The following is a 144179-nucleotide window of genomic DNA, read 5'->3' as shown; positions in this document are numbered from 1 at the left end:
GCAGTGGCCAGGCCTCACCTGAGCACACTTTGAAAAGGACACACGCATTCATTCAGTCAACCACACCACTGGAGTAGCTACCTGGCCGTCACTATACCAGACACTGAGGACAGAACACTCGAGTCCCTGCTCTCAGAGGCTTAGCTTCTATCCCAGTCAATGCACACAACAACCTTAAGACCATATGGGATATGGAGGGTGGGGGGAGGAGAGTTGATTGCATGGTAGTAGATGAAAAACTATGCCCAAACCAAGTTGTGTGAGGAATGACGACAAGGCTGCCTCCCCCCTCTCTCCCACGCTGGCTCTGAATCTATAGGGAACCCTGATACTTGAGATGGAACAGCTCTGAATATCTTCCTGCACAGACACGCTCAGCATAGACAAGGAGAAACCAGCCTGTGTGCCAGGGGCCTCACCAGAGAATTCCCCAAAGCCCAGCTGTAGAACCACTATGAAAACTTCACCCCCAAGCAGAGTGGAGGGTGAGATCCCTCTGCTCCATCCATCAGCTCCTCAGTGGCCTTTATCCCCTCAAGGCTGAACTACAAAAACAGTTATTTTTGCTGTAATGTCTTTTTATTTCTTTTCAACCTCCTATTTCCTATTCTGTAATTATTGCCAAGAAATGTTCGCAGAAAACATGCTAGATTTCTGACAGTCTGTCATGTGGGAGAGAGATGAGCTCTTCCTGTGTGCTGCCCAAAGACTGAAGTCTGGCTGGGGAAGGTGCAGGGAGAGGGGTTTCCGGCCCCTGTAAGGAAGAACTCTAAGGCTGCTGGATCCAGAGCTCCAGTGGGTGGCCTCCTGTGAAGTTTACCCAGACTCCATAAGAACACGGCTAAGCAAGCGGCTGGTTGGCCTTACAAATTCTATAAAATGTCTTCATTTTTTTTATGATCCCAGAATAATCATTGTAAAACATTTTAAAACTAGAGAAACGTTTAAGAAGACAGTGTAGCCCTGTAATCTCCTCTTCCAGAGAAAACTGCTATTACTTTGCTGTATATCCTTTCAGACATTTTTTGATGGATATACAAAATTTTAGCTATGAAAGGAGCATCATGCTATATGTAGATTGTCTACAATTTGCTTTCCCCTCCCCCATTAGTTTGTATCTTGGAAGACTTTCCCATGTCTGGATGTGTAGGACTAGCTCATTCTCTTTATGGTTGCATTATTCATTCACGAATACATATTGAACACAAACACCCACTTAACGTCAGGCACTGATCTAGGCACTAATGAGCACAACAGTAAACAAACAAGGGTTTATTTACTTACATCCTAGTAGAGAGAAAAAAATATACAAACAAACAAATTATAAAATGTCCGAGAGATACATGCTACAAAGAAAAACAAAGCAGGTTAAGGGAACATTGTGCAACAAAGCACCCTGTTTTAGATCGTGTAGTCATGGAAGACTTTTCCAAGGAGTTCTGTATCAGTTATCTACAGCTATGTAACAAAATATCCCAAAACTTAGTGGTTTAAACAACAATATTTATTAATTCACAGTGTCTATAGGATAGAAATCCAGAAGTGGCTTAGCTGCACCCTCTTCTTCAGGGTCTCTCATAGGCTGTAGTTAGTTGTCAGCCAGGTCTCTGGTCAACTGAACACTCGACTGGGGAACAATTCACCTTCACACTCACATGGTTGTTGGCAAGAATTAGTTTCTCACAGGCTGTTCTCTGAGGGCGTCAGTTTCTCATTGGCTGTTTGCTGGAACCTTCCCTTGGTTCCTTGTCACGTGGGCCTTTCCATAGGGCAGCTCACAACAGTGAGCAAGAGAGAAGAGCTAGAGAGTGCAAGACAGCAAGATGGAAATCACAGTATTTTATAATCTAATCTCAGAGGTGACATCCCCTCATTTTTGTTATGTTCTATTCATTAGTAGCAAGTCTTTAGGTCCAGCCCACACTCAAAGGGAGCGGATCACACAGGGTGTAAATACCAGGTGGAGGGATTATTGGGGGCCACCTTAGAAGCCGCCTACTGCAAGTTGACATTTGAACGGAGGCAAAAATGAAGTGAGGGAGTGAGCCAAGGCAATATCAGGGGGAAGAACCTTCCAAGAAGAAGCACAGTAAGAGCAAAGCCCCCATGGGTGGAACTGCCTTGATCCAAGTGAGGAACAGCCCAGAGCCCCTGCGGCTGGAGCAGGGGAGGGAAAGAGTGGTGGGAAATGAGGTTGAAGAGGGAGGCAGTGGGAAGGTCTTGGGGTTTTGTTTTCAGAGTGATAAGAAGCCACAGTATTCCCCTAGTTTGCATTATCGTAATTTTACTTACTTAACTCTTCAGTGATGAAGATCCTTTCCAATTTTCTGTTTCTCAAAATGCTACACTCTTACTTATGTGTGTGTGTGTGCATATGCATTTATGCTGGTAACTATATAGGATACATACTCCTATGTATACACGTATATATGTGTGTATCCTAAGGGAATTTTTCTAGATCAAAAGGTATGTGCATTAAAAAATGTAGATATACACATACAGCCAAACTGCACTCAAAAAGGCTTTCCCAATTGGCTCTCCCATCAATATTGTGCAAAAGGAGAGCCCTGGTCCACACTAAGTGGTATTAAGCTTTCGAATCTTTGTTAATTTGATATGGAAACAGTGGCATTTCATTGTGATTTGCCTCCGTTTAGAGGATGAGCGATTTTGCATCTACAAGGAGGATAAACCTTTTTGCATCCTTCTGTTTCTTCCTCTGCAGGGCCTGATGAGGTCTAAGGGTCCTCTACTCTGACTGGTTCTGATGGCAGCCAGCCCTGTGGCCCCAGGAGCTGTCCAGCTGTCTGGCAATGCTTCCATTTGTGCCCTGTGGTCCAGGACGAACTCTGGCCTCCCCACTGCTGACCTGTGCTTACTGCCTTTGCCTGAACTCCTTTCCCCATGTGTACCTCTCTCTATTTGAGTCTCAGGCATATCCTCAGCACCCACATCCAGCTGCCTCCGCACACTCTCCACCAGAGCTCAGAGGTGCTCAGAGCCCCTCCATAAGGCACCAGGGGGCTAGTGGAGTAGTGGTTAAGAGGGTGTACACCAGGCTTCTATCCAGCTCCAACTCCTATAACTAACTCTCTGACCTAGAACCAAGCACCAAAACAACCCGTGCCTCCATTTCTTTTCCTAAACTGAGGCCAAAAACAATAGTCACTTCTTTCATAGGCTGGCATGAAGACTAAATAAGATAGTTCAAGAAAAATACTAAGAACAGTACTGGCACATAGTAGGTAGTCAGTAAATATGAACTGTTACCTTCATCCCATCCTGCCATGCTGGCATCTGAGTTCCTGCAAGGCAGTGACAGCATCTTACTCATTTTTCTAGTCCCAGCAGCACCTCATACAGTGGCCTGCACAATACAGCATTCGAAAATTATTTGTATAATTATTTGTGTATGTGTCAAAGAAATTCATATCTGAATGAATGAATGAGTTGCATGTGTAGTCTTAATATGGAGGACTTAACTGCCAACTGTTATCCTGTGTACAACTGGGAATCCTTGAAGGATTTCGTGAAGATTAAATAACATAAAGTAATGTTTTAAGAAGGAATTTAAGGAATAAGTAAATTTGCAAATAAGATTTTTTTAAAATCTGCAGATTTCCCCAGTCCCCACGAAGGCAAGAGGCCAATACACATTTGGAAGCGTGTTTTCAGCTCTCTGCCCTTCAGACCTCTCACGCATAGGCTCCACAGCCCTCCCTCATACCTCCAGCCAACCCTGACCCCTAGGCGGCCATTCCCCGCAGAGCCCCCTCTAGAGATGAACACTGGAACGTGCTCACTTTTTTGTCTCTGGTGCTCCCTCCAGCATGTATGGTGGTTTAAAACAGAGGCAAACAACCACAGCCCACAAGCCACATCCAGCTTGCAGATATATTTTGCTCCACAAACACAGTATTTTCTAAAAATTGAATTAAAACTCAAGAGATTTAAATTTTTAACAATACAGATATCTGGCTTCTCTTGCAAAATCTGAGGTGTGGCCACAGGGACCAGCGCTCCCAAGAGGCAACAGCAGTCTGTCTGGAGCGGTGTGGCAGCCCCCTTTAGACAGATGTGTGCCTGATTTCCAGGTCCCCAAGGTCCTCACCTGCCTGTCTCATTGTTTACATTGAATGGATGCTGATCCACATGAGTTTTCAATCCCTGTTTTAAAACCATACCCCAAGTGGACATTGGCTTTGCCCTTCACTAATGAATATTTCAGCCCCAACCAACCCCTCAAAGGCACAAAGCAACAGTTCCTTTATCCCTGATATGTTTTTTGAGAAGGAGGCCCACGTAACCAAACACATCTGGGCATTGCCTACAATACTAACCTCTGGATACTGAGTACTTGTTTGACTTTTTTTTTTTTTTGTGAGGAGGACCAGCCCTGAGCTAACATCCAATGCCAATCCTCCTCTTTTTTGCTGAGGAAGACTGGCCCTGGGCTAACATCCGTGCCCATCTTCCTCTACTTTATATGGGATGCCGCCACAGCATGGCTTGACAAGCAGTGCGGCGGTGTGTGCCCGGGATCCGAACCGGCGAACCCTGGGCTGCCGCAGTGGAGCGCGTGCACTTAACTGCTTGCGCCACCGGGCCGGCCCCTTGTTTGACTTTTTTGCAAGTACTTTTTGCAAGGAACACCTCCATAAACATCCCATGGAAGACGTTTTGGGGAACGCAGCCTGGGAAGGTTCAGAGACCCTCAGAACCTAGAGAAGACCCTGAACTCTCGGAAGTAATCTCTTAGCAGTGCCACCTCCAGCCCCACACCAAGAGAGACGACACGCGGCTGAAACAAACCACCCGCTGGACAGGTCAACAGCAGATGGAGCTGGGGAAGAGGAGGACCCATTGCCTTCAGTCCAGATCCTGAAACAGACTCTGAGATGGAGATACGTGTGGGGGAGGTTTATCGGGGCTTGCACTGGGGAACACAGAAGCCTCAGATGATCCTGCAGGGGGCTCAGGAGCTGCAAAGTCTTTCAGGGTTGTCCCCCATATTGAAGCGGAGCCGGGTCAGGTCTTTGTACCTCCTGTATCAACCAGTCATTGAAGGAAAGAGAATAACCTTGAGGGAGGCAGCTCTCTCCAGCTGAAGACAATTCCCACAGAGGCATGCAGCTGTGAGCCCTCAGCAGCCAACACTACCTGCATGAGCGTGTGTCAGTCCCAAAAGGGGCCCTGACGGGAACTCACAGACCCACTGCACCCACCTTCCTTCTTCAGGGTTAACTAGAGCCACCTTATTCCCTGCCACTGGCAGCAATGACTGCCATGCGAAAGTCAGAAGGTAGGACTTAGAGGCAAGGCTCCTCCATATTGCTTTCAACTTTTAACACCGATAAAGCGGCTGATCTTTCCGAAGCACAGTTCTTGTTACGTTTACTACAATACTCGAAAATCCTCAATGGCTCCTCCGTTTCTTTCTGAATGTACAGCTTCCTTAGCCCGAAATTCTAGGCTCTCCACCATCTGTCCCAGGCTGCCTTTTCAGTTTATCTCCCATTATTCTCCTGCAAAGCCCAATACTGAACAGTATTCTCCATGCAGTCTCCACAGTTCACCTCCTTCGTGCCTTTGCTATCGGTTATTCCTTCTACCTGGAAAAACCCTGTCTCCCATCTCCATATATCCAAATCTTATCCAACTTTCTTGATTCAGTTCAAATGCTTCCCCAGTTCCATCCAACTGAAAGTAATCTCTCTCCGATCTTGTAATAACATTTTTACCGTGAATTATATACAATTTATCTCATATACTAAGCCATAAACTCCTTGAGGGCAGGATTTAGGTCTCATTCAGTGCCTTATGCATAGTAAATACTTACTGACCATTTATTGGATGGACTGATGGATCCATTGATGGATGGGTGGATGGACAGACAGATGGAAGTATAGATGGAAGAATGATAGATGTCCTGCTATTGAAGTGACGTTAAATCTTGTCTTCACTCTCTTCCTTGGCTCTATGTATCCCATCTAGTTTATGAACAAGAGGTAGGATGGTCTAAAAAGAACTGAATCAATATGTGAAAATTATCTACTGAGTACTGAAGGCAGTGGGGAACCATTGAGCCCCCTTTTCAAGCTTGTTACCACATTTGCTCACAAGAAGGGAATAGCACACTAATCCCATTCGAGTGTACCACAAGACAGCCCCCTAGCCAGCTGTTATATTTCAAGTGGTACCACTCAGAAGACTTCTTGAACCTTAGACAGTTGTTAACAAAACAATATGCTGATCAGTTCCAAGCAACTAAATCAGAGGCAATCAGTTTTGGCAGCTGCTTGGCTCATGAAAGGTGATACCCAATTAGAGAACATGATCAACCCCAAACAGTGTGTGCTTCCAATATCCCACAGTATTTACAGCTGCAATCATGGATCTGACAACCATGGATCCTGCTTGAACACACAAACTCCTTCAGAAGCCATAATAATAACTTCTTACTCTTGTGTGATGCTGCATTTCATCCAAGTTCTCACAACAACTCCAGGAGATAGGGATGGAAAGTATTCCCATCCCCCTTTGAAGCCCAGGCAACAGAGCCTCAGAGAGAAAAGACCATCCCAGAATAACATGTCGATAAAGCTAGTGTGTAGCAGCAGGGCCACAAGTAATACCTAGGCTTTGTCTCCTTCTCAGCAGAAATCCCCTTGCTATTGTGTGATCTCATCCATATCTTTGCCTCTAGGTCTACAAAGGAAAATTTTCAAATATACACGGCCAATTTATTAATAATTTGTGCAAGGGACATCGTAACCATTTTTAGAATTTTAGCACAATGTCTAGTCAGGGAATTATTCTTCATGCCTAATCTACATTATTTCTGCAGTTTAATCTCAGTCTCTTTTGTCCTATTCTTATCTATTTAACATCCTTTGGAAGGAGGGCAAGTCCTGATTTTCGGAGGACTAAGTTGGTCCCTATCAAACCCTTAGCGGATTGTGTAAAAGGGGAATGTGAACTCCCAGAGGGGGAAGCATGCTCGCTCCCTGGGACCAACTTAGACTCTGAGAACAAGCCACATTAGACATTAGGCTTGGTGGTGGGGCGACCACCATAGAGAATTAAAGAGATGCAGTAGATTCAGTGCCTATCGATTTCAGAGATGTGTTTGATGGAGTTTCCTATAATATCGTTGTGAACAAATTACAGACATATAGACCTCATGATAATACCATTCAGTGGATTTATAACTGGTTGAATAAATTCAGAGATGATGATTAATGGGTGATGTGATCCTACAGGATGCCCTGAATGATATAATGAAGAATTTTTACTTCTGCCTTATCCAGTCCAAAATTTTTATCAAGTATTATTAAATTTTTGTCCCCTAGAGCCTGCCTATCCCATCTCGATGGCTTAAGGCTGAGAGGAGAAGGTGAGGAGTGGGATGGCAGAATCCACAAGCCAAAAGCCACCTTGACAGGTGGATATATTGGTTCAAACCTGATAAGATGATATTTCAAGTGATATTTCAAAAAACCTTGGGGCTTTATTCAAAGAATCAAGTGCATAAATAGTGGATGAGGAGACATACCTTGATAGCAACTCGCTAGAAAAAGACCTGGGGATTGAGTTTAGGTACAGGATCAGCAGTGGAGGGCTCTGGCCAAGGAAGCTCATAGGAGCTTAGAGTACAGTTTTTCAGGGGTAACTAGCTCAGGTCTGCTTCTCTCAGTGGTCTGAGATCTGCAGTTAAGAGGACCACTGACCAATTGGAGAACGACCACAGGCTGGTGAAGAAAATGGAAAAGGAGCTGGAAACCATGTTAATTAAATCACAAATGAAGGCACAGGAACTGGTTAGCCTGATGATCGTTGTCTTTAAATATCTGGAGGACTGTCCCTTGAAAGCAAGGATATTCTCGTGTGTGGACCCTATGAGAAGGGCTGGAGCCAGCAAGAAAAAGTGAAAAGGAAGCAAATTTTTGTCCAACTTTAGAAGGAGGAGCCTAAGAATTGCACTTTTCTAGATAAGGTTGTGCGGGAGGAAGAAGCACAGAACCAAGTACGAGACAGGCCCACAATCCAGAGAAGCTGTGATGTGGGTGGGCTCATAGCATATGAGTGCTCTGAGCCAAGACACAACTAGGACACAAGGCAGTTACCCGAGAGTGGGCCATCATAACAGTACCAGTGCGGCTGACCGGCTCTCTGCTGCATCGAGGCCTCTCTTTATGGTTGATCAACTCATTCTTGTTCCTTCGGGCTCCTGACCGGTGCCTGCACTGAAGGCATGGCCCTAGTACGGTCGATAAATCCTTCAAGCCAAGCCTGAAGGTTCAGGCTGAGTGGTTTCAATATCTCTGGATTTTCTCAACAGTCTTCTTAACCAACTTTTTTCTTTTTTTCTTGAGGAAAATTGGCCCTGAGCTGACATGTATTGCCAATGCTCCTCTTTTTTCTTGAGGAAGATTGTCGCTGAGCCAACATCTGTGCCCACCTTCCTCTACTTTGTATATGGGACACTGCCACAGCATGGCTTGATGAGCGGTGTATAGGTCCGTGCCCGGGATCCGAACCTGTGAACCCCAGGCCACCAAAGTGGAGTGTGCGAACTTAACCACTACACCACCAGGCCAGCCCATTAACCAACTTTTTTGGCTTCTCTCTGGCCCTTTTGGGCCCCCTCCCCAGCCCTGTATGTCCATTCAACTGTGAGGCTCCCCACAGAGCACAGTGCTTTATTGAAGGCTAGAAAATTAGGGATTAGCTAATGTCAGTGGGATGGGTGACCAAGAGTGCTCATCAAATCTCCTCTCTGAAGCTGTTTTGAAACAAGGGTCTCCTTTATAAAGATTTATCCAAGAGGAGAAACTAAGGGAACCAGATGGCATCTGAGGGGGAGGGGAAAGGAGTTAGCATAGGTTGAATCCCAAGTCTGTGACTGTCACTGTGTTGGGGCTTTTGACACACATTATCACATGCAATCCTCACAATACTCCCCTAGTTAGGTCTATTAATCTCTTTCAAATGGGAGGAAACTGAGATTCAGAGGGCTAAGTGACCTACTCAAGGTGACATGGCTGGCAAGTTGAAGAGTCAGGAATTGAATTCAGGTCTGCACAACTCTACAGCCTCCTCCATTCCCCTGCAGGTCTTTCCTGATGTGAGAAGTCAGAATCTACCAGGCTCACATCCTACACCCGTTCTTAAATTAGTTGTAGAATTTCATCCTTCCGAGAGGTCTGGTTTGCAGCAACACTCAGAAAAAAATGTCACTCCACAGGGCTTTGATTAGCAATATTAACATGCCTGTAGAAAGACAGATTAGAGCAATATAGGGAACTGGCCCTGATATTCAATTCAGCGTGATAACTCTACAATTACAGAAACAAGAGCTGCAAGGGGATGGAGGTCGGCTGGTTCAGGCTCCTAAGAATCATCCCCACTCTCTCTTTTCCACTTTCTCTCCGCAGCTCCTCCCAAGTGAGGCACTTGTCTCTGCAGTGATACACCAAAGAGTCATTTTCTTCGCTTTTACCCAAATGTAGACGTTTATAGACGAGTCAGAGGTATAACACAATAAGGGTTTTTATTTGGTATTACCAATTTACCCTAAAGAAATCCCACATTAAATTAAAATAGTGAGTACTAGAACAAGATATTGGCTAGGAGTATAGGCTCCAGGGACTGGCTGATCCATCACCCACTGAGCCAGGCTCCATTACTGCTCCCTAACCACTAACTTCCCTGGCCCTCAGCTTCCTTCTTTGGATGTTTTGAGGATTTGATTAGTTAACACATATAATACAGAGTAAGTGACATATTGTGGTTTGCTTTGGTTTTTTAAGGAGAAGGGATAACGCGGTCATCGTGCAGCACACTCCCAACCCAAATGTTGGGAATAGCTGCTAACACTCTCAAAGGATAGCTCTGAGCTCAGACTCTACATCGCCTACATTACTCAGATCATCTCTGCAACTTACCACACCCAACTCACCACAACTACTGAAATTCTCAACCAATCTGAGCTGAGTGCTGGTGATTACACGTGAGAATAAGAACCCAGCAATTCATCTTCCAGACATTCAGTCATTTGTTAATTTGACAAAGTCACTGTTCACATTAGCTTACTGTGTTCGCCTCTGTTTAGCAATCCCATTGTGGGCTCTCCATGATTGGCGTAGCCTGAGAAAGGAACAGAGAACTTTTCCAACATCTTAGAGGTGTCCTATATTCATCCATTAACTGATTCACTCGTTCAGTCTATGAATAATATCTTGAGAAACGACTACATGTCCAGCTCCGAGCTGAGTTCTAGGGATTCAGTGACGAGACCAGAAGACACGCCCCCTGGCTTTACGGTGCCTCTAGCGAGATACATGACAAACGAGTACACGGGAATTAAGCAATTACATCATAAAAAGAGCTGTGAAGGAAACAGGAAGAGACTATGACAGAGAATAATGGGGGGATGGGTGATACTTAGATAAGTGTTCAGAAAAGGCCTCTCTGAGGAGCAAGTGGGTAAGCTCAGGCCTAACAAACTAGAAGCCAGCTGCGACAGGCACCACTAGTGACTTACTTAATACCTCTCCGCTTCTTCCTTATTTTGTTAGGGCCACAATGTACCTAGCTAAAAGTACCCAGCTATAGTTTTGTTTGGGGCCACAGCACAGTGTACCTAGCTAAAATACACTATCCCAGTCTTCTTGGTAGTGAGCGGCAGCCAATGTGACACTGTTCTGGCCAAGATATAAGCTGGGGTTTAGGGGAAAGTGTTTCTCCTCTAATATAAGTACTGCCCTTTCTTGCTTCCCTTCAGCTCCTTCTTCTTGTCTGAAATATGGATAGGATGCCTGGTGTTATGGCAGCCATCTTGCAACCATGAGGAAAAAGCCAAGACAGAGAATCTCAAGGACCTTGTCTCTGATGTATCTGAGTTGATGACCGATGCCACCTTTTCTCAGAATTCTAATTGAATGACAAAAAAAAAAAAAATCTGTATGTACTGAAGTCACAGTCTCAGAATTTTCTGTTATTCATAATAAAATGAAATTCCTCACTGATATACCAGCCAAGCAAAGCACAGAGGGAGGGACAATTCAGGCAGAAGAAATGACATGCCTGAAGACCTTAAGGCAGGAATGAGCTTGTTGTGTTTAGGAAAGAAAGAAGGCCAGTGTGGCTGGTATAGCAGGCATCGAGGAAAGCGAGGCTAGCTCAAGTTGGAGACGTCAGCAAGGAACAGGTCAATTAAAGTCTTATAGGCCCAGGTAAGGAGTTTGAATTTTATTTTAGGGGTGAATGGAAACCATTTGATAGCTGATGTATACTCTGCAGATTATCTGCTGCCATGCTGTAAAGACCTTAGAGGAAGGCAGGAGTAGAGGCGGGGAGAATAGTCAGGGCATTGCAGTTGTCCTGGGCAGAGAAGACGGTGGCTTAGACTGGGGTAAAGTCATTGATGATGCAGAAAATTACACTGAAATGGCAATGTGGCTGTAATTTGAGAATAACTTGGCCAAAAATAAAGTCAATACAATATGTGAAGAATTTAACTATCTCTTGTTAATCAAGAGGATCAAACTACTTACTGCCACAGACCAGGTCAGTGAAATAACAGTAAGTATAATAGCTAACATTTATGTGCCACACACTTTACAGACATTGTCTCATTAATCCTTATTACAACCCTGTGAGGTGAACACTATCATTATCACCATATTATAAATGAGCAAACTGAGTCCTAATAGGATCAAGTAACTTGATCAAGTTAGTAGAGTTGAGTTTCAAATACAAGGCCGTCTGATTCTTTGACTCAGCCATAGGGACTAAGAGACCACGCTGGGAAGGTTTTCTACTCTGTATATATTTAGTCCCCTACATAAAATGCCTCCACACTCCCTATTCATGAACTAGACCCTTATTCTCTGAGGTAATGAAGTGAGGGAAATCTATTTGTTCTGGGCAATAAAACCTGAGCATATTCATTCCATGCCAGGCCTTTCACATTTATTACACCCACCTTGCAGATTGGGAAGCTAAAGTGCAAGGAGGATATGTAACTCACCTAGAGTCACAAACCTAGTAAGAGTTACACCCGGGGTGTCTGACATGTTTAACCACTGCACGTCACTGCCTCCTCCAAGGGAGTTTGTTCCTGGAGACAGGATCTGAGCTTGCACAAAAGGTCACATGAATGGTGTGAGGGTCCCAAGGGCTGCTGCTTCACCGAGCCAAGAACTTCAGGCCAGGCCACACCTTGGGACTCACTGGGGGCAAATACATTGGGATCAGCAGATTATTTCAGCCAAGTACAAAGTCACTAGGCCAAAAGCTCCTCTAGGACCAAGCCAAGCACAGAGATGGCCGTAAGACCCTGAACAAATTCCGCCTCCCTCTAGTTCTCCGTTGTCATAGCTCAAAAGTAACCTCTTTAGAGAGGTTGTCCCTGATGGCCCTAAATAAAAAAGTTCTCCCTCCCTCATGCCGCTTGCTACCCCATCATCCTACTGATCCTCCTTCTTAGCATTTATAACTCTTGGATAGTATCATTTATCATGTATATGTTTACTGCCTGTCTCTTCCCACTAGAGTGTAAGCTCTATATCCTCAATGCCTAGAACATCTGGCACGTAGTAGGCATTGAATAAATATTTGATGAATGAATGATTGAATAAATTAGTTATTTAATTTAATTTTAATTTGCATTGTCACCTGGGAAAAACTCTACAAGCTCTCGGCAAATAGGCTTCTCTTCAGCTTAAGCACCTGGGACGGTAGAAAGAGGGGTTAATAGCCAACTGACAGGATGGCGTTGGGAAACGACAGCAGGATTCGTGCAGGTGGATCAGACCTGACCACTTTTAAAAAGCCCCCTGGTAGGCGTGGTGGCCTCTTCTAGTCCCGTGGAAGGTGGCACCACCCACTACAGAGCAATTAACTAAGCAACCAGAAGCTCGAGCTGGAAGTTCCCACCGAGTTAGAAGCCTACAGGGAAAGGGTCAGTGGTGGGAGGGCTCCCTGGGAGAGGGCAACACGGAGGAGGTACGGTCCGGGGTTGGGCCAGGTGGCCTGGGCAGTAACAGCAGGCATGGCCCCAGGGAGCACAGAGGAGGGGGCCCGTGGTCCTCACCTCCTGGCGCATTATTCTTATCCGCAGTAATGGAGGCTCCCAAAGGGCCGTGCTCTCCTCCGCCTTCCAATGCGGCTGCGGCAGCAGCAGAAAGGTCATGTGTGGCTAGTTCCTTCTGGGCATCTGTGCCCCACTGGAAATCAGTTCTATTTCACTTTGAAATTCCAAAAAAAAAAAAAATTTTAACGAAACAGAGATTCTCTGATGCAAAGAAGAGTCATCCGTTGCTCATTTTTATCTTCCTAGAAAGAACATAAACCAAACATGATCGTTCCCTGTTTTGGGGTACATTTTTGCAGGTTGGCTTTTCTCGCTCTCTTTTGAATACCTCAAGCAGAACACCCCTCGTGTTTTAATGACTTCAAAGATACCGGGTCCACTGTGCGGCAAGTGATAAAAATGTACGCAGCATGTGTTGGATAAATTAATAAACTCTCCAGAGCCTCCGAGTCCTCGGGCCCAGCAGCCCCGTAATGAAATGTTATTCTGAAGTGGAGGAGGTGGGAAGGAGAAGAAGGGGAGCAGTATTTAAAATATGCAAATTAACTAGTATGCAAATCGCCACTAAGTTAAAAATAACTGACTGCAAGAGGAGCCCATTTTTTAAGCAGCTTGTTTATTCATTAGCCTAATTTCCATTATCAATCCCTCTGTTTTCTTCTTTATTAAGTACTCACATTTGGGGAAGTTTGCTTCCTACAAATTGTTTTGCTCCAAAACCGGTAACACTGGTTAGAACAATCACCATACATTAGCTTTTCTCTGTCTCATCCTTGATTTTGCCCCCTAGCTTGAGTTCTCTCTCTCTTTCTTTCCTCCTGTCCCTTTCCTGTTGCCATTTTCTCCTGTCATCTTCACTTGCCTTATTTCTCTGGCCCCTTTTGTTTCTCTGATGAATGCGGCTCCGGGCGGCATGGGGCAGGGGTGAAGGAAGCCTCCTGTCCTGTAAGGTCTTACTCCACGGACCTCTTCTCCCAGCCACTGGCCCCCCCCCCCCCCCCGGGCTGGACTCTCAGATGCAAACAGCACCAGAAATTGGCTCCCCACCACCTCAGGGCGTGGACCACCATCAGCCCCAGTCAGTCCTATCAGAACAATGCACACCCTGATTCAGGTCTGTATATGGCCTCCTCTGCCTCAAGACAGACCTTACACAATGTTAAGACAAACTGGCAGCCAAAATCCTCCTCTTTTGTCTCAAGAAGCATCAACCTTGCTATGTGCAAACTCTGGTGCCCCCCAGAGGCTGAGAACAGTACTGAGCATTGAGATGGTCCTGGGAAGCCAGGGTTGGAGGAAGGCACAGGGAGGGTTCTCCCACACAAAGCCCCTGGCTGCTGAGTGTCTAGAGGGGCTCCCTCTGAAAGAGTGGGCACCCATGAGCAGCTAGGGAGGGAGGTGAGAGGTAGAGGCTTTGCAGAAGCTACACATGGGCTTGGCAGGCTGGTTTTTGTGTTAGCTATTGTCATTTTTCACATGGTTTTTAATCACATAGCTATTACAAAGCATCAAGATCATTTTTTACAAAGTGCTTCTCTGTACAGGGTGCTGGGCTGTGGTTTGTGCACACTCACCCAGTGGAACGTGTAATCTTAGACACAGGAGCGCACACACTGAGGCTCGGTGTCTCCCTATGCCCTGGAGAAGCTGTGGCTGAGGCCCAGGTGCAGAATCTGAAGCCCGGCCCCTCCAGGAGCCCTGCTCCACAGCCAGCCGGGCCGCAAGTCAGATGCAAGCGACTCAACACGAACACATATTCCCAGAGTGAATCACTCCAATTCCCACTCCTTCCTGAGCTCCCCCAGTTGCTATTGCTTATAATTCTCCTGGGAGACCCGCTACGTCAGAGCAGGAACCACATTTTTCAGGTCTCAGCTCAGGGCCAGTGCTTTGTCATTCTCCTGCTAAAGCACCTATTACTCGGGGGCAATGATGTCAAATGTGAAAGGTCGCACCTAGGTGGCTGCTTGGCATCATCCACGGAGGGGAGATGGCTGGGGAATGAATTTGCAATCTCCCATTGCTCTTAGGGCCAAAAATGGTGTCAAAGGGCCAAAGACCTCAAAGAGGCCGGGACGTCAGAAATAGTCACTGACACTAAGCTTGAGATGGAGCCAGAAAGATAAATCATTATCGTTTAAGCCCTGCACGCTTTTATACATACTGTCTTTGCAATATTTCCATAGAATGAGCAAATAAATCACCCTGCTCTTGACATTTTTAATAACTTTAAGAATGTGGTTAGGGTAATACTTAACTTTATTGACATATTGTATGGTTCATCCATCTCATCAAACCTCAATGAAACTTCAATGAATATTAACCGAGGTCCCATAATGTACTAGGCAGTGCCTGGAGAACCCGCCAAGCAGTCCCTGTCCAGCCTGCAGGAGCTCTCACTCACTGACTTGACTTGACTCCTGTCTGGAGAAATCGATGACCCACATGGCAAGACTTGATGGAGTTGGGGGTAGAGCCTGTTCAGATTGTAGCTGGGGAATTTGGTTCAGTGGGTTTGGGAAAAACCTCTTCTTGGACTCTGGCTACTTGAGAGTGTTCTCAGGGTTGGGTGCCTCCCTTGAGCACTAGACAAAGATACGATGGATGGAAAGAAGAGAGGACCCAACACCACTCAGAGGCCATACCTCAAAGACAGCATATGCAGCCGCAGAATGTCACACTGGGATCCAATCCTGCCTGGTCCCTGAGTTCACAGAACAGGAGACAGAGGCCCAGAGTGGGACTTTAAACTCACCAAAGTCACATAGCTGTTTCACAGCAGAGCTAGAAGTAAAAAACCAAGTGTCTTGATTTTCAAGCCAACTCCCTTTTCAGGGGTAAATGATAATGGTGGCATATTTTACAAAGGGCTAGGGAATAAAAAGAAAAGGGTCAAATAATTCAAGGAATAACAATGATAATATTTGACCCATTTCTCAAACACTACCCCTAGGAGACAGTGTCTAGAGGTAGACACTACCTCTACTGTAAAGGTAGACATTTTTAAGCTGTTGTTTTTGCAAAAATACTCTGACCTCCAACCCTCTTCTCTTAGCCATTCTTACTCATTCTCTAGGTCTCAGTTGGGACATCAATGCCTCCAAGAACTGTTCCTCAACCCCTCAAATCTGGGCTAGGTGCCCTGCTATATATTTGCAAGGCCCCCAGCCCCCACCCCGTGTCCTCCATCACAGCTCCTGCTACATTTCATTGTAATTGTCTCTTACTTGTCTGCCTTCTCAAATCTTCTGTGAACCCCTGGAGGGCAGGGACTATATCTGTCTTGTTCACTCAAGAGCGTCTCCACAGACCCTAAAGTTAATAACTCTAAGAATGTGATTAAGGTAATACTCAACTTTATTGATATAGTAGTGTGTGGTTCATCCATCTCATCAAACCTCAGTTAAATCTCAGTGACCATTAAACCAGGGCTCAGAATGTCCCAGGCAGTGGTGTTTGGCATAGAGTAGATGCTCAATAAATATATTAGAATGCATAAATGAAGAGTGGACCGTAGAACCTCATCAGGGAGAAAATGTCATTAGCCATTCCTGTCACAGAGGGATCCAATTTCTCCCTCCTCCTGAATACATCCTTGGCTGCTAATCTAAGCATTCCAGAATGAGACTTAAACTGCCTGAGAAAACACATTATAAGCATGTAAAGATAAGAGAAAGGTACACTCATTTAAACATGGCCCTTCTTATTTATGGATGTAAACTTCACACTCAGAAAATATATCTTCTGTATAGCAAAAGCCAAGGAAACGAACAAATATTGGACAGAGGAAGGATTTTGCAGCAAACATTGCAGAAATGATTTAATACATCTGCTACATAAAGAATTCATATAAATTGATTTTTTTTAAATCAAGACCTCAAAAGATAAGTAGGCAAAGGATATGAACAGAAAGTTTGTATAAGGGGAGCCTTAACTAGTAAACAAAAAATATAGAAAAATATCCAATCTTGCCAATTAAAACAACTGTGAGGTATAGGACCTGAGTCCTGCTGTGAGAAAAGGTCAGGTGGCCCCCTTTCCCAGCCTCACTCACTCACAGCAGGACTTACTGCTGTTGCTGCTGTGTTTCAACGTGCCAGGGGAGGCTTGCATGAGTAAGAGCCTCTGGTCCCTAGTAGGTCAGGAGAGATACAAGGAGCAACACAGTGTCCAGAGCCAGGATATGAACTCTGAGCTGGCAGCCAACGGGGCGGATGGAAGCTGGAAACCAACAAGAAGAGGCGATGGCACAGAGGTGGCTCTGCTGATTACAGTGCAGTGCCCAATGGACTACCACAGTGCCTAGCACATCACAAACACTAGAAAACTTTGAATCTGAAAATACAAGATTGAAAATGCAGAAGAGTTAAAAAGGAAATAAATGAGTGTTTGAAGCAAGGTGATCTATTTAAACAGGACAGAATCCCAGGGGCTTTAGGATTTGCTGTCAACTTCAGTTTTTGGCTTCATCTACAAGCAGCTGCCATGCAGGGTTCCCTCTGCTGCACCCACCAGAAGGAAAATGAGACCCATTAATGCTTCGTGCCAGCACAGCTCACAGGTGCCTGGGAAGTTCAGGAATGTTTCTGGAAAACAAAACAATAACAAAAATATGATCTAGCCTATTAAACTTTCAGAAGTTAAAAACAAAAATAATATTCAGTTTGGAAAGCTTGGTATGGTATAAATGTAAGTACAATATTTTTGGAAAGCTGTCCAGCAATATTTGTCAAGCACCATGTATCAATTAGTTATTGTGCCAATAATGCTGTGTAACAAATGACCTCAAAAATCTCAGAAATAAAGATTCCCAGGGGTCCAAGGTGGAAACTGTATTAAAGCCTGAGGCATGGGAGCCCTGAGTCTCCAAAACAATTCCTCATCTTGTTAATAGTTGAACCCTGCCTGCTTGCAAAAATCGCCCAGTGTCTGAGGCCCAATGATTCACTTCGTGGAGAGTCACATATGAGTCTGTCCATCTGGGCAAAGGAGATAACACAACAGAGTGGGATGTAAAGCCAAAGCAGGAAGGGGAGGCAGTAGGTCAAAAGGCTCCTTTCTCCAGTTCAAAGGGCAACGCGTAGAGTTCAACTGACTCCTCATAATTGCACATTAAAACCTCATTGAAGGGAACTTTATGGGGTGATAGAAATGTTCTATATCTTGAATGGGGTCAAACAGGTATGTACATCTGTCAAAAGTCATTAAAATAGTCACTTAAAATATGTGCATTTTGTTGTATGTAACTTATTCCTCAATAAAGTTGATAAAATAAAACCTGGTTGAGAATCATCTTACCATAATGATTAAATTTATACTCTAGAAAACTGATTTTATCTGAAAACAGGCTGGCAAAATTAAGTTGAATGGAAAATTGTTTATAGTTCTTTCACTTCTGGCCAAGATGGAATAACACGGTCTAAATTCAACATCCTTACTGAAATAAATAAATTTAAAAAAAAGACAAAAAATATTACATGAAAGAACAATTTTCAAGACATCGGATATCAAGACAGTGATCCCTGAGAGACGGGACACAAATGAGGTGAGCTCTACGATTGCCCCAGCTTATTGCTCTGAGAATGTTTCCAGACCATGGGGCAAGAAGGCGGAAACCAGGCAGAGCCCAATGGACTTCCTGAGTTTAGGGGGTACAGCTGGGGGCCTGGGGAGACCACAGCAGCTAGAAGTCACACGACGGAGAGAAGAGTGCTGCATGAAGAGAGAACCCTGGAGATCTACATGGATCCCACTTGAGGATTCAACAGAATACTGGATCAGCACATGCATGTGAGGATACTACCCAAGTCTGGGAAAGCACCAGAAAGGATTAGAGATAACAGTGTCTGGTGTTCACAGAGGGCCAGGAATAGTGCCTGTTCCCACCAGCAAAAGTGGAAAACCTCATGATGCACAGAGCACGAGAGAGAGTACTCACCAACAGCTTGCCTCAGTGGTGCGGATAGTCAGCCCTAGACTACACACAGCATTGGTCTCACTTGGTAAATATGAGAAACAAGAATCTGAAAGATCAAATGTTTCCAAGTCACTTAACTGCATCCCAGAAAAAAGCTCAATAATATTTATAGGAATACAAAAATGTCCAGCACCCAACAAGGGGTAAAGATGTGTATTCCATAGTGATAAAGAGGTCAATTCATCAAGAGGGCATAACAATCCTAAATTTTTATGTTCCAAGCAACAGAACTTCAAAAAACATGAAGCAAAAACTGATAGAACTACACTGAGAAATAGACAAAGTTACAGTTTATTGTTGGATATTTTAATACCCCTCTCTCAATAATCAATAGAATGAGGAGATAGAAAATCAGTAAGGATATACAAAACTTGAACACTATCAACCAATTTGACCTAATTGGCATTTATAGAATACTCCCCATTCAACAACAGCAGAATACACATTCTTTTCAAGTGTACACAAAACACATACATAAAGCAAGTCTCGAATTATGTCCGGGACGTAAAATAAGTCTCAATAAATTTAAAAGAATTGAATTTTCTGGCAAAATGGAATTAAATTATAAATCAATAACAAAGATCTCAGAAAAATTACCAAATCTTTGAAAAATAAGCAACATACTTCCAAATAACCCACTTGTCAAAGAAGAAGTCAAAAATGCAATTAGAAAGTATTTTGAACTGGAGGTAAATGAAAACACAACATATCAAAATTTGCAAGATGCTGCTAAAGTTGTACTTAGGGGGAAATTTATAGCACTAAATGTCTGTATTAGAAAAAAAGAAATGTCTCAACTTACTGACTTCAACTTCCACCCCAAAAAGTGAAAGAAAAGAAAACATATATATATATAAAGAAATAAAACCCAGTATAAGCAGATAAAAGGAAACAATAATGATTAGACTAAATATCAACAAAAAAGAAAACAAACACAACATAGAAAAAATCAGTGAAACTAAAAGCTGATTCTTTAACAAGACCTATACACCTCTAGCCAGATTAATCAATTAAAAAAAAGAGAGAAGACAAATTAGCAATAACAGGAATGAGAGAGGTAAAACTTCCATAAATTCTTAAGCTATTAAAAGGATCTAGGAAATATCATGAACAACCTTATAATAATAAATTTAACAACTTTAATAAAGTACAGAAAATCCCTGAATGATAAAAAACTGCCAATGTTCACTCAGGAAGAAATAATCTGAATAGTCTCATATATATTAAAGAATTTAATTTGTAGTTAAAAGATTTCCCAGAAAGAAACTCCAAAACCAGACGGCTTCACTGCTGAATTCTACCAAACATTTGAGGAAGAAATAATATCAATTCTACAAAAATCCTTGAGGAAACTGAAAAGGAACAATGACTTCCCAACTTACTCCATGAGGCCAACACTACTCTGATACTAACAGCAGACAAATATATTACAAGAAAACTCCAGAATAACAGAGTCATAAATGTAGATACAACATTGTCAACAAATGCTAGCAAATCAAATCCAACAATATACAAGAAGAATAATACACCATTACTAAGTAAAGTCTATCCCAGGAGGGCAAGGCTGGTTTAACATTTTTAAAAATCAACATAATTCACCATATTAACAAACCAAAAAGAAAACCTGTATAATCAATTTCAGTTGATGCATAAAAAGCATTTGACCAAGTCAACACATCTGTTCCTGATAAAAACTCTCAGCAAACTAGGAATAGATAAGAACTTCCTCAATGTGATAAAGGGCAGATATGAAAAATCTACAGCTAATATCATACTTAATTGTGAAAGACAATATCTTTTGCCTAATATTGAGAATAAGAAAGATATTGTCTCACCACTTCTATTTAACATTTTCCTATAGGTTCTAGCCAGTTCAATAAGGCAAGAAGAAATAAATCATCCAAATGGGAAAAGAAGAATTAAAAGTGTATTTATTCACAGATAACATAATCATCTATGTAGAAAATTCAGTAAAATCTACAAAAAAAGCTGTTAAAACTAATGAGTGAGTTTAGAAAGGTTTCAGGATATAAAATCAATATACAAAAATCAATTGTATTTCTATATACTGGCAACAATTGGAAGTTGAAATTTAAAAACCAATGCCATTTAGAATAGAATAAGAAAATTAACTACTAGGGATAAATCTCACAAAAGATGTGAAAGACCCGTACAATTAAAACTAAAACACATTACTGAGAGAAATTAAAGACAACATAAATAAATAGAGTGATTCTGTGTTCATGAATCAGAAGACTCAATATTGTTAAGATGTTAACTCTCTTAAATTGATCTATAGATTCAATGTAATCCCAATCAAATCTCAGCAGCCTCTTTTGTAGGAATTGACAAACATTATAACACTTCATATGGATATTAACCGCTTATCGGATATACGGTTTGCAAATATTTTCTCCCATTCCAGAGATTGCCTTTTCATTTTGTTGATTGTTTCCTTTGATCTACAGAAGCTTTTTAGTTTGATGTAGTCCCACTTGTTTATTTTTGCTTTTATTTCCTGTGCTTTTCTTGTCATATCCAAAAAATCATTGCCAAGACCAGTGTCGAGGAAATTTTCCCTATGTTTTCTTCTAAGAGTTTAACAGTTTCAGGTCTTACATTTAAGTCTTTATTCCATTTCAAGTTAACTTTTGTGTATGGTGTAAGATAAGGGTCCAATTTCATTCTTTTTCACGTGGCTATCCAGTTTTCCCAACACCACTTATTGAAGAGACTATTCTTTTCCCACTGCGTATTCTTGGTGCCCTTGAAAAAGATTAGTTGACCACAGGTTTATTTTTGGGCTTTCTGTTCTGTTCCATTGATCTATGTTTCTGTTGTTAGGTCAGTACCAGTTAGCATAAAATAAAAACTTGTAATCTAAATATAATATAAATAGAATATAAATCTGTGCTTTTCTTATGTGCTTATATTTAGATTACATGTAATCTAAATCTAAATATAAATATAAATACAAAAGCTTTGCAATATAGTTTGAAATCAGGAAGTGTGACACTTCCAGCTTTGTTCTTCTTTCTCAAGATTGCTTTGGCTATTCAGAGTCTTTTGTGGTTCCATATGAATTTTAGAAGTGTTTTTTCTATTTCTGTGAAAAACAGCAAAAAATCAAATAACCTGACTAAAAAATGGGCAAAGGATCTAAATAGACATTTTTCCAAAGAAGATATACAAATAGTCAATGGGTATACGAAAAGATGCTCAACATCACTAATCATCAGGGAAATGCAAATTAAAAGCACAATGAGCTATCACCTCACACCTGTTAGAATGGATATTATCAAAAAGACAAGACATAAGTGTTGGCGAGGGTGTGGAGAAAAGGTAACTCTTGTACACTGTTGGTGAGGGTGTAAATTAGTACATCTATTATGGAAAACAGTATGGTGGTTCCTCAAAAAATTAAAACTAGAACTACCATATGATACAGCAATCCCACTCCTGACTAGATATCCAAAGGAAATGAAATCAATATTTTGAAGAGATATCTGCACTCCCATGTTCATTGCAGCATTATTCACAATAGCCAAGCTATGGAAACATCTTAAATGCCTATCGACAGATGAATGGATAAAGAAAATCTGATACATATATTTATATAATGGAATATGGTTCAGCCAGAAAAAAAGAAGGAAATCCTCCCATTTTCCTTCTTTCTGTGGATGAGCATGGAGGACATTATACTAAGTGAAATAAGCCAGATACAGAAAAACAAATATAGTATGATCTCACTTACATGTGAAATCTAAAAAAGTCAAATTCATAGAACTAGAGAGTAGAACAGTGTTTGCCAGTGGCTGGAGGGTGGGGAAAATAGGGCTATGTCGGTCAAAGGGTACAAACTTCCAGTTATAAGATGAATAAGTTCTGGGAACCTAATGTACACCGTAGTGACTATAGTTAATAATACTGTATTAATACTTGAATTTTCCTGAGAGTAGATCTTAAGTGATCCCACCACCAAAAAAAAAAAAAGTGGTAACTATGTGAGGTGCTGGATGTGGTTAACTAACTTGATTGTGTTAATGATTTCACAGCATATATATATATTAAATCATCACATTGTATATCCTAAATATATGTAACTTTTGTTTGTCAACTATACCTTAATAAAACTGGGGGAAAAAATCATATGGAAATGCAGAGGACCAATAACAGTCAAAATGACTTTGAAAAAGAACAAAGTAGATAATTAAAACTATGTCATTTCAACACTTATTATAAAGCTACAGTAATCAAGACAGGATAGTATTGGCCTCAAGATAGTCAAATATATAACAGAACGCAATAGAGAGTTCAAAAATAGACCCACACATATATGGATAACAGATTTTCAACAAAGGTACAAGAGCAATTCAGTGGAGAGAGAACGGTCTTTCCAAAATGATGCTAGAACAATTGGATAACTATATTAAAAAAGAAAAAAAAAGTCCACCATATAAAAAATTAACTCAAAATGGATGTTTAAATTTAAAACCTAAAACTATAAACTTTCTAGAATAAAACATAGGAAAAAAATCTTTGTGACTTTGGGTTAGTCAATGATTTCTTAAATACGGCACTAAAAGCCCAATCCATAAAAGAAAAAAATGATAGATTTTATTTCATCAAAATTAATACTCTTACTCTTCAAAATACACTATTAAGAGAATCAAAAGACAAGGTAGAGAATGGTAGAAAATCTTTGCAAAGCATATGTCTGATAAAGGACTTATACCCAGAATATTTAAAGAACTCTCAAAACTCAATAATAAGGAAAGAATCCAATTTTTTAAAATGGGCAAAATGTTTGAAAAGACACTTCAACCAAGAAGATATCCAGATGGCAAGTAAGCACCTGAAGAGACGCTCAACATCATTTGTCATTAGAGAAATGTATATCTAAACTACAATAAGATACTTCTACATACCTATTAGATTGGCTGAAATTAGAAACACTAACCATAACAAGTGGTGATGAGGACCTGGAGCAAATGGAACTCTCATACACCACAGGTGGGAATGTAATGTGGTACAACCACTTTGGAAAACCATTTAGGATTTCAAATTTTAAACATATACCACCTATATGATCCAGCAATTCTTCTCCTAGATATTTACCTAAGAGAAATTAAAGTGTATGTCCATACAAAGACTTGTAAACAAATATTTACAGCAATTTTATTTGTAAAAGTCAGAAACTGGAAACAATTCAAATATCCATCAACAGGTAAATGGATAAACAAATTCTGGTACATCCATACAATAATACTTAACAATAAGAAGAAATGAACAATTGATACTCACAACGACATTAATGAGTTTCAAAATAATAAGGTTAAGGAAGACAGTCAAAAAAGAATACATACTGTATGATTCTATTTATACAAATTTTAGAAAATGCAAACTAATCTATAATTGACATAAAGCACACCAGTGGTTGCCTGGGGACAATAGGAGGAGGTGAGGGCAGGTGAAGGGATAGATTACAATCCTTTGAGGAAACTTCTGGAGGTGATGGATATGTTCATTATTTTTATTGTGGTGGTGGTTTCACAGGAGCATCCATATGTCCTACAATATCAAATTGTCATGTTAAAATGTGCAATTTATGGATCATCAATTATACCTCAATAAAGCTGTTAAAAACAAAAATAAAAGTTATAAAAGGGCAAGGGACCAGCAACAGTTTAAAGAAACAGTGTACTTTTGCTTTTAATTGTTTTGTTATGTTGGTGGTGGACAAGACTTTTTTAAAAGATATTATTTAAAAGAGTGAAGGAATTGGGGCCGGCCCGCTGGCGCAAGCAGTTAAGTGCGCGCGCTCCGCTGCGGCGGCCCGGGGTTCGCTGGTTCGGATCCCGGGCGCGCACCGAAGTACTGCTTGGTAAGCCATGCTGTGGCGGCGTCCCATATAAAGTGGAGGAAGATAGGCACCGATGTTAGCCCAGGGCCGTCTTCCTCAGCAAAAAAAAAGAGGAGGATTGGCGGATGTTAGCTCAGGGCTGATCTCCTCACAAAAAAAAAAAAAAAAAGAGTGAAGGAATCATGAAAGAATTTTCTGAGAATAGTATAAAAAACAAGTAAGTGCTTCAAAGCTAGGTGGAAGGGAGCCAGAGATTGGAGGAAACACGCATGAGCCTGGGTGGGCTTCATGCAGTGAAACCTAACTCCTCAGGTTCATCTGGAGGCAAGAGAGGGCACAGGAAGTCAGGAGGAGAGGGCGGTGTCCCATGGCTGTTCAGAGAAAGGGAGGAAGATTAACCAAGGAAACCCTGCCATCCATTCTCACAGCCTAAGAAGAGACCCCATGGTTGACAGTGACGGAGAAAAGCTACTAGGAGCTTAGCAGATCCTGGAAGCCTTCGTAATCCAGCTTGCCCTAAAATCCCAGAGCTTCAAAAAAACTCCAAGAGAAACAAAGCTTTACAAATGTTCTGGATGGTTTAGGTGACTATGGCTAAATGATTTTTATTGCAATCCCCTCTAGGAAAAGAAAAAAAATCTGAGATATGCCTTCTGAAGAAGGCCACTTACAAGTAGATTACACGTATGCACTCCTAGACTGGTATATAATATGGATTTTGAAATATGCATTAATAATTGTAAAAGTGTAAGATAAAAACAAAAATCAGAGTTATAATATTTTATTCCACATTCTGGATCACCTTGCACATGGGTGACCACACTTCACTTTGGAGACCACTGAGTTAGATAAAGCGTTCTAATCATGTCTAGTGGACAGGGGATAATCAGATCTGGTAGATTGTGACAATATTAAGAAAAATAGAAATATTTGTGATAGTAAAACCTTGAAAGCAATTGACCTATCCAAAGGAGAATAACTGGTCAAATTTATATCCATTTGACAGACTATTAAGCAACCATTTAAAATGATGGTTTCAAAGAATATTCTCTGACATATAAAAATGTTCATGATGCGGTATCACATGAGAAAAATCAATGCACAACGCTCAGGAAGATTCCAATTTTGTAGAAAGAAAAATTATACATGTATTTTAGAAAAAGCTGGGAAGAAACATATTGAGGTGTGGTTAAATTGTGGATGATTTCACATTTCTACTTTATCCTTTCGGTATTTTCCAAATGCTCTGCACGAACGTTTTCCACTTTATAATCATAAAAACACGATAATTTTGTAAAGACAGCATTATAAATAAATTTACTACCACCAGCTAGTAAAAAGTAGAGACACCGAGGAACCACCTACAATCCTGGCGAGAGGTTAGGAAGTTTAGAAAAAAATTTGTAAAATAAAAAATCAGAACTCTAAGTGTAAAGTGCTGTGGGTTCTCAGTAATGATGGAAGACAGGGATCTACCAGTACTCAGGATATTCCATCACTCGGTTCCCCCGCAGAACCTGTCCAGCGTGCCCTGATCATGTAACAGGCTCTGGGTGAGGCCCTGGGGTATAAAGACGCTTCAGACACAGGCGGCCCCGCCCCAGATGGTCCTCAGTCAGTTGTCCTGTGCTCCATGTTGTGTTATCAGAAACAGAAAGCAAAAATACTCTTCTTCCTTTGTACACAGCAGGTTTTTTGCTTTCCCATAAAACAGGATGATTGAGGATGTTCTGGCCACCACAACGCAGAAAGGTACAAGTAGGGATTCTGAGAAGGACAAATAACATGGGACTAGCAGACAGGCTGCAAGGTCGGGGTCTTCAGTCTGAAGGCCGAGAGGGGAAGGGATTCGGATCCACAGAACCAAGAATCTTGAGGATCCATGGGGCACAGACTTACCAAATTCCCAAACTCTGTGACTAGGAGAAATCCTGTGAAATGTGATCCAGGTTTAGTTCCAGACATAAAAGGAAGCAATTTCTCTCGCAGTGAGTAATAAACGGATTGGAACTTAGTGGAATTCATCACCCCCAAGAGGTGGTGCTGGCAGGAAATATAAATGCCTTGAAAAAGGTTCGGACAAATTTATGAATGACAGAATTGTAAATGACCTCCCTTGCTCACTTCCTCCTGCTCTTTCTCTCTCAAGTAGACACTGTCCTTGGAGACTGAGGCCGTGTTTGCCCTTAGAGGTTCTGCCCAGATTCCACCTAATGGCCAGGCTAGGTCAGGGGCCCCTCTCTATGCTCCCACACGACCCTGTGTTTAACTGGTCATAGCCTGACCACACTGCATTATAATTCCTTGTTGATGGGCCTGCGGCCTCGCTCGGTTGTGACGTCGACCAGGGCAGTACTGAGTAGGTGCTCAATAAATGTGAGTTGAAAAGAAGAGTGCGTGGACTCTACCTGTCTGTTAGAGGAAGACATGCCAACTGCCACATTTAATTAGGGCCAAATCTTGAGAGATTTTTATACTGGCAGGAGGGTTGATTATTCTCTGGTCCTTACTCTCCACTGCCCCCCATCCCTGCAATCTCGTACTCTCAGAGCAGAAAATCTGGTAGAATGGCAGGAAGGTGGGCTGCTTAGGATACACTCTCAGAGGAACACAGCCAAGAGAAGTCATGCAAGAACATCTCATCTGAGGAAACGGCTCTTGGAAGCTCCCAGACAACTGATGTCTGGAGAACTCTCTCATCCCACCTCTTATCATCCCCCAGACTTGCTCACCAGACAGCTCTGTTGTCCACCACTGTGGGCTTCTGAGCTCTGATTTGCAAGTCAGTTCCCTGGGAATTTCACAATAAAATACATTCAGCTCAGTTATGTCAAGGACACAGTCTCCTGTCTCTCCTCTAAAACCTTGTTTAATAACATTAGTCTTATCTATAAGTGTGCCAAGATTCTTTAGGTTGAGGATGGAGGGATTTTAATTTATTTTTCCATTAATGGTCAGGATCCATGCTAAACCTGTAAACATTGTTTCTATGAAGGCAACGCAATACTAATTTTTAATGCAAATAAATAAATAGAGTGAGTGATTCAGAGACACGGTTTGCCCCAAGGGGGATTTTGCAAATCTCCTGCATTTGGCTGAGGAGAAAAGAGAGGGAAACACTTTATATTCTGGTAAGTTGCAGTAGTCAGCTAGGGTCAGCTAGTGGTCAGTTTCCTCATTTTGGGGATTTCTCAACGATATATTGGAGGGAGGAAAGATAAATCAAAAATAGAGATCATAACACCACACAGTTGTTAAAGTTGGAAAGATCTTAGTGATTTTCTACTAAAACTCTTTTGTTTCACAGGTGGGAAATGTGGTCACGGAAAGAGTAAGGCCAACCTGGGGACATATGGCCCGTGAGTGGCTGTGCAAAGTCCAGAAATGGCAACCTACTTTAGGTTCTCAGAAACATAAAGGAGTGGCCACAATGGCAGAGCACACCACTGCTGAGTTTGTAATTATCACTCAGGTGTTGGTAACCCACCAGGGTCATCATAAGGTCAGTGCTCATTGAAAATATTCTGTTATATAGATCCCATAAGTCTATTTAAACATGTCAGATATTTACTCTGATTTGGGGCTCCCAAAATACAGTCACTAGAATTGCATAAAACCTGTAGAGGTAAAATATTATGTCTGGCTGGAAATCCCAGGAGCCAAGAGCTCAGACTCTGACCAGGACTCAGAGATTCACGGCATGGTGAGCCCAAGCGTGGAAGTGCTTTAGACGGTCGGGTCCTCCAGCAGGAGAAGGAAAAGGCACAGAAAAACTCAAGATGAAGTTGGCGCTCATAATTGTAAGTAGAGGCCGTGGGAACTGATGTTTCCGTGGCCCCTAGCTATTTGGGAAGAGAAACAAGTGTCATAATCACTCTTAGCACAGTCACCAAAAGCAGCATTTCTCAGTAGTTTTCAAGACGATAAGTTATGAAAGCTGTGATGGGGAAAAGCATTATAGAAAGCAGGTGTGAAGTGTGAGATTGGGCCATCACTGGTCAGACTGTGAGGTATCTAAAGAAGATGGACTTCAGGTGATGGCTTTTCCATGCACTCACCCTCCCACCTCCCAACGGTGCCACCTCTGCCCTCTTAGATCTGGGTTATCTTTCCGGAACTGGGTGGCGGGGACAAGAGGAGGGCGCTTAGAGAAAATGTGCCGATATTACGGGGATCTGAATCTCAAAAGAGATTCAAGTGGATCGGGGTACTCCCCCTGCAGTCAGGCCATGATTCCATCAGGGAAAAATCAATGATGCCCTGAGCAGGAACTGTGGCCATGGCGCTTAGTGCCCTGGCACCCCAGAGAGCCCACTGCAAGAAGACATGGGTCACCTAGGGTTCATTGGCCGGCATTTGTGGATCTGTCTTGTGGTCCATCTGTCCCCTGGATGCCAACAAAGCATGGCTGAGTGTGCACTGCCCTGGGATTGCAGGCTGCTGAGGGATGATGGGAGGAGTAGCAAGATTGGTCAACTGCTGGACAGAGCAGGTTCAGGCCAGAGCTCTGCCCAGCCACCATCCTAGACTGAAGTAGGCTTTCCTCCATGGAGCTTAGCCATGTGACACTTAGAGAAACATTAACACTCTTCTTAGGGAAGAACAAATATGATTTTAGTAATTATTTAAAGTACAGTTTATTCAGACTATAATTACACGTTTTTTTCATTGTATTTAATTTTGAAGTGATTTTATTGGTGGGGGTAGTGTCTTTCTGATTACAAACTGAAAGAAAAACTACCAGTCTTTCAAAGGTCTGACTTCTCTTTGTTCTTGCTGGTTTTCAGGAAGCACAAGACCTTGAGAGCAGGAGAAAAGATGACAGCAGAACTGAGACAGCTATTATACAACCCACTATTTCAGGCAGACTCAGAAAGCTCATCTTTTTCAGAAAAGGAGCTGAGAGAGGAAATGAAAGAGGAAAAATTCATTGAATCCAACTTTTGTCACGTGGGATATTGTCACTTCCTGGACTATGCAGCAGTTTCTACTTTTTCTAATGCTTCTATACCTTGAAGAAAAGAAAACAGAGAAAATCCCACAAGCACTGGGGTCTGGCTCTGGAAGAAGGGGCAGGGAGTGACAGACTAGATGGTGGTCAGGTAACCAGGAAATATGTGATTTCTAAGTTCCTGTCTATGTTTTGAACTGTGAAAGTGTAAAGACCCTAAGTAGATGGTCCTGCGCTCATAGGACACTTCAGCGGGTGTTTGGATATAGGAACCTGGGTCAAGAGCTTGGTGTAGGTTGAGAGGGGAGCTGAACTGCTCTGTTTAAGAAAGCGATAGGAAGATAAGGATGAATTGAATCCAGGCACAGACTTAGCAAGGAGGCCAAAGCTCCTTGAGGCACTGAATCCCAGTGCAAGGGAGCTTGAGCCATGCCCTTTGGGGGTCCTCCATATTCCCCAGCTCTGCATTCCCTGAAGGCCACAATTCTATCTACCTTGTCTCCCCCCATACACATACTCCAGGGCCCCCCTTGGAAACCCTGTTTTCCCCTAAGTGTCCACCCTGCTCTGAGCTGCAGCCAGAGTATCCAGGCTACTAATCCCCTTCCCTGGACACCCACCACTCCCTACTCCCCTCCACACCCACCAGCTGCCCTGGGAAGCCTTCTGTGAATTCCTAGGTACCTGGAATGCAGGGCCAGGACTGGAGGAGAAGGTGAAGAAGAAGATGGAGAAAGCTCATGGATGCCCAAGGCACACAAGCCAGCAAACATCCCTCTGCTTTCTGCACCAATTACGAGGCTGTGTTTTCCTGCCCCACAAGTCTCACCAGCCTGGCTCTTCAGCATGCCTTTGATGCTTTATTGTGCTGTTGTGCTGGGGGAGATAACCCTACTCCCCAAACCTCAGATGCTCCCTATTACCTGGCCCTAATTGATGAGGAAAAATGGAAAAAGGCCACTGGGCCAGTAAGATTACCCTCTCACTTCTCATTTGACCTTGTAGCTGCCAGATTCAGAAGAGCAGCAACTTTTGAAAATGGTGGACTCTTGAACTATATGTAGAAGATAAAATTTAAAATAATAAAATGTGATATATCCTTTTATTTGTAATAGTGGTAGTTGAGGTGACAAAGGCATATTAAAAACATTGTTCCACTTTTTTAAATGGCAGCTTAGTAGAGTGTTTTAGGGGTGGGGAAACTATTTCCCAGCAGGCTTGTATGCCTATACTTACTGCAGGGTCTACTAACAATGCTATGTCTTCCTTATCTGCATTCCTTAACCTGTTATGATATATCAGCCACTGCTACTTTCTTTCTCCAGATACTAATCCCAATAAAGCTATTCCTCTGGGGGAAAAAAGATAAGTGAATAACAGGGAGTTTGTGGTTTGAGCCAGAAAATAGGAGAGAGGGCTCAGGAGAAAAAAAGATGGCAGCAGGCCAGGGGCTGTGGGGGATTGTGGCTAATTTTAGAGTATAATGCCTATACTCAATTTTAAGTGATTGCCTATAAGCCCTACCCATTACCCATAGATAATCCTTAATTAAAAGACTCTTGTGCACATTAAGTATGTTAGTGATAATTTGGGGTGGATTTAAGGAACTGGACAGGTCTTCAGCTTGAAGCAAAGATATGTAGAAAATTAATGGTAGTCAAAGGAAGCAAGACAGAGCAGAACTCCAGAAGTCAGGAAAGTAAGATATTAAGTCAAAAGTTAAGTAGAAAAAACACCAGCTTCTAGATAAACTTTACTATAAAGAAGAGATACTGGTATAAACCAAAATTAAACTTTAAAAAAGAATTCTCTAAAATTCTAAGGCAAAATGAAGCAAAGGAACCTAAGTTGGTGATATAACTATACACAGAGGAACTATTCTGTTGGTGATATAACTATACACAGAGGAACTATTCTAATATATTTTAAAACACGTCAGTTGACTTTACATCCTAAGTAGGATAAACCCTAAAGACAAAAGAAATGCAAAAATATCTTAAATTGTGTACCAATTATCATATTGTTGTTTGCATTGTTGGTTTTGTTAGTCTTAATTGTTTTGTGTGAATTGTGGGATAAAATAAATGAATTCTTATGTTGACATTTTTGAAAATTGGGATTTTCAGTATAGGAGAAGGGGTTACATGCATAAGAACAATAAAGTTAAATAAAATCCCCATAATCCTGAATTTGAATTGGAAGTACCAGAACAAAATCATGATGAATTTTATCTTTTGAAACATAAGTATTTCCTGGCTCTATCTGCTGAAAAGTCTAAAAACAGTGACCAACCCAGCAGTGATGAGCACTCCTAGTATCCAGACTATGGTTTCTAAATATTTCCCCCAAAAGAACTCTCCTTGAAGAAATGGCTGATTCCAGTTCTAGGACAGGAAATGAATGAGGGGAGCCTGAAATAGCCTACTATAATAAAAAGCAAAGAGGTAATTAGGGACTGCTAGGGTTTTGTCAAAAGGACTCAGGATCCAAATTGAAAAGTCTCCCACTATCCAAAGTTGAGACAATTTGGCCACTGATAAGGATAAATTTCAACAGCTTGATATCATATCAAGTATGTTTGAATCCATAAGGCCAAATGATGCTCAAAAAAAATAACAGTAGTAAAAAATTCCTATGTAGTAATTAACGGAAAATTAGGAAACCAACTCTTTATTCTGAAAACTGGTAATTACAAGGAAAGCGTCAACCAACTATCTTTCCTTTCATACAAGGAGCTGTACCTCAGAGTATCCAAACTGATGATGAGGGAAAGTTTTTCTTTATGGAAGAATTCCAGATACTAAGTGAAGAAGAAATGATGGAATTAGTAAATCAATATTTGGTAACTATGAATAAATTGATGGATCTAGACAATAATCATCGATGTTGCTAACATCACAGAGACACTTGGACAACATGGATGTCCTGATGAAAGTACAGAACTCCACAAATGAAGTAGTCTTGCCTAAAAAAAGAAAAAAAGGAAAAAAAAAAAAGAAAAAAGTCAAACGTGAATCTAATCAAGCCCCAGATCTAACTGGCAATTTAGAGGAACAGAGGAACTCATTTAATGACACCATGGGATCCAATTAGTAAAATCTAGACAGTGGAAAGCCCTTTAGGACAGACAATTCAGTTTCTTCAACAACTAAATTACAAAGGAAAAGAGAGCAAAAATCTGATGGAAGAGGAACTTTTAGGTTAAAATAGACTTATGATGGATATCAACAGTTGCAATGTGTGGATCTTATCTGTATCTGGATTGAACCAAACTGTACAAAATAAAAAGAATGAAACATGTGAACACTGATTGAATATTTGATGATATTAAGCAATTTTTTTCCCTGTAATAATGAATGGTATTGGGATTATGGTTAGGGATTCTAAAAAAGAATAGTTAACTTTTAGAGATACATATTAAAATATTTGTAGATAAATTGACATGATGACTGGAATTTGCTTCAAAAAGTGGGGGGAGGGAAGCTGGAGAGGGCAAGGTCAGTAAGTGGAAATATAGAAGAAACAAGATTGGCTTTGAGCTTACAATTGTTGAAGCTGGGTGATGGGTACCTAGGAGGTCATTATATTATTCTTTCTCTTTTTGTATGTTTGAAACATTCCCATAAAAAAAATTTTTCGAGGAAACAAAAGAAGATGCTGGTTCCATTTGGCATAAGAGAAATACTTGAATCATTAAAAATGTCATCAATGGAGTCACTCCAAAAAGCTGTAGGACTTAAGCTTTCTAGGCAGCTAAAACAAAGGTCTCTTCATTTTTATCATCATCCTACATGGGTTGTATTGTGACCAGATCTCTTCTCCTTTCCTAAGTACATTTATTTCCTCTTGTAATATGTTTCCATGCAGAGAGCAGTCCTCTCAGCGCTCCAGAGCTGACCAAAGAATCTGAACCATTGCCAACAGGAGGAGTTGAATTTTGTACCTTGTGAAGACTTGGCCACTAAGTAGCAAAAAAAGTGGGTCATTAATGGCCTAAGGGTCATTAATTAGAACCATAGGAACCAACTCTGGCCTGGAGTCTTCTTTGATTGGCCAGTGGAGTGTTCAATTTTTTTCAATGCCTTTGGCCAAAATGTGCACCATGATTCTCTACACACCTATACGCAGCTCTATCACACACTGACATTACCTGCCTGGCCCTGGGAGCCTGGGAACCCCTGATCCATACTCTAAATTCTAAGGGAATTCTGGCTTAAGGATTTAGAGATTTTCCTTATTCTGCAGCATTTGAAAACATCTCCCATCACAAAGCCCTTTGAATGCTGCTAGTTTGAAGTTCGGTCAAATTCAGCACCCACCCTTCCAACCAATCTGCCTCCACCTTTAAATCTTGAATCCAAAAGATTTGTACTAATATGAATTGATTGACAAAAATTCTTTCTTTCGCTGAATAAAATCTTTTGCTTTACTTTCTCCTGTTTTCTAAGCAAAAACACATTTGGATTCTTCAAAACCATTGATTTGATTTGATCTGGTGAGGAAAGTCAAGCCAAAGTAGCCTATCTCATTTAGATAAAGTAATTGCAGTAGGATGAGTAACTATGTGTTAGTTCTCCTTGATTAACTTTACAATAAATCTGGAATTAGATCATGGATATCACCATAGGATCAGTCTGCTGGGGAAACCCTGCCTCTGAGGAGAAAATGATTGACACGCTTTCGAATCGCCTTAGAGGACTACAGTTTGGAATAGTAAAGCAATCTGGGGGTAGCAGAATGAGCTAGACCTGGAATGAGCTTACAAGAGTTTGAAGACTGACTGCCATTTTCTTCCCTTGGGCGAGTCATATTACCTCGCTGAGCCTCAGTTTCTCAGCTTTCTCTAAGTGGGAATAATTTTATCTACTTTATAGGGCTGTTGGAGAATGAAACAAGATCACGAATGTGTGAGAAAGTACCTGGCAAACAGCAGATGTTCAATTATTACATCTTCCTTGTTATTTGAAGCTGAGCTGAGATCATAGCCAAAAAAGGAAACTGGTAGGTGATATATTTTAGAGAAAACTAGGTAGACATTATCTAGAAAGAACCAGCATAGAGAGACAATGACTCTGAAAAGATACTGCCTTGCTGATTCAGAGGAAAGGGCTAGTTGCCATTTAGAAGATGAAGAGACGCTGAATTGGAGAATAGAGACTGAATGTTTGTGGGTGTTTGAGGGTGAAGCCTTCATAATAGGATTAGTGCCCTTATAAAAAGAGACAGGAAAGAGATCATCTCTCTCTCCACCACATGAAGACACAGCAAGAAGGCAGCCATTTGCAAATCAAGAAGAGAGCCCTCACCAGGAACCGAATCAGCTGGCACCTTGATCTTGGACTTCCCAGCCTCCAGAACTGTGAGAAATAAATATCTGTTTTTTGAACTATCCAGTTTATGGTATTTGGTTATAGCAGTACAAGTGGACTAAGACAGAGACGTAACACATTTCTTGCAATTTTCTGGTCTTCTCAATAGTTCTTGCTCCTGAACTGAACAACTTATGGAAAACTACACACTGTGTCCAAAATGTATATACTATACCTGGAAGGTTTGCCCTAACCAATGTATTGAAACTGATAAGATTGTTTCATCCATAGATTTATATGAAGGTCTTTGGCAAATAGCCATATGGGTGGTATATAGACAGGAACATTTATAACACCAATCGTAATGTTGGGTTTTAATGAGTTGAATTTGGGCCAAGGACTATGTTTGTGTCTGTACAAAGGTTGGTCAGTGGCATACACAAAGATCTGAGCATTTTCACCATGGCCTGTGTTCCTAAAATTGCTCTATTCATTGATAGTGTAAAGGCATGCCTGGGTCATCTCAAATTGTAACTCAGAGCAGAATCCAAGTTAATCTTGTGTAAAACTTAGTCAATACCAAGCTGTTTCCAGGACCCAAAAGCGGTAAAAGGATAGGATTAAAGAGTCTTACCTTGCTATTTTCTGTCAACCACACCTGAAATATTGTGTCCAAATTCTGTTTCCCACAATTACAAAGAACTTTAACAAACCACGGCATATTCCAAGGAAAGCAAAATTTCTGGAAACCCATCATGGATGAGGTCTTCTTGAAAGACTGAATGAAAGCAAAGATTTAGAGAGAGGAAAAGCCTGTCCTTACAAGCTCCACAGTTGCCAAAACATTGGGATTATTTTCTGTGGTCCCAGAGGAAAGAGCTAGGATGAATGGGTAGAGGTTACACTTGGGAAAACCTTAAATCACAACACAAAATGTTTGTTAATGCTTAAATATGATCCAAAATATAGTATAGGCTTTCTGGAGAGGTGGTGAGTTCTCTGACACTAAAGGTGTCCAGGCAGCTTCTAGACAACCACTTTTCAGCAGTGCTATAGAGGGGATTTATGTATTGGCTGAAGGGTTGGCTTGAATGACTGCTAAGGTCACTCAGCTCTGACATTCCGTGCTTCCCTGAAAATTGCAGCTCATGAGTGGCAGTGTGGCATAATGGTCAAGAGCGTGGTTTGGGAAAGATGTCCACTTGGGTTCCAATCCTAACTGTGTAAACTTGGCCAAAGTTCCTAACATCTCTAAGGCTCAGTTTCCATTTATGAAACAAGGATCATAACAGTACCTACCTTCTACCGATTTGTAAAAATTCAGTCAAACATCTTGAGCTCAGCATATTAATAACATCCCCCAGGAAGGTAAAACAGGTCTTCCTCACCAGTTTGACCACTCTGGACCTTTTATAGATGCATCCAATGATGGATTAGATGCTATGTCTTGTTTTGTTTTGATTTGTTTTAATAAAAGCATGAGAACTTAAAGCAGGCTGCAAACCCCTTTGGTAGAAAATAATCCCCAGGGGGAAATATTGGCAATTGTTTGGGTGTCAGGAAAAACTTCTCTGCATATTTTGAGTCAGGAGCTTACTCTGTGGACAGATCATTAGTAGAATTTCCAACGCCCTGCCTCCTGGGTGTGTGATGTCAGACTTCCTGCTGGGGACTCAGACTGCTGGGGCCAAAAACAGCTGGCAGAAGGGCTTTCCTGGCTAGAGAAGGGGAATAAACCGGCCAGCAGCAGCTCGCAGACTTAGCCCAGGGAAGAGTGCACCCTGACCTTTGCCTAAGATGACAGAAGAGAGAGGCTGCAGGAGGCATGCAGTGAGGGCTGCATGGATTGTGGAGAGGGTAAAAAAGAATCATTCCACCATTACACAAGGAGAGAGGGGAGAGGTGGATTTCCAGCTACGCTGCCAAGCTGCCTTCAGTCTCACCCAGTCTCAGCTTTCTCCCTTGTCCAAGAATGGAAAACCTAGAGCCTACTCACATCAGATTCTTGCTGGTGAATAAAGCAGCTCACAGCTCCTAATCAGAGGAAGCAGCCCCACAAGGCATGTGAATAAATGAATATGCACTGCAACATACTGATGCATCTCTGAACTTTGATTTCACTTCTCCGGAGCCCAATTTCATTATCACCAAGTGTTCAATTCTGCAGAAAACACCAAGGAGGGAACAATGAAATTATACCCTTTTGTTTGGATTTCGGTGGCATCACAAACCACAGGAACTTTCCATGATATCACATCCCCTTAATGTGAATATTTACTGCTTATGTCCCTTGAGTAATATCTTCTTTCTTTCACACTCTGTTCAATTTCAAGTTTCAATTTCAGTAATTTTATTGACATGACAACGTACACAAATGCTGCTGGAGTTAATCCAGCAATGCTCCATGTCTGGGGCCCGTTTTATATCATCTCTGTCTTTCCTATTATTCTCCATCTCTCATTTGGTGATAGGCTGTCACAGAACAGGGAGGTTATCTGGCTGTCCTTATTTTCCCTGAAAGTTACGGAGAATTTTCCCTTCCATCTCAGAAGGCAGTCTATTGCACTTTCAGACAGTTTGATAAAAAGTGCGTTATCCATTTTCTTCATATTTCACACACAGAAGGCTCCTCTTTCATCTGCCTAACTCCCCTGATTACAAAATCTGTCTTGCATAAGTTTCAAATCATCTCTGGTTGTTTATTTTTTGTTGGTTTGGGTTTTTTGTTGGTTTGGATTCTTTTTCCACATTTTCATTTTTGCATTGGAATCGTGGATCTCAAACCTGCTAAAAGTTTGGAGCATGTATTAGTTTCTGGGGCTGCCGTAATAAATTACCATAAGCTTAGATGTCTTAAAACAACAGAAATTTATTGTCTCCGGTTCTGGAGTCCAGAAGTCTGAAATCAAGGTGTTGGCAAGGCTCTCTCTGAAGCCTCTAATGGAGGATCCTTCCTTGTTTCTGCCTACCTTCTGATATTGTAATTCTTAGAGTTCCTGGGCTTGAAGATGCATCACTCCAATCTTTGCCTCCATAGTCACAGGATGCTCTCCCTGTGTCTGTGTCCATGTCCAAATTTCCCTCAACTTATAAAGACAACAGTCGTTGGATTAGGACCAATCCTAATCGAGTATGACATCATCTTTAACTTGATTACATCTCTCAGGCCCTGTTTCCAAATAAGGTCACATTCACAGATACTGGGGTTAGGATTTGAACATGTCTTTTAGCGGGAGACAATTCAACCCACAATAGGGCATTTGGTGGAAATACAACAATCTGTTAACGTGACTCTTGGGTGCCCGACTTGGGGACAATAAAGCAGCACAATCACACTCTGGTTGATAGCCGGGATTTTGGAATACTCCTGCAACCCCAGGCCAAAAAAAAAATGCTCAGACTTTCCTATGTGTGTTGTTTGCTGGAGTCAAATACACTGAGACAATATCGACATAAATGTAATGAAGTTCTAATGGCTACGTAACTCACCTCATCCCACCTCCTATTGCATACAGATGCAGGCTCTGGGAGATACAAAATAATCAGAAGCCACGAGAAATGTAGCACCATAGCATTCCCTAGAGTTCGTCTGTGTACACACACACACACACACACACACACACACAGGGGCACGTGCACATGCTTTACACATTATTTTCATTAGCAAGAATGAAAAGACTGGTGTTGAGAAGTTTTCTCTTTGTAGAATAATCAGCCATCTTCGTGTCAGTGGTTCTGATGGCTGAGAAAGAGCTCTTGCTTCTTCACCTTGAAGGTCTGGGAAGAAGCAGCTAATAAGCCTCTCTGTGGATGCTGAGGTGTGCTTGAGAATGCCTCCTCCAGTTAGCTGGCATGACCAGACTGGGCCATCCTCATGCAACCTCGGGCCACAGCAGCAATAGTCCCCTGTCCCAGATACACTCCCTCACCACCTATGTCTAGCCAGTCTCCACGTCTACCTTTTTCACCTCTCCCCTCTCTCCTCTTCTCTCCAGTTCCTCCATTTCTGTCCTGCTTAAGCCTTCATCATTTCTCATCTGGACAGTTGGAACAGTCTCCCCGTTGGTGACTGCCACGAGGCTTGTCCTTTCCAATGCTACTTCCACGTTGCTGTAAGAGAGATCTTTTTAAAACCCAAACTTCTCAATGCTCAGAGACCTGGTATGGCCCCTCATCCTCGAAAACAGAGGTTCTGACTTCTGTGTGCATCAGAATCACCTGGAGAGCTTGTTAAAATTAAGATTGCCGGCCACACCACTAGAGATCCTCATCCAGTTGCTGGGGTGGGACTTAAGTGTCTACATTTCTAACCAGTTCTCCAGAGATGCTCATGTGTCTGGTCCAGCGATCATAATTTGACAAGCACTGGCCTAGAGAATAAAGTCTGCACTTCTAGGAATAGAAAACAGTCTGTGGCCCAACCTGCCCGCTTCTCCAGTTCTGTTTCCTTTCACTCTTCCCACTGACATTTTAAACTCCAGCAGAACCATCTACAGTCATGCGCCGCTTGACAACAATTCATTCAACAATGGAGGGCATATACGATGGTGGTCCCATAAGATAAGTACCATATAGCCTAGGTGTGTAGTAGGCTATACCATTTAGGTTTATGTAAGTACACTCTATGTTGTTCACACAGTGAAATCGCCTAACGATACATTTCTCAAAACATATGCTCGTCATTAAGTGACGCATGATTTTACTTGTATTTTCCAGCAGAAATAATGCTGTTTCCTGTGGCTGCCATATCCCATTCTTCTTGCTAGCTATTTGCTTTCCCACTTTATCTGTCTTCAAAGCCTTGCTTCAGCATCACTGCTTCAGTGAGGTCTTCAGCAAGGTCTTCATTTGTCCCCCATCAGGTGCCTTATACACAGTTCTGTTATTTTTCTATTTTTATATATCCCTCAATCTCTCCATAAGGGTGGACTATGGGATTCTTGAGGGCTAGAATCATATCCTTTGCCTTGCTGCCCCAATACCCAAGAGATGCTCAATCAATGCTTATATTTCTTCACTTAATGAGGAGAACTGGTCAAAGAAGTCTGCACAGTCAGTTATCTATGCTGTCCTTTGGTGAGGCCTGCAAATCCTCCACTTCACCTGTATACAGGAGATCTCTGAGAATCCGACTTGTGATCATCCAAACTTGGAAGATGAGGAAATGTACAGGAGGGTCTGTGTACAGGACTTTTCCTTCATAATACTTTTATCGATGGGAAATAAAAGGAAGTATACAAGTATGTGTAAAAGTACTTTAGCTATAAGCAGACATAAAGCAAGAACAACAGGCTTCTGCCACATGATGAAAAGTATGGGGACAGTGAAAGACAACACAGGTTGGGTTAACATCAACCGTGGTGAGGGAGCTGCCACTAGGAGGGACTTTCTAGATCCCAGAAGCCATCATGGTCTGCACACATCTCCAAGAAAGCCAGCCAGGCTTATCATCACAGGAGGAATTTGCAAATAAGGAGGCAGGGCAGCAAGGAACACCCACAGGAAAGCTGAGCAGGGTCAGAGGGAGACCTTGGAAGGGAGGGTTTTGGTATTGCATTGCGTGATTGGGAGCTGCTGGGGTTCTGCAGACCTGCCACTCCACCTGCTGGTCCTGGAGAGCTCAGTGTGGGTGACAGTCTTGGGCATAGCCATACCATTCTGGCTTTCTGCCAACCAGTCCTCACTGCTGCATGTGAGAAGCCATGGCCAGTGAAATGAAGAGTTCCCTCTCCTAATGCCCGGGGCTGTGGGCGTGGGACCAGACGTCCAGGCAGCCTGTCTCTGGGATGGCTCTCCTTACCCTAGCCCCTGCGAGCTGCCCAGAGGGAAAGAACAGAGAATGGGAAGTTGTGATTTCCGACATTTGGGAAAAAGGGACTCTGAGGTCACACAAGTTAAATACTGAGCATGAGATCACTTTGCCCCGATCAGCCCAACCTTGTCAAAGGAAGATGGCGGTTTCTAACATTACTGAACTCTGTCTCCCCAAGTAAGATAGAGCTGGCGACTCAACCATCATTTTAGACCCTCTTCTTGCCTATGTGTAAGGAAGAAACAAGCTAGTCGAAATTGTGCATCTCTTTTTTTGTAACGGTCTTGGGGAGTATGGGCCAGGAAATGGGGAAAGATCTGACTGTAAGGAACTGATTAGGGATGGGGCTGGTGTGGTGAACATTTTCTAGGTTCAAAGACCATGATGGTTCACTGGTTCTCTGGCATCAGTGTCAGCTCAGACCCCGGAGCTGACAGTCTCTCCAAATCTGAGTATTCCTCTTTTCCCAGGACACAGTTAACCTGGCAAATGGCCCAGATCGCTGTGGGGAAGAATCTGTGGCATACTTACCAAATTTTCATGCAATTACACCACAACATATGCTAGCAGGGGCTAGATCCTTCCTGAAGGGATGTGGCCTTCTCTTCAAAGAGTGGACTTGGATACTGAACTGAAACTGGATGAAGGACTATGGTTTTCCATTGTGCAGCCTTTTTTGTTATTTTACAAGCCGAGCAACACTCTGTTCAGTCGTCTATCTATCACCACACTCCTCCCATTGCTATGACCCCAATTGCCACTTCAGCCCCACTGCCTATACAGTAATGACACCACCTTGCCTCTGATCCTAATTGCTGCCACCTAGCCTCTATCATTCTAGAATCCCATCATCCCGTTGATATTAGGGAGCCCAGGTTCATGGCAGCATCTCCCATAGTCAACCTCATCCTCCAGAGGGAGGCCAACTCCAAGTTTCTTAAAGATGCCAGTGTCCCTCTCACCCTGGCTTCCTTACTGAGTTAATGAAGAGGTGCCTTCAGGGCCCTCCGAGGGAACATGCTCAAAGTGGTCCTCACGTCTTACATAATAAATCCATTCTAACATTCTCATCTCCCTGGGCCCCCTGACGCCTTCTTTAAACACTGTGCCAAAGAAATTCTAGCTTTTCCACCTCATTATTGTAGGCCAGTTGTTCTCAAACTTTAGTGAGCATCAGAATCACCTGGCAGACTTATTAAAACACAGATTGCCGGGACCCACCCAGAGTTTCTGATTCAGTAGTGAATTTGCGTTTCCCTCAGTGACGCTGATTCTGTTGTTATGGGGACCACACTTTGAAAAAAATACCGTGAACTGTAATCCATTGTCACGCACAAGCTTCAAATAGTCATCCCAGAAAACCATTAGGACCAACTTCAAGCACAAATGTGCCTGCCAGACTGTTGAATCCGAATTCATGGGCAAGTGCCGCAACAATAAATTCTCTTCTGTCTAGTCTCATACTCCTCTCTGCTTCAACACCCGCAAGATCCACGCACACACGTGTTCTGGTCCCTGCTGGTACATATTAAATAGGTCCTGCAATTCCTTCATACTGTAAGCTATTTTCTCCCATAGCAGGGCTGTACCTCTCTACTCAGGCTGTGTTGAAATCTGGCTTCTGTTATTGCCCTGGATGAATGAGGGGAAGTGAGGGAAAATCTCGTTGAGAACAAGCAGAACCTTATGAGGCATCTGCCTCAGGCGAGGTCATTGTACTCTCCAGGCAAGAGGGGACTGCTCCCCTCTGACAAAGGGGTGGGGATCCTCTGCCATTCTGGAGAGTTCAAAGGAAGCGAGGGAGTCAAGATCCTCTGGCTCATCTACCCAAATTACCCTAGCCCAAGTCTGAGGGTTCCACTCTCCCTGTTCAAGACATGACCGTGACATGGGACACTCGGCCAGGTGTATATTCTGTCTCCTTTGCAGCTCTGACACCCTTTCAATTAGATGCTGGGTCTTATCTTCAGCACAATCTGCCCTGTGGCTGCAGAGATGAGTGTCTCCTTAAAAGCTGCCTTAGAAATTTCTAGTTTTCACAGCATAAAGTTGTCAGTTGGCCATTCTGTTTGTCATTTTTTTGTCGTTTTTTAAGGTTTTAATGAAGTTTTAAAAAGCCAGGCCACTCTACAACCTCTGTAATTACCATTGTCCCCATGCTATTCAAGAGCCACTGTCACCACATATCACAACACTTCACTCTCCACCTGTTTCATCCCAAGGAAACCTAGGTGAAAACTTCAATCATTACAATGCCACTGTCTCCCAGAAGTTATTACCACCCCACTTACCACTGGCACAGAGTTTCTCATTCCCATCCAACTGCTGAATAACACAGCTCCAAAATGCCATCCAGGGGTCTGCTTTCTGGGATCACTGCTGGGACCAACTCTTAAAGCAGAAAACAGAGCCTGAGGCAACGGGCTTATGTGCTTAATTAGAGAATTTGATCCAAGGAAGTAGGAGTGAGTGTCAAAGAAAGTAAAACTGGGAAGGAGGGGCAGGGAATACAGGAGCATGATGCTTGCCAGCACTGAGTGGGTCTGGTTGCTTGGTCCTGCAGCACCATCCCTGAGAAGTAGTGTAAGGACCATCCATCAGTAAGTGAAAGGAGGTAGACTTTCTCCACTGGATACCACCTCCCATTAAGAAAGGTTCATCCCGTGAGGAAAACCTGAACTTCCCAGGAATATACACTACTCGTGTGAGGACTTGCAACAGTAAAACCCTGGGGCATGAGTAAGAGGCGCCAGCTGGAGCACGAGGATGGGCACTGACAGGTTGCGTCTCTGTCAAGTCCAATAGAGTTTGTGCATGTTTGGTTACCAAAGTGACAGCTAGAACAAGAGACGAAGAGGCCCAGAGGTGATATGTAAGAGATAATCAATATAAAATTGTGTTCAAAACAAAATCCCTGCTCTCGAGAGCTCACTTTGTATTGGCACGAAGGGGTGGGGAGACTGACATTTTACAACTAAAGTAATATATTTATAATATGTAAGGTGGTGGTCAGTACTGTATACGTCAGAGATGGTCCACCAATAAATGCTCAGTTTTTATACGGATTTTTATAAATATAATCCTTTCCAAAAGCGTGTTCAAGGAATATCAGCTTTGACGTTGCCATCTGATGCCACTGAAAGGCATACAGCATTAAGAAACCTAGGTCACTCTCTTATGAACTCTTCAGTATTAAGCAAGTCACTTAATATCCCTGGATGTCAACTTTCTCATCTTTAAAATAGGTGTGGTGGGGCTGGCCCGGTGGCGTAGTGGTTAAGTTCGCATGCTCTGCTTCGGTGGCCCTGGGTTCACAGGTTCCGATCCCAGGCACAGACCTATGCACTGCTTATGTTTATATGGCGGCATCCCATATAAAGTGGAGGAAGATGGACATGGATGTTAGCCCAGGGCCAATCTTCCTCAGCAAAAAGAGGAGGATTAGCAACAGATGTTAGCTCAGGGCTAATCTTCCTGACCAAAAAAAAAAAAAAACAGGTGTGGTAATACCTTCTTATCCTTTTTTTAACAATTTTATTGTGATATAATTAACATACAATAAACTTCAAATATTTAAACTGTAAAATTCAATAACTTTTAAAATATATATGTACCCCTGAAGCTATCACTAAAATCAACATAATGAACATGTACATTACTTCCAAAAGTTTCCTTTTCCCCTTTCCCACCCTCCCACCCCCAGGCAACTGCTAATCTGCTTTCTGTTACTATAGATTATTTTGCATTTTTCAGAATTTTACATGAATGGAATCATACACGATGTACTTGTGTGTGTGTGTACTGTCTTTCACTCAGTATAATTATTTTCAGATTCACTATATTGCAGTCTGTATCAATACTGTCATGCTTCAGTAGTCTCCTTGTTTTATTTTAGATCATTTCTAGTCTTCAAGTTCACTGATCTTTTCCTCTGCGATGTCCAATCTGCCCTTAATTCCATCTGTGTATTTTTTATCTCACACGTTATAGTTTTTATCTTTAGCTCAATTTCAATCTTTTCAAGATTTTCTATGTCTCTACTGAACTTTTGTCCTTTGTGTTAGTTCTGAATTTGTTTCACTTGATAAATTTTTCTCCTCGTTATGGTTTGTATTTTCCGGCTTCTTTGTATGTCTTGTAATTTTTTGTTTGATGCCAGATGTCGTGCTTTACCTTGTTGGGTGCTGGATATTTTTGTATTCCTATAAATATTCTTGATATTTGTTTTAGGCTGCAATTAACTTACTTAGAAATTGTTTGATCCTTTCAGGTCTCATTCTAAAGATTTGTTAGGTGGGACCATAGCTGTCTAGAACTAATTATTCTTACTACTAAGGAAAGATCCTTCTGAAATCTCTCCCCAGTGCCCTATGCATCATGAAATTCTCCAGTCTGATTGTTGGGAACAGGTGTATTTCCAGTCCTGTATAAGCACTGGGAACTGTTAACTTTTGGGTGGTTCTTTTCCTGACCTTGGTTATTTTCCTTACACTGATGCACTGATCAGTAGTCAGGAAGGATCCTCTGCAGTTCTCCGGATTTCTTTCTCCAAACAGCTCTTTCCTTTTTTATACTATGTCACGCAAACTAGTTGCCCTCGCCTCTCCAGACTCTCTGCCTCCTTCACTCAGGGAGTCTGTTGGGCTTTGCCTGGGTGCCCCTTCCTGCACCATGGCCTGTAAGCTGGGGCAATCATAGGCGCCCCTTGTTCATTTTTCATCAGGGATCATTGTCCTCTCTTGCCTGATACCCATGTCTTGAAAACTATTGTTTCACATATTTTGTCCATTATTTTTATTATTTCAGAGAGCAGGGTAAATCTGGCCCCTGTTACTCCATCTGGCCTAAAGTGGAAGTCCTTTGTAATCCTTCTAAGAATTAACAGTAATATATTTGAAGCTCAGAGCCCAGTTCCCGACCTCTGGTAAGTATTCAATAATGATAGTAATTATGGTGACAGTGGTGGAGGGTAGTGTTGCTGTTGATGTCCTCATTATGATTATTGTAATTAAGTTTCCCCAAAAATCAACAGTCTGTGAGTGTGTCTGAGGTCATTTGAGCAGCAAAAAACAGATTTCTGTCCTGAAAAATCTCTCCAGTATCTCTGAGTGGCTCCAGGAAATTTCATGAATGTACTCACAAAGAAGTATTCTCCCACTAGTGCTGTTCTTTCTCCACTATTCATCCTAGTTCTTCATCACTACTCCTCAGGGTATCACAGACCCTGCATCTTCCCCATCACTGCTCTGCTGGGCCCATGTTTTCACCTGTATCTGTGCTGAGCATCATGGTCTCTGTCACTGTCAGCAGGCACTATGGTCTCTGTTTCTGTTCTTCTGGGCCCAGAGATTTCTGCTTTGTTGGATAATCTCCCCCTCTTGCCTCTCCAGAAAATACCACCAATACCCCAGAACCCTCATGGTGCCAGAGTGCCATAGTGGTCAGCTCCAAATGATGGGGAGGCCATTTTACATTTGACACCTGGTTATAGAGAAAGTGAACTGCTTATGCTCCAATGTCTGCCAGACTGTTAAGAGCATCACATCTTTCAAAATGTACTCTCAGCCACCCTAATGTCCATAGGATATGAACACTCATTGTCTCTGCCCTGTTCCCTGTTACAATTCTACATATAATGCATTGACTGGTACATATTAATGCCTCAATAAAAGTGTTTTGGATGAATGGATGAGTCCAATGGGAACTGGCTAGGAGAAAATATGACGACTCTCTGCCAACAACTAAGATTTTTGTTCTGGACACATGAACTGTGCCTGGCTCCTTCTCCCATTAGGGTGAGCTCACACAGGAGGCTCGTCAGTCTCCATTACACACAGCTATTTGGCAGAAGAGCCCCTCCAATTTGCCAGTCATGCCAAGGAACTACACCATCAGGCAGTAGGCCAAGAAGTCACTGCTATCCTATTTCTGATCTTAAATAATGCCCAGCTATGTCATCCAACCAAGCTTGCCAGACAGTGTTAAACAATACGCAGCAGATGATAACTACAGAGTCCAAAGAACACAATGTCTGCAAAATAAAATGCCCCAAATTGGCCCATAAAATTTAACATTGTTTTCCTTCTCTTTCTTCCAAGTCCATCCCTTGTTGATGCAGAAAAATCCATATTGTAAAGAAATTAATTTCCTGTCTTTTCTTGTCATAGATAAAATTCCAAAATATATGCAGAGATCTTTTTTCCACCACTTGCTTTCCTTTCAGCTCACCCCAGCCAGAGGGGTCACAGTCAAGATAAACCCATCTCTGGGTTCCTTCTTCAGCAGCTGTGCCTGTTCCACCTTCCCCTGGAAGTGAGGATACTTCCTTCCCCACCTTCCCTTCCAGTCTCTCATGTGTTCCATTTCCTCAAAAGTCCAGGAGATTAACAGGATACGTAAGACTACCACTTTGCCAGTTCCGCCCAACAACATTGTAAAAACACTTGCAAATCCCCATATTAAATGTGGTTACTGCCACAGCTCACAATTTAATTCCCAAAACTCCTATGCAATAGAATTTCCCAAGGAAAAGTGATAATGTCTCCAGAATATAATACATCTGATGCAACCTAGAATTACATTGCCATTACCACACTGCCGGGTTACAGCACAGAACTAACCCTTGGCTCATTATAGTCTTGGAGGTAGCCCATTGACTCTTTGAACAAAGTCAGTGGAAAGTACCCTGGCAGACCATTGCCAGAGTTAACTGTTCCCTGCAGCTCTGGCCATGTTGAGGATGGTGGTGTTTCCAAAGGAATCTTCCCCTGGGCCCTCTGTCTAGAATGCAAGCCCTAGCCATCTTCTGAAGCCTGCTAAGGTACATGGACACAGAAGACCCTGGACACCATTCTCATGGGCTGTGAGTCTTTGGCTCTCTTGATATGTCCCTTCTGCTGCTAAATCTGCTCCCTGCATGCTGCATTGCCAAGCAATGCAAGCTGTGGGGACTCAGCAGCCCAAGCATGGTTGGCATATCTAAATGGCCTGCAGTTTGTGTAGCTAGCAACTCACCTGTTTATCAGAGGCCATTTCTAGTAGCTTTCAACCTGAATGTCATAGACATCATTTGCACTGCAGGCCACACTCTGAGCACCTGAAGCCACAATGAAATGTGCAATTTGATTGAGTTGAGACGCTGCTACAAAACTTTATCACAGGACCCATTAAACTGGTCTGCAGCTGGCAGTAGAGAAAATTGCTGCTCTTTTGCTGAGCTGAGGCAGGAGAGTGCCCTGGTGTCAACTATAGCAATATCCTCAGCAGGCTGGCCTGCCAGTGTGAAATGTAGATTTCTGGCCAATGAGAGATGAGGATAGTAAGTAGGGCCTCTTTGGTCATTCAGTCACTCGGATTAATCCCAGACTTAGAGGAAGTAGGGCAGAGAGAGGCACACTAGGTCATATGCCATGCAGTGAAAACCACTCCGGTCATTACCATGGAAAGTGATACGGGCTAGTGGTTTAACATGTGGACTCTAGAAACCCAAAGACCTTGTTTGAATATCTACACCACATTTCCTGTCAGTGGGATTTTTAAAAACTTCTAGTTAAACCTTCTAAGATTGTTCCATCGTCTTTAAAATTGGGATAATGATAGAACCTATTACTTAAACTGAGAATTTTATGTGATGATGCATTTAAAGTGCTTTTTATGGGGCCTTGGCAAGCACATGACGGTTTGTGTGCTCCGTAAATGGCAGCAGTTAGGTCGTATGAAGAGCATGGGTCTAGTCAGGGCTGGGATCAAACTCCAACCACACTATCTCTGCTGTAGCCACCAAGACACACAGCCTCTCTGAATCTCAATTTCCCCATCTGCACAAAGAAAAGAAGAATTGCTTCACAGAGTTGTTGGAGGATTCAATGAGATGATATTATAAAGTGTCTGGACTAAGGAGACACTCATTGAGTAGAGCATAAAAATCCCACTGAACTCTACCCAGCTGCCTCCCAGGGCTGTGCCTGTGGATTCAGATCCCATTTTAACTGTGATTCCACAGTAATGGCCCATGTCCAACAGCCAGGTCTCTGCCCCTCTTTGGAGTCACTCCCACATCTGTGCTTCAACCTCTGACCAGCCTCTCCTCTAGGACTGAGCACCTTCCCCAAACCTTCACACTTTCTTTGCCCTCCTCACTCCTTTAAAAAAAGTTTCCCTTTTCTATTAAATTTTTATTTTGAAATAGTTTTAAATTTACAGAAAAATTGAACAGATAGTGCAGAGAGTTCCCACATACCACACACTCAGTTTCCATCAACATCTTAAATTAATATAGTACACGTGTCACAACTAATGACCCAATATTGATACATTATTATTAACTCAAGTCCATACTTTATTCAGATTTCTTGAGTTTTTACCTACTGTCATTTTTCTGCTCCAGGACATCATCCAGGCTGCAACATTACATTTAGTCATCATGTCGCCTTAGGCTCTTAGACGGTGGCAGTTTCTCAGACTTTCCTTGTTTTTGATGCTCTTAACATCAACACTCGAAGTATTTTGCAGAATGTCCTTCAATTTAGGTTTGTCTGATACTTTTCTCACTATTAGACTGGAGTTCTGATTTTGGGGGAGGAAGATCTTTATAGACACAAGGTGCCATTCTTGTCCCGTCAGATCAAGAGTACAAGTTTCAACGTGACCCGTCACTGCTGATCCTGCCCTTGACCACCTGGCCGAGGTAGTGTCGCCAGGTTCCTCCACTGTAAAGCGACTCTTTTTCCCCCTTTCCAGCCTGTGCTCTTTGGAAGGAAGTCACTATGCCCAGCCCACACCTAGGGAGTGGGGAGGTATGTTTCACCGCCTTCAGAGTATCCACAGGAATTATTTGGAATTCTTCTGCATAGGAGATTTATCTATTCTCTATCATTTCTTTATTTATTCAGTCATTATTTATATCACTATAGACTCATGGATATTTATTTTATATTTTGGCTTATAATCCAATGTTACTTTATTTATTTTCTTGCTCAATTTCTTCTGCTTTGGTCATCAAGAGTTCTTTCAGCTGGCTCCTGTGTCCCCTTGACATACCCCATCATTGTGTGTTTTTGAGCACTTCCTTACTTTCTGACACAACACGATTCTCCAGGCTCATCCTGTATATTCCCTGCCCCAGCCCTAGAATAAACCATTTTCCAGGAGCCTGGTTCCTTTTATTGGAGAATGGTATTAGAAACCAAGATTGGGCTCAGAGAATGCTAATTTTCTTACAGTATTGTTGTGTCTTGACCCTCTCAGCTGACAGAATGAGAAAATATCTGTGTATCTACTAACCCATTTATATATGTGTGTGTATACATATATAAAATATTCTATATGTATTCATTTATATCTGTATCAAGCTAAACATGAGATCATAGATCAATGTCTCCAACTCTAAGCCAGCACCACATGGATCATTCTAGCCTCCCCATGCTTGTCTATGACCTACTCTATCAGTGAGAAACCTGACACTCACCATCCATTTATTTCATTCTTCAATTCCAGTATACACATATAGTGTTTTCAGGATTGTTAACCTGCACCCTCATGGGAAACAACTTTACCAGCTATAGTACTATGTTTTTGTACAGTCCCTTTTGTCTTTAGTCTTATAGTCTTCATTCATTTTCAAAGTTACTTAGGTCAGCATCTTTTCCTCTGCACCCTATTTCCTTGAGGCTCTGTCCCGTGTTGACTTTGTGACTTTTTTCTCCCTTAGGTGAGATAGGAAGGCTGGAGGGAAATTCCTTCCCTCCCTCCCAACTCATGGCTGGGATAAAGTTTCAGCATTGTGCTCCAGCAAAGACCTTTCTCTCCAGTGGAGGCCTTTGCTGCAGAGAAGGCTCTGGACATGCTTCACAATGTTTATCTTCCTCTCCCCCTGACAGAGCCACAGGCGATCTTTCAAAGATCCTCACTGTGAAAATATGTTGGGATTACTGCAGTGAAAGTCCATAAAAATGTGGAGGACCACCTAAGACTATGGCCATTGGGGGTCTGTCATTGTCAGGCTAGCACACACTCAGCTTCCAGCAATTTGCCCAAATTACCGTTTAAATGTTCTAACTAGTTTATGGCTCCAGTGGCTCCTTCTCTGATAAGCAAATCTTGGTTGCTCTCTCTCTCTTTCTCTGAATGCTCCTCTGTCCAGATTGTGGAGTGGTGGCTTGCCCTGCAACCGCAGTTCTCAGATGAATCCAAGAAAAGTTATCGATTTTCAGCTTGTCTAGCCTTTTCTTGTCCCATAAGGATGGGAGTGATGACTTCCAAGCTCTTTACATGTCAGGGGGAATTTCCCTCTCTTTTCATCAAGATACTGCCTGTCCTCATCCTCTCACCTCCCCAGTCTCCCAACCTGCAAGCCCCACCTCATCCATCCTCTCTGTCAAACCTATCAGGCCAGCCCACAGGTCCTTCTCCCTTCTCTCAACCCTTGTTTTATGATCTACTCATTGGACATTTATTCATGAGCTCGCTTGGACCTCTCTCGTGTCTTAAGCTATTAATTATTATTAAGCTATTATTAAGATACCATTATTTTTCTCACATATTTATGTAACCCGTGTCCCCTAGGCCCAAAACTTGCAGATCCTAGCCAAGGTCACTTAAATACTGTGCTCCATGATCTGCCAAATCAATGATCCCCACTCATCAAACGTTAGGCCTCTTTAGTCATTTCTCTTTCCTACATCTCTTCGGGAGGCCCTGGTGGATGGGGAAGTAGGTGTCTCATGTATAGCTCAGGCTGCTGCCTCCTCCTCTACAGTCCATCCTTCTTAGCCTCCTGATGCTCTGACCAAGTGCACCTGCCACAATGTGCCAACCATCCACTTAGACACCCCTCCTCGATCTCAAACGCATAAGCAGCTCTATCTATGAAACCCATTCATGGCCTCATGATTTCCTGGGCTCACACTTTTTCACGAGAGAAAACTCGTTCTTCTTGAGTCCCAAGCACTAGTTTTGGAGGCAGAGGGTACCATGGAAACGGGTATACCGAGCAGCTTTGGCCCCTGACGCCAGTTTTTCTTTTTTTTTTTTCTCCCTAAAGAGATTTTTTTCTATTAATTTAATATGTTTGCACAACAGACAAGCAGGTAACCTAAAACGTATGCAATATTTGTCCATTTTTAAATATACATATTCCTTCAATAGTTCTGTGCTGATGGACAAATATTTCTTTTTTTCTCTCTCTCTAATGCTGTATAAAAGCTAACTGCAAATTTCTGACGCCAATTTTTTCCCATGAACCCAAGTTGATCAACTGTAGTGCTGGATTTAGAAGATGCAAATATACACATTTCAGTTAAAAGTGTGTGCCAGTCATACCATTTGCTTCTCTGCTGGCCTTTTTCTACATTTGCTTCATATGCAAACTGGAAACGCCCATAGGTTTCTTTGGGAACAATATATACCTGACCCTCATATCAGGCACTGGATCACCTCTTCTCTTCACATTGATCTGTTTCACCTCCTTTGTCTTGCTGAAGTTATTGATCACCAAGCCTGTTATATATATTTGTATGTATGTCTCCATCATTCACATCACTTACAGCGTTATTTAATTCTGTGATGAGAGCACAACAGTTTTCAGTTTTGTGAAAACTGAAAGGGGAGGGGAGGTCCTTCCCTCCTCACCCAGGAGGTGATTTGGGATGGGTTTAAATACATTTGAACCTCACATGTACCTGAACAATTTGCCCCCTGCCACACTCAGGCTCTGCTGCTGGGCCCAACACCTGTGCTGGTCACTCCTCTTGCTAGGGGGCTTGTTCTCCACACCTGGCATCCCCTGGGGCCCAAACAAGCATGTGTGCAGGTGTCTGAACCATAATGTGAACGAGATTCAAGTTCTGTGCTTCTGGGTCACCTGCAAATCAGAGGAGAGGGCTCAATTGTAGACGGCTCCCCTAACCCCAGGGCTGGCACATCTGAGCCTCAGCCTGAGCCTGCTGTCACACTACCAGTTTTGGGGGTTTTATTTTGTTTCGTTTTTCAGTCAGTTCTGAGCTACGTGAACACAGGGACTGGATCTCTTTTCTCTAAGTCCTCGCTATCTAGCACAGGCCTGGCACCCACAAAATGTGTTATTTGAATTGATTTCATCGTATTTACACCAACTTCATTTGATTATATGGCATGATAAAATAAAACTTCATTATGCACTCCACACCCCCAAACAAAACTTTATTATGCACACCCCTATCCAAGAATTAGGGAGAAGCAAATTTGGGCCCTAAGCTGTTTTTTGTCAAGTAAATGCAGAATTCTTTGTGACATAATCCAGACAGGGAAGGGGCAGACACTATTAGCATAATAAGGCCACGGAATTAGTTGTCAAGAAGTAGAACCAAATTTGGGTTAATATGCAGAGTATGAATTTCTTTTATAGACCCAAGAAGGTCAGGGAGAGGTTTCAGAAAGAAATGAATCCTCACACTGGCAGCATCTATTTTTGTCTTAGTTATGGAGTAGAAGGTACGGGAAGGAACTAGTCCCAGCCCAGAGTTCCAGCCTTGTCCCCCGTTTCTCCCCACCAGGGGAACAGCCGCACTAAGACTGAGCCCACTCCACCCCCACTGTGCCATCTCATTTGGGTGACACTGGAAATGATCAGTGAGGAAGGGGAGGGGCTAGAGGAGTGGGGTTGAACCTCAGAAAGTACAGGGAAGAAATGAGATCCCAAAAGAAGAAGAGTAAGAGAAAGAGCAGACGTCAAGGAAGAGAGAGGCAGAGGATGAGGTCACAAAGCCTGTCCCCACACAGGACTCTGATCCCACCACCACCTCCCCAAGAGGCCCAGGTGATGTTGGAGCCAGTCAAGACATCATAGGTACCTGGACTGCCTGGAACTTGCCATTGTGAGTCTCAAAAAATGCTCACTTATAATGATATTAAAGATGTATTTTTCTGCTGAAAAAGTGAAGGCTATATTTCTGAGGCAACTAGACTTAATAAACCAAGAGTAAAGAAATATATGAGTTAAGAATCTAAATGTACACATTGAGTGACCTCAAATCAGAAATGAGACAGCTGACTGAATCCTTAGCTCTAATTGAACAGGACCAAAAAAACTTAGGAAAGACTTAGTAAAATTGCCTTTGAAAAAAGCATCAAACAACAGCCAATCAAAGTTCTAGGAAGATTTTTTTAAGGGGCTCACAGTAGAGATAAAAAGAACTTAAGGATGATCTTAAGTAAACATAAGCTATAATGAGGAACAGTCTAAGCCAGAAATGCGGGAGGCAGGCTGGGAGGAGCAATTATAACTTACAGACGAGACCCAAACAGTGGGATGGGACATCTGAGAGCTCAGTCAGCTGAGGGGAGGTAGGAAATTCAGGTCCAAATTAGACCAAAATTAAAGGTCTGTCCGTGTGTACAATGTTGCCAACGTGGAGAGGAGTTGCACATGTTGAAGAAATGACGTATGTGAGGCCTGTGTAGATGAGGCCTAACTGCCTGTGTTAAAATGCGGGTGTCGTGGGGCTTCGATGGTCCTGCATTGGAGACCTCAGGCACAGGGACCTGGTTCTAGTCCCAGTTCTCCCATGACCCTGGGAGGCTATGTGGCACAGAAGGTTGAGAGAGCTTTGGAGTCAGCAAGTCCTGGGCTCAAATCCTGACTCCACTGCTAATTAGCTGTACAACTTGGATGCGGGCCTCACTTGTCAGAGCTCTACTTTCCTCGTTGGAAAAATCTCATAAAGTTCTTAGGGGACTACCTGAAAAATATGCACATGGCTCCTAGCACAAGGATAAGAGGTAACAGTAAACATGAGTTGTCCCCATCTCCAAGTTGGCTTCTTCATTAAAAAATGAGAGAAGACTGGAACATTTCTAAGTTCTCTCTCAGCTCTAAACTTCCCTGATTCCATAACAGAAGATTATGGAAAAGACTTGTGAAATGGGGATGTAAGATCTACAGCAAGATTTTAGATCTATCAGCCTATTTCTTTCTCTATGCAATTGAGATAACAATAATGATAATAGCAATATCAACCTGACAGTGTTGTTGTGAGGATTAAATGGGCTAATGCATTTAGACATGTCGGATGTACCGTAAGCCTCCAAAAACATTAGTAAGGATGAAAAGTAGGAGATGAAGCAGAAGCAGAAGAAATAGCTCTTGTGAAGGTCAACATAGGTCTCCATATTGCCAGATCCCATGGGCATTTGAAGTCCTCATCTTTCTTGGCTTTTCAGCAATACTTGACATTCCTGATGCTCCCTCCTTCTTGGAACAACCTTTTCCCTCTAATTCCACAGCAGAACACTCTTCTGTTAACCTTCTACCTCTCTGGCTGCTGTTTCTCAATCTGCTTTGCCAACTCCTCTTCTTCTACCCAAGCTTTGAATGTTGGAGTCCCTCAGAGCTTGACTCTACCCCATCCCTTTCCCCTTGCCCTACCCTCCTGTCTCTGACGATCTTGTCCATTCCCCTGACTTTACACACAATCTACAACCAATGCAGATCTCTCCTTAGAGTTCCAGACTCATATCTGCACTCAGAAATCTCTCGGGAATCTCAAAATCCCCATGCCCAACACTGAACTCTTAATTTCCATCCCCTTACCCATTCTTTCCCTAGCAGTCCCCATCTAAGTTATTGTTTAAGCTATAGTTCTTTGTTCCTCCTCCACCGTCAGGACCCCGTCCCACCAACCCATACGCAAATCCTGTTGGTTCTACCTCCAAAACCCAACTCTATCTCATCCACTTATCTCCATCTCTACAGCTACCTCAGGCCTGTGGCCCAGGCTACTGCCATAACCTCCTGACTGGTTCCTAGCTTCCCCTCTGACCCCATCAGGCAATTCTCCACACAGTTATGTAGAACCTTTAAATGGTTTTCCATTGTTCTTAGAGCCCATCTCTAATTTTTTCATGGCCCAAAGTTCTGTATTACCTAGATCCATCTACTTCTTCTCATAACTCTCTACCCTACTCACTGGGCTTCAGCCTCATTGGCCTCTTTCAGTTTCTTGAACTTAACAAAGGCTTTTCATTCTTAAGCCCTTTGTACATGCTGTCACTCCCTCTTTCTAGCATATTTGCAAGATAGGTTCCTTCCCATGCTTCACCTCCTTCCCCGAGGCTCCAGTCTAAATCAACCTTCCTCATCTTCCCTCTCATAGTTGCCCGCTCTTTCCCTTCTCAGTCCTTACCGCAGTTCTTAATTGTGCAGGTTGCAATTCACTCTTCTGTATCCACACTGGACTGTAAGCTACACACGTGCTGGGACAGCTGTTGTTTACTCCATTGTATCCTCAATTCTTGGCATGGTAAGTATATCTCAGTAGGTGCTCAAAATCACATAAACAGTAGTTAGACTGGGCCTTGAAGGGAAACATAGGGCCCAGAGCTAAGGTTGAGTGGCATATCCCTTTGGACAAAAGAGCTGGGCAAGGCAGATACAGAGCAATGAGAGATGAGACTACTAAACAAAGAATTCCAAAGTGACAGGAAGGTGTGAAACAGTCAAGACCACAACTTAGTTGCCAGCCACAAAGTGGGTACAAAAGAGGGCTAGAAGGATGAGAGAAATTCATCAGAAAGGTAAGAAGTCAGGCCTCTCTACACGGACTGAATGGTACCTGGGTAGAGAGCAGATGGTGGAACATTGTGACTCCTGCCCTAAACCAACACCCAGTGTGAAAGCATGGCTTGAGAGAGAACCTGGGTGGAGAGAGACTTCCAGATTATGAAGAAGGCTGCCTTCCTTCCTGGGTGTAGGCCAAGTGACGGGGCAGCAGAGACCCAGTGGCCCAGATCCTAAACTCACTTTCTGGTACATTCTGCTTGCCCCTGGAGATCTGGACACCACCCATATGCTCTGGGCTTCTCTCTTTCTCTCTGGGAAGATGATCCTGGAGATCCCTATAGCAATTAATGGCTCCACCAGATCCCTTACCATGCCAGCAGATGGGTACTGTGCTCCAAGCCGTTACTGCCCTTGCCTTGTTCACTTTTCCTGCTTAAATCTATGTCCTCGCCACTTACCGCACCCATCTCCCACAGCAGCCCACTTGGCATTTTCTGTATGTGTCTGTGCCTTCCAGACTCCAGTCCTTTGCACAAGCTATTCACTTCCCAATGTTATCCTTCTGGCTGCATTTTCCTGATAACGCCCACATATCCTCAAAGCCTAGCTTAAATCCCAACTTCTTCCTAAAGCTTCCTAGACCCCCTCTCATTAGTCTATTTGTCCTTCTGTTACAGTGTATGTTCACATCTTCCAAAGATGAGTATGAATTATGATTGTCAATCTCCCCCACAAAACCGAGAGTCACTGAAAGGGCAGGACCCTTACGTGGCTTGGCCTTGTACCCCCACAGTGTCTAACCCAGAGCCCTTCACATACAAGTCCTCCACTGGGCGTTTGTTGAAGGGGTGTGTATTGGTGTCCTAGGGCTGCTGTAACAAAATACCACAAACGGGTGTCTCAAAACAATAGAAATTTAGTGTTTCACAGTTCTGGAGGCTAGAAGTCGAAAGTCAAGGTGTCAGCAGGGCCATGCTCCCTCCGAAACTTGCGGGAGAATCCTTCCTTGCCTCTTCCTTCTGGTAGAGGTTGGCAATCCTTGGCGTTACTTGGCTTGCAGCTGCAGCACTTCAATCTCTGCCTCCACCGTCACACTGCACGCTCCGCTGGTGTGTCTGTGTCTCTTCTTATAAAGACATCAGTTATATTGGATTAAGGTCCACCCTAATCGAATATGACCTCATCTTAACACTACATCTGCAATGACTCTCTTTCCAAAAAGCCGCATTCTGAGGTACTGGAGGTTAAGGCTTCAACATTTCTTTTTGGGGGACACAATTCAACCTATAGCAGGATGAATGTGGAAAGGGCATTGTGTCCCTATAGACTAAATCTGTAGATACAGATCCCAATCCAATGGGATACAGATGTCCAATCTGGAAAACATATACATAAACCCAGCCAGGTCCAGGGAGGAGGGAGAAGGGAGAAATGAGGCAGAATCCATTAGTGGGAACTGTGGAGAGAGAACCAGTGAGGAAAGGAAGGGGCAGGGGTGGACAGAAGGAGAGCGACTAGATGAGAACACACAACTAGAAACTTCCCCTCAGTCTCTGCCACAAGCACAGCATGGAGGTGATCGTGTGAGCAGGACACAGGAGAGGCTCAGAGCCTCGGGGTTCCTATGGCAAAGTGAAGGTGACCACATCCCTGGCTTCCTTCCTTCGCAACTGCCTCCTCACCTTCTTCCACAACTCTGACTGCTGCAGCCTGACTCTCCTAGTGGAGAATTTAATGAGACCTTCAGTAAACTGATCCCAGATTCTCTCTCTACCCCAAGTAATTATAAAGCTCAGCAATTTTTTTCCCCTAACTTGCTGCTGATTTTCTAATTACTCTTGCTCCAAATAGGACAGTTAGCATTAAAATGAAACCATGCTGAGGTTGTGGGTTCATTCACATCTGCCTAGCTTATTTCCTTAATTTGACAGCATGGCTTTATGGACAGAGAGCAGCAGGTGATTCCCACATTTTATAATGCAAGGTTTGTACCCCAAAAACACGGAAAGTTCTCGACCGGCATTAAGGTAAAACTCTCCTGTAGGAAAAACTCATCAAGACATACCCACCAGATGAAGTTTAATGAGTCTTAGAATACAGCAGGCTTCTCTCCGGGAGCATACCAGAGAGGGCGTTTTCCTTCACTTCTTCCCCATAAAGTAGCATGGCCCCAGCAACTTGAAATGAATTTCTAAACAGGAGGGAGATTCCTTTCATCTAAGGGCATATAGCAATTCAAGGGCATAGAGTAAGCTTGAGATGAAGGGGCGTGGGCTACTGGGGTGGGGCAGGGGAGGAAAAGCTCAGGTAAAAAGAATAAGTAGGCAGAGCAACTAAGCAGAGACAGCTAGAAAATACTTGGATTGGTGCAGAAAATGTCAGCATCTCTGCAGGGTATGTCTGGAGAAGTCCTACAGGGAAGACCCACCTTCCAGGCAAATTGTGTCAAAGTTACACTAGGCTGATTAACAGGTATTTTCCTCTTGCGAAATTCCATGACCTCATTTAGAGTAGCAAGAGGAACTTTCCAAGGAGATGTGATTAAAGGAGCCAGCGATGTTTAATCTGGAAGGAATCCTCTCTGTAAAGTCCTCCGTCCATATATCTAATTTAAAAACACCCTGTGGCAAGTCAATCTCATTTCTTCTTGCCTTCATCTAAGTGGAAGATGTGGAAGGGTGACTGCTCACCCGGATGCTGGACCAATGCTTGCAGCCTCCTTTTCCCTCTCTCTCTGCCTCCTCACCTTCTCCTTTGTCCTCCATCAACACCTCAAGTGTCAGTTAGGAAACAGGAAAAGTCTCGAGACAAAGGGAGGGCGACTTTAGATTCTATTTCCGCTTCTTGTAGTCATGGGTTCTTGCTTGTGTTCCCTCCATGTTCTCTCCACATTCTCCTCCTTCTTTGGAGGTAAAACAAGTATTTGGATTTAGGATTCTAGAAGTGTAGGGAAATGAATGTGGACTTCAGACTCAAACAGGCCTGGGTTCAGATCCCGGCAGGAACATTGACGAGCCACGCGTCGTTGGTGAAGTTCATTTCTCTCAGCCTCACTGTCCTGTCCTGTAAGCTGGACCCGGCATCATTCTTCTTCAGGGTTACCGTGACAATCCAAGCAGTCCACCGACATGTGATCGGTCTCCAGTAACATCAGTCCTCTCTCCTGATCACTAAATCAATAAGCATTCCTCAGAACCTCAGCTGGGAAGGAGAGTTAGGTGATATGGTCGCTATCCCCACAATGCATCAGGCTCCACGTTTGTGCAATGGCACTCTGACTGGTGCCCTGGAATTTTCTCTTTTCTTTCTTCTCCACATCCCTCTCAGTTCTCCAAGGCAGTACAGGACTGAGCTAGTGTGGCTCGAGGGCTCAGTTGATCTTGTTTCCATGCCATCTGGCCTATGACCCACCATTAGTCCTTTTATGCCTCCTGTCTAAAGAAATGTCTTATGTTTTGCCTACGGAAGATGGTTCCCTAATGAATGTCAAATAACAATAAAGCTTAAGTGTTTTCATCAGACACTTGAGCAGGCATCTGTCCTCCCAGCAGTAAAATATGCTGGGGCTCTGGAAACAGCTAGGAAATTTGAAACTAGGTTTCATCCACTTAGAGGAGAGCTATGAATAATTTCAATCACTGACTCAGTTAGAGGAAAAGCTCTGGTAAGGCTACAGCTAAGCTGTGGTGGCTCTTGACATGACCTTTCCCCATGGAAGGAGAAAGAAGAGTGTGCCAGGGAGAAGGAAGGATGGGAAGGCACCTAGAGCCACAGCACTAGCCAGGTAGGGTAGGGTAGGGCAGGCTCCTGGGAACCACAGCCTTCCCACCAACTCCACTGCCGTCTTAGCCCCAGGCTCTCGGATGCCAGCCCTGTGGACACCACCTCCTCCAGAGCCCTGGTCTGCCTTGAGCACCAGAACACATGCTTACTGGTTAAGAAGGCCTTACAGTCATAAACACAAAAAGAACTGCTCAGGTAGCAGCTCCCTCTTTTGTATGAGTTCAGATGTCCAGGAGCAGAGGAATCACAACCAAAGGTCCTGAAAGAGCATGCAGACGAGATCATGAAGCTGTCGTCGAGTTTGGGTAAACACAGAAGCGGAAGGCACTGTGGCGTGGATTGGGAACCTGACTGTCCTAAGGTCAAGTCATGGTACAGCCACTGGTCAACTGTGTGGTTTGGGGAAAGTCATTTAACCACTTTGGGTCTGAGTTTCCTTGCATGGAAAGTTATATGTAGGGCTAGAGGTAGAGGTAGAGGGGGACTTAATATTTTTCTTTCAGAGTTGATGGGAGCATTAGAGATGAGGTGTGTAAACTGTCTAGAAGGTAGCTGGTGCTCAATAAATAGCCAGAAAACAATAGCCAGAGGCTAGGGAACTTCATGGTCTCCATTCTCTAAGGGGGAGGAAACGAAGCCTGAGGAACTTGATAATTATCCTTAGTGAAAATGATCAAGGCAGAGGTCACTAGTGGCTCACCAGGAACACCAATATTAAGCAAAGTTCAACACACAATTGTGTTTTGATGGGGCATGATACTTTATCAGGGAGATAGATAAACCCAATGCACACTGTTTTCTTCAAGAACTCTGACAAAGACTCCTATAGTAAATATGGAGAAATGAAACTGGATAATAGCAGCTGGATGAAATCATCCCAAAGACGATCCATTCACCATGGAGTAAGGCCTCCATGGATCTCGCCATAAGGATCTTCCCCTGTGTTTGGTATTGATTCTTTACCAAATGACTCCTATGAAGCAAGAGTGGGCATATTTATCACATCTGTAGATGGCACAAAGCTAGGGGAGCTATATGATAAATGGATTATAGAATTAATGTTCAAAAATATCTCAGCGGCCTTAAATTATGAACTCAAAGAAACAAGCAGAAATGTAGTTGTCAAATTCTTTACTTCGGTTCAGAAGAGTAGCTGGAGGTGAGGCCCTTCCACTAAGTGCAGTGGCATTCTTGGTTTAAGCCCAAGCAGGAAGTACGAAGGGAAAAGAAAGAAAACTATTCCAAACCCAAATCATCCAGCCCACCTGTAGAAGTCAGACGCCAGGTACCTTGTCAGCAGGGCTGGTTTGTAGGAATTGACAGCTTCAGATGCGCAGGTAGCTAGCTTGCCTTCTTCTGGGTATTTAAAAGCCCCATCTAGCCCTCTGCATTTTGCCTGAAGAGCAGATTCTGCTGTCTGTTCAGAACCAGGCAGCCACCTCAGCAAACGGAAGCTACTCTGGGGCTCGACGGAGCAAAGATGAGGTCAGCTGGAGCCCTGGCCTTGCGTTAGCGCTGCCTTCTTCGTGGGAAGTTTCACATTCGCTCTCTTACATGATCCATTTCCTCCTTTTCTGCTGGCAGAAGGAAATAAAGCACGCTTAGTGTGCATCTAGCACGGGAATCCCCCAGGACGGTCTCCTCCCAGTGTATTCATCCCTTCAGAGCCACTTCTCGTGCTTACTCTTCTCCCTTTGGAAGACACATTGGCAAAAAAGCTAATGCACATCAATTGTATTTTACTACATTCTCTACTCTCTGTTACTTTAAATCCTAGAATTTACTAGACAGTTGATGCTAATTCTTAAACTAACTGAGCCTTTTTCTCAACCAAACATTTGATATGCAATTAAATGGAACTGGACACATTTGAAGCTAACGGCTTCTCACTTTCTTCCTAACAATGTCGAGGCACCAGAAGCAGAGGGATCTCCCCATTCCCCCGATAACCTTCCCATTTGTGGGAAAGGTTCGTGCTGCCACATAACCTTTTCCCCTAGGACTCCAAGTAAGAACAGGAAGAATTAGGGAACTGTGCAGGGCACTTTCATGACATCATGTTGTGGGCTCCAAAGCAGGGATAGATTTAAAATGTTTCCCCCTTGTGATTTTGACCCCAAACCAGAACAGCACAGGTGATTTTTATAGGTTACCAAGGAAGTATTTGAGAATAAGTTTATTTCTTTTTACAGAAATAAAATGATTTTCAAGAAATTCTACCAGTGTTTGAGAGTCAAGACCATGCTTATCCCCAAAAATATTGCTTTAAACTCTGTCACATGCTTTTGCTTATCTGACTTATATTTATCTTCAGAGAATCTTCAAGTAATGATAAATATTATAATTTTTGGAAGTCAGAAATAAATGAGATGAGGCCCTGAGACAATAAGATAATTTCTTTTGACACCCAGTTCCATGTTCTTTCCGCTCTTAATTCTTTTGTAATTTATTTCAGATTATAAGACATTCTCTGTGCATTATATCAGCATAAATTCATATCATTTATTTTTAAAACAAAGTTTATTTTCATATGGGATTCTGAGGGTTTGGCATAGTATGGGCTTTTAGGATTATATTTTAGACCTAAAAGTGTTAGAAGAAACATATTTACCTATCTTTTGCCCACGACAGTTATGCACATCTTATTAGCATTCAAAGCTTGTGCATTTGCTTTTGTCACATTCCTCGGGAGGCTTAAGGGTCACCTAAGGCAACTGTTGACCCGTGGCCCAGGCTCCCCTTCCCAGATCATGCAGGCTGTTCCCAGTGCCGAGACAAAACTGGCCTTCCAGAACTATTCTCTCCCCATAGAAGTCCTGGCAGAGCGAAAGGCCACCTCAGGGTCCATGCTCATCTCTGTGGTCCCTACTCTTCTTCGTCTTTTCCAGGTGTACTGGCTGCCCAGCCCTGGCCACTCTCCTTAGACTGGGGTCACAGCACCCCCAGACTCACAGACCTGCTGACCTGCTGGCATCCTGCCACCTGCTTGTCTGCCCGATGATGGTACTGGCTTCTCACATTGAAGTTATCCCTGCCAGTCACTGTCCCTCATTAAGCTCTTAGCATCTGCTAGCTTTTTCCTTGACCTTTGACCCCTGCCACCCACTGATACCTGCACTGATACCTGGCATAGTGACCAAGAAGCCCTGATTTGTCCAATGTGGTTTTCTCCTGATGCACTTACGTTTAAGACATCTTATATTTAAGTGTATCATCAGGGTAGGCATTGATTTCCAGAGGGCAGTGCAGATGCTGGGAGCTCTCTGGAGACTGCACAGGAGAACAAGAGGCACAGCAATGGCCAAATCTCGCTGGAAAAATGAGGGCCAAACTTCAAATTTGGAGGACAAAAGGCCCGAGAAAATCGGTGCCGGGATCGGGCATGGAGCCCAAAGTTCATAACTGAAAAGTGATTTAACCTATATTAGTATGCTTTGGGAACAGGAGTGGAGGGGCTCAGCGGGTGGCTAGAATATCAGAGGGAGTCCTTAGGTTGTTTCCAGGCCTAGTTGAGAGTGGGGTGAGTGAGTCATGCTGTGCCAGAGAAGGCAGACATGAGTGCTCTCATCATCCAGCCACACACTGAGCCATCTGATATACCAGAATCCGTATTTAGCAACACTGATTCCAGCAACACTGAATAATTTCATTGATATTTTATTGGAGACTGAAACTTTTAATTTTACTTAGATTAATTTCTCTAGGTTTACTACATTTTGAATGTGTTTTTATTACGCCTTGAGGTCATTTAACCATAGGAACTATTGTGGTTTTGTAATTACAAAAGGAATCAACATTCTGAATTTAAAATATAGATTTCTCAGATTTAACTTTTCTGGATCAAAGTTATACCCTAAAAATGTAACCACTTAGAGACTCAGAGTGCTGGTCTATGTATGTGTCACATGCTAATTTTTTCCTTCTCACCTGAATGAAATATAACTAGCTTTTACTGACCAACACTGGGAGATGTCTCCGCCTGTGGAGTCTTGGTAAAGACTCCGATTCTCTTGAGGCGAATGTGAGCAGGTTGCCTCAAATCTGGCTACAGAGCACACGCAGGTGAGGTGGCTGCCTTTCCTGGCAGTCACGAGGTGAAAGCTGTCACTGGATTCTGCTACCTCAACCCCATGCTGACAAACAACACACTAATAGGCAAAGAACTAGACAACTCTTTCTAGGAACTCAGCACGTCTCTTGGCAGAATGGCAGGAAGGTTCCGGTTTTCAAATAACAAAGTTTTGTCAGAGCCAGAGGCCCAACATCCTCCTGCCTAGATGGACGCGCACAGTTTCCTAGCTCCTCTCAAATCAGCCTCTCATTCAGTGAACAGCCTGTGTGCCGTGCGCTGAGCTGGGCTTGGGTGTGGGGCATCCAAAATAAACCCATGTCGCCATCCAGTCCTGCTGCCAAAGGCTGGTCTCTTATTGAGTTTCCACTAAGCGCCTGGTACCATGCTGGGCACAGTGGAAGACACTGTTATTCTCATTTTGGAGTCAAAGAAACCAAACTCATACCCCAAAAGACAAAGTAACATACCCCAAATCACTCCACTGGCAGAGCAGAATCTGATTTGAACCCAAATCTGTCCAGCTCCAAATTTTGCACACTTTCCACTCCACCAAGCAGCATCCTTTCCAGAAGCTACGGGGTTTCTGCATGACTAAAACCCCAGCATGCTGTCACCTCCCTGTCAGGAGCAGAGGTCTCCTGCAGACCCCTGCCCCTCTAGCTCCGTCTCACACCCATAACATGTGGGCTAAGGTTTCTCGCATCCAGTACAAAAGATAAAATAGGATCCAGGACAAATGCCTCTTCCCTAGAATCAGAGTTCAGCTTTGCTCTCTAGCACCTCTAGCCCCCAAGCTCTGCACCCTGCCCACTGCTCAGCCCGGTCATCCCTGCCCAGCCCTGGCTGGGGATCCAAAAGAACAACGTTGAAAACCCCCCCTTGCCACTCATACAAATTGTTTTTACATGAGCTTGTGGTGATGTGCCTTCCTCCTCATCCTGAATGTGTCTAAAGAGCCACAAACAACTCGATGCTTATGAAAATGAAATTATCCAGATGTCTTTGCAGATGTTACAAACAGCCAGCCAGAACAGCATAAATGCAAAGAAAATCTCCTCTTCTCACATGGGAGTGAGTGTTTGCAAATAAGACCAGGAAAAATGACCAAATGCACACTAATTCCTAATGAAGGTGAATTTTCTCTATCCCTATAGTTAGAACTTCTATTTTTAAAAATCTTAAATATTCAACATTTGAATTTTTTTCCAGTAGTGATCAAATATTGATATTTGGTGGTTATGAAATTGTTATTAATTTTGGGCAAAAATAAGGAGGTGCAGTGAGGTGTGGAAGAGATCGAGGACAAGGATGATTAATTTACGTTCCTTTGGCGTGAGTGAAGAGACGCAACTTGCTCAGGTATGTTAGCGAGTAGGGAGGAGACAGAGTGAGAAGGAGAATGGGAAGGCAGATGGAAGCACAGAGCTTCATGGACGAGATGAAACTCCAGCTGATCATGAACACTGGAGACAACCGGTTTGGTGGAGATGGAGGAAGGCAGCAGTTGGAGAAAGCCTTGATCAAGAACACAGGATTAGGAATGGGACACGCCCGTTTGAGGGCTGACTCATAGATCATTTTGACGGGAGTTGGAGAACAGTCATGGTGGGAAAGGAGGTAGGGGCCAGACCCTGGAGGTCCTTGAGTGCCAAGACGATGAAGCCTGGACTTTTATCTTTGAAGCAAAAGGAAGCATTGGAATTGTTCAAACAGGGGTGTGACACAATGAAAGTAGAGATTTAGGAAGATTATCCATGTGGTAGAGAGTAGGATAAATTGGAAGCCAAATTGTTCGCATATTCACCTATCATATTTTCTCCCCCTCTCCTTTCACAGAGAAGCTGAGGGCTCCAAAGCCAGTGCTCTGGCCCAGGCATTAGGAGATAAACATACGCCCTCCATCCCCTCTGTATCCAGATGTTTTCTGCCTGTGGTGGGAGGAACAGCAGAGCCAAGGACATCCTGGAGCTGGCCCGGGCTCACATCCCTCTCATCGGTGGTTGGTTCATCTCTGCTCTCATCTGGCCAACAGACAAGACCTACTGAAGCCGCTTCCCACCCCAGCCCACATTCTGCCTCCCATCTCTGCTGCTGGCCGCCTGCCGCTCCCTCTGATTCCTGGATAAAGTCACACCGCTTCAGGTCCTGCTGCTGCGTCCTTGAGTCTCCTGCCGGCCTGGGTTTTGGCTTGCCTGCTCACAATCTGCCATGTCATAAACCAGCATCCCAGCAGCAGCCATTTCCATTGTGGGCCCCACAGCTCAGCAGGGAGGGAGGACCTCTCCAGGACCACTGGGGGTGGGTGAGTGGAGCTGCTTGGAAAGGACCCGTGGGGTACCATTCATCCTGAATGGGAAAGAGAGGGGAGATGTGTGCCCTTGGCCTTGAAAATCCTCCTGCCTCTTCAGGTTCTGCCTCCTCCCTTCAGAGGATGTTACTTGGACAGAGTGAAAGGCCCAGGCCACATGCTCAAGTGGGCAAAATATTTAATCTCTTAATCTCCTTTATTTTTCTAGAACAGAACTTCATTACTATTTCAAGCCCCCAGCCTCTTGGGAGATAGAAACAATCTTAGTTAAAATGGGGCCCCTCCCAACCTTCCCACAGCAGGGTTGTGGGGTTTCCTACATAGGACCAGGGGAATGGGTGGGAGAAAGCTTCCTGGGTCCTTGCTGGCATCTGCTAAGCTGTCCTCATGCCATCTGGTCTTTGGTCATTTATTCACGCAGGGTGCTTCAGGTTACCCCCACTCCTGACTCGAAGGCCTCTTCAGGTCCAGCTCTCTCAGTTCCTGCCATGCCCCATCCAGACCAGGCCACATGAGGCTGAGAGCCGCTCCATGAAGCTAAGTCCCCGAGTGCCAGGGTACACCAGGAAGCCAGTTCTTCTCTGGGGTCTAGCTGCATCAACAGGTTCCTGCCTGGGTGTGGGGTACAAGTCCCCTCTGCCTTGGATTCCCCAAACCTAGTGGGGGTTATCGTCCCCTCTTTGGGCTACAGCTTTCTCAGGGGCTGTGTTCGTTGTCCACTGGGAAGCAGACACTGAGGTGAAGTCAGAAGTTTATTGGCGGGTGGGGGGTGAACACCTGTGAAAGATAGAGGGTGGAAGCAGGATTGGGCGGGAGAGCTTCCACTGCCACGAAGATGGAATAGTCTCCACCAACCCACCGGGGAGCTCCAGAGCAGAGACAGCCCATTCAGGGGGTCCTGCATTGGGCACACACGATCAGGCTCAGGTACCCAGCTCAGTCATCATGCACCACAGCTGCCCGGGAAGAGCGTGGGCTCGGCTCAAAGGCTGTGGGGAATCCTGGAGATGCCGCAGCTACAGGCTCTCAGCCCTCTGCTCTGCTCCCAGCTGAACGGCAGGTTCTTTCCAGAAGGGAGAGCCCTACGGCGCACCTTCACGGCTCCACAGGAGCCTCCCACACCTGCATGCTCTTCACTTTCCCTCAGCCCCCGCCTCGCCCAGGATGGGGAATTGCAGTCTGCCCTTGGTCAGGGAGAAGCTGCTATACATCACCTCGTAGCCTCTTCGAGTTCTCTCCAGGCCCCTCTGAGGACTACGCTTTTGAAACCTGAAAACTAAAAGTGGATCCCATTTTCTCTCCTTACGTCATGAAACCCCTTTCCTTAGGAAATAAGCTCAAAATAGCCTAGTTTGCTGGGAAAAGGCCGTGGGGACAAGGGACATACGGAAGGGCCAAGAAACGCCCGGGTTAATTTTTAAATTTTCACCCTCCACATGTCTCCTCTCAGTGAATCTTTGCAGCCCCACAAAAGAATTTTACTTCTCCCCTTCCCGATGCCTCCCTCCCCTCCAAGAAGGAAGGAACTCTTTCTCCATTTCAGCAACCACCTCAGGCAAACCACATCCTGGCTGTGGAGGTAAGATGGCCCCAGGATCTCCAAGGAATTCCTGCAAGCTGAGATAAGGTGAAGCTCTCTCCTCCTGCATGAGGGAGGTGTGGTGTTCTCCAAGAGTTTTCTGTCCTGCCCGTCCTCAAGTGATCAGTAAAAGAGAAATAGCTAAGGCTTATATGGTGCTTACCATGTACCAAACACTGTTCTAAGCACAGTAATGACTCAGTTAAGCCCCAAAGCAACCCTATGAGACAAGTACTACTATCATCCACATTTTACAGATGAAGGGACTGAAGCACAGAGAGGTCAAGTAATTTGCATGAGATCACACAGCCATTACGTGGCAGGACCAGTATTCAAATCCAGGTAGTCTGTCTGATCCAGGGGTTGGAATGCCAAATCTCTACAGTTAGCTGCCTGGCTATCAGGAGCTAAACGTAAAAGGGGGCAGTAACATAAGGTAAAAGGAACTAACCCAAACACATAGACACCAGCAGGCAGAAGACAGGACCATAGCCTCACAGCTCTCAGGAACCTGGGAAAGATAACTCCCTCAACGTATCAATGGAGAAATGGGGGACCAGAGAGGCTAAGTAACGCAGCTTACACAGTAACGCAGTGGCTGCTAAAGCCTGGATGCAAACCCCTCCCCTCTGACCTTAAAGCTACAACCATCATCATGATGAGGAAAAAAATTGGCAAAGGTCCATGTCCTGGAGTGGACACCAGCCTCTTCCTTGATAGCATTCGTCATAGTCACATTCACAGTACTTGGAATAGCAGAGGGACATTTAATGTGTCGCAGAACAGTACAGAAGTGGCATCGCTCTGGAGGAGGCAGCCTCGCATCTTTCCAGGAGGAAGCTGTGCCACCACTCAGTGTTCGTGATGACAGGTAACTTACACCATCCACTTTATGTGCAGCACATCCCACAGTCAAGGATGCTACCTTTCAAAGAAAGTAACTTACCCCTTCAACAAATATTTATTGAGTACTTACTACATGCAAGGTACTAGACAAACTTCCAAGAATGCAAGACGGGGTGTCAGCTGAGGGGCTTATGGTCTAAAGAAGGGAATGTGGCTTGTAGACAAACCATCCAATAAAGCAGGAAGGGGTGTCACCGGGGCTCTTACCTAATGATCACGGTCACTAATAGTTGAGGGTGTCCAGAGCACTTACACATTTGTCCCTGGAACACCAGTCCATTCCTTGCCTCCATATCAGGCAGTAAACTCCTTTTCACCCTGCAAAACCCTGCTCCAATGTCAACTCCTCTGCGCAGCCGTCTTTGACTGCCTACCTCACCGCCCCGGACAGACTGCTTTCTTCCTTCTGTCCTCCTTTCTTCTCTCCCCCTTTCCCCTCCTCTCTTCTTCTTTCCCCCCGCAACTTCCCCAAGAACAGCGAATGTTTTCTGAGCAGCTCCTGTGTGCTAGGCATCAGTGTCAACACTTTGTGGATGTTAACTCACTTAGTCCTCACCACAGCCCTGGGAGGGAGGTACAGTGACTCCACCATGTTGTGACACAAAGGCTCAAGAAATAGAACTGTGCACAGTATTTTCCAACCCAACAATACCATCACTCAAGTATCCACATGAAGATGGGAGACTGTATGCTGGACATGACGAGCCCTCAGGACCAATAGGGCCCTAAGGTCACCCACGGGCTGACTCAGCCTGCTGTGGACCAGCCCTAACCCGCTTGGCAGGCCATGGTCCCTGCCTGGGCACTCTGCCCCTCCCCACCTGTGCCCTTGCCCACTCCTGGGGGCCCCTGTGCCACCTAAACCACTCAGCAGCCTGCACCTGGCGTCTCGCTGACTGCCCAGATGGCCCAGCTAGGACTGGCTCTGGACAGAGACCCACCCTCTGCCATGCTCCTGCTGGGTCCAAGCTGTCTGCAGCTCTGTTCAGCCATGGACTGAGGGCCTGCTTTCCCCGCCATCCTCACTGCTCAGCACAGCCGGGCTCAGCACAGCTGCAAACAGGAAAGGCATAGGCCCAAGAATGAGAGGCCCAGAGTGAGGGTGCACAGAGTCCTCTGAGAGCCACCCAGCCGGCTTGAACTTGGAACCAACTGCCTGGACTCAAACCCCAGTCCCACCCCCACTGGTGTGTGCCCTGGGCAAGTGACAGAACCTCTCTAAGCCAGAACCTCTCCTCATCCGGAACATGCTCACCATGGGGCAGCAATAATATCTCCTACTTCACAAAGTTGTTGAAGAAAAGTGAGATACTGCCCGCAAAGAAAAAGTGCTTTTGTAAACTAGCAAGTGCCATTGTATGCATATTTGAGATACTCAGATAGCTATTATTATTACATATGATAGTATATATTGAGATGTTAGAGCTCAAAGATGAAGACATGAGTTCTAGAGCCAAGAGGGCCAGGGATCAAATCCTAACTTTGCCACTTACTAGCTGTGTGACATTGGGCAAGTTAAATAACCTCTCTGTGCCTTCGTTTAGTTTCCTCATCCACAGTGTTTTGGGAAGATTAAATAGGTTAATCTATTTAAAGCACTTAGAACAGCGCCAGACACAGCATCAGCATTCCATAAATGCTGGCTACAGCTAGCATAGGATTCAAAAGATTAGAATATTATTTGTCATTGTCAGTTTGGGCTGCTATAATAGAATATGATACATTGAGTGGCTTATAAACATCAGAAATTCATTTCTCACAATTCTAGAGGCTAGAAGTCCGAGATCAAGGCACCAGTATGGTTGAGTTCTGGTGAGTGCCCTCTCCCTGGTTGCAGACAGCTGTTTTCTCCTTGTGTCCTCACATGGCAGAGAGCCGAGAGCTCTCTGGGATCTCTTTTATAAGAATGCTAGTCCCATTCATGAGGGTTCCACCCTCATAACCTAACCACTTTCCAAAGGCCCCACCTCCAAACACCATCACATTGGGGCTTAGGATTTCAACATATGAATTTTGGGGGAACACAAACATTCAGTCCATAACAATTACATTCCCCAGTATTTCTTATATTATATTACACATGATTATAGTAACTGATGTTTGAGAGTGTTCTGAAAGTGCCAAGGGACCTCAAAGCAAGTGATCACTTCCGACCCAGGAAATTAATGGAGAAGGTGACACTTACCCTGGGCCTTGAGAGAGGAATAAGATTCGGACTGGTGGGACAGAAAGCAGAGAGAACTGAGAGTGGGGCACGGACATGTTCTGGAAGCTCCAGCTGTTGGGCTGAGTTTCAGTAAAGGTTCTACACCTTTATTGTGCAACAGAATCACATGGGGAACTGATAAAAATACTGACACTCGGGCCCCACCCTGAGAGATCCTGAGTCATTGGTCTTGGGTAGAACTGGCATTAATGAGTTTTAACAGTTCCCCAGGTGAAACTAATGTGCAGCTAGGTTTAAAGACCTCCAGGCTAGAGCAGTGGCTCTCAAACTTGAGCTGCATCAGAATCACCCAGAAGGCTTGTTAAAACATACATCATCCCCAGAGTTTCTGACTCAGTAGGTCCGAGATGGGGCCCAAGAATTTACATTTCCAAGAAGTTCCCAGGGGATGCTGATGCTGCTGGCCTGGGGACCACACTTTGAGAACCACGGGACTAGAGCATAGGACGTATGAAGACCAGCTTGAGTCAAGGCTCCTTGAGTTGGCTCATGGGAGTCTGCAAGTCCACCCCACAGAATTTTCAACCTCATTCTGTTGGCATTGGGATGCTGGGGTAGGACAGGCTCAAAGCTGGGTATTAGAAAATAAATCCGGTAGCAAGATGAGGGAGGGGTTCAGAGAGGGGAGACTGAGGACAGAGAAACCAGTTGGAAGGTTTATAACAGCCCACAGCCTAGACAGGGGAAAGTGCAGCCTGAGGCAGGGCAGTCACACTGAGAGTGAGGGAGAGGAGGTGAATGCCACCAACATCGCTGACGTCAAATTCAGACGACAGAGCGGCAGGGAGCTGGGAAGGGACAGAAGAGAGAAGAGCTGCATGACTCCCAGTCTGGGGCATTGAGGGGCAGGGGCAGGTCCAGGGTGAGAGGTGACAGTCTGGCTTTGGACATCTGCATTTGGGGACAGAGATGGTCCACAAGCTGTTGGGATCAAGAATTTAATCTGGGGATTCAAGACACTACTGCCACAAGGAAGGGATCATGAAAGCGGTGGTGACAATGAAGAGATTACGTGTAAGGACAGATCTTGGGGTCACGCAGCCCAGCCACTCAGGAGAAAAGGGACAGAATAAAAGCAAAGAGCGAAAGGAAAAGACTATTTAGGGGAACAAGGTAGTGAATGATGTGAAATGCTACAAGGCATTGCGATGATAACAGGAAAAAATTTTAAAAACAAAGCCAACCTAGTGAAAGTAAACTGTCAGGGGGAAAGGGCCGTTCCATGTCAGAGGCTGCTGGGGCCGACTCAGGGGACAGCCTTTACTCAGCAGAGGGCGTGCGCGTGGGACCCTTGACTTCCCAGTCTGCTCGTGAGCAAACAGCAGGCCTGTGCCAGCCTCGTTCTTACTCTCCAGCAGCCTGCCCTCCATCCCACAGGGGACCCCGAGTATGTTGAGAGAGGTGCCCCTGGGCCTGGTGTTAATGTTTTCTGTCATCACTAAGCTCAGACGCTGGCAGCTGCTCATCTCACCAAATGCCTGTGCGCTAAGGAGCACTTTTTCCATAAAGGCCCAGATAGGACAGAGAACAGCCGGAAGCAGCCGGCGTGCGGTGTGACGCTTGCCTGTGATCACAGCCCTCACGTGTGCCTCTGCGACTGGAGATAGATGAGGGCACATATCAAAAGGGCGCTTGAGGGCCTGCGTTCTCTCCGACGTCCGCAGCGCACTCAAGCCGGAGTCAGCTCAGGCAGGAGCTTCAGGACGACCAGCAGTGGGCATCAGGGCATGCGAGGTAGGCTTTGATGAGGACCAGGGCACCACAGAAATAACATCAGAGGCTTTATGAACAACCACAGGCCACTAAGATTAATTGAAACTGCAAGAACAGTCAAGAGAGAGCCATAGAATTCTCCATCCCTTCCACCCTGACACACAAGTGGAGACTTTGCCTCTCTCTGAATAAGGTCAGGGCACTGCCTCCACTCAGTGGGTGGGATATTGCTCCATCAGAAGCTTTGTTCTCCTCAGGTTGGCCTCACAGTCCTCCATAATAACCCACATTTTCCAGTTTCCCTATTACAGAAGAAATAAACAAAGATAAGAGAGCAGAGAGCAAAGGCGCCCGTCTCCCCTGGCAGATTTGGCCTGTGTCAAAGCTTTCAGACAACCAGCCTTGCCTCAGCTTCCTGAGCCTGGTGCAGCTCCACGTCTAAGGCTTTTGGTTTGTATCCCTGGGGAAAGGGCTGGAATAGACCCACCAGACCATGTGACTTTGAAGGAGTTGGGATCCCCAGCTCCTTCCCTGGGATGTGTGTGGGGAGGGAGGCTCTAACAAGCTTTGCACTCAGAGTCATTTGCTGGATAGTCAAAGCCCTGTGACTTGCTTCAGTGGAGTTTTCCAACTGGATTCTCGATACCGGGGCACTGTGAATAAGGGAGTAACTGGTTTTCATGCTAACCTAGAGATTTCTGGAACATCTTCTATATGGTGTTTGGACAACAGGTTCTTTACTAAAGAACTCATGTTGAGGCATAGAATGTTCTTATGGAAGGGTTCAGAGAAGGTGACAAGATTCCTTAAGTATCAACATGTAAAGAGGTGGTAAGAGAGGCCACCTGCATCCCTGGGTGAAGAAGGATTATGAGGTGTCCCACCAGAGCAGGAGGGCAGGAAAAAGGAGCAGCAGCCAGGAGCTCTGTATGCCACCCCTGACCTCTTCGTACAAATGAGGGAAGAGACCCCAGAAGGGCCAGCAGCTGATTCAAGCCCAAGTGTCTCTATGGACAATCAGGAGTTAGATGCAGCTCCGTGCATCCTGCAAGGTGTTATTGTGCAAATCCCACCTCAAAGAGCCCCTGCAAGGTTGAGAAGATAAAACAACACCAGGAAAAACTAAATGACAGGCCCAGAAGCTGCGGCGGGTACTCAGGTAGTAGGTGGAGGTCTGTGGAGGCCAGCAGGCTGCAGTGAGTCCAAGGGGAGACTCTGGGCTGGCAGAGGGGAGGGGAGGGGCAGCCAGGCCAGAGAAGAGAGCATCTGTCCTGCATGCACTCTAGCATCCTTTCCCTTCTTCTGGTAACAGCACCCTCTCACCTCCACCCATGGGGTTGATCTGCCCTTCATTCAGAAGCTGACACATGACTCAAGACTATCCCGAGTGTTTCACACCCCTGGCTACAGTGATTGCTACAGAGATGAGCACGTGGCCATCCTAGACCAATGAGCATCAGCCCCTGACTCTTGCAGGCATTAGGGGAGAAGCTCTCTTTCAGCTGGGATTAGGGAGCAGGATGAGAGAGCCTGGAGCTGCCGGTGGCTGGTGCCACCATGTGCAGGGAGTGCAACCTAGAGGAAAGCAGAGTGAAAAGAGTTAGAGATGCATATTTCTGGTTTGGGGGAGAACCGGCACTGACTTATGCTTAAAACCAACTCTACCCCTAAACTTTTTAGTTACATGAGCCAGTGAATTCCCCCTTTGGTTAGGGCAGGTCGATAGCACTTCTGACACTTGCAAGAAGAGCATTCTGACCTCTACTCCAAGAAAGAGCTATGCTCAGGCTTTAAAGCTCAAGTATTCCTCATTTCAAACTAAGGCACCCGTGCATCAGTGTCAGAGTGAAATGCAGTGACCTATGTATGCCCAGCACAGTCTCTGCCATACAGTAGGTGCTTGAGAAATTCCAGACCAGACGCTGTATGGAGCCCAAGAGTAGAGTGGAAGAGGACACCACCCCTGTCCTGGGGGCACTCACATTCCCACAGGGGAGACAGATAATCAGCTGCAAAGGAAGGGGACATAATATGGTAGAGGCACTAATAGACATGTAATCAGGGTTCCAGGCAAGCATGAAGGAGAGGAGGGAGTATCTCATGGCTGAGTGCAGAGAACACCTGCTTAATTAAATTGAATTGAATGGCATTGGTCTGTCTATACCCATGAAATTATGAAGTGTTTAAAGCTCCCTTCACTTGGCAAGGTAGGAGGAGAAAGACAGGAGACTGCTATTTATTGAGCATCCACTATGCACCATGTACTTTGTACTAAATTTTTTCGTTCACTCAATCATCTCAGTACTCTGATGAGGTAACTAAAAGCATTGCTGTTTTACACATGAAGAAATCAGGAATCAGAAAGGTTCACATTCCCAAAACAGAAAAATCCAAGGGAAGATCTTTCAGGAATGGCTTGATCCAGGGACTCAAAAAGTGTCGTGAAGCCCTGGTATCTTTCCTTCACTCACTTCTGCCTTCCACAGTGGCTTCGGAACCTTCATCCTTGTGAAGATAGCCTCTACAGCTACAGGCTTATGTCATCTTTTCTCCCTAGAGTAACCAGCAAGAAGAATACCTCTACCCCAGCAGTACCAACAAATGCATTGTTGTGTACTATCAGCTTTGATAGAATCACATGCTCATCCTGGAACCAGGGAATATGATGCTTTGAGTGCCCAGGATGAGTCAAATTTTACTTGTAGAGCCGAGAGATGACTCAACTCCCACCCAACTGCCTATGGATGGAGAGTGGAGTTGACAGCAGCTCCCAGAAGGAAATCAAATACTGAGTGGCACAAACAGTGAAGTCTAGGACAAGAGTCTTTCCCTCCTACCTTCTTCAGCATGTTTTACTTTGTGAATGCGATTCATGCAAACAGGTGGCCCTGGAAATGGTGAGAAGCTCACAATTTGGGTAGTAAAGTAGCAAGTTACACTGGCTTTGGGTTCTCCTCTAGTCCTGAAAAAGAGGACAGATGTAGTAGTACACAACACAGAACCGTAACCACATCTCCATTTAATTCCAGTCTCTGCTTTCCCATTGAGCAACCCAGTCCCTCAACTCTAAAACTGCAGGCACACTGTGGAGCCTAGGGTAGTGGTCCTCAACCTACCTGTACATCAGAACCACTGGTGGGTTTACAAACACACACGTGCCAGCCTCTACCTTTTGAAGATTCAGAATCAGTATGTCCATCTCAACAACTCCTGGTCTCGAGTTTGGTAAAATTGCCAGGAGCACCAAAACATACATCATTTGCAAAATTTGTAAATGACTCATGGGCTCCCATTTCTTCCGGACAAAGGATGAGACACAAAGAAAGGTGATGAGTTTGATAGGTTATTGACGAAGGCTTGGCATTTGGTTGGAGCAGTCATTGCCACTTAGAGCTAGGAGCTGCCTGTCTCAGTCTTCACCTCCTCCTTCCCTCTTGGAATTCCCTCTGTGTGTTGTTCTTCCAGAAACATGTTCTTTGATCTTAGCCTCTATACAAAAAGCTTCAGCCCCCCAACCCCTAACCACTTAGTGTGAAAACAAATGAAACTAGGTTTGCTGATGGACTTCAGGAGGTGGTACGGATGCTCCAGGTGTACGCTGCCCCACCTCATTTACCTGGGGAAGCCAGTCCAAAACCAAAAGTGCTATTGAAGGAATTGCCACCAACAATAACAAGATCACCATACACGTGGCCATTGTGCTATATTTTAGAAAATATTTTTTCCCGAAAAATTTTATTTCTTATACAACACCACCATGAGGTGGGAGTGACAGGAAAATTTTCCCCTCAGTGTGTCTCCTCAGAATCGAAGATTGGGAGAGAATTCTCTCTCCTCCTGATCTGATATGCCTCCCTTTATTAGACAGTGAAAATGAGCTCTCCTAGGCATTTCCATTTATGCCTCAGCTTAATTTCCAAATATCCAGAACTAATTTAACATTTAGTTTTTTGGAGCCAAATTAGGTTAGGTTTATGGTATGATTATTTCTCCCCATCCTCAGCATAGTGTCTGATCTCTTGTTTCAATTATTTTTTTTATATGTAATCTTTATTATAACCTATAAAAATCTTTGGAAATAAATGACGTAAACATTATAAATAAATAAAGGTATGTGACTCTTTATTTTCCCTTGATTCTCCAGCCAGAGGTCTCTGCTTTAACTTTGTTCCACACCCTCCGTGTTGCCTTGGCTCATTTGTTCATAATATGTGAGCCCTCAGCCCCCTACAGAGCCCAGCAAAGCTTTCATCAACTTCTTTTTTCCATTTTCTCCAACTCCTTTTTCTTTTCCTCCCTTTCCAAGTTGTGAGGTAAACTTTGCTTGAGGAAAACCCTGACCAAACACCCCATTTCCCTCTGCATCCTAGAAGATCCTCAGATCAAACAGAACAATTAACTCAGCAAACAATACCATTAGCAGAGCTCCCTCCGTACCCACCAGCCCTAAGCCTCACAAACACCTCGTGGAGCAGATGGAGGCAGGGAATTGCAGACAGGGATTTTACGGGCCTCTCAGCAGGCCTGCTCTGGCTCTTTGGGAACCAGACAATTTAGCATATGTCACTGTTCCCAGCTGCCTTGGGGCCTTGGCTGGGGACCACAGAGTTGTGTACTCAAATGATGGCATTCAAAGTCGGGGGGGGGGGGCTGGGGCTGCTTTCATGGTGCTGCATGCCCAGAACGGGCCCTGGCCAGGACTCAGTCTCCTCGAGGTTGACCAGCAACCAAACCCTGATGGAGAGCCCAGAGGAACACATCCACCAGGAGAGGCTGCCTCCAGTTATCTCAGAGCCCGACACATCGTTCGCTCTCAGCTCAGTCTGGGAAACTTCTTGGGTACTTAGGCAGAAACTGAAATTCATCGGAAATAATGTACCACAAGAATAGTAGTTTTTACAGAAATCAGAGACTAAAACGACCTATTAAGATGTCTGGTCCACCCCCTATCAGCACAGGATTGGTCCCTGAAGAGTTTTGATAGTTCATTTTTAAATAACTCCAGCAATGAGCTTTTCATCACAGGACTCCCCAGGAGAGACCGTTCTAATGGATCTCATTCTTCGGAAGTATACCCAAGATCCATCCTAATTTCTCCATTTCATAAGCTGCTCCTTGTACCATCCAAAACGACTCCAACAGCTCTTGCTGCGTTCTCTCTGTGAGGCACTTGGCTGTAGCAGCCTTGTCTTCATGTAGTTTGTAATCCTTTCTTATTCTGGAGAGGGCTGATGGATAGATTTGAAATTTGCTAACTGCTTGTATGATTGAAATATACAGTCTCATAAAGCTTTGTTTTGTGGTGAAACCAATCAGAAATCAAAGGGTTAAACTGCAGTGGGCAGAAGGCAATCTGGAAAACTGAAAGACAGTACAGAGTAGAGGTATAAAGCACAGGCTTTGGAGTCTGACCAGCCTGGGTTTGAATCCTGGCTCTGCCAACCACTAAGGGTGTGACCTTGATATGTGACAACCTCTCTTAGCTTCCCTTTTCTTATCCATAAAATGGGAATATTATTGCCTACCTCAGATCATTATTGGAAAGGTTAGGTAAAAGACCAAGGATCTAGCATATAGTAACACTCAATAAGTAGTATCATTATTATTTTTTACTATAAAAGTGACTTAGATGCTAAAAGTATATACTAAGAGCAATAAGTTAGAGTAACTCTTCCACATTCAGGGTAGAAAACCACAAACAAAATAACTGGCCTCATTCATTCCTTTATCCTGAACCAGCTGTATACGTTTGTAGCACTATGCTGGACCCAAGGAGGAATTAACTGGGGAGAGGAGATATTCTCTTATTAAGAGTTAAGCAACATGGCACTGGGATGGCATGTAGAGTCAGCTAAATGCCAGATAAGTGGGAAGAGGACGGATGCAGGCTGAGAACTGAGCCCAGGGGGTTCATCTGGACTTCTCAGGGAAGCTCTGATGACCTCCAAGCCAGAGCTCAACCCAGAGCCCTCAATGCCCAGTTTGGGGGACTGCCTCTCATTCAGTCTTGTGATATTGACTATAAAGGAAAAGATCAAAGTGGTATTAGACTGTCTATTTAATCGAGTGGTCAGTCCTCTAGCCCTGTGTGTTAGTTAGGGATCTTCAAGTTGCAATAGAAACCCAACTCTAAACCAGCTTAAGCGAAAAAAAATAAAAAAGAAAGAAAGAAAAGTGAGTTTGTGGATGATTCTGGGAAACTTCTAGAATATCCAAGCCTCAGGAGCCCAAAGATGAGGATGGTCTTCAGGAACCTGGAACTGGAGAGAGAGACTTCATCAGGTCTTGCTCTGACTCTCAGAGCTGCAAAGCTGGAAGAGACAGATGAGTGGTGATGGAGAAGGCTTGAATGTTTGCCAGTGGCAAAGAAAACAGCTGATTTCACTGTAGAATCACAGAAAGTCGGAAATTGGAGGCACCAGCTACCTCTGAAAGTGGGGATGTAGGTGGGGCAGAAGACAGTAGGACGAGCTAAATATCTTTTGTGTGTGTGTGTGAGGAAGATCAGCCCTGAGCTAACATCCATGCTAATCCTCCTCTTTTTGCTGAGGAAGACCAGCTCTGAGCTAACATCTATTGCCAACCCTCCTCTTTTTTTTCCCCAAAGCCCCAGTAGATAGTTGTATGTCGTAGGTGCACATCCTTCTAGTTGCTGTATGTGGGACGCGGCCTCAACATGGCCGGAGAAGCGGTGCGTCGGTGCGCGCCCGGGATCCGAACCTGGGCTTCCAGTAGCGGAGCGCGCACACTTAACTGCTAAACTTTGGGGCCGGCCCTAATTATTTTTAAAAGAAGCATTTTGACACTCTCACATCCCTACCTCACTGTAGCAGAAAGCTGGATGTTTATTCTCTGCTGAGGTCTAACCAGAGAGCTTCTGAACCGAGGGACTGGAAGAGTTCAGGGTCAGGGTGCCACAGTAAAAACAGGAGAATTAAGTGATAGTTGACATGCTGAATCATGAGCCCCCAGGCCTCTTTCCCATACTTGGCTCCCAGAATACAGACAACCTGGCTTAAGCCTCATGGGCAAAATGTTGGCAGGTATCTCACTGAAAAAAAAAACCAGCCCAACAGACAGACACTGAGAGGTGGGTCCCCAGTGAAAGGGCCAAGCCAGTTCTCCCTACAATGAAGCCCACCACCAACACATACAACGCAGGCAAACACAGCTTCTGACCAACTGTTCAGTGGCCCATTCTTAAATATCAACTGACAACCAAAGATCATCAAACATTTGAGAAGGCTTCCATTGTCCAAAAGAATAAACTAAAGTAAACAGAAAAAATTCAGAGGAGATAATGAAATAATTGAGGCTAAGTAAAAAGAGAAGATACTGCATTCATGAAACAAGAAAAAGAGTCCCTAATAAGAAACACCCACAGAACAAAAAATGAGCTATTGGGAATTATAAATATGATGGAAGAAATGAAAAACTCAGTAGAATATTTGGATTGTAAATTAAGGGGAGCACCAAGGAATTAAAATTTTAAAATAAAAATAAATAGTCAGAGAGGGACAAAAGGAGATACTAAGAGATTCCATAGAGGAACAAAAGGAGGAGGAGGAATTAGGTATTTAAATGGCCATCAATTTCTCAAAGCTAGAAAACAATTCTGTCTTCAGAATCCTTGGGGGAAATGATTTCCAGCCTAGAATTCTATACCCAGCCAAACAATTACATGTACAAGTAGGATAAAAATCTTTTCCGATGTGCCAAGTCTCAAAAACTGTATCTCCCGTTAATTTTCAGGAAGATACTGGAGGATGTACTCCAACACAATGAGAATAAACCAAAGGAAAATATGGTATCCAAGCAACAAGGAATCCAATGTAAGAAAAAAGTGAAGGGAATTCTCAGGAAAATGGTGAAAGGAGGTCCTGGAACAACAGCTGTACAATAGACTTAACCAGGAATCGGCCCACAGATGTGCAAAAGGGTAGAGAAATCCAGGGTGGATATCCCCCAGAAAAACAAGAAATTGTAAAGAGAATTTTAAGATGAATTAGTGATTGATACTAGAAAACTAAGCAAACAAGAAAAATGAAAGGATTATTAACTCCAGGAAAAATAAATAGTTACTCCTGAAAGTAAATTTAATAATAGTACATTACATGACTCAGCTGTGACTAATATTTACATAGTCATAATGTACACAGTAAATGAAGAGCACACCAAAATATGGTAACATATATCGATAGTGGAGCAGCAGTGTGCGTGTGTGTGAGTGTGTGTGTGTGTGTGTGTGTGTGTGTGTTGGGGGGCGTGGCAGAGGGGGGACAAAAGAGAGTGGAGTATAAGAAAGTTAAGTCCTTATCTTCCATACTTAGAGGTCAATAGATAATATTTAAAACTGAAATATCGAGAAATAATGGTATAATCATTTTATTTCAATATATTGAAGCAAATACAAGGATAGTAAAAGGAATTGAAAATGGGGTGGGAAGGGATAAGGCACTGCACTGTTCTTTTTCATTATATGCCTTTAAAATTCATTTTCTTTTTAAACTATAGATATATCATATATATATATATAAAATTTTAATTAAGCAGGCCAGTTTGGTGTCAGAGACACCTGGATTTGTATCTAAGTTCTGGAACTTCCTAGCTGTGTGACTTTAGGTAAATACCATTCCTTCTCTGGGCCTCAGATTGCTCATCTATTTCAGAAGACAATGTAGTTAAGGTAGCAAGAGGCACAAGGCCTGCAGCATCTCAGGTGTTCCTTTTCCCCACCCTATTTACCTCCGTCACTATCATCCTCATTTTCTCTGTCACTTCTCATCTCTAATGTCTCTGCCATCACTCACCAGCACCCACCATAAGAATTTGGAAAGGATCAGAATTCTACAACCAAAAACTCACCTGATAGCAAGAATTGGAGGGAGGGCTGAGCGTCGGTGGGGCCTGAGGCCACGGTGGAGAACTTGTTCGAGGAGATTGCTTCCTTCCCGTGGAAACCACGATCTGAGATGCAGTGTTCACAGCACAGGGGTTTTACTTGGAACCTGAGGCCAAGAAGGGACTGGGGAAGAGACTGTTAAATTTTTAGGAATTCTGTGAGCCAGTTTTTAAACACAGCCATTATTAAAAGTTAAATTACAAAATTTACAATGAAATAAATTATATTAAAAACAAAAGTATCAAATACTAAAAGCACATCGCTTCCTAATTGTTTGACTACATTTGACTACTCTCTATGCATTTGAGGTTGTCCATTGTATGTGTTATTATCTATATCTATGTTAGGTGGTGTCACGTTGGTAGCTGAAAGTCAGCCTTTGTGAAAGATTTACATCACAGAAATTGATAAATGCTGCAAATCAAGACTTGTTTTCTCAGAGAGATGGTTTGTAAACATTCACCCGCACACTACTGGCTTGGGGTCAGGGACACCAGAATCCAGATATGTCCAGCTTTCCAAAGGCTCAATAAAAACTCATGTTTTGGCAAACTCCTCAGAAAACTCTTTCACCTCCTTAAACATGATGATCCCTGGTAGCCAAGAAACGTTTGAAGAATGAACTATAGAGGAGGAAAAAACTTTTCCTCTACCCTCTTACGTTCTGTAACTGGAGATTGCAAATTAAATTGACAAAAGACAAATTAATAGAAGAAAAGCATGCAAATTTTATGTGATGTTAACATTTTTACATGCACAGGGGCTTCATAAGAAAGAAATAAAAAACCAAAAGAAACAATTAGACTCAAGAGATTATATACCACTTTAACAAAGGATGATAAATTGTGGAGAAGTGACTAGACAAAGGAAAGGGGGTTTTGGCTTTTAGTGGAGATAAATTGTGGGAAGGTAAATATACAGGGGAATCGAATGGTAGATAAGGATTATTTAGTAAGGTTTGTTTATGCAGGCTTATCTCAGTGCTGGCCCTCTGTCTCTAGTGATAAGGGTTGTTCTCCACATCCTGGTATAGGAACGTGGGGGGAGGGGGGGGGACAGAATTTATGCCGCCTTCAGAAAGGGAAATTTATGCCCTGCTTTTAGGCAGCTAGAAGGAGGGCAGAGAAATCTTTCTGTGTCTGTTTCTCAATTGCCTACAATTCAAAATAACCCTTATGCCAAAGTGGCGTATTTTGGGGCAACATATTCTGATACCTTTCAGAACAAATGAACAAATGAATGAATGAATACCCAGAAAGCTATTCTTAATACTCAGAACTTTCTTTAACACATGAAACAAAGATCTTTAAAGCCTTACAATTCAAAGTGGTCCATGGACCAACAGCATTCCCATCTCCTGGAAATGTGTCAGAAAAGCAAAACCTCAGGCCCTTCAAAGGCCTACTGACTAGGATTCTGCACTTCACACAGTGAAGTTTGAGAAGCATTGATGTAAATGTCAACCCTGACCAAAGTACCCCCAGTCAGCTGAATGCTGTCCCCTCCCCACCTGAAATGCTATCAATCAGAAATCCATTGTGGTTACCAAGCCGTTAAAGAGGTAAATACCTCTCAGTGGGTTAATGGCCCAGCCCTGATGAGAATTTGTTCAAGGAGATTGCTTTCTTCCCTTCGAACCTTTACCTGAGACGCACGGTGCTTACAGAATGGAAGTTTTATTTGGAAAAGACAGAGGAAATCGAAAGGAGAGACAGTTCAGTCCCTCCCCAGGATCATTGCAACAACATTCTCACTCTGCTCCTCATTTCCTCCCTCCCCTCTACAGTCTAGTCTCTACTTAGCAGCTGGAGGAGCTTTAAAAAATGCAGATCAGGTCATGGAATTCCCTTCCCACTGCATTTAGAATAAAATCTGAACTCCTGATCTGGACCAGAAGACCCAGGAAAATCTCCCCCAGCCTCGCCGAATCCTACTCCTGTACTCCCAAGCCCCAGCTCTGCTGGCATGCCTCCGGTCTCCGGGCACTTGGGGATTCCTCTGCCTTCAGGCTCTGTCCTTGCTGTTCCCTCTGCCTGGAACTCTCTGCCCCTGGGTCTTCCCTGACCAGGTCCCTCAGTCTATGCTTAAATGGCTCCTTTCAGAGAAGCATTGCTGACCAAGCCCAAACCGTCATTCTAACACATCACCTGCTTTCTTTTCTTCATAATAGTCATCGCAATTTGAATTTGTCGGACTGACTTATTTTTGCTTATTTATTTTCTGTACACCCTGACACAGACACATACACACACACACACACACACACACACACTCCTCCATAGGCACAATCCAGATGTAAACTCCATGAGCACAGGGGTCGTGTCAGCACCCAGAGTGGCACCTGGCACAGAGCAAGTGCTCAATAAACACGGTGGGGCAGATGCAGGTGTGAACGAAGGTGACGGCATGGCAAAGTGCTCCACCACCCCCGCCACCACCAAGGCCAGCCCTGCACCCTGAAAAGGAAAAGAAATCCTTTCACTCTCCCTTCTTCTGCCCCCCACACTCTGTAGCCTGTCCCCCACTCCCTCCCAGGACACAGCCCTGCTACTGGTACTATGCGGATTCAGGTGAAGAAATCTGCAGAGGGTCCGTGAGGACAAGCTGGTCTGAAACCCTGCCCATGGCAGGTCCTAGACAGGGTCTGGCTTGGGGACGCCAACCACACCTCCAGAGACTCACAAGTTGACATATGTCAATATGTTAACCGTTAGATGCCGTGAACACCTGGTCAGGGCAGAGCCTCCTGCACGGGCCACATTACTGAAAGTTTGCTTGCTAAGTGGGAAGTCCAAAGAAAATGCTTTAGGACGTGATGCCCACCCTCCCCACACACACCCCCCGTGCACAGGGGAATGGCTGCTGGGCAGGTGGGGTCACTGTCAGGGAGGCAGTGCGCCAGCCCCCACTGCACTGCTCAGGGGGTGCACCCCTCTCCATTTGGGACTGCGCTGTTAACCAGGAGCCCGCCTAACTGCTGGGTAGACACAGGTTCGATATGTCCCTTCAAGCCACCAGGTCAGGAAGCTTCTTTGCCAACCCTGTTCCCTACACAGGTCTCCCCTGGGGACCACAGGCATCTCTCCAAGGATAGCCTCAGTGCCCTCATTTCGAGGCCCATGGGGACACCTTGCTGTGTCCCACGACCAGCTAGCTATGTGGGCCACGGGGGGACCACTGGTCTTTGACAGGCTGCCCCAGGAACCCATCCTCCACTTACCACATTATTTTTATGGGAACAAGTCCTCTGGGTTCATAAAATCAGCTGAGAGGACAAATTGAGACACTGCTGTACTCTCGCCATACCTGTTACCAGTGCATCTCCAAGGCGGAGATGCTGTGGACTTTTTCCTCCTTCCTTCCCGTTAGGTATCCCTCATGACATCTATGTTCATATTCTATCTTTGTCATAAACAGTGGGGACAAATCACTTTTACTACTTTTGGACCTTTCTCCATTTCAGCCTCTTATCTTATGAAGCACACACTTTGTAGGTGTCTGCCCAGCCCCTGCCCCTCCTCTTTTCTTTAGGATTGTCCCCCCTCTATTGGAATGTCCACTAGAGCGGCAGGAGAAGAAGGAGGCTGCAGGAGAGGAGACCTGCAACAAAGCGAGAGAGCGTCATCTGTGTCTGTCGGCTCCAGCTCCTGGCTCTCCATCCCTGGAGGGCTTCCCTCCCGTGAGGTCCATATGTCATTATATACCCCGTAGTAACGGCTCCTGCTTCAAGGGGTTTCCTCACTCGTGACCAGAACCAGTCCGGAAGGCTGCTTCTTCATCCCCTGTCCGTCCTTGCATTGACTTACTTTTATTCCCTCCTCATCATCCACCTTCGGCCCTTCCTCTCATCTTTTTGCAGCTACCGTAGGACCCCTGCAGTTAGCCAGTCAGCCCCCGGGTATCCTAACCTCACAGGTCCCAGCTGCCAGTGGGCTTGAAGCAGGGGCCTGGGAGAGAGGGTTCAGGAAGAAGTGGGTGTGGGGTCTTAGGCTCACCTTGAGGAGGGTCTTTGCCTACTTGGTGGCAGATGGCAGATGTGGAGGACCTAATATAGGCTACGGACTGAATTCAGTGGCAGGGGCATCAGGGTGCAGGGGTGGGCCCTGCAGACCTGGGGGCCAGGGCAGAGTCAGACCGCAGTCTCCTCAGGCCTGACCCCTCACTCGTCCCTCCCACCTCAGCCACCTCTTCCAGCAGCTGTGGCCTCCAGGCTCCTCTCCCCACTGGTCACCCCCTCCTCCTCCCTCACCCCAGCTACCTTTCAACACAAGCAGAAACAAATTATTTATGAAGAGCCCTCATTTACAATGTATCCAGAAGCCCGGGAAGACACGGATAATTTATTTAATGAGCACAGACACGATGATTCACAAACGACAATTCCAGTCAGAAATTGGCTTCATTAATTTGCCGTGAGGCCTCTGCTTTGATTTAGGGCCTCCAGAGCACCTTGGACCCGCAGATCTCCTCAGCACCTCTGCCGCTCCTGTCTGAGGCCGTCCCAGGTGAGGCTCCAGCGCAATCGCCCTGCATCACGGGCCTCCCCACCTAGCCCTGCTCAGTGGTCACCCCACAACCTGCCTCTGGGCTGCCCGGCTCTGCTCAGCAGGAACCTCCCCAAACTTCCGTGCAAATGGCCTACCTGTTGCAGCAACAGACGAACATCCCAGGCCAGACATTCCCGAGGGTCTTGACCACAGATGCCCACCCCACCCACAAGTGACAGCCATACTGGGTTTGTGCTGGTCACCACGGCACCAGAACAGGTCACAGACATTTTCCATCTGCCAGTTACAAATCCTTGCTGAGCAGGCACCCTGTCCGTGTGCCCCAGGGTGCCCACCTCGGGGTTGGGTGGGGAGGGGGAGCTGGAGGTAGTAAAAACTCTGCCTGAGCTTCAGTGTCCTAAGTCCCCTCCTCCCAGTACACTCAGTGACCTCATCTTTATCACCTAAACAAGCCTGGTCTACAGTTGGCTGCCCTCATGAATTTTAATTATTTTTAGTTTTTAATTTAGCTATTTTTACCCAAGTAACACAAACACACGGGTTAAAGAAACAAACAGTTCTACAAAGCTTGTATTCATACCGTAAATAGCAGCCTTTCACCACCACCGCCCCCATTTTCATTTGGTATTTAGCTCCATATCTTGAAAAATTATGCTTAGATTATTAAGCTTAGATGATTACTTTGGGTTTTCTTTTCCAATTTCAGGCATTAACTCTTGGCTTCCCACTATAAAATATGAAGAATTGGTTCCCTTTCACCTCACTTCCTTCTTTCTACACACACATTTCTAGTCCAGAGGTCAGCAAACAGCGGCCCTTGGCCAGCCACCTGTTGTTGTAAGTAAAGTGTTGTTGGAATACAGCCACGCCCACTTGTTTCTGCGCTGTCTGTGGCTGCTTTAGTGCTGTGACAGCGGAGTTGAGCAGCTGCAACAGAGGCTGTACGGCCCACAAAGCCTCACCATTTATTATCTGGCTCTTTACAAGAAGCTTGCCAATCTCTATTAGTTCTTGCATCCTACCAGTACAGTTCTATTGAATTTTGCTTATAGATCAATAACCAGTGTTCCCATCATTGTAACTATCCAAAATGCAGTGTTTGACTGAGCCATGTAGTGAACCATGAGTACTATTCCTTTCCTGTACGTTTGTTTTCACTTGCATTAATAATTACCTTTGCGTTGGTTTGTTTGCTTCAATTTCTTAGTACTTAATACTAACTCAACAAGCTCGTCCTCAGATGTACAAATCTGTTTTAACATATTAACGGATCCATTTTATCCACTTGGAGATATTGCTTTAGGTGCCTGCTGACCTTCCTGCTCCAATCTGAGCTGGTTACTCTCCAGGCTTGCTGCACAGCCATCATCCTGCTGCAAAAGAGGGGTCCTTCTGTGTCTATGCTTTGCTCAATCTCCTGTTTCCAGGATCTAGATCATTCACTTTCTTGATTTACTCTAATTTTGAAGGAACACATACTGTATTATCATCCCAAGAGAAAATACACAGGCTGTACATTTTTTGAGACTTTGCATGTCTGAAAATGTATTTACTCTATCTTGATAATAATCTATTGTTTGACTGGGAATAGAATTTATGGATAGAAATTATTTTCCCTTGGAAGTCCGAGGGCATTTTCTACTGTCTTCTATCAGTCTTATCTGTTGAAAAGTCTGACACCACTTTGATTCCTGATCATTTTTGGGTTTGTATGTTTTTCTGTGGGGAACATGAAGGATCTTCATTTTCCCTAGTGTTTTCAGATTTCACTATGTGCCTTGCCCTGGATCAATTTCTATCCTGTAGGCAGGCACTAGGCAGGCCCTTTCAGTCTGGAAACTCACCTTCTTCCATTCTAGGACATCTTTAAGTTATTTCTTGATGATTTCCCTCCTGCCAAGTCTCTATTCTTCCTTTCTGGACCTCCAGTTGTTTGGGTGTTGTACCTTATGAACTGTCCTCTAATCTTATTTTTTTCTTTCTTATTTTCCATCTTGTGTTTTTGCTCTATGTTCTAGGAAATTAACATGAATGGACAGCTAAGACACATCAGTCAATTGAGGAAGTGTCTGATATGACAGATTGGGACCAAAACACAGAAACCTAAAACTACTAGGAAGAGACAGAATATTCACGAAAATGAAAACTTGGGGAAAATTATGATTGATATTCTCACAGAAATAAGAAAAAAATAGCAGGCTATGAAAAAGTGACATTCAGAGAAGCCAACAACAGCACAATGATAGCAAAACTAAAATTTCTATAGAAGTGAAACACTTAGAAACCAAATGGAAGATCTGGGTGGGCCAACGAGCCATGACAATTTGGCTGGATCATTTCTTGGGGTACCTCAATGTTGCTATCTTTTGGTCCTTCCTCTTGGAATGAGCAGAATCTACAGAGAGTGCAGGGATAAATCTGGCTGCCAGTGGGAGGGAAGGCTGGGATCTCAATATTTGATATGTAAATATTCACTTAATCAGCCTGCATTCACAATGGTGCGCCACCTTCAACCGCGCCTGGTGTTACCTCAGTCCAGAGACCTTCCATTTTTAGTCTCTCCAGGGAACAAATTTGTAACCCTCCAGTCTCCTGACTGGCTGTGTGCACTGGTGAAGAGGATTGAGGAGGACAAGTGCTGCAGCTCATAATCTCATCCTAAACTAGACCTTCGACCAGTTCTGTTTTAACTCTACCTTCAGCCCCACCTCCAGTGGTGCCTGGTTCCACCAGTTATAAAGACTTTGTGGGTTCTGGGACAAAAATTGAGTTCCTTCTTGACTTTCCCTACTACTGACTTAGGATTTAGCTTTACTGTGGCTGGTAAGTCAGTTATCACTAATACAGTCATCCCAGCTGCCATGTTGTTGTAGGCAGTTCCTCTGTGCTCCTTGTTCTTCCAAGGATTTTTTTCTCCTTTTGGGATCCCTTGAGTGTCTTCTAAGTGGTGCTTCAGAATAGATAAAAACTAAGTACTTGTGTTCAGTCTGCCATTTTTCAAAGCAGTCTCTCAATATAAAATTTATGAATACCATCCCTTTCTCTACATCGTTGGTGTTTCCTACCAGACCTTATTTCACATAATGCTCATAACAACTACTTAGTAGATAGTAAGTTGGTCCCAAATTAGCACTTACAGAACCTGTGTGTAATGGCTGATGCATCTCCTCACACTGTCGTCATTTAAAGCCTCATCTGTCTTCACCCTTCTTCAGTCTTCCTTTCTCAAGTCCGGGTTCCATCCTCACTGAACTGTATCTGTGCTGTCCAGTATGGTCGCCACTAGCCACATATGTCTAGTGATATGTCTCCAGATAGAGCCTTGCCCTCTCCCACATCTGTACTTTTATGTATGCTGTTCCCTCCATCTGGAATGTGATCTTTTTCATACTCTCAGTTTGAAATTAAGGTCTTTTCTGGGAGGCTTTCTGTAAGCCACTCATCCCTCTCCAAAATTCTGAGTTAGATTCCTTTCCTTTGTACACTCAGGGGACTATGAATTCACACTTCTATAGCACCTGACACAGTTTGTTATAAATATATATTTTCTTATTTTTTCTACACTAGACTATGATTTCATCCAGAACAAGTATTCGATTTATTTATCTCTGTATTCTCAAGACCTACCTCAGTGTCTAGTATTGGATACATTTTTTGAGAGTAATGAATGAAGGAGGAAGGATGCAAAAAAGGAAGAAAGAAAGAGAAAGGGAAGGAAGAAGGTAGGACGAATGAGAGGGATTAATCCTAGCGTTCAGTCCCACTTGCCCTGTGCCTTCATCACAACTCATTTGCTGCTAACATTTGACTTCTCCTTTCCATTAACTTGTGTGGTAGATTTTATTATTGCTCTCAAGTATATACTGCCCACCCTTCTAGGAGAGATAGTTCCCACCCCATTAACATCAGATTTTGCCATGTGACTTGCCTTGTCCATGCAAATGTGAGTGGAAGGGACATGTGACACTTTAGAGCTAAAGCTTCAAAGCTATTGTGTAGTTTAGCCATATTTCCATGTATTTTTTGCCACAAGATAGTGATGTCCTAGATAAGAGATGATACTTCCTGGATCCTGAAAAGAAGAAAACATGGAGCAGAGCTATAGCTTACTTATAATGGAGTTGATCTCCATGTGCATGATGAAATAAACCCTTGTTATTATAAAGCCTCCAACTGAGAGTTGTTTATTATTGGACAATAACTTAGCCTAAGCTGGATGATAGGTACAACTGGTGACAGTCCCATGGTATACAATGCCAGAAGACCCATGGGATTTGAGAATATAACAGTTAGACGGTCATCCTATTAGCATACTCTCCAGCACCCTGGCCTTTGAAATTCTGCCTGATCTCTTTTGGCGCCAGGGAAGGGAGCTCATCAGATTGTGTATCAGTTCATTTAATGCTGGAATTCAAATTGTTAAAATATTTTTCAGCTGGTTCTCTCTCCACTGGTTCTAGTCCTGTGCCTGTAGCCCCACAGATCAATCCACTCTGTATTCCCCAGGACAGAACTCGAGTTATTAGAAGTTTAGTCATGTCCAGACTAAACATTGCCAGTTCTTACTTTGTTGAAAGACTTAGAAAATGAGACTGAAGGTATTCTGACTCTTTGGGATAAATGAAGATATTCTTTCTAATCCAAAGGTACCATGATTCTTTGTATATTCCACAAGTGGAAATGGTACTTGTTAAACAAATTTTCCCATTTGCAGCTTTAAAATTCACAGAAACATACAATCAATGAGCTTGACCTTTAGTAAAATAAATTATCAATATTTTGTCAACATGCTTCCAAGAAATCCTTTTTAAAATGCACATGATTTGGTTAACATGTCTTGAAAACAATGCACATTTTAATGCTTCCAAATAGTAAGAGGAATGCAGCCCTCGGTAGATGCCACTACATTTCCAAGAAATCCATTGTGGTTTTATTCTAATGAGCTTTTCACTGATTTATGCATTGTGTTGTTTTTAAATACCCAAAGAGACAATCGTTGGGAGAAGTAAACTCTCTGAGCAGCTCCAGAGGGTAGAAGAAAAAACAGTATGGTCAAATAACAGGGAAAAAAGATTTCTGCTATGAATAAATAGTTTTCCTTTTCTGTGGCAAGAGCATCAATCCTTCCTATGTAATTACAAAAGTAAATCATGAATACAAATTTATTATAAAAAATTCAAACACTATTGAACCCTAAGAGCACACTGTCCAATAGAACTTTCTGTGATGATGGAAATGTTTTATATCTGCGCTATTCCGTAAAGTAGCCATTAGCCACCTGTGGCTATCGAACGCACTAGAAATGTAGCTACTGAGACTGAGGAACTGATTTTTATTTTTATTTAATTTTAATTAACTTAAGTTTAAATACTTATATTTGGCTATTGGCTACCATAATGGATGGCACAGATACAAAATAAAACAGTAAAATTGCATTTATCTTCAAAGCCCATAAGAAACCACTGTGAATGGTTTGGTATATTATTCGGACCATTTTGGGGGAAGAGGAGTACGCTCTATGTCATGTATAATGAATACAGTGGTTTACAGCATGGGCTCTGGAGTCAGAGAGCCTGGATTCAAATCCTGAGTCTGTAACATAGTAGATGTGTGACCTTAAGCAAGTTCATTAACCTCTCAGTTTTCTCATCTGTAAAATGGAGCTGATATCTCTTAGGAATCTTTTGAGAAGTAAATTAGCCAATATATCTAAGTCCCTTAGAACAGTTCCTGGTACAAAATAAGCATTCAATGAATGTTAGATATTGGTATTAAATTATTGTATACATATTGTTCTGTGGTTTATTTCGCACTTTTTGCCTTAGAAAGCTTTCCATGTCAGAGCATATTTGTTGTTGGTAGTGCCATAGAGTAGATTCTGACTCCTAGCAACCCCGTGTACAGCAGAGCTGAACCCTGCTGGGTCTTTTTGTGCCCTCCTCTCACCTTCCAACGCTGTATCAGACAATGCTCTGCTCCTATTCATTGGGTTTTCATGGCCAATTCTTTTGGAAGCAGGTGGCCAGGTCCTTCTTCCTAGTCTATCTTAGTCTGGAAGCTTCACTGAAACCTGTCCACCATGGAAGACCCTGCTGGTATTTGAAATACCAGTGGCATAGCTTTCAGCATCACAATGACATGCAGCTGCTGCAGTAGGGCAACTGACAGACGGGTGGTGTGGTTCTCTGACCAGGAAACGAACCCAGGCCACTGTGGCAAGAGCACCGAATCTTATCCACTAGAATACCAGTCAGAGCGTATAGATCTACCTTGTTTTTTAAATATGAACTTTTTAAATTATAAAAGTAATAAATGCAGATGGTAAAAACAAACAAACAAAAAACCAGAGAAGTCAAAATCTACTGACTTTCACCTTCTGAAATGGTAGACTAGGTAATTCAGATCAATCCTTCTCTAAGATACTATAAGAATTGGACCAAATGTTTTTTTAAAAAAACTGCTTAAAGAACTAGAAAGCTAACAAAATAGTGAAGAATTTCCAAGTCAGGATTTGGGGGAGAACAGAGGCCCAGGCAAACTAGCCCAGTCCTCAGCACTGATTTTTCCCTGACAGAATAATAAGAGATCTAAAAACTGGGGTTATCAGACACAGACTTTGAAATAACTGTACTTACGCTCAAGGAGATAAAAGGCAAAATGGAGAATTTCAGATGAGGACTAGAAACTATAAAAAAGAATCAAATGGAAATCCTAACACTAAAAAATATAATAAAACAAAAAAATAATAAATTACTCATTGGATGGATTTAAGTGCAAGTTGGAAACAGCTGAAGAGTGGATTGTGACTTGGAAGTTAAGTTAGAAGAAAATATCCAGACTAAAGCATCAAGAGACAAAAGGATAGAAAAAAACAGAGAGGAAGAAAGATGTTGAGGATTGTGTAAAGCCTAATTTGTGTTAAAATGGATTCTCAGAAGGAGGCAAGATAGACAGTAATATTTGAAGCAATAAAGGCTGTGAACTTTGCCAAACATGTGCAAGACATCAATCAGTAAGTTCAAGAAGCTCTCTGAACCGCAGACAAAGGAAAGCAAAAAGAAAGCACTAGACACATCGTCATAAAACTTTCTCAAAGCAAAGACAATAAGAAAATCTTAAAAGCAGCTGGAGAAAAATGTTAAATAAGGCTCTAAGGAGCAATAATAAAACTGAAAGTTAAATTTCTCAACAGAAACAACGGAAGCCAAAATTCAGCTGAATGAGCTCTTAAAAGTGCTGTAAGGAAAACAGCTTTCAACCTAGAATTTGAGCAAAAATACCTTTCCAAAATAAAAGTTCAAAAAAAAGATTTACAGAAAAATATCCGAGAGGATTCATCACCAGCAGGCTCTCACTAAAGAAAATACTAAGAGTTCTCTAGGGGCAGAAGAAGAATGGTCTCTAGTGGAAGGTTAGAAATGTAGGACAGAATAAAGATCAACAAAAATGGAAATAAATCTATATGAATGTTGAGCATAAAACCAGGATACTAAAGTCGAAGAAACTTTTATTTAATTTTAAATTTAAACATGCAAGTCAGAGAAGGTAAATGAAAATTAAAGTGTGCTAAGGTCCTTGCATTATTTTGGATGGGGAAAAGTGCCAATTAATGTTAGATTTTTGTAAATTAAAGGTGCACACATTGCAATATTAGGGAAACCATCCCTCTGTTCCTAATTCACTTAAAGTTTTTACAATAAATGGATTTTGAATTCTATCAAATGATTTTTCTGCGTCTTTTGAGACTATCTTCTTGTTTTCCCTGCTTGAACTATTAATGTAGTGAATTCATTAATGGAGTATAAAACAGTAAACCAACCTTGAATTCCTGGAATATAACTTTGTTTTGTGTGTGTGTGTGTGTGTGTGAGGAAGATTAGCCCTGAGCTAACATCTGTTGCCAATCCTCCTCTTTTTGCTGAGGAAGATTGGCCCTGGGCTAACATCCATGCCCATCTTCCTCTACTTCACATGTGGGACCCCTGCCACAGCATGGCTTGATAAGCGGTGCGTAGGTGTGCGCCCAGGATCCAAACCTATGAACCCCGGGCCGCCAAAGCAGAGCACACATACTCAACCATTACACCACCAGGCCAGCCCCTGGAAGATAACTTTTGATGCGATCTATTATATTTTTATGTATATTGCCTGGATTCAATCTGCCAATATTTTGGTTTAGTTTTGTTTTGCTCTTGCACTTAGGTTCATGAGCCAACTGGCCTGTAATTTACTATTCTTCTACTGTCTCAGTCGAATTTTGGAATCCTGGTTATTTAATATGATATATTGAATTGGGGAGTATTCCATTGTTTTCAATTATCTAGAAGACTTTGTATAAGATTAACCTTATCTGTTATTTTAAAGTTTACAGAAATTCATCTATAAACTGCCTGAGTCTACTTGTTTATTTTGCAGAAAGATTATTTTCTATTTTCATTCATTGGGTTTTGTTTAATTATATTTTCTAGATGTTTTAAGAAAGTTTTTAATATTACAGGTATAAGCAACCCACATTATTCTCTATCTTTTTACATGTATGATGTATCTTTAAATTGTCCCCCTTTTCAGTTTTAAATTTGTTTTATGTATGTGTGTTTTATCATTTTCTGGATCCATTTCAAAGAACTAACTTTTGGCTGTGGTGATCTTCTTTATCAGATATTTGCTTTCCGCTTCTTCACTTTCTGCTTTTATTTTGATTATCTCATTACTTTTTTTTTTTTTTTTTTTTTGGTATTTGTTCTGTTGTTCTTTTTCTAAGTTCTTAACTTTATATAACTTGGATGCATCAAATTTCAGCCATTCTTCTAATATAAGTTTTTAAGAATACTCACATAATTTCCCTTTAAGTACTGTTGAGCTATCTCACAAGTTTTGGTGTGTGGTATTTTCACTATTATTTAATTCTGAATACTGTTATTGTTTCTCCTTATGGTATTTCCTCTGATCAATTTAGAAATGTCTTACATTTTCCAAAGACGTGAGTTTTTATCCCAAGTTTTTTCCATAATTGTCCTTAAATTGTGGACACATAATGTGGTGTGTATGATACAGATTCTTTGATAATTCAGAGTTCTTTTGCAACCTAGACCACGGTCAATATTTGTAAATGTTCCATGTGTGCTTGAGAAAAATATGCATTCTACAATTATTGGGTAAAGATTTCTAAATACATCTATGTTAAATCAAGCCTGTTAATTGTTGTTTAAAAATCAATTTACAAAATCAATTGCATTTCTGTACACCAGCAATAAACAGTTAGAAACTGAAATTTTTAAATGATACCAACCACTTACAACAGTATTTTTAAAAAAATCAGGCACCTAACAAAATGTGTTAAGACTTCTGTGTTGAAAATTCTAAAACTTTATTGAAAGATAGTAAATAAGATTTAAATAAATGAAGAGAGATCCCTTACTAGCAGTTTGGAAGACTCAGTGTTATAGAGATGTCAGTTCTCCCCATTATGTTTGTGTTTGTGTGCGCATGTGTGTGCAAATTGACAAATAACTAAAATTTATACAAAAGTACAAATAACCTAGAATATCTAAGACACACTTAAAGAAGAATTAAACATCAAGATTTATTATGAAACTATGATAATAGTATGGTTTCGATGCAGGGAGAGACAAATACACTAATGAAACACTACAGAAACCCAAAAATAGACCCATTCGTACATGTATACATTCTCTGTGACAGAGGTGATGCTGTAAATCAGTGGGGAAAGGAAAGATTTTTCAATAAATAGAGCTGGATCAATGGATTATCCTTATAGAAAAGAAAAAGGAATTTAACACCTAGTTCACACCATATACAAAACTGATTTCAAATAAATTAAAATCCCAACTGTAAAAGTTAACACTATAAAACTTTAACAGAAAAGTGTCTTTACGGCATCAGGGTAGGAATGAATTTAAGACACCAAAAGAAAACAAAACTTAGGGGCCGGCCCGGTGGCGCAAGCGGTTAAGTGCGCGCGCTCCGCTGCGGCGGCCCGGGGTTCGCTGGTTCGGATCCCGGGCGCGCACCGACGCACTGCTTGGTAAGCCATGCTGTGGCGGCGTCCCATATAAAGTGGAGGAAGATAGGCACGGATGTTAGCCCAGGGCCGTCCTCCTCAGCAAAAAAAAAAAAGAGGAGGATTGGCGGATGTTAGCTCAGGGCTGATCTCCTCACAAAAAAAAAAAAAAAAAAAAAAGAAAACAAAACTTAAATAAATTCGCCTAACTTAAAATAAACAAATTCTGTTAAGCAAAAGATAGCATTCAGAAAGATAAAAAGATACGCCACAAACGGAAGAAGATATTTATATATATATAACCAATAAAGGATATGTACATTCAACATATAAAGTACTCTTACAAATAAATAAGAAAAAGGCAAAAATCCAATGGAAAAATAAGCAAAAGACATATCAGGCACTTCAAAGGATGAAATCTCAATGGCCAATAAGCACGTGGAAAGCTGCCCAACCTCGTTAGTAACCAAAGAAATAAAAATTTAAGCCACAAGGATATAAATATCCATTCAACAGATTGAAGAAATTTTAAAGTCTAACAGCATTAAATGCTGGTGAGGATGTGGAGCAAAGGGAACTCTTAGATACTGTCAGTAGACATAAAAATTTGTTCAGCCATCTTTGACAACTGGGTTTTCAAAGCTGAACACGTGCATATCTCATGGCTCAGCATTTCTGTTCCTAGTATACACCCTAGAGAAACTCTTGCACAAATGAACCAAAAGATACGTGCAAAAACAATCACGGCAGGTGGTATACAATTCAAATGTCCACCAATACAGGAATGAATGAATAAATTATGGTACAGGTCAGTAATCTTTTATCCAAAACACTCATGGTGAATTTTTTTTTAATTTTGGAAAGACAATAGAATGTGTATGTGTATACATATATACATATGTATACACATATATATGCATATACATGTACATGATACAACACCCCCGATTCAAACACATCACATTTTCTGAAGTAAAAATATAAATTTTCACACTAAACTGGATCAATAAGTACTATAAATATCATCACACGATGAGATACTACAGAGCAAAGAAAATGAATAAACTATGGCTACACCATCAACATGGATGATTCAGAAACATACTGAGTGAAAGAAGCAAATCAAAAATAGCAAAACTATTATATGATATATACAATATATACAAATATTGAATATTATGTTGTACATCTGAAACTAATATAATGTTATATGTCAATTATATCTCAATTTAAAAACAGCAAAACTAAGAATATATTAATTAGGTATACACGCAGTTGTTGCAACACTGTAAATTAAATGAAGCTAAGCAATGATTAACAATGGACATTGCTGGAGGGAAGAAGGAGATGTGATCAGAGCGTTGGTTACTCCCTTAATTTTAAATTATATATATATTTTTAAATTATATATATATACACATACATATACTTTTGTATATATGATACATTTCACAATAAAAAGTTAAATATAAAAAGGCTATTGATTTTTATACATTGATTTTTTAAGTAGCCACCTTATTTTTCTTTTATTGTTTCTAATAATTTTTCCATCAATTCTCTTGGTCTGTATATGATAGTATCAACTGCATATAATGGTAATTTTGTTTTCTCCTTTCTAATATTGATACTTATTTCTTTTTTCTTGTAATTGCAGTGGTCATTGCTTCTAGATCAATGCTAAAGTAACAGTGATGATCTTTTTTCTTGCACCTTTCATGGATCGCCTTCTGCAGTGTTTCACCATCAAATGTATACAGAACTTTTGCATCGTCAGAACTGTCTCAGGACGAAACAGGCCACTTGGAGAGACAGGCAGCGAGCCTTTGGGAACTAGTGCTTTAGTCTGTTGCTTGTTTGTCTCTGCACAGACATGGGGAACCTTGACATCATCCCATGGTCCCCCAGGAGCCAAATGAAACAAGCACTGCCTGTATGCAGGAAGGCAGACACACTGCGACGATGAGCTCACTCAAAGGCCAGGCTGAGTGGCCTTGTCCACAGAGCCCAGGAGTGCTCAGGTCAGGCTCACCTTCAATTACAAAATTGGCTGGCTCACAAACGGGCTGGAGGGAGTCCTCCATCTCAAACCAGACACCTGCGTGCCTGTGACAGATCTGTCCCCACAGGCCATTCTCTGAGCAGAGCACAGCTGAATCCAGAACAAACACCTCTCTCAAGGGGCCTTTGTTTCATTTAATAGAGTTCAAATTGAGTGTCCAGAAACCCTGATGCTTTTTTATTTCCTTGACATCTTCTGCAGCAGCTACAGGGACTCCCTGGGCTCTCTTTCCGCCCACATCTCAGGACCTCCTCACCTGCGAAGTCTGCCGCTACTGGAGCTTACCAATTGTTTTAAAACAGTGCCCAAGATGAGTTGCTGGAGGGCTGGCTGAAAATGTTGGGAGCCTGTGTATGTAACACACCTGCAGAACTTCCAGGTGGGAGGTGTGTTAATAATTGCTTTCAGAGCCTGGGGGAGAAACATTGACACTTTTTAAAAATATAGATTCTAAAGTTCCACCCAGGCTAATGGAATTAGGATCTCAGATGATGGAGCCTGGGCATGAGAGTTTTTAACAAGTAATATTAGTTAGCTATTACTACATAACAAACTACTCCAAAACCCAGTGGCTTAAAGCAGTAAGCACTTATTATGTCTATGAATCTACAGGTGAGCTGAACAGTTCTCCTGGTCTCAGCTGGGCTCATTCATGCATCTGTGGTCATCCGTACTTCGGGCAGATGGTTCTGCTGACCTAAGCTAGGCTCTCTCATTTTCTGGGGAATTGGCTTGCTGAAAGCTGGTCTATGATGAGCATGGCTGGGACTACTGGGTTCCTACCCATGTGGTCTCCCCTCTTCCAGCAGGCTGGCCTGGGCTTGCTCACAGGGGTTCTGAGAGAAAGCTAAAGCGAGCAAGACCTCTTGAGGCCTAAGCTTGAAACAGGCACACTGTCACTTCCTCCTCATTCTATTGGCCAAAGCGAGTCATAAGGCCATCCAGATTCATGGTGAAAGGGAAGAGACTCTACCTCTCCATGGGAGGAGCTGCAAAGTCCCACCGCAAGAAGCATGGGTTTTGGGAAGGGTGAAAATTAGGAACATTTTTGTAATCAATCTGCCACATATCTCCCCTGGAGAGCCTAATGCAGCCAGCCTGGCATCGATCTACAGACCATCTGTGTATTCCAGGGATGAACAGTGTCCTTTCAAGATGTCTACAGTGAAGGCCACTCAAGGCCTGCCATTGCGTCATTCATCCACGGGCCTTAATTAACTCTCACATCCCAGAGTCTGTACCTTGTTACTGGGACCAGAACCTCAATCTTGTCGGCACTGCAAAGGTGGTCTTGGGCCTGGCTGATCCCAATCAACTCACAAAAGCCTCCGTTCTTTCCAAGCAAAAGCCAGTCGATTCATTTACATAGAACATGTAACCAGCTGCCCAGACATTTGGGTCAGCATTCCTTGCCTATAAGCAGAGACATAGAAGACAAGTCAGAACCAGAAGGTTGCTCTATGTATCAGGTAGGATTTTTTCAGTTACCACAGATAGAAAAACCAGCTCATACTGACTGAAGCAAAGAGAGAAAGTATTGGTTCACACAGTACATTTGTGTAGGTCTGGCTGTAGGCCCATCTTGATCCAGGAGCTCCAATAATGCCTTCAGGCTTGGTCCGCTCCCGCATTTGGCTCTGCCTTTTGCTACATAAGCTTAATTCTCAAGCTGCATTAGGTACTCAGCAAACCCAGGCTCACATCCTCACAGGCTCAAGGCCAAATGGACAAAAGAGTGTGCTGTCTCTCAATATTCCAGCAGAATCTCATTTCTTCTTATTAACTCTGACTGGGTCACACAACCATCCCTAAGCCAATCACTGTGGGAGGATAATGTGATATTCTCTATTCTAATGAGGATAGACTGACAATAAATAAGGTAAATAAGAACTGTAGCACATTAGATGACAGTAAGTGTTACAGGGAAAAATATAGCAGAGAAGGAGAATGGGCAATATCGGAGTGGGGCTCAATTTTAGATGAGGTGGCCAGAGAAGTGTAGATTGAACGTGGGGCTGAGCAAGGTATGCAGATGCCTGGAGAAGAGCATTCCAAACAGAGGGAACAGCCAGTGCAAAGGTCCTGAGGCAGGAGCAGCATGATCTCGTTGGCTCTCTGCTCCCATACACTCGGAGATACCCTCCTGGCCCTTCAGAGGAGACTACAGATCAATCATCTGATTTCACCTCCTCTTTGTGTAGGCGAAGCCAGAGAGACTTTAATCCTCAATTTTTCTTGTCCTTGTCTGTCATGGCAGTGATGTTTTTGAGGATCACGGGCCAGTTATTTTGTAGAATGTCCCTCAAATTGAGATTTGTCTGATGTTCTTCATTATTAGATCCAAGTTAGACGCTTGGGGCAAAAATACCACGGAAGTGCTGGTGTGTCATATCAGGAGGCCCACGATGTCAATTTGTCTCATTGTGCTATGTTAACTTTGGCTACCTGGTTAAGATGGTATCTGTCGGGCTTCTCCACTGTAATATTTCTATTTTTCTCTTTATAACCCTAAGTATCTTATGGAGAGATACTTAAAGATTATGTTAATATCCTGTTTCTTATCAAACTTTCACCCACTAGTTTTGACAACTTTAATTTAAAGTTTCCAGATGACTCAAATGTGCAGCCAGGGCTGAGAACATTCTCTGGAGCTTCCCTGGCCCAGGGTCCCATTTTTAAAACTAGGAGAGAGAAATACTGCACAATATATCATTCAAAAAAATAAAGTGTAAAGAATTCCAGTAAAACTCGCCTTTCTCCTTTCGTTGATGGCCCCATCTGCTGGTGTTCTAAAGCTGCCCTTGATCTGCCTCCAGGGTGATCCAGCCCTGCTCCTCACACTGTAATGGCCCACTGACCTGGTTGTCTTCTGCTCAACACTGGAAGCTCCCAGAGGGCAGGCATTCTGCCTAAATCATCTCCATATTCCCAGCCAAGGCTGGGCACAAGCATCAAATAAATGACAGTCTCAAATTAGGTGGTTTTAAGAGAGTTTAATAAAGGGCTATTTACAAAGATATGGGAAGGGTTTAGGACAGTGGCTCTCAACCTTGCTACACGTTAAATGTCCCGAAGAGTCTTAAAAATCACTGCTGCCTGGGTCTCACCCCCAGAGAATCTGATCCAATTCGTCTAGTGCTGCACCATCCAATAAGGCAGCCACATGTAGCTACCGAGCATTTGCAATGTGACTGGTCCAAATTGAGATGTGTTTTAAGTGTAAGATATGCACCAGATTTTCAAAGCTTAGTAAAAAAAGAAAAAAGAAAGCAAAATATCTCAATAATTTTTTAGGATGATTTCCTATTGAAATGGTAATATTTTGGCCATACTGGGTTAGATAAAATATATTATAGAAGTTAATTTCATCTGTTTCTTTTCACTTTTAGTAATGTGGCTACTAGAAAATTTAAGATTACAAAGGTGGCTCAAATTATATTTCTGAGGGACAGCACTGGTCCAGAGCACAGCCTGGGCATCAGATTAGAATTTTTTAAAAACTGCTCGGATGATTCTAATGTGCAACTAAGATTGAGAAACACCGGTTCAGAGAAATCATAAGAGACAACGGAGTAGCCTGTGACTAGCAACCACAGGGTGATTACGGGAACATGGGGAGAGTAGCTCCAGGAAGAGAACTTCCTCGCAGGAGCTGAGGTCTTTAGCAGAGGGATGAAGTAAACTCCAGTTCAGTAGGGAGGAAGCCACGGAAACAAACACCCTCATCCCTCTCTCCTCCTGCCTTGATCCCCCTCTGGTAATCCTCATTGGCTGAGCCCAATTGACAGCCAAATGACACGGGAGCCCAGCTGAAGCAGCCCATACAGGTCAGCCTCCCTGCACCCAGAGCAAGGTTGAAAAGGGTGGAGAGTGAATTTGAAGGGGCAAATGGAAGATATCCAGCTCAGGCACTTAATGGATGTCCTAGGAATAAATGACGAGCCCACAGATAAAACACATACACCCTTACAGTAGTAGCATTGACCACAAATAGGCTGTATGCCTTCTATCTCTCCAGTCCTGAACCCTGGATTAATATCTGGTGAGAAATACAATCAGCAGTATTTGAGTGGCCCAGAATATCTTCCAAAGCTAGGAAACTCCCAGGCACCCTCTTTACTCACAAACAGTAATTTTGAAGTCCTTGGGTACTTCAGTTCCTGCAGAAAAAAATGTCCACTAGTAATACTAATAACCACAGTAAGTTTCTATTTCTTGAGTGCTGGCCACGTGCCAGGCACTGTGCAGAGTGCTTTGCATACATTGTAGCACAGGGTGGCTCTATGCTTTTTCTCAGTTTCACAGTAGAAAATATATATTATGTATCAGGATGTAAAAATGGAACTATTTTTGTCTCAATTCCTCCTGAGGTCCCAAAGGTGAAAAAGAAAAACATTTAATGCCAGTTATCCTGATATTCCAAAGCATAGTATCCACTGCTTTTTTAGGGCATGCTAAGCTATCTTAAACGGGGTCTGCCTGCCTTCTGGCTGAAGGGACAGTGGCTACCTAAGGCATGACCTTCTCCCTGCGATCACAGGAGTACGAGAGACCAAGCCAAACCGTTCAGGCACTTATCAAGCTCTGCTTGTTTCATAACTACTGTCCTTCCATTGGCCAAGTCCAAAATCAATGGGGTGGCAAAGAACACTCCGCCCTTTCTATTGCACTGAAAGAACACATGGCAGAGGGAGGGCGTAAAGAACTGTGATAAATATCCAATCCCAGTAACGGTAATCACAGTCCACTAATCCAAAGAGAGAAGAAGTGGTTGACATCCCAAGCCCACTCCAGGCTTCCCAGCCCAAAGCAGCCTGGGAATGCTCACAGAGGAGAGACACTTTAAACTTGATAAGAGCGTGGAGTTCTGTGGAACTGGACGGGACATTTTAACTACTGAAATGAGAACTTTCTTGAGACTGGAGCTGGTCAGAAGATATTTTGTTGCCTGAAAGTGACCTAAACAACGTTATGAATTTATCCAAAATTCCGTATAAGATCAGGCAAGAACCAATCTCCACGTCACATTGAAATGTTCTGTGGATGGAGGGATGTTACCTGCTAAAACCCACATGGAGTCCAGGTCATGCAGCAACCAACCACATATGCTATATCCCAACCTACAACTTGACCATTTATTTGACATTATTCAGCTAGAAAAACCAACATCTTTGTCTTTAGAATGTTTATCTAGTTTAATATGTTGTAAACACAGTTGGAGAAAAAAAAAATTTCTAAGAGCAGCCTTTAAAGATTGTCTTTACCCATCTTCAAAATGTTTACAGAAAAGATGAAAATCAGAATGTTTTCAACCATACCCAAAAGAAATCTGTTGTGTTCTAGTTAAGATTCACAGAAGGGGAAAGAAAAAGTCTGTCACAATTAAATACAAACCAAAAAACATGCTGTTTTGAAGCCAGCAACCATGAGGTTCATTCCTCATGGACTTGGAGAAACATCCGCCTCTTAAGAAATCTTTCTTGAGGTAAAAGAAACTGAGGCCGTGATTAAAGGTATTAAATGGACTCATTTTCCCTTCTGGGACTTGTCTGATAAGACATAGATTGGGATAAAATCAAGTTCACTGGGCCATTTCTCCGTGCAGGCCTGTGTGCATAAAACTTCTCACCCCCCTACCCACTTTGCCGGGACAACTGCCCAACGTGGACGCCACACCAAGGAGGCCACTGTGTAATGAATCACAAATGGCATCATGCACAACTGCTAGGCGTCGAGGTATTGACACCAGAAAGTTCTAGAAGTTGCTGAGCCCACTCCTCAGCATATTCCACCTCCCTCTGCAGGTCCCATAGTCTTGACCTGTAAAGATCAATTCACCTTTCCCTTTCCACCCAAAACCACTGATAAATAAAGACAGGTCGTTTACTATAGGATTTGTGCCTTTCCATGTCATCTTCCTCCCTGAAAAATGATAAACCGATGCCAACTGAGCTGATACTTTATTCTCTCTATCTGAAAATGACAACTCACATTCTCTGCCTCTTCGCATGAAATGCAATTCTGCCATTTCTCAGATAACAGTCAAATTCTCTCATCACCAGATGGAGCTTATCGAGGACGAATACCTTGTCTTGTACATCTCTATGTCTTTGGTCCCTGGCACTGTATATATTCAATGTTTGAGATGACATGAATAAATAAAGGATTCTGGGGTCACAGGAGACACCTGCATGTGAAGCTGATGAAAGGAAACCAAGAAGGAAGGACGTGACCGACTCTCATACCAAAGCAAGGCGTGATGTGATTTCTGCGTGTTCTTTCCCTTCCTACCTCCTGTGCCCAACATTTTTGGTGCCCAAGGGCTGCTAGTAACCAGTAAGAAGAGTAAAGAGGTCCATTGGAGGACAACTTTGAGCCACTGTGGTCCCTGCTCCCCCATTTATAGTCAGGGCTGTCTTCATGTGCATGTGACCTGTGCAGTCACACAGGGCCCCATGCTCAGAAGGCCCTCACACTTGGTTTCATGCTGTATGTTGCCTTCCTGAAATTCTTAATAATTTTTGAATAATTTTTGATCTTCATTTTTATTTTGGGAGCCTTGTAAATTATCGAGCTAATTTGTTCATAGTATAATAAGGAAATGAGGAGAGAGGTAATGCTAAGGTTCATCCCAACAAGGATATTCCAAGAGTCTGTTGCCTTCACGGGCTTCCTAAGAACAAAGGCAGGCGTCCTCCAGGGGACCTTCTCAGCGGAGCCCCACCTCCCTCTCTCTCGCATGTGGGCCTGATCCCTGGAGTCATTTTCAGCATCTGGCTCCTAAACCTAGAGGTTTGGATGGAGAACAAAGAAGTTGATCCACCTTACCTTTGACTCTGCTGCTTATATTTATTTATTATAATTATTTTCCCTGCCAGATAAGAATATTCTACTGGAATTTTTAAGGTCAAAATATTTCCCCAAAAATACCTACGTGATATGCACAAAAAACCTTTAATTTTTTGTTACACGTTGCCAACAATCCCCCTTCTCATACATCTATTTTGATTTCATTTTTCTTAGAACTGTCATAAACAATTCTAAACTAGAACGTGCTCATCCTCAACAATTCCTTGTTCTTTAACTGTTGCTTTAGAGAATCCTATTTCCAGGGCAACTTCTTATTTAGTCACACTTACTATGATGTAATCAATCAAATGAAGTCTCACAGAAAAATTTGTTAACTTAGCAGAGAAAAGCCTCTTTCCAGGTCTAGCTGAGTTATTAATATTAGAAAGGAATGCTGAATTGATGATCAGTAGAAAAATTTCTAAGTAGACATTGGTTTTAAATTTTGATTTCTCTATCCCTAATGAAAGTACTGCTCATGCTATATTTCACTGTATAAAAATGTGTTGAGGCTGTACTTTCATTCTAATATCTGTTCTAATGAAGGCCTGATATGCCTTTATTAGCTCTGGGGTGTTTGAGCCCTGCTTTTGTAATATATCAGTCTGAAATCAGAAACTACATACTTAATATTTGTTCAAAAATCACTATTGTCTTTACTTGTGCTTTCATTCGGCTTAATGTCCATAATAAATGATTGATATCCACAAGAGGCAATACCGCATATTGGTTTCCATGAGTTTTTCTCTACTCTTTTCGGGCTGGTGTTGTAAAGGGCTGGAGCCATAGGCAGGAGGCCCTGGGGCTCTGGTCAGCCATCTCTCCAGTGCCAGGTCCAATCTAGCAGAAGATTCTAGCCATTTCCTCCCTGATCTTTGTCCATTAGGGGCAACCAAGACCTGAGGGCAGGCAGAGCAATGTGGGTCCAGGCCAATGAGGCCGCCTGCCTGGAGGAGCTCAGCATTCTGAGAGAAGGCTCTGAGAACGGAAGAGGATGCCCTTCTTCAAGTGCATTGCCCTCGCAGTAGTCCAGGCTGAAGAGTGGCCACATGGAACTGGATAAATTTGAGAGACCATGGGACATCCACCTCCCGGAATTGTCCCCGCTCACCCCATTCCAGAGTCCCAGATCCACTCAGTTTTCCAAGTCCTAAAGCCCATTTGTAATCATGGAGTTGGTGGAGAGTTAGGGCCTGCACCTCCTGGGGAAGGTTTATCCATCTTTATTAACATCTAGATGTTATTCCTGCCTCAGACATTGGTTCCATAATCCACATATATGGGTCTCACTGTCCCAGGCCTCCTAGTGTAGTTTGAATTCATAGGAATTTCGTTATCTGTAAAATAACCAAAGACTCTCTCTGAGTTTCCTCTTAGCCTTAAAATGCTATGATTCTGTGATTCAAGGGAAGATAAAGCATTGTTTGCTTGCTTTGTCATTTTCTCTCTCTCCGGGAAAAGAGGGCAGATGGAGACCAGGCTAGAGCCCAGGCAGCCAGGAGACTCTGCAGCGGCAGCTGTAGCCAGGTGAAGAGCCGCGAGGAGTCCCACACTCCGCGTGTGCTTTAATAGTGTATTTTATGCGCATCTTAACCAAACTGCATCAGATGTTTCTGTGGGTCTGAGTTTCCGAAGATCTGTTTCCCAACTGTTTTCTAATTCTGACAGCTCTCCAAAATTTTGCTTCAAAATACCAGAATTATTTTTGCTTTCTTTCAGCAAGAGCACTTAAGTAGCACCACTTTTATCAACAAAAGTGATAATAACAACAATAATACTCATTCTTAAGGATTTGTTTTCCATAGAATTTTTTAAGACTTTTGTCCTTTACTTATGAATTCTAGAACCCATTTGTTTTTGCAATCTCTCTCTCTCACTCTCTCTCTGTCCATCTCCCCCTCTTCCCCACCCCTTGTCATTCTGAGGAAGGGGAGAAAGACAGAGAGTTGTATAGAACAGGGGTAGCCAGAACTTGTAAGCCATTTGTTCTCTCTTTCTGTAGCAGCTGAGGTGAAGCTTAGAGAAAAGAATCTGAAAGAACAGTTTGACCAGCACCCTCGTTTTACAAAGAAACTGAGGTTCAGAGAGTTTATTCTTCCTTAAGCACTATTCCCATCCTGCCCTGCTCACCCCTCTTCCACATCCACATTTCATACAAATGCAAGTCGCCCATATGGGGCTCTCTGTGTTCAGCTCTGATCTACCTTCCCAGGTTTTCCCTTACTGTATCCCCTTATGTTTCCCAAGCTAACTTTCTTTCTATTCCTCATGTATCTATCATATTTTTCTCGTTCTATGGCATTACTTACAGTTCCTTCTGCTGAAAACAGTCTTTCTCCTTTCCCATGTCTTCAAGTTTCAACTTTGTTCATCCTTCAAGGTCTAAGTCAAAAGCCTTGTCTTCTGTAGGCCATCTGTGATTCCTCCAGACTCCCTGGGACCATCTCTTCCTCCAACAAGTGCCAGGCCCATGATGGATTGGTGGATTCAGAGCTAAATTGCATGCTGTCCTCACATGTGACATGTTGGCATTTTCATGACAGGCTACAAAGAATACCAGCTGGGCGATGTGGGGTTCTCAGGAGCCTATGAAATATCTGTATAATACGAAATTTAAGAATCCCTGCTCTACTAATCCTGGAGCAGGCTCCTTTGGGCTGCCCAAGTACAAAGCAGCTTGACTTCAAAACAAAACCTATAATTCAGATTCAGCCTTTGTGGCTTTCAATTTGAACCATTTTTCTTGGTCCACAGTCGCTGAATACATATGTCTTGTTTCTCCCAGTCAGCAGTCATCAAGGCCTCTTTAGAACCTCAATTTCAGCTTCTCTGGAGGATGGCTACCCATCAATTTAAAGTACCCAAATCTGGCTTCCCAAAGTGCTCTTTGCATAGATTCTGTAGCCTAGATATTAAGTCAGACCGTCCCAACCGTGCCCTGTAGCATCATAAATTCTGAGCCACCAAGTAGAACTTTAGAGAGTGCCTCTTGCCAGGGGTGAATTGTAAAATGAGTGCTCTGCGGTGCAGAGGGCCCATGGAAAGCAGGCATACATACTATCTTGGCACCAATCTACCTGAAAGAGTATCCGCTGCCATGTGGTGTGTCCAGGCTGCAGCAAAAAAATAGGTTCTTGTAATTTCACAAGCCACCAAGTATTCTATGTTCAGCTTTCCCACCTGGGGCCTTAGATACCTTTAACCCCAGGATGTAGTCACTAATGATTTTAAGTGATAAACAAGGTTATCCACCATTTGGCTCTTTTTTCTGGCCTATTTTTTTTTTCTTTCTTTGTGCTTCAAAGAAGAGAGACTATACAGTCAGTGTTACTCCTCCTAAATACCCAGAGGGACCACAACCAACTTCCTTGGTCTGTGTTCCACTATACAAAAGAGGACTATGAAGAAAAGGACTGTGGAAATCAATGCATACTCTTGTTCTGAAATTCGTGAGGAATGTTCATGATTTTTAATGATAAGATAGCACAATGGGATAAGGCGATAAACAACTCAAACAGTACTATAACTGTTAAAGAAAGAAATGTAAAGAAAAAAGAAACTCATCATTAGGAATCTTAAATTCTGGAAAAAGTGTTCAAAAAGATCTAATGGGGGGAAGAGGACGTTCCAACTGTCATTATCCTGCTTTGGTACCTGGGCCCCTCCCAAGTTTTCAGACTCCAAAATCAGATCTAATTAAAAGAAAATGGAAAAGGACTTGGAGCCTTTTCAGCTCTGGAGAACATGCAGACAAATAAATTAAAAAGTGGGAGAAGTGGAACTAACGCAATAATCCGTGAAAAGCTCATTTCCCTCCCCGCCGCCACTGATGCAACAGTGTCCTTCGTCCCTCCCCATTCTCTGGTTCAGGGGCAGTGAGTGAAGAAATTGGCTAACAAGATCAGAAAATTTAATTACAGCTCTGCCGTCCCCTTCCAAGAAGTTGGCTGTCACACTTCCCTTTTGCCGATTGTCAGAATGTGCTGTCTCTGATGAGCTTCCCCTTCGCTCCAGTCTCACTCATCTCCCTACATCGGCTCAGGACGGTGGACACAGACACTTTAATCTGGGGGTTTAGGAGGATTAGATAGAAAGATTAAAAGGAGCAGTTGGAAAAGAGAATATCATTATCCTCCCATCTCCTTCGGTCTGCCTGAGCAACTTTGCTCAGTTTGATCCCAAGAGAAGTACTGTGGGAGCCCCCAAAGGCTTAGCATCCTTGCATTCCAGACCTAAAGAAGCCCTGAGACCCTTTGGAAGGAGCACAGACACCTGTATTCAAGTGCCCATTTTACACGCTGACTCAGAGATACAGGGATGGCTTCCTCGAGCAATGTTTCTAGCAATATTCTGAAATGCTTTGGGCTCAAAATGAACACACAAACAAAAGAATAATGTGATTAAGGCATGATTTCTGCCAGGAGGGTAGAATGCAGAATGGCAAAAGAACCAAGTATTTACCATTTCTGTCCTAGCGCAACCAGAGATTTATGACCAAATCCAGTATGCAAACCACTGGAGAATGACATGGAACAGGTGTCTTGAAAATTCAAATTTAGCAAATTAAAAGAAGACTCTAGGTTTGCTTTTCTGTGACTGGGTAAAGCAAGGTAGTCAGACAAACCGTGCAGAGGTTCCTGGCACTCGTGCGACTGAGATGCTATTTCTCTTCACAGAATGTAGTCATCCCCTGCATACTCGGACCACCACAAATCTCCTCCCAGATTAGGGCAAGACACATAGGCCCAGAAAATTGACTACGGTAAGAAGGGGCAGCCTCCTGCGCGGCGTCAGGGACGCCCTTACTTGTCCTGGTCGGTGCGGGTGGGAAGACAGTGCAGGGAGAAGAAGAGGAGCTATAAGGACAGGCAGGTGAGGAATTCATCATTATGAAGAAGAGGAGAGTTTCTCTTAAACTCTCTTTCTTAAGAGGTTGTATGAGTTTGGATTATATTTGGCTCTTCCTCATGCAATGAGGAGTCCCAAAGCTGGCAGTCTAACACTGCCGCGACCCCCTGAGGAGGCTTTCAAGGACTCAGGCTCCTTCCAGCTCCCTGCTCCTCTGGTTTCAGCCTGTGATTTTCGTCCCCACGGTCACAAGAAGCAGCTTGACCTCTGCGCTCCTGGCAGAAAGAAAGGGAAGGGTAAAGGGAAAAGGGGAATTGTTTGCCGCATTGATCAGGAATAAAAGAGCTTTCTAGAAAGTCCCAGCCAGTAGATCCATCAGCTAGAACTGGGTCCCATGGCTACCCCTAACTTCAAGGACTATGTCTAATTAGACACACTGCTGCCCTGCACTAACTGGGGATCAGTCAGTAAGGAAAAAGAAGAGCAGGGATGTTGAGCAGATGACTAGCAGTGTCTGCCACCAAGCAGGTAGTCAAGGTTCCCACGGGAAATGAGGAATAAGGAAAACAACAGAATATGTCAGTCAGGGCATAGGCAGGCTTTTGCCAGCTAGGAGCAAGGGGTGAACAATGAGGAAACTAAGGCTGTGATACAAACTCTGCATTCTGGAAGTCTGGATCTTGCCATATGGGTCTCTCCCAGCCACAGGCAACATGGAATGTATCCTGGACATTCTGTTCCCCTCTCAGCCATATCAAGATATGGAGGCCCTTCTCCTCCAGTGAAAGATAGCAGAGACGGTGAAGATTCTGACTGAGCTGGAATATCATAGCAACAGACCATGTCTCCAGGAACTTCCTTTTTCCCTAGAGAGTGACCTTGGGACTGGGCTGCAGGCCTGGGAGGGCATCACTTGAGAAAACATGAACGATAAGAAAGAGCAGACAGAGAAACCAAAGCAGAGAGAATCATTAAACAGAGGTCTTCAGATTCCCCTCCACTTCCTCTTGGCGTACTCAGCCCCTTGTACCAGGAGTACTCATTTGGCCAGAATGAGGTCTGAAGCTGAGGGTCTGCAAGTGCACGAGTGGGGTCCTCATGGCAGTCTTGGAATTGGAAGGGCAGTTGTGAGAAGCCTTCTCAAGGACAGCAGAGCTCTTATCTCCTCTCCTGTTGTCGGGGCCAACTGTACAGCCACACAGTCTCATGCCCAGCAGCCAAACACCACTCGGGCCACCTGTCACTACAAAGACCTACAGCCTGAACCACCTCAAGTGTCTGTGTATGGAAAAAAGAAAATGCAGGTAATGCTTTATTTTTCAAGAAATTGATAAAGGAGTATAAACAAGTAAATATGATCTACTGGGAGATGTTCTTCTGATTCTTTCCACAACGATAAGAGGGGAATAGGATTGACTTCCTCCATCCACACTCACCAGGGGAGTGGACTCAAAACTAAGATCTCATCAAGCAGTGGTTTCTGTGCACATCCTTGATTCATTCCACCGCCTCAGTGTTCCCTGCGCATCACCTGGGTTTGCCGTGTACTTGACAAAGTGCTAGGGGCTGCCAGATGGAATTCAGTTACGAAACTCCATCCCAGAGGGGTTGCTCATGGAAGTACCCAAGGGGCAAATCAGTAATAGTGCTGATACCTTACGGCCTTATAGGTCTCAGTGTACACAAAGTGTTTGCATCCATTACCCCATTCATTCTGCACCACAGCCCTGTGAGGTGGTCTGGAGAGACAGCATCGTGTGGTGATTAGAGTTCAGACTCTGGGTCTAGACTGCCTGGATTCAAAGCCTGGCTCTGCCACTGCCTAGCTTTGTGACCTTGGACAAAGTTACTTAACCTCTCTATGCCTCAGTTTCCTTATCTGTAAAACAGGGACAGAGACGGCTGCTATCTAATACGGTTGTTGAGAGGATTAGTTATTTCCCATAAAGCATGTTGAACAGTGCCTGGCACACTGTCAACTTGTGCTATGTGTTAGTTATTACTACTCCCATTTCATAGATCAGGGACTACTTGATGCTCGGGGTAGAATGGTAGAACTAAAGGAAACTTAGTTATCATCTTTTATGGACAAGGAGTGGGGCACACCATTCCTCAGGGGTACAGTCCAGGCTAGTGCCCTTCTCTCTCTGATCAGGTGTTCTGAAGTTCTGTCCAAGCCAAAAGGAAGCCATACAACTCGCGTTCAAGTAGCAGGCGGGACTCCCAAAATTACCTGCAATGGTTAATTGCATGCATCATCTTCGCTAGGCTATGGTCCCAGTTGTTTGGTCAAATATTAGTCTAGGTGTTGCTATGAAGGTATTTTTAAGATGTGATTAACATTTAAATAAGTAGACTTTGAATAAAGCAGATTACCCTCCATAACGTGGGTGGACCTCATCCAATCAGTTGACAGCCTTAAGAGAAAACATTGAGGTTTTCTGAAAAAGAAGGAGTTTTCCTCAAGACTGCAACTTAGGAACCCTGCCTGAGTTTCCAGCCCACTGCCCTGAGAATTCAGACTCAAGACTGCAACATCAGCTCTCACCTGCAGGCCTGTTCTACAGATTTTGGACTTGTCAGCCCCTACAAAGGCATAAGCCAATTCCTTAAAATAAATCGATCTCACTCTCTTTCTCTCTCCTCTCCATATATACGTCGTGTCGGTTCTGTTTCTCTGGAGAACCCTGACTTAGTGGGACAGGGTAGTGACTTTGCCCAGCTATTTCTTGTGCCCAGAATGCTTTTGGTGATGTCTGCTGTCAATGTTGCTGCTCTTGCTGCTGTTCAGGCACAATTAGCCACCTAAAAAAATACTAGTCAACCTCAAATTATGTACCGGATGCCTAAGATGTTCCTTGTCCTTGCTAGACCCCACAGGGGACATGAAAGATCTGTGGAACACACAGTGCCCCTTCCCCCAAAAATTTACACTCTAGTTAGATTACACCCCAGTGCCTAGAGCATTGCAGGTGACAACGGACAGGTCCAGCCATGCGATGGTGCTAACCCACTGGGGACAGTCAGAGAAGGGGCCACACTCATGTGAACCCCTTGACGGAGAGGGATTTACAATGGGTTTTGAAGTCCTAAACTGAGGGGAGTCTTATCTCAGTCTGGAAGCCCTTTGGAGATTTAGGTGATGTGAGTCCTGGACCATGAAGTTTGCACTTGGTTCCATGGGCAAAAGGAAGACATATATTTTGAAGAAATGTTATGAAGGAGGTTTCAACAAGGACGAGTGTAGCAGCCATGTGCTAGAAAGTCTAGACACAAGGGGCTCATCTGGGGAGGGCCAGACATGTGGTGTGAAGCAGTCAGAGCCTGGACTGAGTCCTGCGAGAGGATGGAGAGGAAGAAGGGCAGAGGATGAGTCGGGGTTAGGCATTTCATTGTCGAAAAGATAGAAGGTTGCTCACAGGGAAATGTCCTCTGGAAATCAAGGTCCTGGCAAGAAGTCAAAGCTAGAGATGTAAACTAAACTATGTGGAAGTCAGGGTTTAAGCCTTGAGGAAGATAAGTGCGTAGAGAATGAGAGACACACAGAAAAGAGCAGAGGACCTGGTTCAGACCCTTAGTCACACTCATAGAGGATGAGAGGAGGAAAAGAAGATGCAACATATGCTCTAAGAGGAGAGGAGATAGGACACTGTTGTGCTCCTGAAACCTGGCAAGAGGAAAGGTACGTGAAGGATGCGAGACAATATCACAGGTACACGCTTGTGGTCATGACCGTTGGCCATTCACAAAGCACATTCGCATATTAAGGGATGTGAGAGGCTCTGCGGTAAATAAACCTGTTCAATTTGGTTCAACGCTGCTTCTCCCAAGCTCACTGGATACAGTACTCTTCTTACAGGACTCTCAAGAGCACATTCAGAAACACGGTCCAGCCCGATCCCTAATGCTCAGCAGAACCAGAATGATGTCCCAGCTCCCCCAACAATTAATGCCGTGTTTTTCCAGTATATCACACCAAATGCCTTGAACTCTGCAGGGGAACAGCATTATATAAATCTAAACGTTGGGAATGTTAAACATCCGAGACAGAAACAACCTTGAGGTCAGTCCACATCTGGTCTGTCTCAGAGCATCCTAGAGCACAGTGCCCACGGCTCCCACCCCCACCCCAGCCCTCTGGCGAAGAACAGCAAAGAGATAAATAAATCCTTGAGAGCATTCTTCCTTTCTCCACTTCTGCTGTCTTCTGCCTCTTTTCTCCCAGGGCTTTTTCTGATGAATCCACCATGTGCCTCAAATTATTTATTTCTCTTTCCAGAATTTCAACAATGGGTGGATTAGAGCACCACATTTTTTAACAGCAGACTCTTGAAATGCCAGAGGTCAGAATCATTATGTGCTGGGACAACAGACAGGGCCAGGGGCTGGAGTGGAAGCCTTGCACCTGGAGGGAGGTGTTACCCAGGAAACCCAGGCGAGCTCTGGGCATGGGCTGCAGCCCTGCACTTTTCTGGCTGGCTGGGTCTGGGTGGCCTGCATGCATTCACCACCCACCCGACCCCACCACCCACCCAAGATGAAGCAGTCCTTCCTGGCTCCTCCTTTCTGGTAGAAGTGGTGCCAGCTTTTGTTGTCTGGAGGAAAGGACCTAAGGGTATGGACTTCCCAGCAACCATGATCCTTGTTGGATTTACAGAACTATTTAGAGGTACCTGAGAGAACCACAGCCTTGAAGACCGAGGAAAACATCATTCTTTATTGACCATGTAGAGCAGGGGTCACACACTATGGCCCTTGAGCCAAATCTGGCCTGCCACTTGTTTTTGTAAATAAAGTTTTATTGGAACACAGTATGTCCATTTGTTTACATATCGTCTATGATTGGTTTTGCCCTACGACACCACAGCTGAGTAGTTGTGACAGAAACCATGTGGTCCACAAAGCCTAAAATATTTACTATCTGGCCCTTCACAGAAAAAGTTTGCTGTCCCCTGATTTAAAGGGTATGGCTTAGAATATCCCTCCTGCCCTCATTCCCACCCATCACACACACACACACACACACACACACACACACACACCCTCCTGTCCTCCCATCTGTGAGCCATGACTTATCTTTGCTTCTAGTCTGAGTCCCTTTCTGTATCTCACAGTCCTTGTGTGTCCCTGTCACTCTTTACTTTTCCATCTCTGGTCCTCCCTAGGTTGGATTCTCTCTACCCCTCCCCGCCTTATCTATTTCCATTAATAACTGATTATATATAAACAAAGGGGCGTTGTTTTCTCATTTGTTGAACTTACTTAAGGACATGTTCTAATTATGAAAGTGAGTAAGTAGGAGCTTTGTATTTCTCTGGGGAAAAAAAAAAGAAAATCTAACTGCTCTTTAGTTCTATGGTCCTCAGTTTTTCCCATTGTGGTTCAATGACCCGTGGTAGAAAATGGCCCTCCTACACACACATCCTTATAGTTTTAAAACCACCCTTAAAGAATGTCATTGTGCATAGTCTTTAGTTCCAGTTACCTAAGAAACAGTCAGCAGTGACCCTGAGAAATTCTAGCCCACATTTGTAATCTAACTTAGGAGACATTAATTGGAAGCATGATTCTGTAATATCTTTGTCTGGGAGGATTTCGGTCACTTGAGAGGTTTTCCACAAGTGAGCAATTATGGGGTCACGGGAGAAACTCAGCAACAGTGGTTTCATTTATTACAGCACTCATCACAGTCTGACTTCTATGATAATTGTGAAGTTATGAGAAAATTGAGAACTGAGAGTATATCTCACTCATTTTCATAACCACCCACCCCAGCCTATCCAAGGACCTTGTTTGGCAGCTGGCACGTGATGATAATGAGCTACTGTTAACTACAGCTGCCTCTTGGTGCCCTGAAGGTGTTAAGTGAGTTACATTCATTTTTCATCCTGACAACTGCTTTGCCAGGTGGGAGGGATTAGTCCCAGCTTGCATATGAGGAAACTGAGGCTCAGAGACGTTAAGTGGCTTGCCCAAGCCCTTGTCCTGCCATGGAAACATGTCAAAGGCTGGCTCAGTTCCTGTGTCCAGCCCCCATGTCTGGGTCTGCCCTTGACAGCCTGACGTTGGCTCCTGCTGTGCCCTCCCTGTTTCTGGTCCAGCGGCAGCTTCAGCCTGCACTTCTCTCCCACTCCACTCTCTTGTCACTCCTGGTCCTGGCTGCTCAGAGACATGGGTGCCTCTGGGTCAGCCAGGCAGAACTGCTCAGCAGAGCACCAAGCCTCTGCCCTGGGAGAGGCTGTCAATGCATGGGAGGCAGCAGAGCATGCCCTCTTTCTACATTTCTGGAAGACGGAAAGAGAGAAGCTGGAGTCTCAGGCACTGCAAACTCATCTGAGGATGTGCAGCCCTGGGAGGTTTTCCCAGCCCGACTGACAACAATCTGGCAGATGGGGAAACAGAGGCTCCATTCTAACGTGACCCATCCTGCTTTGACTTTTTGACCAAGATGGACATCCCGGTGACATGACAAGCTTCACACCTGAGGAAGCGCCTCTGAGAAATTTTCTGCTTCCCAAGAGTCCATCTCACTGCTGCCACCCATGCTCAGCCACCAAGTGCTCCATGCCCTATAGAAACACAACCCTGATGATGATGGCCTTATAAATGTCCTGGATATCTTGCTACTCCCTCCCCAGAAGCTTTGCCCAAGCAAGGTCACATGAAGTCCCAGGATGTCAGCTGCTAGGAATGTACCACGCAGGGACCTCATGGGCCCCCAGATGCAGGCAGCAGATATTGTGACTGGAAGCAGGCAGCGCCCCACCACTGGCTTAACTGTAGCCAATACTGGTACATGCCCAGTATCCGAGATGTTCTTCCCCTAAAACTGGCAGAGAATACTGCCTGCTCTGCACACCTGCCGTCCCCATGCCCAGAGAATCTGAAAATGGTTTATTACCCTCATCAATCTGCATTCTTACATTCCAGTAGCTCGTTTGGAGGTTGTGCTGCTGCCAGGGCCAGACACTTGGTGTTCTGGCTGGAGAGGCTGGCTTCCATCATCAAGTGGATCTACCGCCCACCAACCACCAACCACCAGCCCTCCCTTCCTTCATCCTTCCCACCATTTCTCTGTAGGAGAATCAGAGAAGCTGGAATTTGGAAGGAATTTATACATCACCTTAATGCTAAGGTTTTAAATATAAGATCCATGGATGGATTTCCAAGAGTTTATGAATCTCCTTAAAAACTACACACACACACACACACACACACACAGAGTTGTGTACTGTTCTCTGGTGAGTGTCCGTAGTTTTCAATGGATTTTCAAAGGAGTTTATAACAAAAAAAGAAAAAAAAAAGAGTTAATAACAAGTGATTTAGTGTGGCTCCTCATTTTGCAGATGCAAAAACTAAGACTCAAAAAAGAGGTTTCAGGACTTGTGATTCACCAAAGTTCCCTAGTTGCCTTTCCTCTCCCTTGCTGTTCTTACCTTAGATGTCAAAAAGGGATGCAATAAGAGGGTACAACCTAATCGGGGTCCGGGCAGAAGCTGTCTCTTTCTGCAGGGAAGCTCATGAACCATGAAGTATACTTCCTTAACCTGTAGAAAGGCCTGCGGACCATGGGGGTCCCTGCGAAGGGCCCCGTCCATCAGACTCGACTGGCCAGCGTATCTTGTCCTCACCATCCATCTCTCTCCTCACTATAAACAACACCACCCCTGGGAAATCAGCACTGGGATGAGAGAAGGCATGAAAAAACAGAAAAAGGAACAGAGAGGACTCCCCTACCCCAAGATAAAACAAGCCAGGACGCTAAGCTTCCCATACCTAGCGTGTCTGGTCTGACCACAGCTGGCCTTGAGCCAGAGCAGTCCTGCACTCGGCTTGTCTGGGCTGCATCAGTCCTGCGGTGCTCCCCCGGGCAAGAGCAGTTCTCAGAGTGCCTCCTGAGTTGCAGCAGTCCTGCTGGTGCTCCTGTGGGGCAGACAGTTTCTTCTGATGCTTCCCTGGGCTGGAGCAGTCCTGCAGGTGCTTTCCTAGGAGGCAGCAGTCCCCTGGATGCTCCTGTGGGATGCAGCACCCCTGCCGATGCTCCCCAAGCAAGACGAATTTTTGAGTGTTCCCCAGGACGCGACAGTCCTACTGGTGCTCCCATGGGCCAAAGCTTTACCTTCACCCTTAGCTCATGGCCCTTTGAGAGTGCTTCTGAAATTCACAGGGAACATATAAAGAAAATTCCTTCAGAAAGTATACAATTTGGGAATCAGAAATTCTAAGTCAAATGGAATGTGAAGGATTAACTAGATAATCCCCCACATTCTATAGATTCCCAGAGAAGCAAGTTTACTTGCCCTAGGCAGTACAGTAATATTTATAAGAAAAGATGAATAGATGATAGATAGATAGATGGATAGATAGATAGATAGATAGATAGATAGATAGATAGATAGATAGATAGATAGAGAAAAACAGACAAAGAAGAAGTAGGTATGTCTCTTACTGGCCTCACCTATCTGGCATTATCGTGGGTTTTGGTGTTATTGTTATTGTTTGATACTTGCATTCTTTCTTTCTTCATCACTTCTCCAAACATGTTCTCTGGGGAAGAACAGCATGTCTGTAAAGAAACAATGGGAAGGACGTTGTACTGAGCAGGACGAAATGGAAAGGAGAACAAATTCAGTTTTACTGAGCAGCCACTCTGTGCCCCGCACTCTACAAGGCTCTTTACCCCACCGTCCCAAACCCCACTGCTGGGCAGTCACTATCGTGGTTGGTCCCTGCTCCACTTGCTTATTGGACCCCTTGCCAAATGCCAGAAACTCAGCTCTCCTCTCTGTGTCTCATGGGTGACCTCAACGTGTTGGGAGAGGGGAGGTTCTCACATATAATTTCCACTGCTGTCTATGCATCTCCCTGTCCTCCCCTCCAGCTGCTACTCCAACCTCCTTCTTGGCCATTGTTAAGGTTACTCTCCTCTTTGCTTTGATTCTGCCTACATTTGTCCACTAAACCATCAATGCTCCACTTGACCAATAAAGCTTCTGGGCCATCTCTCCTTTCACAGTTGCCTCCTGGAGGCCCCTCTCCACCTGCCTCTGGATCTCCATCGCTCTAATACTTCCAACACCAGTCCATCATCACCGTTCTGTTCAGGTGGCCCACACTGTGGCTGGAACCCAATCCTGACCACTTAGAGCTCTCCATGCCCACACTGTATGCTCAGTCAAGTTGCCAAATAGAGTGAGCAACTGTCCCGGTTTGCCTGGGACTAAAGGACTTCTTGGATCATGTGGCTTTTGGTCTAAAATCAGGACAGTCCCAGGCAAACTGGGTGGTTGGTTACCCTACAAGCTCAGCTAGTAAGTAGCAGAGCTGGAATGCAAATGCAGGCCTATTCAGCATCTAAACCTTTGTTCATTCAAAGCATCAGCCTGCAAAATACTATATATGTGTTCAACACACAGAGCAGAAACATGTAGGAGAGGGAAACTCAGATGAGACCTGCTTTCCTCTGAAGAGCGTGATATGTGGAGTGAGACTATTCCACGGGCTTCTAAGAATTAATTGATAAAGTTAATATATTACCTTAGGGTAACCATATGTCCTGGTTTGCCTAGGACAGTCTCGACTTACACCTGTTCTGTCGACATTATTATTAATAGCACTCTCTTTTCAGGCTCAGAAGTGTCCTAGATTGGACAGTAAATTATATGGTCACTCTCACCATCATATCACAGAGCCAGCTGATTAGGCTCTTGATTAATAGGGTCCTTCCCCGCGACTATAACTAAAACCCAGCATGGCTTCCCCTGCTATTGACAGGGCATGTTCCCTCTGCAGACCAGTCACCCTGAAAATGCAGCGTTTCTCCAGCCCCATCTCTCTCAGCTGATTGGAGCCCGCGTGGCCAAAGGAGCAGGCCTCCCTTGGCTTCTAAGCAGAACCAGCCTGAGGAATCAGTCCTCACATCACTTCAAAGAAGCAGACCAGGCATTAATTGGCACTCTGCAAAGATTTATGCACCATACATCATTATCTCCCGCTGAGAAACAAGACAGATATAGGGCATACGGCAGGTCCTTTAGAAAAAGGTGTCTTAACAGATCTTTGAACCTAAAATACCCTAAGTAATTGGGACACCCACTCAGGGACATGCAAGATAAATGACCTGGTTTGTAGAGTACCACACCCTTGGCTGCCTGCCCCTCCCCATCCTCCATTTTCTCCTCCTTCTCTTCCAGTCCTCCTCAAGAGCCTCCTACAGCCCCTCCCTGCTCATTAGTAGCTCTACCAAAAGACAAATCGGGGCAGGGAGAAGAAGGGCATATTAGTCACTGGGAGTAGGTTGGATGGCAGAGGAGGTGGAAATGAATGGCTAGAACGAAATTTGAGTCGGCTGGTGGATTTCATTTATCAAGCCTCTACCTGTTATCCTAGACCTCTAAGGAGCAGGGACTACAGCTCTGGAGTTGACATACATACATGTAAATTGCCTAGTGTGTTTCCTGGAGTACAGTGGGTACTGAATGAATGGTGGTGACGATGGGGTTGAGATCTATCTGCAGTTAAGGGAGTAGCAAGATCCGAAGGGTCCATCACACTGGGCACTGAAGGTCACTTGGTGCCCAGTCCAGCTCATCTGTCTTACCAGAGCCTTCAGAGGTAGGTCACCCACTCATCTCTGTTTCCTCTCCCTGCACCCTCCTACCACCCCCCCACACACACACACACCTCTCTCTGTCTCTTTCTCACACACACACGCACACACACACACTTCTGCCCCAGGGACTAAAAACTCAAGAGACAGCTTAGGGCAGGGATGGAAAGAGGAGTGTCCCAGGAGGCTCCGATTCTGCTCCCACTGCAGTTCAATAAATATTTTGGCCATAGGATGCTGTGCGCAGGATACAAAGATAGCAGACGAGGACACCGTCATGGTCCGCTGGGTCTCACGGTGAGGTGGGAAACATATTCAAGTAAATAGCCCATCTCAACCTGATCTCATAAACTAAATGATGGAGGCAAGCTCAGAGTGCTATGGGAATGCAGAGGCAGGGCCCTAGGCCTCCCGAGTGCAGGTCAGAGATGGTTTCCTGGAGGACGCCAATCCCTTGGTGAGCCTGAATGCCTGTAAGAATGAGCCAGAGGTGGGGGAAAAAGCCAAACACCCCCAGGCCCAGAGGTGGGAAGTAGCACGGCCTTATGGAAAATCAACATTCTGCATGTGTTTGAAAATTAACCTAACAGACCTTCTTATTTTTTTACTTGTAAGATGTTTTCAAAGAGAAAAGCCCTTAGGCACATTCCTGATTCTAAGAGAAACTTTCACACTGGTTGAGTTCATTATAATTTGATCAATAAGGTCGTGGTCGCAGGTTAATTATCACAAGGTTGGTGAATAAAATCAACTTCCTATAGCAGTCGTAAATTACAACTCTAAAGAAACAAACTCAATGTTTTATAGGAAATGCTCTAACATTCTAAATGAATATACTTTTTTTCAAAGTTACCAATTACAAGTCAGCTGGCCTTAGAACTATTGAACAAACCTTTTAATATGCTAGGAAAGCTAGTCTTTGCCTCTTTCAGTAAATAAACTTATTTAGAAATGCAGCTTTATGATGAGATACAGAATAAGTACAGATTAACTTAAAATTTTTGGTAATTGGTATCTGAACATTCACTAACCATCCTATCTTTCTTTCTGAATGAAGAGTTGTAGTTTATCCATTGATTTGAATTTTCAAAAACACTTATAACAAGAGCTTCTCATCCTCTCAGATTTCCTACTAAAAATTTCTGTCTACTGGCAGAAACAATGTTAATAAGCTGAATCGTAGATTTGGGGGACATATACTAACTTATTTCCACAATAGTGTAAGCGAGGACACAACTGCTCACTTGCCAGGCCCTCTGCTTCCTATCCTATGAGCTGGGGATAATTGCCTACATCCTCTCTCCTTTCAGAAGGGTTTGTGATGATCCAATATGTTGTGACATATAAGCTTGACTATGGCTATCTCCCCGCCTTGGTTATCTCCTTGTCCTGTTCTAGGAGTGGGGAGAAACCCCTGCACGATGCAGACTCTCAGTGAAAATGAAGAGACAGTTCTCTAGGCAGTCAGAACGCCAGAGAGCCATCCTCTTGACTCCCAAAGAAAAGCCTCTATGCAGCCCTCTGCAGATTCCTGCTCCAGACCCAGACTCCTCTCTCCCCTGCCCTGGCCAAGTGCCTTCTCTCCACTTCCTCATCCTTGATCCATTGCTGTGGCTGAAGCCCTCCAACCAGCTCCCCTCCCTACTGAGAGCTCCTCCCTACCAGGGGACTGCCTTTCTGATCAGTCCTGTTGCTCTCAGCTGTCTTCAAAGAGAACTGATCAACCATCAGTCCCATCTCTGGAGTCCCCAGGTGTGTGAGCTCAGTCCTACCAGTACCCATATGTTGGAGCCTTTAGCCTTTAGAATTTGGGGCACAGCTCTCTGGTGTTCCCAATGCCACCCTCACTACTCACGTCTGTGTGGAGCTGGGAGCCTGTGCCAAGATGTGATTTGTTTCCGTAGTTCAGAGTATGCGAGAGTCTGCGAGCCTGGAGAAACCTCTAGGTAAGAGAAGATTCATTTCTCTGCACCTCTTCCATAGGCCTTTACCTCCTTGACCAGTGAAATCCACCCAGGGCCACTGAGGTGATTTTTCCAAACTCAAGACACAGGGAACCAGAAAAAGTTTTAGAAATGAAAAATAAAAAAGCAAATGGATAAAGTGGAGGGGAAATAGGTGGACACGAGATGGATCATAGCAACAGTGGATTTGAGAGCTGGAGATCCAGGTTACAAAAAAGATGAAGAAAGAAACCACAGTGAGAGCAACACAGTGGGTTGGGGGTTTCAGTAAGGGAAGCCAAGCTGGCACGCCCTTACTGCCTGCAGAGTAGCTCAGGGCCACACTGAAGGCTGGACCCCAGCTGCCATGCTATCAGGTTTAAAGGCTGACTGTGGGGACTGAAAATGATTTCATCCAGATGAGAAAGAAAACATTGCAAAGGACTCTGGCTTTGGGGAAACCTACAGCTGCTCTATGGCTAGCTTCATTAGTCGTCCTGAGCAGTCCATGCAAACAGTCCTTAGTTACTGGTGGACTCAAAGGTGCCTAGTGGGTGACTAACTGCATGCTCCTGTAAGAAACCTATCCTGATTGAAGGAGATCATCAACAGGTTGCAGACAAGTTGGCACAATGGTGAAAAGAGATACAGCATGATCTTTTTCTCCATTACGTCTTCTTTTCTGGACAAGGAAGGATCAGAGATAAAAGAACAATTTGGAAACCGTCTGAGGAATGGGAGCTACCTGCAGGAAGCAGGTAACCTGGAAAAATAATGAGAGCAGCAGCAGGGGGCAAGGGTCCTCTGTGTGCTGGGGCAAACAGGCAGGACTTTCCTGCCTCCTGGAGACTGGGACCCTGTAGAGCTGGAAGCAGGAGAGCAGGGCGAAAGCATGAGCCTGAACACAAAGCCAGGCTGGCAAGAGGAAGACCATGGTGCTCTGACTGTTTGGGCATCAAATATACAACCCTCTCCACCAGGCCCACAGGACACGATCCCTCTTCCCATCCTCTACTCTCCTGCAAAACTTTCTCCTTTGTCTCTTCTTTGAGGCAGTGATTCTCAACCTGTGTCACCATACGCCAATAGGTACTGTCAGTTATCAGGGGAGTTGAAAGCATTTGCTACTAATATTAAAGTACCTAAGCGTATATGTTTTCTTAAAATAAATTAAAGGAGAGCAAGCTTATTTCCACAATAACATCATTGTCTCCCCTTTTCTGTTTGTCAGCTCTCGTTGATTGGAAAAGACAAAAACCTAACTCAAACTAGCTTCTGCCAAAAGGGAGATTTATTGGGAGATTATTGAATACTCCAGTTACTATTTTTGTGTAACGTATTATCCCCAATCTTAGTGACTTAAAACAACCATTTTATCATGTTCATGAATTATGTGGGTCAGGAATTTGGACAGGGCACGGTGGGAATGGCTCTACTCCACAATGTTTGAGGCCTCAGCTGGGAAGACTCAATGGCTGGTAATGACTTTATGGTTGGAGACTGGAATTATCTGGAGATTTATTCACTCACATGCCTGGGTGGCTGATGTCAGCTGTCATCTGGGACCTCAGCTGGGGCTGAGGCTGTCAGCTGGGGCTGTCAACCAGAGCATCTACACATGGCCTTTCCATATGGCCTGAGCTTCCTCACAGCATGGCAGTCTCACAGTAATGGAGCTTCTTACATGGTGGCTCAGGGCTCCAGAACAATTTTTCCAGCTAACAAGGTTGAAGTTGTTTCACCTTTTATGACCTACTGTTGGAAGACACATAATGTCTCATGTGCTGTACTCTATTGGTTACTAGCAAATCACAAGCCCACTCAGATTCAAGGGGAGGGGAAATATACCCTACATCTCAGTGGGAAGAATGTCAAAATAATTTGCAGACATGTTTTTAAACCACCACACTGGGATAGCTTATGTAACTGTGGTAAGTAGGGACTCAGATACTGCCAGGACTTTCTGCTTCCCTTTGCATGCTGAATTCTTTGGTTTCTTCTCTCTTACTACAGACTGGCTTCATCCAGACAGCAGAGAGGGGGATGTCTGGAGCCACATAGCACAGACATGGCCCTTGGAGGTCAGTCTTTATTTTGTCAGGCCAGCCCCAGAGGTGAGATAACCGTTGTGAGATAAGCAGTTCCCCAAATGTTCTCTGCAACATCTGTGATCCAGTATGTTCTCCTAAGAGCAAGAGAAATGTGGACTGACAGCCAGCTACTATGGAATTACCCATATGCTGTATCTACCTTACATATGTCCAGGTCATAAGCCAATGCTGAGAAAGAAAGAAAAAAAAAGAGAGAAGTTGAAAGCTCTGTCTTTCGGCACTGATTGAATTTTACTCTGATATGTAATTGTGTGTATGTCATTTCCTTCTCTAAACTTTGAGTATTTTGAGGAGTGTGTGGCACTAGAGTTTAATATATACTTGACTGAATTAATTAATAAGTGAATATTCTGAGTGAATATAAATCAATTGCTTTTTAGCATGATAGAAAACCCCAAGTTATATAGACAGTGAATGTGTGCATGATTAGATAAAAAGATATAAATGTATACCTAAATATTTAGTATATTTCTTTAATATTACTTAAAATAGTATTTTCTTTAATAATTAAAATTTTTAAGGACTAAACTGTGGTTAATATACTTATTTAAGTTTACTTTTAATAGAAAATACTTGCTACTCAGTTGCAACTCAGCAGTCTCTGATTTTATTACAGTGATCAGCCATCACTTTATCTCCTTTCAGAAGGGAAAGTAAATCCTCTCTGGAAAAAACAACATCAACATACATTCGTCAGAATATTATAATCTATTGAGACTATTTAAATGGAAACTAATTCTAAAATCAGAAAATACAACATCTCAAAATGTATTTAGACATATTATGAACACATTAGATGGACTTACCAAAGATTAAACACAGCAGAAGAGAGTATTACTGAACTACAAGATAAAGTAGTATAAAATAAGACTAAAGCTTGAAGAGAAAAGAAAGGACACAGGCTTAGGAAACTGGAACACAAGTCAATAGAAAATCTATAAGTACATAAAGGAAAAAAAGATAAGAAAATGCAGAGAAGACCATTAGAGAAATGATGAGAATGGGACAGAGCAATATGAGAAGTAGAGATAATGACCAAAATTTTTCCAAAATGATGAAAGACAAATCCACACACTCTAAATGCTCTATTAAACCTTAACAAGAAAAAGTCAAAGAAAAGTACACCCAGACACATCAGAGCAAGGCTGCTGAAAAGAGAGGGAGAGAGAGAGAGAGGGAGAGAGGGAGGGAGAGAAAGAGAGAATATCTTAAGAATGGCCTGAAAAGAAGACAGTCAAGAGACAGTAAGGACAAAAGCAGACAGTAAGATGAACATCTGATTTTGTAACAGGAATGATAAAAGTTAGCACAATGGAATTATTCTCAATTACGCCAGGAAAAAAAGCACATAAATAATGACCAATCTACAATTCCAAACCTTGAGAAAATATCCTTCAAAAATTAATATGAAATAAAAATGTTTTTAGACAAACCAAAAGTGAGAGGAATCATGGCTATCAAACCTGCACTGAAAGAAATAGTTAAGAGATTTCTTCTACAAGAGTCAGCAGGGAAAAAAGTGACCCTAGACTGCAGAAGCAAAATATAAACTCTCTGGAGGAACACACTCTTAACCCAGGCAGCAGTGCTGGAGTCCCACATACAAAGTGCTGCCAAACAGGAGCTCACATAGGAAATAACCCACCATTGGCAAGAATCAGAAGAAATAAAAAACAGAAGAACTAGCCAAGCTATTAATACAGATAAAAGAATTGTGGGCTATAGACTTACAGAATAAGCATGTTTAAAATAAAATGGAACTTTTAAGAAGAGATAAAAACAAGACTCTATGAAAATACTAAATTTTTTAAAGAATTAAAACAAACTTTTAGAAATGAAAAATATCATTTAATCTAAAAATTTTTTAAATGGGTTAACCAACAAATTAGACATAGAAAGAATTAATGAACTGGAAGATAAATTTAAAGAAATTACCCAGAAGCTAGCACAGAGGAATTGACAAATAGAAATATCATAAGTGAAGTTAAGAGAAATGAGGGATAGAATGAATCTACAGGCAGATATATCCAAGGGAAATTGTATAACAAAAGAAAAAAGATCTTAAGACAACCAGAAAGAAAAGACAGGTTACCTACAGAAGCAAGCAAAAATACACTGACATTTCCCAAAAGCAAAAACAGAAGTCAGAGACAATAGAAGAGTGTCCTCAAAGTTCTAGAGGAAGATAATTATCAGTCTAAAATCCTGGACCATGTTAAACTTTGTCAATGCCCTTCAGCCAAAGACCTCAGGAAACATACCTGTAGTTGAACAAGTTGGGTTTATTACTTGTTACAGCAAGGAGGAACCATGGTGTGTCTCAGTAAGAGGGTGCTAGAAATAATCTATTATAGGATTTGGGCTTTGGTTGGGTAATTTGGAAGAGGGCCTAAGGAACCAGAGGACTCATTCTGGGTGGGGTATTATGAGAAAGTGAGGGCAATTCTACAACTGGGTATCTCAATGATTATCTATAGGGAAGGAAGACTAGAGTGAGGATAAGCTGTAACTGGTAAAAAAGTTGTGGTCACTCATTTAGCAAAAGAGGGGGGATGTTTGGTATCTTGTGAGTTATACGGCGACCTTGTGTGAGTGGAGGTTCTGTGAAACTGTTTATGTCCAACAAGAAAACCACATGGCTTAGCTGTAAGCGTCAGATCAGTTTGTAATAATATTGAGACCTGACTGTGAAGTTAGATCAGTCCCAGACGTCGGGAGCTGGTTTTTTTTTTTCTTTCTCAACTTCCATTCACAAATGAGGATGAAATAAATAAGAATGAATTAGAGAGTATGACACTAACAGTCCCTCACTGAAGGTGAATTCTAAAGGTTACAACTTCAGGAAGTAGGAAATTAAACCCAGAAGGAATGCGAGGTAAGAAAGAATGGTGACACAGGAATCGGTAATCACAGCTATAAATCAAAACTCACATTAACAGTGTGAAACAATAACAAGTGATGGAAGGAGTTAAAAAATAAGGTTGAAACGCAGTTCTGAGCAATATGTAAGATCAGAGGGAACTAATCAGGACAAGCATTCTATGATCCTTTCATTAATGAAGAAGGTAGAAATCCTGATTAACTATAAGGCTTTGTTAAGGCAAGATGGATGTTAAAATTTAAGAGTAACCACTAAATGAATAGAAATAGACCCTAGGAATTTGGTGGGCGAAGGAATGAAAAAATTCAATACTAAATAAGGAGAGAAAGGGGAAACAATGATGCCAAGAAAAATTATGATAAATGGATTGTAAAAATAAATCCAAATATATCAGTAATGACAACAGATGTAATCATTTTAAATTTATCGGTTAAAGGGAAAAAATTATGAAATTGGATTTTTTTAATGAGCTCTGTGCTTTTTCAAGTGGCACACAAAATGTAAGACAGAAGTTTGAAAGTTTTAAAAAGATAGAAAATGAGCAAATATCATACTAATGAAAGAAAGCTGATTTCTCTATATAAATATCAGACTCAGGTTCTCTCTCTCTCTCTCTCTCTCTCTTTCTCTATCTCTCTCATCACTGCCTACTGCTCCATTTTATTGTTTCTTAATTCATAGCAGTTCTTTCTACCCATACTAACATGTACCCAAATGGCCTTCCAGCCCCTTTTACAATATGACCTTCCCATTCCAGAAACAACCACCAACAGATTCCCAATCTCTTAAAAAAGAAAATCTTATTGGTTGGTGTGGAGGAAGGTTTAAGACATTAGAAATATGGGAAGCCTCTGATGAACTGGAGAAGTACATGTCGCTCTCAATGCAGTTGTCGTTTTTTCAAGTTTGCTACTTTGATGTTCGTAACAACACCAAGTCATCAAGAAAAGCTTAAATGATGTTTATAATAACTGTTTACTAACACAATGTGTCATTTCACATCCTCCGTGAAGCAGACACCAAGATGAAATAGACATATAAAGATTCACTAGGGGAAATACCTGTGAAGGATAAAGCAGCGGAGGAGCAGAAGAAGGCAGGGAGAACTTTCAGACCACAGTGCAGGTCTAACGCCTGTGTAAGGAGAGAGGGAAGGAAGTATTGGTTTGGAGGAGTCCCAGACCAAAGCACATTTCTGAGAAAATCTTCATCAGGCCAATAAAGAGTCTCCAAGCAAAGCTGCCCATCAGAGGAATTCGATGTTGGACAGCAATGGGCTGGTAATATTCCACAATTTCTGTTCCACAACTCCGTATTGACAGGAATGAGCCTGCCATGCCCATTCATTGGCTAGGAGCAGTGCAGGGGAAGCGTGGAATTGGTTTTCAAGGGGCAGCAGCTGGAGGCTGTCAGTCAACTATGCCCCTTGTAGTAGGTTCACGTGAAGGAAATCTGAATGGCATGTCCCATGGCCACCGCAGTCCATAACTTACACCACACAGATTCATTTCTCCACTCATGTTCAAGGAGCCACTATTCCATGGTCCCCATGGGTCTCTTTTTACAAGAGAAAACTTAGACGAGGAAGGTTAGTGGGATGAACCATAGCCCCCAACACTACAGTTGATCTCAAAGCCATAACTGGTACTCATCCTCTCCCTTTCTACACTATGTATTCTAAAGTCTTCTCATCTTCAGCTATTGTCTTGGCAAGCCTTGGTGGCTTGTATCGTGGCATGACCCAAACCTTCATTCTGGAGAGGCCTGAACCACTGGGAGTCATACCCTTTTCAAGCTGAAGTTGCTTCACATGTCCATTCACAGTTACAACGGGGATGACCTAACTGAGTCACCTGGGTTCCACAAGTAGTGCTCCTGCCCCATTGTGTGAAAGCAGCCCTTCTGCTGGTCAGAGCCAATTACCCCAGCCAAGAGACTCTTCTTCCTGCCTGCTGGTCCCTGGGTGCAAGGAGTCCAGAGTGCTCTGGCTACAGCATAACCTAGAGTCTAATGGGATCCTTACTCTGTTCCCTGACAACCACACGCATCCACTGGGGATAAAGTCTTCAATCCTGCAGTGCCCACAGTTCCAAGCACCAGAAGCACAAAATCCCCAAGGGATCATTGAGACTGATGGTAAGTGGAGCCACTCCTGCTTTCTCACCTTGGTTCCTAGACTCATGTGTCCTTCCTATGGAGGACACAGCACTATCTAGGAGTCTCTGATTAAATATACACACTACATCCTGAAGGAGGGCACCCCACCATCCAGACTGCTAACTGCATTCACAAGAGCAGTAGATTGTGCCTGTCACTTATCTATGTTCCCTGCAGCAGGTTCTCTTGAAGGGGATCCAAATGGCACACCTCCATGACCACCACAGAAAAGGAAGGGCCAAAAGTGATTTAAAATAGTTCCTAGGCAAACATCTAAAGGCTTAACTATTTCCACAGTTGTTCCAATTATCTCTTGCTGCATAACAAATTATCCCAAAACTTAGTGGCTTGAAACAAGCACCATTTTATTAGTATATCTAACGATTTTGAAGGATAGGGATTTGGGCAGTGTTTGGTAGGTGATCCTTCTGTTGCACAAGGCAATGACAGGTTACTCAGTGATATCAGTTTAGGGAGGTTCTGGAGTGTCCAAGACAGTTTGCTCACATGCCTGGCACCTTGATATGGATGGATGGGAAGCTGGGCTTAGCTAGGATTATTGATCCAAGGGTCTACTGACCCAAGCAGTCCAGCATGGCGGCTCCAGAGCAGAAAGACTTCTTATGTGGTGGCTCAGGCCTCCAGTGAACAAGGCAGAAGGTACATGGCCTTTTCTGAGCCAGCCTCAAAAGTCACAAAGCATCCATGCCCACTGTCCTCTGTTCTTTCTATAGGTCGAAGCAGCCAGGCTAAAGGTGAGGGAATATAGAACCCACCTTTCAAGGGGAGGAGGGTCAAAAAATTTGTCCATGTTTTAAACCCATCCTAGGGCTAAACTTTCACTTAGCTGGAATAACTTCTTACTCAGAACACCTAAACTGCCAACACTGGCAGGAATATGGTGTGTCATAATAGTTTACAATACCTATAATCACACAAGGCAAAAAGAAAAATATCTGTTCGATGAATGCATGGATAAATGTTTATTACAGTCCAGAAGACAAGAGAATGACCTAGCTGGAGACAGTGATGCCTGCCTCTTTCATAACAAGAAACTACCTCCTCCCTTTCCCCTGGTCCCTTGAGTGAAGGAAAGACTGTCATGGCTGGTGTCACCTCCCCCCACCCCAGCCCTGTCATGCATGTCCCTTGAAAGCAGAGCTGCAGAGCTTGCTCTCAGAGGTGGCTCCCTCCAGTCTGCCAGGCACTCAGGATCTGAGCCTCTTCCACTGCTGTGAGCAGTCACCATCGTGTGCACAGCCCACACACAGCTGAGCTGGGTCTCTGATTCCCAGTCCTCTCTCAGAGAGTCCTCAGCTCCACCAGCTATTGCTTTTAAATTATTATTCAAATTATCATTATTTTAACAATTTGAATAATTAAATAATTGTTTGATTATTTAAATTGAATAATTATTAAAACTATTATTATTATTATTCCAGGGCGATAGGCCCTAGGAGGTCCTATCTTCCAGGAGATCCTATCTTCCAGGAGGTAGTTTGAAATGGGAGGGGAGGTGCTCTGGTTGTCACAATGACTGGGAGGTGCTACTGGCATCTAGTGTGGAGGGCCTCGAGTGCTAAATGTCCTGCCATGCCTGGAACAGTCCTGCACAACGAAGAGCTGCTTTGCCCCAAAAGCTGCTAGCACTCCCCTGGAGAAGCACTCTCCGATCTCCACAGAACTCTCCTCATTGTGGAATAGTTGGGTTGTTGTGGGGAAGATGAGCAGAAACTCTCCCCCTGCTTTTCTCCAAAATGGTGCCAGTGTGTCGAGGGCAGGCTTAGCCACCCTGCAGGTGTGGGGGAGAGGAGGTGATCTACCTGAATATGTATGAAAAAACTCAGAGTCCTTGCACAGCTGAACATGTCTCCACGTTGCCCTTACACTTGAATGCAACTAAAAGTAGCATATGTGTGTGTTTGGGTTCCTCCAAAAGCCAACCCTGAGATAAGGATTTGGGCATAGGTAGTTTATCTTTAGGGTGATTCCAGGAAGCAGGAAAGAGGGTGGAGTGATACTCAGACAGGGAAAAGGAGAAAGTCAACATAAGCGTTTGTTATTGAAGAAGTGCCCGCAGGTTGGAGGTTCCATTGTGCCGGGACCACCCGAGAAGTGTGTAGAACACCCCTTCTAGAATTGTCCCCCTGAAAGACACTAGGCTGGGTGGTTTTCCATCAGCTCCCATCACCAATTGGTCAAGAGCTGGAGGGTTACCTCCAGGGACATTAACTCCCCCTACTCCAGGTGAGCTTCAGGGGTGGCCATCAGAGAGGATCCTGGGGCAGGAAGAAGGAAGACTCACAACCTGAGCTTGAGGAGGGAGGCTGTTAGCAGGAGGTCAGTGAGCTCGAAGAGGAAAGTCCACCGCAGTCTCAGGGGGAAATCAGAGGTGGACCAAGAGAGGACGTGGCGACAGGCATCTGCACAGCACAGAATTGCAATTTCAACACGCTTTCTCCTTAGAAACGAGAAGATATGATACCATTGACGCTGAGCTTCAAGGATTACCAAAGAAACGTAACGCCCACCTGAATCCTGTTCCTTTATGGGTAAACTGTTATTTTGCTCTCTGGAAGCATTTAGTATTTCCTTTTATTCTTGAGGTTCTACAATTTCACCAACGTGTATCCAGTCGTGAGCTTTTGGTCGCTCATTTTGCTTGACTATCTGTGACCCTTTTCAATCTGAAAAGTTATGGGTTTTCTTTAGTTCTAAGTTTTCTCAGATTATTTCTTTTCCCTCTTCCATGTTCTCTGGTCTCTCCTTTTTGTTCTTTTCTTTTTTTTTTTACTCTCTAGTTCATGAATTGATTCTTTATCAGTGTCCATTATGCTCTTCAGCACATCTATTAAATTTTGAAAAATAGTTGGTGATCATGGAATCCTAACTAATTCTTTTTCATACCACTTGTTCTTAACTGTCGGTGGTCCAGCCCCTCATCTCTGAATAGTAATTACACTTATTTTAAAGTTGTGTCTCCCTTCCCATAGACTTGAGCTATTTTATTTGTTGACTTTGGTTCTTCTTTTTAATGATGTTTGTTTTCCTTAAATGTTTGGACATTCTTAACTATTGTTTGCCTTTGAATTTGAAACTCTATTTGCCTGAGTATGTAAGTGCTGATTCCAGCTGCCTTGTGTGACTAGAGGGCAGAGTATGTGCAGAGGGCAAGAATTGCAAGCTAGCTCACCTTCTGAGAAGGTGGGGCTCACCCCTCCAGGAGCGTGTGTAAGTTGACTGACGTCATTTCTCTCCTTCTCTGGCCCAACTGCCCATCCGAGTTTCCTTCCTCAGATTCCTGCCTCAGAATCATCAAGATTCCTCCTGCCTCAGACAGCTATGCTCAGTTTATTCATCAATCAGCCATCCTCTTTCTTCCTTCTTTTTTCTTTCTTTCTTTCTTCCTTGGATGTCTGGGATTACTTCCGGCTCTGTTCTGCCTCTCCAGGTTGTTTCTTCTCTTCTGGAGGTTTTTATCCTGGGTCTAAACATCACCCGTGCTCTCTCTTCACTAGGTGTCAGAAGGGAAAGGGGCCTAGTGGCTCCCCTGTTCTGAACACTGGCTTATTAATTAACCTGATGGTTGCCCCAAAGCACCTTCTGGTCTATTTGTTAAGTCTGAGCTTAAAATATTTCTGGAATTTCTATTACTTCTGCGGTAGTTTTCTATTGTCTGTGTTGTAGGCCACGGCTTTTTTCTGCCCTTATGTTTCTGCAATCTGATCCCATCTGCTTTCTATCTTCCAGGAATTTTTCAAAATCTGTCTGAGGATAGATCCCTTTCTTGTTTACAGTGCCGTGGTGGATTCCCTTACGTCTCCCTCCTTGCATCCGTTTATCTTATCTAATCCTCACAATGATTCAATGAAAGAGATATTTATTATTACCTTATTTTTCAGAAAGACAACTGAGGCTCAGAGAGGTTAGATTAACTTCCCAGAGGTGGCACAGCTAGAACATGGCAGTGCTGGGACTTGAACCCTGGGTCATCTGACTCCAGGTGGTGGGAAAGGTACTCTCTCCACTTGTCAGGGACCGTCTCTGTGTTTGCCTCTTAGTTTCTTCCCCCTGTGGCCTGAAAGCTCCTTGAGGGCCAGGGTTGTCCTGGAGCCCTCTTTGTAGCCCCTGCAGCACCTTGCACGGTGCAGGGAACACTAGACATGGGGATCGTGGGTCGATGGCAACTTGCCCAAGGTCACACGACTAGGAAGTGGCAGGTCAGAATTTGAACCCAGGAAGTCTAGCCCCGGAAACTGCACTCTAATGCCATGCAGCCGCTCAGATCTGAGGTGCCACTCGCCAACTTCCTCCCAAGCACTCCCTTCCTGGGAGGAAGGCATGTCAGCAGGCTAACAGCCAATTAACTCCCCTTGGAGGGCTTCCCCTCTATGTTTCATTACAAGCATCTTGGCACTATCTGGCTCTTAAAACCAAGACCATGTATTACTTTGATTAAACAGAAAAGAAGAGAGGCTGCCCGGTGGTGCAAGCAGTTAAGTGCACGCGCTTCGCTGCGGTGGCCCGGGGTTCGCTGGTTCGGATCCCGGGCGCGCACTGATGCATCGCTTGTCAAGCCATGCTGTGGTGGTGTCCCATGTAAAGTGGAGGAAGATGGGCATGGATGTTAGCCCAGGGCCAGTCTTCCTCAGCAAAAAAGAGGAGGATTGGCAGATGTTAGCTCAGGGCCGATCTTCCTCACAAAAAAAAAAAAAACAGAAAAGAAGAATACAGGCTCTTAGTGAGAGCTGTCAACAAACTGCACAGACACAACAGAGATTGGGGATGTGCAAAGTGGAGAGACCGTGTCTGAGTGAGGAAGGGAGAGGGGAAAATGGACATGGGAAGTCCACACTGTGAGGAGGCAGGAAGCTGTGGTTCCTGATCCCCCACTAATTAGTGGTGTCACCTTCACAAGTGGACCTCTATGGGGCTCAGTTTTTCTATTTGTAAGGTAAGGTCATCTCTAAGGTCCCTCTAACACCAATATTCAAAGATTCTAATTAAACAATAATTTCACTTTTATCAGAACTAAACTTAATTGATGAGTGTTCCCAGCCTCTCTACTTACCTTTGTCTTTCAGAGCCCTGGGTACTTCTCCAATCCCACCCCTCATTGTTCTTTGCCTCACACTTTTACCCTCTAGCCCACAGACCCAGGCATAGCTTTCTTGTGTAAATGTCATTACATTTTTTGTATCCAAGTCCTTCCTCATCTCAGGCTGCACCATCCCCTTTCTGATGTCACACACACACACACACACACACACACACACACATTTTTGGCCAGGATAATTATATTTGTTATTTTTAAGACTCTGTTTAGGTATAATTTCCTCCAGGAAGAGCTTTCTGATACCCTTCCCCAGGCCGAGTGAGATACCCACCCTCTGTGCTTCTCTCTACTGCTTCGTGGGAGCCATGATGTACCAGAGCACCAATCTAAATTGAATCTGACTTCCCAGCTACTGAACATCAGCCCTCTTTTTACAGATGTGGAAACTAAGACTCAGCAAGATTAAGGAAGCTGCCTAACACTGCACACCATCAATTCTCAGAGCTGGGAGTCAATCCTAGTATGTGTGCTCATTCCCCACGTTGGGCCACATTTGTAGCATCCACCTCATAAGTCTAGGGCACAATTGGGATGATGGCCCAACACCCCAAGCTGGGATGGTAAAGATGTCAAACTTGCAAAGGCCAGTGCACAGTTCATGATGGCTAAATCAAGGCTGATCTGGAAGACTAATACAGGGAGCACCTCGGGCCATTGTCCCATCTGAATGGGGAGGGGAGCAGCCTGCCTGCAAGTCCCGCTTCCTGCGTGCAAGTTCCTGCTTCTGGGGCACTGAGCTTATATGGGACGGGCTTCCAAGCCTACAGGCAGAGTTGGGCACACAGACAGCTGGGGTGTTTGTTGCTTCTTCTACTGGGTCTTTAGGCGCCAAGTCACCTTGAGGTATGTTTCTCATACATGGTCTTTGGGGATTAACTAATGACTGGGCTGGATGCCATGCTGGTCTGAAGCCTAGTGTACTTCCACTGGAGCCTCTCCCATTTGGGGGCTCCAATATGAATTCATAAGGTCAGACCAGAATTATATCGTTTTCAGCCAAATACTACTACAAAACTTATAGAGCAAAAAGTAGACATAACATGTTTTTTCCAATAAATTATGAAGATAGAAACAGAGCAAAATAAGAGCAAGTTTCTAAGTCCAGGATTATGTAAAAGTTTTAGAGCAACTTTTCAGAAACAGAAGCATTAGGACCATACATCACTGTCATTTTAACTAATGTTTGGTTTAGAATTTTGAAAAAACAAAGCAAATGGATTTTCTAGTAAGTAACTTACCTTATCCGAAGTTGTTCTAGAAAGGCTTATAGTTGAAGTTACTCTCAAAGATACAGAAGAAAGAAGATGTGATAAGATATAAGGGTATAAGTATGTTATTTAAAATTATAGCAGAGTGGCTAAGTCCATGGGGCCTCTAGAGTCAGCTTGCCTGAGTGTAAATCCGGACCTTAGCTGATGTGTCTGTACCTCAGTTTTTCTCATCTATAAAATGGAGATAAGGATATCTACCTATAGAGTTGTGTAAAGATTAAATGAGTTCATGTCATTGGAAGAAATTTTGACATATGGTAAATACTCGATAAATGATAGCTGTTAGTTATTAGCTATTATTATTGGTAATTAAATATCATTAATAGAATAAATTATTTATATACATTTAATTTTTTTCACTGTCCAAAATCCTTTGTTTGATGAAATTGGAGCATTTGATGGCAACCTAATACACAGACTCAAGTCCGCAAGCAGAATTTCTTCTTCCTCAAGGAAATCTCAGTTTTGCTCTTAAGGCCTTTCAACTGATTGGGAGAGGCCTGCCCAGATTACCAAGGATCATCTCCTTTATTTAAAGTTAATTGATTGTAGATGTTAACCACATCTACAAAACACCTTCACAGCAACACCTAGGTCAGTTTAATTGAATAACTAGGTACTATAGGCCAGCCAAGTTGACACATAAAACTAACCATCATAGTTGGGTTGGAGGAAGGGAAATTATGAAGCGAAGGACCAATGGGTACACAGGCACAGAGGGAAGCAACAGAACTGTGCCTGTTGGTGTGAGTGTGTGTATGTGTGATTGAGTGGGTCTTTGTGCCTGTGTGTGTGTGTGTTCGTGGAAGGGCAGAGGGATATGCAGAAGCAGAAGTGTGTGCCAAGAGGCAGTAGAAGATAAGTCTATAGAGGGGGGCAAGGAAAACCAGTTTACAGAGGTCTGTGCCTGCCATGCCGAGGAGCTTTACTTTACACTGTAGTCCAAATCAGGTTGATCATCAGAATCATTTAGAATCTCCTAGGCACCATTTTTGAAAACACAGATGCTTTTACCCCCTCCCACACCCAATTAACCAGACTAAACCAGAAACTTGTATTATTAAAAAGTCCCATTTTTCCCCCTAATCTGATGATCAGGTTTGAGAATCCCTTCTTTAGGCAATGGAAGCCACTGAAGTATTAAACGACAAAGTCTAAATTTTGTTGTCATTTAACTATCTTTCTGGTTTAAGTGTTTGTGATTTTCACAGGAACAGGATAATTTTCCATGGTGACTCCAAACATCAATGCAGGTAGAATGTGCCTGGAAAAAACTTGGCTGAGATCCTCCCCAATATGCTTATCTTTGCAGACACAACCTAATTGGGATCTGAAGGGCCAGGGAGCTGGGAGGCAGAAGGATGGAGTTCTCTGTCATTGTCAGCTCCATTTCCATGGAGATCCATTCATTCATCAAGCATTCATTTAAGGCTTACAGTGTACCCCACCCATGCCAGGTGCAGTGGGGGACAGGAAGACAGCAGAAGCCAGCTTACAATTTTGCAGACACATGTATCTGAAACACACAGCTTTGAAAAGAGCAGAACACAGAGCTCTTTTAAGGCAATATTTAAGACAAGCATGAAGCAAGATGGTACAGACGCAAAGCATACATGTCAAAGACCTAGGCTTGTTTAACAAGGCAACTCACACGAAATGCCTAATACCCACCTGGCACATAGGCTGCATTAAATAAATGTCAGTGCCTTGCCTTCCTGAGTCATTATTAATGCCAGCCCCCTTTCCAATAGTCATAATCTTTGGGGTCCTGGAATAAATTTTAAAAAGGAAAAAACATGTCTGGCTTCTAGAATTGTAGGAGATTTTATTAATATCATGGTGTTCATCTGGTGATATAGGAGATGGGACACCGGATGTATTTGTTGAGTTCCAAAATAAATATTCCAACTAAAATTACATAGGAAATAGAAATACCCTCTCCTCAGGACAAGCTTTGTCAGTCCTCTCTCAATTTAGACCCCTTCAAGCATATCCAAGGGATCTATCAGGCCTCATCACCACCACCTCCAACCCCAGAAAGAGTGTTTTTCTAGGAGAGGCCCTCCTTGTTTGTAAGCTTTCAGTACCTCATGACATTCAATACTACAGCTCTTTAATCATCCCTCACATCCAGTCTCAATGGGTCAAATGCTCAAATTCACATATACCTTGCATCTCAACTAGGAGAAAATTGAACCTTTCTCAGAGAGTAGGTATCCAAGGATGGTTTTTAAGATGATAATAAAGTGCAGGAGCTAAGGATGAAAAACAGCTTAAGCCTGCAGCATCACTGACCTCAGACACACCCAGGCCCAGGGTTGCTGTCCCAACTCTAAAAGAAATCATTCTCAAAACTGAGGTCTTAAGCTGTGAAGTGACCCCATGATGTCTCCCTAAATTTCCCCATCTTGTAAAGAGTCTATAGTCTATCCCCTTATCTCCCACCCTTAGTTCCTACCACCACATCCTAGGAGGTACTTCACCCTTCTGTTACTGAGTAGACCAAGCATCACCTTCTCGGCCAACTGGTTTGCAGGGCCGTGACCTGTAGTGGCCCTCCTCTGGCCATGTTCACACTCACCCACACCTCCACATAGTTGATTCTTTGAGGGTCCAACACAGTGAGTCTGAATTAACAGAAAGGATCTAAGAGTCCAGGGACTGAATTAAATGAATATAATTCAGGAAATGATGTTGGCTAAAATCTGACGTTCAAGAATAGAAGACATAGAATAAAATCTTGATAAATGTAAAATCTTGATAAATAAATTCTTGACTGTCACTTATAGAGAGATATACTTTGAAACACAGGAGAATTCCCCCAGTATAATGTGTAGACTTTTTGCTAAGACGTACCCAAGCTTTGCCCTGAAAGCTGGACAAAAGAACTCAGATCCTAGGACTCTAGCACACACCTCAGGCACCAGCACGTATGGAGCACACTCTCTTCTCCGAGAAGCAGTTCCCTCAGTGGCTTAAGCCAAGGCCTGGTGCCTGAGAAAGGCCTAGAAACACTTACTTTGAAGGGAAAATGGCTGGCTAACAACACAGCTGTGGCTACCACAGAATACAGTCGGGTGCTATATTACAAGGAGACTATCCCTGAGCTGGGCCTCACTCAGAATTCCAGGCTCTATCTTAAAACCACACTAGATTGATACTTAAAGAAACATCTGCTTCTCCTGTAGCACAGCAATCCTCCTGCCAAGAGCAACTAAAAAAAAATGGAGGAAAAAAATCCGTTTTAAGGCACCAAAGACCCATCAGGCCCTAGGACTTAAAGGCCCAAGATACCAGAGAGAAGAGAAATTTATTGAGACGAGTCCAAATATTCTGTCCCACTTTTTCCCTCAAGGCACTTGCCACCTTTTAAGTGATGCTAAAAGTCAAGCAAAAAGCAACTGCTAAGTACCTGAGAATCTAAATAGACCTTTAGAGAGTGTCATGGATATGGGGAAATAAAAATTGGAGTTCAGGCCTACCAAGGTAGCCAGGACACATGATTCCAGAAACCTAGAGAGAAAATAAATGCAGTGAGTGAACCCGACATCAAGCACAACTTTCCCGCTCCAGGCCTTGCTGATTCCTAAGGAAGGCAAACTGGGCAGAAAGGACATCGAAGAGGCTAAGAAGATAAGCAGAGCTTTGGACAGGCTCATCAAGCAGGGAGGGGAGGGGAGACTAAACGTCACGATCCCTCCACAGAGGAAGCTCCTTTCTTTTTTTTTTTTCCTTTTTTTTTTTTTTTTTGTGAGGAAGATCAGCCCTGAGGAACTCCTTTCAACTGAGATGCATGAAGGGCTGAATTCTAGGGGCCAATCCAGTCAGGGATTAACCTGTTTAGAGGCTTGGTTTCAGTCTTCCACCTTGGCAAAAGAAGAACTCATAATCTAAAAGATAGATCAGCTTAAAATATTCAGATGTAATTACAGAGAGAGATAAAAACAGAAAATACAGACAAGAGTGAAATAAATAAATATATATTTATTATTTACCACACTAAAAGAATAAAAGAGGAAACCCATATTATCATCTCAATGGATACAGAGAGAGGATTTGAAAAATTTCAACACCCGTTCATGAATGAATGAAAAGAAGACCTCTCACCACACTGCCCCCACCAAAAAAAAAACCCTTTCCCCTAAGATTGGGAACAAAGCAAGAATGTCTGCTCTCACCACTTCTGTTAACGTTGTACTGGATATCCAGGCCAGTGCAATAAGGCAAGATAAAGAAATAAATGGCGTATGTAGATTGGGAAGGAAGGAAATCTTTACTCGTAGATGACATGATTATTTACATTGGAATTTCTCCGCCCATGTCCACACTGTGGAACCTGCGTGGCACCCCCTTTCTCCACATCTCCAACACCTTTCCTTTTCGAAGGACTAGCTCAAATGTATCTGCCTCGTTAAAACCTGCCGTGATGCTTCCAGCCTCAGATACTCTCCCCTTTCTCTAAATTTACTTTAGCTCAGTTCAATAAATATTGATTTAACTCCTACTATGTACTGGGCACTGGGGATTCCCATGGAATTTTATCTACCTATTTCTGTGGCATTTGCCGCTCAAGAGAACAAACAAAACATAAATATATTTCCTTAAAAAAATAAATATCAAACTTAAGCTAAGTTTTCCTTCTGCAAACATCCTCAATCCTAGCTCCTCCCAAACCTACCCGGAGGTAACCACTGTTACCACTTTGGTTTGTAGCCTTCTGAGCTTCTGGCCTTTCATTGTCTTGTATTTTACATACATAACTATGACCCCTAGAAAATGTATAAGATTATTTTGTTACTTTTTTTCTTTTGCTTTACATTTTTGATAAAAGATAAGATACCATACATAATTACTTGCACTTATTTTTTTCAAAAGGGTGTCCTAAAGATCTATTGATTGATCTACCTCACTCCTCTTAACCTCTGTATAATTTTCATTGTATGCCTTTAACCTCAGTTTATTTAGATACTCCCCTATTGGACATTTAGGTTGTTTGCAATATTATGATATTATAAACAATACTGCAATTACCATAATTGTATATGCCCTGTCTGTGCACATGAATGAATGTCCATCTGGGGTACAAACCAAGAAATAAAAACACGGAATCAGAGTATGTCTATTTTTTTTCTTTACTAGATATCACCAGATTGCCTTCCAAAATTCCCTTGAAGGCAGGATCTTGGTCAAGTTCATCTCGGTATTCTGTCCCTAAACCTGAGCTGTTCACATAGTAGGTACCCAATAAGTATTTTTAAGTTGATATATGAAAGAGTACATGATTATAGTGAAAATATTCTGAATCATTTCTCTGACCCACTGTGTGAGGACTTGCAATATTTAACTATTCGTGAATGCCTTGTCCAGGCTTCAACTCCTGAACCATAAATGCTATGTCTTCTATTTTTCTGTATCACACATAGCAACTAGCACTTGTATAGGTGTCTAATAAATATAGATGTTTGTTGAATCAATGAGCAAATATGTTTTATGTTAATAACAAAATAAGTTGGGGAAATAATCATTGTGATTATAGCAACATGCAGTAAACATCAAGTAAGGATGACACTGCACAAGCCAATTACTATGGGAAGAGCTCTAGGCAGGCGACATGTTTCTTTAGCCCAAATGACACAGTAATGGTGGTCATTAACTGGGAGCACAAAACGATTGGCTAAGTGCCATTCCTCTTCAGTAGCAATATGTTACCAGTGAGAGATGGTGGAATTGCGCTAGGGAGGGGAAGATGGTTCCATTCCACATTAATGAAGCTCTCAATGTTCTGATGATATGCAAATATGCCACATAAAGCATTCCCAGGCAAGGACAGTGGTGAGAAAGAGAACTGAGCTTGCTTCTGCCTTAATGATCTTAAGAAGCAGTGTATCAGAGCTTGTTGATGAGTTTGACTTGCTTTATGCCCAGATAGGTAGGGCTTGGGCCCATCACACAGCTCCAAAGTGGCCTCCCAAAAACCCACCATCTAACCCCACCTCTAATAGCATTGATTCTCAGGAGCCTCAGTCTCCGGAGGTGAAATGAATCCCAATCATTAAAGAAAAAGAAATGCTACCCTCTCATTTCCACACATGTTCGTTTCTTCCAAGTTTTTCTAATCATTTTCTTATTAGCCTCATTCTCAATCTCACCATCATTATTATTCTGTTTATGTAACATCACTCGCTGAGCACCTTCCAGACTCCTTCCCACCAGCATGCACAATACATTCCAATTATGTAATTATGCCATTGTAATCAAATCATTAAGATTCACATTAAACATCTATTAAAGTTCACAAAGAAAAAACGAGCACCAGACATAGGCACCAAGAGGGAGGGGAGCAGATGAGTATGCTTGTAATTGCAACTTGCTTTTATTGAGCCCACAACTGCATATTTGGGGTCTTGAGAAGATTTTATAACTGAGAAGAGGTGGTTGATTTCTAAAAATGAAAAGCAGCTCTCCCCTCCCTACCCTTAGGACTCCATTGAGTTAATCCCTTGAGTATACAATGGATTATAAGAAACAACTTGAGACAAGTTCACTGCATGAGACACACACATACACATACTCACATATACACATCCCCAGTGAATAAAACAAAAAGGACTGTCCAAGAGATTTGCAAGCACGCACTGGCCTGCAAGAAATAATAGTTTACCTGTGAAGAGTCTCAATTTACTGGCTGATTTGTGTGATGTGTGATATCTACATAATCAATTTAGAAATATGAGACCAGACTAACTGATGTTGGTTATTTCCTATTGGAGATGGTTCCTACAGTGCTGCCAACTGGCAAGAGGCAGACGATAATGGTGCCCTGAGCTGGGTTGTGTAAGTCCAGTGGTAAGGCAAGTGATTTGCACCTCATACTAAAGAGCTTTGGTGGAGGGGGTCTTTAAAACAACACTCAATACTACTGCCCAGGTCCCACCCAGACAAGCTGAATCAAACACTTGGTGTGGGGCTATCAATCTGTTTTAACAAGCCCTGCAGGAAATTCTCAAGCATACTCAAGTTTGAGGGCTACTGGGCTAGACAATGTCTGAGCCCGAATGACGGAGAGAAGAAGAAAGGCACATCTAAGGAGGACTAACCATGCTGTGGCCACTGGGCTAGACACTTTAGATATATTATTGCATTTAATTTTCCAATACTTTATTTATTCACTCAATAAACATATTCTGACTAAGTTAAGATGTTGCTAAGCACTGAGAACATAAAGATGCGTACAGTAAATAGATAATTATAATATAAAGTAGTAACAATAATTGCTACCACATATTGAGTGCTAATCACGTGTCAAGGCCTCTGCCAAGTGCTTTACCTGTATTATCTCCTATCCTCACAGTGATCTTAGGGGGACAGGTGGTGTTATTGCCAATTCTCATCTGAGGAAACTAAAGATTTAAAGAGGTTAAATAACACACCCAAGGTCAAATAGCTCACAAGTGGTAGAGCTGGGGTTGAACGATGTTCTTAATCACTCACTACTCCAGTGGTCCCTAACCTATGGGCCCAATTCTCTTAAGTACCATCTCATGAGGAGTCCAAAAAAATTCACACATGCCCTAGAATTTTCTGCAGCCTGCTTAAATTATAGGTCTAGCTCCTGTGTATACATTCTGTTATTTTTCAAGTGTTACTGATGCTATTGTGCTTAATAAAACGCTGACTACATAGTGATTGTTTTCATATGTATTTTTCTTAAGGTACTATAAGATCAATTACTATTTTGTGGGAAATCCACAAAATGTGGGGCTGTCTGAA

Source organism: Diceros bicornis, chromosome 2 (assembly GCF_020826845.1).
Source record: "Diceros bicornis minor isolate mBicDic1 chromosome 2, mDicBic1.mat.cur, whole genome shotgun sequence".
NCBI lineage: Eukaryota > Metazoa > Chordata > Mammalia > Perissodactyla > Rhinocerotidae > Diceros > Diceros bicornis.
The sequence above is the reverse complement of the archived record's forward strand: the minus strand, read 5'-3'. Positions refer to the sequence as shown.